The sequence below is a fragment of the Hevea brasiliensis genome, chromosome 11, assembly GCF_030052815.1.
Source record: "Hevea brasiliensis isolate MT/VB/25A 57/8 chromosome 11, ASM3005281v1, whole genome shotgun sequence".
NCBI classification, from domain to species: domain Eukaryota; kingdom Viridiplantae; phylum Streptophyta; class Magnoliopsida; order Malpighiales; family Euphorbiaceae; genus Hevea; species Hevea brasiliensis.
Genome location: NC_079503.1, coordinates 405,376 through 527,271, shown reverse-complemented (window position 1 = coordinate 527,271; position 121,896 = coordinate 405,376). Strand labels below are relative to the sequence as shown.

The 121,896-nt window shown below is 35.4% G+C and overlaps 8 protein-coding genes and 1 pseudogene across 24 annotated transcripts; 3 read left to right on the top strand and 6 right to left on the bottom strand.

Moving 5' to 3' along the window:
• Positions 1 to 776: 776 nt before the first annotated feature.
• LOC110658514 (COP9 signalosome complex subunit 5a) lies at positions 777 to 10,252 on the bottom strand. 3 transcript variants are annotated; one of them, XM_021816172.2, is made up of 6 exons: positions 9,713 to 10,248; positions 8,970 to 9,251; positions 8,752 to 8,899; positions 8,427 to 8,509; positions 1,251 to 1,328; positions 777 to 1,119 (listed from the first exon to the last, which is right to left on the bottom strand). In XM_021816172.2, the coding sequence occupies exons 1-6, from the start codon at positions 10,133 to 10,135 to the stop codon at positions 1,030 to 1,032; spliced, it is 1,104 nt and encodes a 367-aa protein (XP_021671864.2). In that variant the 5' UTR covers positions 10,136 to 10,248; the 3' UTR covers positions 777 to 1,029. The 3 variants fall into 3 exon arrangements, with proteins under 3 accessions (XP_021671864.2, XP_057985521.1, XP_057985520.1); XM_058129538.1 differs by lacking the exons at positions 777 to 1,119; positions 1,251 to 1,328 and adding an exon at positions 7,474 to 7,606 and having other exon boundaries at positions 9,713 to 10,252; XM_058129537.1 differs by lacking the exons at positions 777 to 1,119; positions 1,251 to 1,328 and adding an exon at positions 7,474 to 7,601 and having other exon boundaries at positions 9,713 to 10,251.
• A 12,354-nt stretch (positions 10,253 to 22,606) lies between these two features.
• On the bottom strand, positions 22,607 to 28,120 carry LOC110658523 (protein KAKU4). Of its 5 annotated transcripts, none has more exons than XM_021816183.2 (13): positions 27,711 to 28,120; positions 27,197 to 27,291; positions 26,526 to 26,638; positions 26,145 to 26,257; positions 25,935 to 26,071; positions 25,259 to 25,441; positions 24,488 to 24,668; positions 24,246 to 24,325; positions 23,959 to 23,995; positions 23,784 to 23,865; positions 23,592 to 23,674; positions 23,253 to 23,355; positions 22,607 to 23,159 (listed from the first exon to the last, which is right to left on the bottom strand). In XM_021816183.2, the coding sequence occupies exons 1-13, from the start codon at positions 27,982 to 27,984 to the stop codon at positions 22,862 to 22,864; spliced, it is 1,779 nt and encodes a 592-aa protein (XP_021671875.2). In that variant the 5' UTR covers positions 27,985 to 28,120; the 3' UTR covers positions 22,607 to 22,861. The 5 variants fall into 5 exon arrangements, with proteins under 5 accessions (XP_021671875.2, XP_021671879.2, XP_057985518.1 ...); XM_021816187.2 differs by having other exon boundaries at positions 23,592 to 23,671; XM_058129535.1 differs by having other exon boundaries at positions 26,526 to 26,632.
• Positions 28,121 to 28,693: 573 nt separating this feature from the next.
• LOC110658535 (cytoplasmic 60S subunit biogenesis factor REI1 homolog 1) lies at positions 28,694 to 31,375 on the top strand. The gene is made up of 5 exons (XM_021816193.2): positions 28,694 to 28,929; positions 29,629 to 30,189; positions 30,277 to 30,446; positions 30,681 to 30,899; positions 31,062 to 31,375. Exons 1-5 carry the CDS (start codon positions 28,825 to 28,827, stop codon positions 31,219 to 31,221), a joined length of 1,215 nt encoding a protein of 404 aa, XP_021671885.2. The 5' UTR covers positions 28,694 to 28,824; the 3' UTR covers positions 31,222 to 31,375.
• Positions 31,376 to 32,334: 959 nt separating this feature from the next.
• Positions 32,335 to 35,814, bottom strand: LOC110658540 (uncharacterized). 4 transcript variants are annotated; one of them, XM_021816207.2, is made up of 5 exons: positions 35,608 to 35,812; positions 35,176 to 35,245; positions 33,626 to 34,693; positions 32,736 to 32,772; positions 32,335 to 32,577 (listed from the first exon to the last, which is right to left on the bottom strand). In XM_021816207.2, the coding sequence occupies exons 3-4, from the start codon at positions 34,522 to 34,524 to the stop codon at positions 32,736 to 32,738; spliced, it is 936 nt and encodes a 311-aa protein (XP_021671899.2). In that variant the 5' UTR covers positions 34,525 to 34,693; positions 35,176 to 35,245; positions 35,608 to 35,812; the 3' UTR covers positions 32,335 to 32,577. The 4 variants fall into 4 exon arrangements, 3 of the variants coding, with proteins under 3 accessions (XP_021671899.2, XP_021671905.2, XP_021671892.2); XR_002495597.2 differs by lacking the exon at positions 35,176 to 35,245 and having other exon boundaries at positions 32,681 to 32,772; positions 35,608 to 35,813; XM_021816213.2 differs by lacking the exon at positions 35,176 to 35,245 and having other exon boundaries at positions 35,662 to 35,814.
• A 6,088-nt stretch (positions 35,815 to 41,902) lies between these two features.
• Positions 41,903 to 44,014, bottom strand: LOC131170608 (uncharacterized; annotated as a pseudogene).
• A 715-nt stretch (positions 44,015 to 44,729) lies between these two features.
• Positions 44,730 to 64,329, bottom strand: LOC110658564 (protein ACTIVITY OF BC1 COMPLEX KINASE 1, chloroplastic). 6 transcript variants are annotated; one of them, XR_009141220.1, is made up of 14 exons: positions 63,685 to 64,326; positions 63,331 to 63,537; positions 63,043 to 63,132; positions 62,781 to 62,927; positions 62,251 to 62,415; positions 61,848 to 61,988; positions 61,580 to 61,759; positions 61,124 to 61,319; positions 60,805 to 60,932; positions 60,497 to 60,568; positions 45,632 to 45,744; positions 45,396 to 45,543; positions 45,191 to 45,307; positions 44,730 to 44,993 (listed from the first exon to the last, which is right to left on the bottom strand). XR_009141220.1 is itself a non-coding variant. In XM_021816226.2 (14 exons), exons 1-14 carry the CDS (start codon positions 64,018 to 64,020, stop codon positions 44,929 to 44,931), a joined length of 2,058 nt encoding a protein of 685 aa, XP_021671918.1. In that variant the 5' UTR covers positions 64,021 to 64,321; the 3' UTR covers positions 44,730 to 44,928. The 6 variants fall into 6 exon arrangements, 5 of the variants coding, with proteins under 5 accessions (XP_021671918.1, XP_021671953.1, XP_057985514.1 ...); XM_021816226.2 differs by having other exon boundaries at positions 45,191 to 45,260; positions 63,685 to 64,321; XM_021816261.2 differs by having other exon boundaries at positions 45,191 to 45,260; positions 63,701 to 63,838.
• Positions 53,120 to 56,514, top strand: LOC110652544 (uncharacterized). 3 transcript variants are annotated; one of them, XR_009141221.1, is made up of 3 exons: positions 53,120 to 54,703; positions 54,813 to 55,621; positions 55,705 to 55,823. XR_009141221.1 is itself a non-coding variant. In XM_058129534.1 (3 exons), exons 1-3 carry the CDS (start codon positions 53,680 to 53,682, stop codon positions 56,058 to 56,060), a joined length of 1,293 nt encoding a protein of 430 aa, XP_057985517.1. In that variant the 5' UTR covers positions 53,124 to 53,679; the 3' UTR covers positions 56,061 to 56,514. The 3 variants fall into 3 exon arrangements, 2 of the variants coding, with proteins under 2 accessions (XP_057985516.1, XP_057985517.1); XM_058129534.1 differs by lacking the exon at positions 54,813 to 55,621 and adding an exon at positions 55,911 to 56,514 and having other exon boundaries at positions 53,124 to 54,703; XM_058129533.1 differs by lacking the exon at positions 55,705 to 55,823 and having other exon boundaries at positions 54,813 to 55,672.
• Positions 64,330 to 65,294: 965 nt separating the features above from the next.
• LOC110658602 (probable plastid-lipid-associated protein 8, chloroplastic) lies at positions 65,295 to 67,042 on the bottom strand. Its single transcript, XM_021816280.2, has 4 exons — positions 66,756 to 67,042; positions 66,532 to 66,655; positions 66,267 to 66,446; positions 65,295 to 65,658 (listed from the first exon to the last, which is right to left on the bottom strand). The coding sequence occupies exons 1-4, from the start codon at positions 66,990 to 66,992 to the stop codon at positions 65,468 to 65,470; spliced, it is 732 nt and encodes a 243-aa protein (XP_021671972.2). The 5' UTR covers positions 66,993 to 67,042; the 3' UTR covers positions 65,295 to 65,467.
• Positions 67,043 to 106,155: 39,113 nt separating this feature from the next.
• Positions 106,156 to 109,783, top strand: LOC110658610 (uncharacterized). The gene is made up of 4 exons (XM_021816292.2): positions 106,156 to 106,577; positions 107,973 to 108,069; positions 108,794 to 108,853; positions 109,412 to 109,783. The coding sequence occupies exons 1-4, from the start codon at positions 106,282 to 106,284 to the stop codon at positions 109,490 to 109,492; spliced, it is 534 nt and encodes a 177-aa protein (XP_021671984.1). The 5' UTR covers positions 106,156 to 106,281; the 3' UTR covers positions 109,493 to 109,783.
• Positions 109,784 to 121,896: the final 12,113 nt, after the last annotated feature.

Below are 121,896 nucleotides of genomic sequence, written 5' to 3'. Positions count from 1 at the left end.
ATATATTTTAAAATTTAAATAAAATTATATATATATATATATATATATATATATATATATATATATATATATATATATATATCTTTTAATTAAAAACTACATAATTAAAAATATTTTAGAAATAATATTCTATTAAAAATATATTTGTGATATTAATACTATTATTATTTTAATTTTAATATTTTTGTTTTTATTATTGTTTTATATGAAAATTTTAACATTGCATTTTATATTTTAAAATGAACACAAGAATACTGAAACTAGAATTGAAATTTTCTTTCAAATCTAACTCCTAAAAATTAAAAATCGAAGATTTAGTTTTGATTGTGATTCCTGGATTTAGTTTTGATTTTGATTCTTCACTAAAACTATATTGAAACCGAAACCGAAACTGAACATCTTCCCATGGTTCATATTAATCTAATAATAATAATATTCTGTTGTATTTCAATTTGTAGTCCGCTGTCTTCAAAAACTCGGATCATTTTCTTTAAAATTCGGTTTGTTTAACTGGCAACAAAAAATATTTACATCTGATCATAAATCATAAAAAAAAAATATTTTCTGTTAAATTAACCAATAGTAAGGATTTTTTTTTTTTTTGAGTTTTCTGTGATTTATTTAGTAAAATTCAATAGAAAATTGTATTATGCACCTTGGAAGTTTTTGACGTGATAAACTCGACCTACAACTACAATCACAAACAAAACTTTGAATTGCAAGGGAAAATTTTTCCTCAAGTAAACCAACCAGTATTCGAGCATATGAACTAAATGGGAAGTGAAAATAGTCTCTGTAATTAGGATAACTTGCTAAGCAGTAAACATGTATAAATTTCCAACTTAACAGGACGAAATACCCACCAAATCAGTGATGGATATGAAAAGGATTTACATCACCTGAAACATGACAATCTCTGCGGCTTGGGTTTCTTTTGTTTTTTCTTTTTATTCTCTTTCATAAGAACCTTAACCCTCTCTGCAGAAGAAGGGAACATCCATCCTCTGTTGCATCACCAGGAAGCCTTGATTAGCTTTCCACCATTGGCTCAGGTCCAGAACTCTCTGTGCACAACCTACTAGATCGACGTATGGAATTGAAAAGGATGTCCTTAATAACCTAAATCACAAATAGAAGACAACAAAATTAATGTTTAACACAAGCAGAAGATATTCTTTAAGAAAATTTTTCTTATCCCAGATAATTAATCGTTCAAAGTAGACACCTAGAAAACAACTTGACCAGTTTACCTGTGACATTAGACCATGGACCTGTTCCACAGTTATTTTAGCACTATCACGAGTAATTTTAGCTAGTTGAGATTCTTCCTGCAATTAATAGAAGTGGCAATCCATAATCAATTATTTCTGGGAAAACCACACAAACATCCATGGCCACTCAAAAAGCATGATGGTGAAATAACAGATATATATGATGGAAAGAGTAAAAGCATGAAAAGAATAATGCAAATATGAGGAAAAAAATGTTTAAATTACAATAGCACACAAATAGTTACCCCACACCTCCCTATTATCTCCCCCTCTATTTTTTTTCTCTACTTTTAGAAGTGGACTTCCCACACGTGTGACTTGTTCATCAGATAACATTAATCCTGCTTATCAATAACAATAATAATTTGAGAAAAACTAATGTCCTATATAAGAAAGAGAGAAGAGAGATGACCAATGTCTTTTACATTAGTGATTAAACATTTCCCATGGAGAAGAAGAGAACATTAATTTCCCATGCAGAGGATCAGCTTATCATGATAACTGGAAAACTGATGGTGAAAAAGATCACACGCTTAAACAAGCTTCTGGTTAAAGCAAACCCAAAATATTTAGACGTCATGGAGATGGGGCAACATAATTATGAGCAAAGTCATTAATGGTGTGCCTGAGTTGCATGGCATAAGAGGCACAGCTCTAGCACCCAAACCCCTAAAAGGTGAGCAACCTTTATGAGGCATGCAATTCTGCAATATTCAATTCCGAATGTATTTGTGTTTTTTCATTTTGAAATCTTAACTATTGATCTGACTTTGCAAGTAACCATATCATGAGATCATTCACACTGAATCAAATTAAAACAATAAAAAGAAAGAAAGAAGCATGTTGCTTCAGATTAGACATGACAACTGTTCTACACAAGGAGGTAGAAAAAAATTTTAAGGTTCTCTGCAGCACTAAATCAGGTTCATTCTGTCTAAAGCTGTTGGAGTTAAAGAGAATGTCTACAATATTAGAATAGTAAATGGTACATATGTCATATCTATATCCACTCCAAATGTGAGGCCAAAGGAAAAGGCAAAAGCATCATCCTCTAATCTAAGGGCCAACACTCCTCTAGTATCTAGAAACTAGGAAGAGGAACATATTGAATTTTGAAGAAGAGTTTAAAGAGGATATGGAGAAGAGAACATTGGAAGTCATTAATTTGAAGTTGATGATAATGTGATGGAGGAGACAATGCTGCACTAGATAGTGAGTAGTTGCCTTACAGCTATTTAGGGTTTATGGCCATCTAGTGGAATATAAAATTATGGTTCAAGACCTTTTAACATCTGTTGTTTTATTTTAAACTGGATTTCAAAAGAATTGGTGGAAAATTCTTTTATGTTATTAATATGAATGGTAGTTTAATTTTTTTGTGTGCTTTACCTCTTTTAGGTGTGTGCTTGTGCATTGCTCCTAAGCTCCAGGACTCCTTTTGCACCTTAATGCACCTTGTGTCTTTAATAATTGTACTTACTAGTTTGTCTTACACTTTGACAAAATTGTGTAGGATAACTAAGCCAAAAAGATTAATGCGAAATTGAAAGACAAATCTATCATAAAGCATTCGTGTATGCATATTTAAGGACATCCCCAGTATTTCACTCATATACATACCAATTATTGGCACCATGTACTATGCACTCTTGTACTTCTACATCTCAATAAATGGAGACTTTAAGAGCAAACAAGAAAGGTAAGCATAAATTTAAGATGCCATTAGAGTAGCCAAACACGCAAAAAGTGCTGATGTAGAAAGAGATGATTCTTATTTATTTCAATTAATCTGTACATGGGTATATATATACAATTGATTCCTATAATTGAGTTCTACTAATTAGGAAGAAATCCTAAATAAGAAATCTTAAATAGGAATACAGAATACAAAATATACAGAAAAATAATATAGTGATTGACTTTCCATATCATAGTGATTGACTTTCCATAACACTCCCCCTCAAGTTGGAGTATAGATGTTAATCATGCCCAACTTGTTACAAATGTAGTCAATCCTAGCTCCATTCAGAGCTTTTGTGAAAATATCTCCTAACTGCTCTCCAGTTTTGATGTGTCCTGTTGAGATGATCTGTTGTTGAATCTTTTCACGAATAAAGTGACAATCAATCTCAATATGTTTGGTTCGCTCATGAAACACCGGATTAGAAGCAATATGAAGAGCAGCTTGATTATCACACCACAATTTCACAGGCAGGGAGGTCTTAAAACCTGTCTCATCTAGTAATTGAAGTATCCACATTACCTCACATACTGATTGTGCCATTGTTTTGTATTCGGATTCAGCACTAGATCGAGAAACTACACTCTGCTTCTTGCTTCTCCAATACACCAAATTTCCTCCAATAAAAACGCAATATCCAGTAGTTGACCTCCTGTCAACCTTAGATCCAGCCCAGTCGGCATCTGAAAAACATTCAACATTCAAATGCCCATGATTACCATATAGCAAACCTCTTCCTGGAGCGCCCTTCAGATAACACAAGATTTGTTCCAAGGCTTCCCAATGAGCAACAGTTGAGGAAGACATAAACTGACTTACCACACTAACGGCATAAGCAATGTCAGGACGAGTGACTGTAAGGTAGTTCAATTTTCCTACCAATCTCCTATATCTCTCTGGATCTTCAAACAACTCACTATCCCCTGCTAACAGTTGTAAAGTTGGAGTCATTGGTGCGCTACAAGGCTTAGCACCTAATTTTCCTGTCTCTGTCAATAGATCGATGACATATTTTCTTTGAGACAAGAAAATACCCTTCTTACTTCTCATAACTTCGATACCCAAGAAATACTTTAACAATCCCAAATCTTTGGTCTGAAACTGAGTTTGAAGGAAGGTTTTAAGAGATGAAATACCTGCAGAGTCACTCCCAGTGATGACAATGTCATCCACATAGACTACCAAGAGAATTAGACCAGCCTTAGATTGCCTATAAAATACTGAGTGATCACACTTACTCTTTTGCATACCAAATTCTGTCTTGCTTCTTGAATCTCCCAAACCATGCCCTAGGACTTTGTTTCAAGCCATAAAGAGACTTTCGAAGCCTACAAACTTTACCCAACTCCCCCTGAGCAACAAACCCAGGTGGTTGCTCCATATACACCTCATCCTGAAGATCACCATGAAGTAAAGCATTCTTGATATCCAATTGATGCAGGGGCCAATCATATGTAGCTGCTAAAGAGATAAACAAGCGAATAGAAGTAAGTTTAGCTACAGGAGAAAAAGTATCAGAGTAATCAACCCCATATGTCTGAGCATATCTTTTTGCTACAAAGCGTGCTTTTAACCTAACCACAGAACCATCAGGATTTACCTTTACTGTATATACCCATTTACAACCAATAGCTTTCTTACCAGTGGGTAAAGGCAATAGTTCCCATGTACCATTAGCATCTAAAGCCTCCATTTCCTCTTTCATAGCATCACACGGCCCAGGATGAGACGGTGCCTCATTAATGATATTAGGGATAATGTGAGTCTAAAGAAGTAACAAAGCACCGAGAACAAGAAGACAATTGATTATAAGAAACAAAAGAAGAGATAGGGTAAGTACATGAACGTTTACCTTTACGAAGAGCAATGGGTAAGTCTAGATCAGAATCATGATCAGTATGAGGTACAGGATCTCCCAACGAAGTAGCTGGTGGAGGATCTCGGCAGGAATCTCAATCTCTGGAATAAACATGAACAACGGGAGGTCGAGTAGGTCTAGAGACGGAAGGAGCAGTGTGGGAGTACTAGACATTAGTTGGACAATATATATTAAGAGATCATCCTCCTCCCCCTGACTCTCATACACAGATGATGGAGGAAAAAATGGAGTGGACTCAAAAAATGTGACATCTGCAGAAACAAGATAACGATTAAGAGTAGGAGAGAAACAACGGTACCCTTTTTGGAGCCGGGACTACCCAAGGAAGACACATTTGAGAGATTTTGGATCCAATTTAGTAACCTGTGGACGAACATCACGCACAAAACAGGTACAACCAAAAATACGGGGTTCAATAGGGAACAAAGATTTTGTAGGAAACAAAGTAGTATAAGGAATATCCCCATTAAGGACAGAAGACGGCATACAATTGATCAAAAAACATGCCGTGAAAACTGCATCCGCCCAAAAGTGTTTAGGTACTTTCATCTGAAAAAGAAGAGCACGAGTTACCTCAAGAAGATGACGATTTTTTCTTTCGGCCACGCCATTTTGGGATGGGGTATCCACACAGGAAGACTGATGAAGAATGCCATTTTGTGTCATATAAGGTGAAATTGTCTTTGAAAAGTATTCTTTGGCATTGTCACTTCTTAATATGCGCACAGAAATATTAAATTGAGTTTTGATTTCATTACAAAAGGCACAAAAGATAGAAAACAACTCAGAATGATTTTTCATTAAATATAACCAGGTAACACGAGAGTAATCATCAACAAAAGTAACAAAATAACGAAATCCAGTTTTAGATGTAACAGAACAAGGACCCCAAACATCAGAATGAACTACCTCAAAAGGAGATGAAGCCCGTTTATTGACTCTAGACACAGAAGGCAAACGATGATGTCTTGCAAACTGACACGACTCACATTCTAGTACTGATAAAGACTGAAATTGAGGACACAGCTTCTTCATGGTAGACAAAGAAGGATGACCCAATCTACAATGAGCTTCAAGAGGTGTTAAGGTACTGGAGCAAACAAGTGACCGCGGTACATGATTTTCCAGAATGTAGAGACCACCTGACTCGCGTCCTCTACCAATAATCTGCTTCGTCGTAAGATCCTGAAACAAACACTGGTCAGGAAAAAAGGAAACAGAACAATTTTAGGTACGAGTAAGTTTACTAACAGAAAGTAGATTAAAAGAGAATTTTGGTAGAAACAAGACAGAAGACAAAGAAATTGACGAAGTCAGGTTGCGATTCAGCCTAACCCATGACACAAGAAGTAGAACCATCGGCTAAAGTAATAGAGGAAGTGAGATTAGACTAAAAGCGGATAGAAGACTAGAATTACTGTCATGTGATCCATCGCACTGAATCAATAACCCATTTGGATGAAGAAGACACAAGGCATGTAGTAGATTTACGACTCAATGATCGCAGCGATGTGAACTGGTAGGCTTTAGAGATGCCTGATACTGGGAAAATTGTGCAAAATCCTCTGCAGATACCAAAGTAGTTTTCTCAGAGGAAGATACTGCAGAATTCTCTGCTGCCATATTTGCCATCTGTGATCGCTGATTTTTTCTCTGAAGTTGCGGACAATTATATTTTGTATGGCCAGGCTCATGGCAATAATAACAAATGACTCCTCTTGAGTCCTGATTAGAACTAGCCTCTCCATTACGCTGATTACTTCTGTTGCCTGTAATTCCTCCTCTACTTCCTCTTCTATTACCCTGTTGTCCATTTGGATTACGGCTAATAAGAGCACTACTGACAGGTTGTGAAGATTGAGTACTCTCTGTACGAAGGACCCGTGTGAACGTTTCATGTTAGCAGTCTCATACTCTGAAGGAAGGCCTGCAAGAAAACTCATAACAGCCAGTTGCTCTCGTTGGGCCTGCTGAACTTTCACATCAGGACTAAAAGGCAACAATATATTAAGTTCCTTATATACCCGTTTAAAATCCATAAAATAAGCCGTGAGAGACTTATCCTCTTTCTCAGCATGGTAGAATGCCTTACAAACATCATAAATACGGGAGATATTCCCTTTACCAGAATACAGAAAATCTAAGTAATCCATCAATTCCTTAACAAATTCACAGTGATTAATTAAACTAATTACCTCACTATGAATCGAGTTCCGAAGCTGCAAAAACAATCGAGCATCCTCCCTTAGCCAAGTTTGTCGTGTATCATCAGTGGGTGGATCTTTAGTAAGGTGATCATCCTTATCAATGCTACGCAAATAGACCCTAACAGTCTTACTCCACTCCAGATAATTCGAACCATTAAGTTTGTGTTCCGTGATCTTAGTCATCACCGGAATCACATCAGAAATAATATTCTTATTGTCTGCCATTTGTTGAGACAAAGAAAACTAACCGAAACGCTAATCCAAAGTGCTTATAGCAGCAAAATAACCCAAATTCACAAATCAAGCAAATCCCGAATAGGATCCGAGAGCCAAACCTCGTAAGTCCTTTAATGGTTATCTTGGATCGCAACAAAGACACGGTGGTGGAATGAGGGGGTTGAGACGACGCCGGCAATGTTGATCGGGGTTGAAACGGCCGGTCGGCGACCAAGGTCTCTCCTGAGCTGGGTAGTGAGAACAAATAGTCACCCTAGATTGATGACCTGCTCTGATACCATGTAGAAAGAGATGATTCTTATTGATTTCAATTAATCTGTACATGGGTATATATATACAATTGATTCCTATAATTGTGTTCTACTAATTAGGAAGAAATCCTAAATAAGAAATCCTAAATAGGAATACAGAATACAAAATATACAGAAAAATAATATAGTGATTGACTTTCCATAACATAGTGATTGACTTTCCATAACAAAATACAACAGCAAATAGGAAAGCGCTTTTATATATACTAAGCAGAGCGCATTTATTGAAGCAAGGGCTTTTTATGCTTAAAGCGCAAAAAAAAAGTGTAAAGCGCACAGAGCCTCAATTTCAAGGCCAATATTGGAAGATGTTGAGACTGATTTAAATGAAAATTTTGACGGAAATGGATCTTATTTGGAGATAAGGATCAAAGTGTTAAGGACTTCGATAAAATATCTAGTAAAGATCTCTATGTTATAACTTTTCTATTTTATATAGAGGAATTTATTTTCTTTGCATATTATATTATTAGTCTTTTTTTTTTTTAATAATTTTGTGCTTCCTTTATTTGCACTTTGCACTTTAAGCGATAGTGTGATGCATCACTTTGAGTGCGCCTTACGCTTTTAACTACCTTGCATGCCATTCAGCAATCAAAATAATGTCAACAATAGTTACTGGATTTCTATATATGGTAAATATATATTGTCATGAAATGAGGCAGCAAGAAGTTGCATCTACAAAATGCTTCAAAGAATCGGAACCATTGCCAAACAAACTAAAATTTGTTTGAAACAAAATGATACATATTTGTTTGAAATAACAAAAACCACATTTACCTCTTTCTTTCTTTGAGGTGGTGCTATTAGCAGCCCAAAACGGGAGTGAGCCAATTGATTCTCAGCCTGCTCCAGCTTGTCAGCTGCATGATGCACAGACAATTATTTCATCTTGATTAAAAATAGGTGAAACTACTCTATTTACTGCAAAATCTGCTTTTAATGGTACAAAAATCTTAGCATTCACTCAATCCAAGTACCTTACTCTCTAACTATTTGCAGTTATACTTAATTTAATCACGACCACCAAAATAAAAAAAGGTGGCAGCCAAACTATCTGGTTAACAGGAGTAAACGAAATTATACCACATAACCAAGAAATTACCTAAATCTGAAATCTGTCCGGCAACATAGTCTCCATTACCCAGGAGAGGTGAAGAAGATAGAGTATTCACCCAATATTTGTTCCACAACAGGCCCAAGAGGTGACAATCAAGAGAGGACTTGAAATAAGTGATATCCAAAGCATAATACTGCAAAAGACAATAACATTAGCCAATAGCTTAAAAAAAAAAAAAGAACTGTAATGGCCAATATAACAACCTGCTTGCAATGTACACCAAAGTCTTCAATCTTATTAAGAGGAATGGTCTGATATTCAGAGACAGTTTCATCTGGAGGCTTATATCCTTCTGGGTATGTCCTGAATGCCCCAATCTCAACTTTACCAGCTGATACAGTCCTCGTTGGATCAATAACAACTGCCAAAAAAGGTTCTTGAAATTGCTGGTTGAGCATTTGAGTTGAAACATCAATACCCGAGAGCCAGCATCCATACCCAGGATGAGAATGATACCACCCAACAACATTCTCCAACCGACCCGCCTACACAAGAGCATTCATTTTTCACAAAGCTAACTCTATTTGATAGGGAGCCACAAACATGACTGAGCTAAGATAATGAACTAAAAAGAAAACATATTTGATATTACCAACATGCAAGAACTAATTAGTACCAAATGAGTCACACACACCCTTCGAAATATCTCTTTGAGCACATAAAAAAAGGCCCTCTAAGTTGGGTTTTCAGAGAATTCAATTTGGTAAGTCGAATATGGGATGGGACTTTGCACACTTCGAGCACATAAGATTCAGCAATGCAGCCGTTCTTCAGTAATTACCTCCACTATATCCATGGTTTATCTTCCCTAAAAAGTTATTATCAACAATCGTAAAAAGTCCTAAAAGCTATTCAGATAAAAGAAATCAGGAAAAAAAAAAAAGTCACACGAAGAAGCTAATTTTGAAAGAGTGTCTAAAAAAAGAAGTTAATTTTAAAAGCAGACCTGCTTGTTAGTCTGGGAGTAATCGACCATATACTCATAGGCATCTGCCTGGGCATTAACCCTAGTCTCGGTTCCTTCAACAGGCAAGGCAAATGCATCCATTACAATGATGGCGTCACCATCAGTCTTTCCTTGCATGAGTCCCATGACCTCAATGGTACCACCGGATCGCGCGTGCACCACCATCTTGAGAAGCGCGAGTGCAGAGATCTTGACACGCCTAAAGTAATGGGGATCGTTAACCCACGGCCTGTCCTGCTGGAACTTAGCTTGCGCCGTCTCATCGTAGTAGAAAATGGCGTCTGACGAGGCGTCCGCCGTCGAATTGGTGGAGGTTGGGGGCGTGTCCACGGTGATTACATTGTTCTCGAGTTCCCAGGTTTTCTGGGCTATTAGCGCTGAGGACGAAGGGTACGGATCCATCTCTCTGCTTCCTATTCACTGACGTCTCCAAACTATGGAGAGAGTACAGGATGGTTACATTGGGCGTTTTCAGTTCTATCGTGCATAATTATTAAACCCAGTGAAAATATTGAGTCGACAGGTGGCTTGTTCGATGATTGTCAACCTGAGTCATTAAAAAAATTAATTACACCTCTAATGCTAATTAAATATTACACTTATTAATATTAAATTTTTTTAAATGTACTTGTGATTATTTGTACTCATCACCCGTAATTAATTTCTTTTTTTTTTATTTACATAACATAATATTATTACAAAATATTTATTTTCGCTATACACATAATAAAATAATCATGATTATATTTTACTACTTAATTAAAACTAATTTGTATCTTTAAACATTTTATATATTTAATTTCTGTATTTTTTTAAATCATTCTATTTAAATCTACTATTTATATAGTTTAAAATTTTTAAATTAAATTTAATTATGTATTTTTAATTAATTTATAATAATTATATAATTAAATTTTTAAGTAGTCATTTTATTTTTTTTCTTTTTTTTTTTCTGTTCCATATCTTTTTTTCATTTTTATATGTTATTTTATTCATTATACATGCTCATAATTTAATTTTTTTATATATATAATGTTTGTTAATTTTTTATATATGATATAATATTATTATAGTATTATAAATATTATATGTAATTACTCAACTTAAAATTTTAATATTATTTTTGAAAATTAATAAAAACAAATATAAATAAATAGTAATTTTAAATTTTTAGTATCAAAGGTTTATGCAAATTTATTTTTTTTTACCGTCAATGTCACTTTATTTTTAAGATATTAAATGTGATATTTTTAATTTAATTATAATACTTGAAGATACTAATGATGAATGACAAAATTTTTCTTTGTGTTGAATTAGAAGGCAAGCAAATGGGATTACTCATTCTTTAGTCAGAGTGTCTCATTTATATGCTCGTTCTTCAACTTGAGAGACCCTCCTAAATAATTGTAATCTTCTCATTGCTGTTCAAGTTTGGAGCTAATAAAGTTTTTTTTTTTTTAATTCTAAAAAAATTAAGATTTATAGAAATTAAATTTAAATATTATAATTATAAACTAATATTAAGATAAACTCTTATAAGTAAATTAATAAGCCATTCCTTTAGTGAAGATATGTATTTACATATATTGGAATAAAATATTAGATTTTATTATTAACTAAATAGAAAGAGTTATATATATATATAATTACGTACATGATCTTCTCAATAGTTTTTTTTTTTTTTAAGAGTTCAGTAAAATTAGTATGGAAGCCTTTTCTTAGATGATTTTTTTTCTATTTAATAAATTGCATTTCTTAATTTTCACTCATTAATTTCTTATTTTAATTAATTATTTTAAATTATGAACTCTAAAATTAAGAATTTTAAATTTATACAAAAATTAAAATTAATTTAAAGAATAAAAATATAATTGTAATTAATTTGAAGAATGAAGGGTATTTTTGACAAAGCCAATATCCCCCTCCCACATTTATATATAGTATAGATAATTAAATAAATTTAATTAACTAAATTTTATTTTTAGAATTAATATTAGGTTATATATATATATTTTAAATTTTAAATAAAAATATTAAAATATTTAAATTTTAAATATTTTTATTCTCAAAATTTATAATTAATATATAAATTAAAAATATTTTTATAAATGAATAGTTAATATTTATGAAACATTAATTACATATTAAAAATTAAAAAATAAACATATTGTCACGACCCAACCTATGGGCCGGACCGGCACTAGGACCTGGGCCAGCTTAAAGCCCCCGAGGCCCGTAGTAAGCCTTAACTATTCATTTACCAAACTCTAAGGCCCATTTGGGCCCAATATCAAGAAAATAAACGGACAGAGTCCGGCCATAAAATGGACTTTCCAACGGGGAGTTTTCGACTCACCCGACCTGTAAACATAATAAATACTCAATTGGGGAGCTCAGCTCACCCTCCACATACTCATATCCTCATAAAATAAATGGGAGCTCAGCTCCCTCATCCAATCCATCAAACATGCATATCATTATACGTTTACAGGTCCAACATGATAATAATATTACAGACCATAATCAAATAAATACTTCTAACACATGCGGAAATTCTAGGAGTAAATAAAATTACACAAATATCGATAATCAACCTGCGAAGGAGAAAAGCAGGTTAACCAAAATAAAATCCTCCTGTAGCCTGAAAAAAATATTGAACAGGAGTGAGCGTTCGACTCAGAGAGTAAAATATCAATTTTAACCATAATCTCTATAACTATCTAAAACTAATGCACTCAGAGAGTGAAATGCAACATCAACAACATTTTCACATCATAACATCAAAAGGTAATTTGGAGCACTCACGCACCTGTAGCATCAATCATAACATATGGGAGCCGATCCCTATCTGACTCTCTTAAATCCAACACGGTGCTGCCAAGAACTCAAGCCGGACTTTCGCTTAATAAACCAAATCGAGGGTCCCAGCGAAGAACTCAAGCCGTGACTACCCCTCGAAGGATCGGGTCCCAGCGAAGAACTCAAGCCGTGACTACCCGTCCTATCCATAGTCCACACCACATCACACGCACGCCACGCCAACGCATGCACACTGCTCCAAATTACCACAACAACATCCATGGCACTTTAACAGTTATCAATGCAACATAAATCGTGCCTAGAGTTTAACTACATAAATATATGCATATAAGTGATGCATGGGCATGCTTGAACATATAATAATAGTGAAATTACAATTAAAATTAATATTTTACTCACAGACTTGACGATGGTCACTGAGGCGGCTGGGCGGAGGAAGAAGGCTGTCCCGGCTCACCTGACAATTATATTACAATTATTTAATACAAATGACCCAATACAGATCAAGAAAAGACCCAATACGTCCTAAGTCGTGCCGAAAATCCGGCAGAGTCTCCCCTATACCTAGGACCTACCCAACCTGCAAAAGAGCTCAAAACACACTTCTATATCTACAATCCATATATCCACAACTCAATCACATCACACAGCCCCTCCTGGGCCCATCAAATCAATCATTCATCACAATATGTAAAATTTCAATTTAGTCCTTATAATTGATCATTTTTGCAAAAACTGCTCAAATAAGCTCTAAAAATTATAAAACTCTGCCCCGCGGTCCTTAGAAATATTACTAAGCTATTGCAAAAAGAATCGTAATTTTCTAAGCTACCACGAATATTTTATGGATTTTTAATCCTATTTAAGCACTAGAAAATTACGAAAAAGCAAGGTTCGGGTTTACCTTTGCCTATTCCGAATTCGGGGAAGCGCTCGGGATGCCTGACAATGGTGGGGTAGCCAAAACCTCGATCCAATTCGGAGACTTTTCCGGTAGCTGGTCTGTCTGGCCAGAAATTCACAGATCCGGACAACTGTTGAATTTTCGCGAATTGAGGATACCTACACGAAGCCCAATAATAATATATAAAAAATCAGGGGTGTTACATTCTTCCCCCCTTACAGAAAATTCGTCCTCGAATTTTTCACAAGGCAGAATAAAGTACATGATTACACATTGAACAGATAAGGGTACTTGCTACGCATGTCCCGTTCTGACTCCCAGGTGCACTCTTCCACTGACTGGCTCCTCCACAAAACCTTAACTATAGGGATCTGTTTTGATCTTAACTGTCTCACTTGGTAGTCCACTATGGCTACAGGTTGCTCCTCAAATGTCAAGTTCTCCTTTAGTTCTATTACATCCGACTGTAGTACATGAGAAGGATCGAGAATGTATTTCCTGAGCATGGAGATGTGAAACACGGGATGAACGTGAGAAAGGTTGGGTGGTAGCTCCAACCGGTAGGCAACTGCTCCAACTCTATCAGTAACCTCAAAAGGTCCAATATACCGAGGTGCCAACTTGCCCTTCTTTCCAAATCTCATAACTCCCTTCATTGGAGAAACCTTCAGGAATACATAGTAGCCCACTGCAAACTCCACATCCCTCCGTCTGGGGTCTGCATAACTCTTCTGCCTACTGAAAGCTGTTTTCAGTCGTTCCCTGATTAAAGGAACTATCTCTGAAGTGTACTGCACTAGGTCTACATCATGCACCTTCGCTTCCCCCATTTTCATCCAACACAGAGGAGACCTACACTTTCTTCCATATAGTGCCTCATAGGGTGGCATCCTATCTTTGGAGTGATAATCGTTGTTGTAGGCAAACTCCACCAAAGCTAGCTCATCCCATTGACCTCCAAAATCCAAAACACTCATGCGAAGCATGTCTTCGATGTTTGGATTGTCCTTCTGACTGTCCATCCATGCGAGGGTGGAAAGCCGTACTGAAGTTCAACTGTGTGCCAAGTGCCTCCTGCAACTTTCTCCAAAACCGAGAAGTGAACTGGGGCCCTCTGTCAGATATTATGAAAGTCGGAACTCCATGCAATCTGACTATTTCTCGAATGTAGAGCCGGGCGTACTGTGCCACAGAATATGTAGTCTTCACAGGCAAGAAGTGAGCTGATTTGGTTAGGCGGTCTACAATTACCTATATCGAATCATATCCTCGCGTGGTACGAGGCAACCCAGTCACAAAATCTATAGAAATCATTTCCCACTTTCATTCTGGGATAGGGAGCTCTTGCAACTTCCCTGACGGACTCTGGTGTTCAAACTTTACCTTCTGACAAGTCAAGCACTTGGACACAAAGTCTGCTATGTCTCTCTTCATGCCATTCCACCAATAGCTATCTTTCACATCATGGTACATCTTGGTGGAACCTGGGTGGACACTGTACAGTGTGTAGTGTGCCTCTCGCATGATATCATTCCTGAGGTTGTCCACATCGGACACACATATCCTAGAACCTTGCACTAGGGCGCCATCATTGGCAAATCCGAACTCACCACCTTCACCTTGCTGTACTCTTTCTATAATCTTGATCAATTGTTGGTCTCTGTGCTGGGAAACTCTAACTCTGTCCCTCAAGTCTGGCCTCACTGAAAAGTGAGCCAATAATACCCCCTCATCTGAAAGATCTAGGATTAAACCTTGATCCATCAACTCATGTACCTCCTGAATCAACGATCTCTTCTCTGTGAAATGTGCGCAAACCGCGGAAGATTTTCTGCTTAAAGCATCTGCTACTACATTGGCCTTCCCAGGGTGGTACTGGATGGGGCAATCATAGTCTTCCAGAAGCTCCATCCATCTCCTCTGTCTCAAGTTTAAATCCCTCTGTTGGAAGATGTACTTCAAACTCTTATGGTCGGTGTATATCTCGCACACTTCACCATACAGGTAGTGTCTCCAGATTTTTAGTGCAAAGACTACAGCCGCCATTTCCAAATCATGGGTGGGATAGTTCTGCTCATGCCTCTTGGTGCCTTGAAGCATAAGCCACTACTTTTCCATTCCGCATCAAAACACACCTAGGCCAACTCTGGGCGTCCACAAGACACGGTGTATCCTTCACCGCTCATAGGTAGTGTTAACACAGGGGCAGTGGTTAGACACTCCTTATCCTCATCATTATAACTGACTCTATCGAGCTCTCTTCCTGTTCTTTGCATCTTATCCACTTCCCTTTTCCTATTTTTGGTATTGTTGGTATCATTTCAACCTGCTGTACTTATTCCTTAATTTTAGTCTTATCTCATCCTTACACCTTTTCCTTCAAAGATGTCTATCCCATCATCAACTTTAACTTTCTTTTTATTTCTTAGTCTTATCTTGAATACTAGTTTCATTACTTCAAGAATTCTAACCCTATGATTTACTCCTACCAGCACATTCTTCACCTTATGTAACACTTATAATTACTCATAGAAATTTTTTTTTTTTTTTTTTCTTGTATCCCCTTTTTTCCAACTTAACTATCAGAACATTATCATTCCCTATCAGCCTTAGTAGGAAATTGCTTATCCTGGATGAATATGAGCCCCATAAACTATAAGTTCCATTTGAACTAACACGGCTTTAGGAAATATGTGTCATGCCTTAATTCCAAACAAGATACTTCACGTGTTCATTCTCCTTAATATAATCATATATACTGCTCATAGCTTTCTAAACTTCAACCTCAAATTACCCATCAGCAACAATTTCATCTATTGAATCTCAACCATAAATAGTACTTCCTCCAGCTCATAGTTTAAAACAGTTGCAAGCCTTAGTAGCTAACTTAATTTAACTCCTGTCATTACTCTGTTCGTCCTTTCATACTTAATACTAGGTATGCACTTACTGTCATTCTCATATCAGGAAATTATGTATGAATTTGTGCCTACTAAACTCTCAATAACTAGGTCTCCTTGACTCGGTTCTGTTCCTTATATAACCTTCTAGAACCAAAAGCACAAGCTAAACTTGAAAAGAAAGAAAATATCCTCTTATATTCAACTACACCCGATTGTCATATTATAACGTTTCACCTAAGTTTCTTGGTCTTTCTCTCCAAATTTCATCATCTCCTAGCATAATTATGCTCTACCTATAAGGTATCATCTGCATGAACCCTTTACCGTACCATTTTCCTTCTTGACATAATATTTTATAATTTATTAACTTTACTTATACTCGACCTATGATTCATATCTATCATCGTTTTTATTGTGCCCTTAACTTTTGTTGATTCCTGAAAGATTTCTCTCACTAATAAATTCTTCCAACACTAATTCCACCCTTATCTAGGGTCATTAATTTGATCCTTGAACTTTCTAGTGATTTATAACCATCCAGACTTGTCACTTTTCGTTCTACCACTACTATTGTCCTGTCGTTATTGCTTCACTACAAAGTGATTCTGTTGATCACACTAAAAATGTTTGCCTGACATTCATAACGAACCTCTAACTACCTTCTCACTATCTCAAAAGTCTAACCTAAAACCTATGTGTCATTATCTATCATTCTTTTCCTCTCATCATACCTATTTGATCCCTTAGACTGACTTTTATTCAACTTACTGCTTACTAACTTCTCTTTCTCTACCTATTTAGGTAGTCCGCAATACCATCGCACACCTTCTAACATTTACTCATTATTATTGTATTCCATGCCTCCATCACTTTTCTCACTAATGTGGTCCCATTTTGGGTTTTCCATCCTTGTCATTCTCCTTGCCAAGAATAACACTTAGCCTATCCTATATCTTAACTTTGTTCCTTTTATTATGCGCTCTTTAGGTTGTCCTTTCATTTATTTCCTTTGTCTTACCCAAAATAGAACTTGACTATTCTATCCCTGGTTCCATTCTTCTTCCTAACATAATAGCTGTACTTGCTAACTATATCTTTCAGAATCTCTATCGCGTTATCATATATCTGTGCTACTCAGATTTGGTCCTTTGACCACTCTAGCTAGTACTTCCACTAGCATTTAGATTATATTGCATCTGCAATCAATTGCCCAAACTTTCATTCTACACTTTCTTTATCCATTGGCCTTCTGTGATTTATCTTCGCTAATTTATTACTCTTAACACTATTATAATTAGATTATACTATTGTTTTGAATAATTTGAAATTAGAAAGAAACTCAGCAAATTACAGTCATACTTTTATTGTATGATCTCTATTCTTATCCTTTAGCTTACATAATACCCTTACTACCTCGAGAACTGATTCTGCAATAATTTTGTTTATTATTATTATTATTATTATTATTATTTTCCATGTTTACTCAATTCCAAAACTTAAGATTTCGGGCACCCAAACCCGTCATCCAATTCAAAGGATTTACATCCATCGTGATCTGATTATATATGATTCCTATAATGGAACTTGTATCCTCTCCAGGATACCCGAGCCAACTACTCTCTACCACACTCTACAGTCCCATCTGGGACACTATTCCATAAGTCATCATTATCAGTAATAACCTTCGATCCATTCTGAAAAGATAGGACTATATCCTAACTTGCTGCAACAAAGGTACTACATCTACCACCTTGCCAGAACCATGTCAAGTTAATGACTCTTTTATCATATCATAGCTCTATAAATCATCAATTCATAGTTTCGACCTTCTCTAGGTAGTAGAGTTGTACTTTATTCCATACTGATACACACAAGGTCTACTATTCTCACTCTATAAGTGTCACCTTTACTTTGCAACTAGTCCGAAACCTCTGGTCTGATGGCAACTCTCGATGTAACTCTAGCTCATGTCAGTAATCGAGTCACCGACTCTAGTTATCACCCAACCGTGACCTTTCAATATTCTAACTCTAGACTCTTAGCCAGGAGTTCCCAACTCCTCTGCAAATATAGAACTCGTTCGGCATAAGCTACCAAAACAGAAGCTATCTCAAACACCCTCATTATGGAGCACCACGGGGATGCACGCAGCTCTACACAATAATCTCATGTCGGTACTGTAATCTGCAGCTTACAGAGCAGACATCGAGAATATTGTATAGTTACTACGATACGTCCTGACAGACTAGGTCTCCTAATTTCTTATCTCTCCTGAATCTTCTATTATCACAAACTTATTCTGACTGGGTCATCTACTGATGACTGCCAGTAGTGGTATCCTCATGATAGACCTCACATGTCTACTAACTCTATTTCACATTTCTGTGTACTCCACGAAAATCAAGACACTAACTGAGGTAATCTTATATTTCCCGAGGTATAACGTAGAATCTAGAAACAAAGAATTACAGGAAAAGACGAAACAGAATCCTATACTCCGCATGTGACTCCTAGTAGACTCTTCCCGATATTTTAGACAAACATTCCCTAAGAATCTGGAGCCTAAGCTCTGATACCACATTTGTCACGACCCAACCTATGGGCCGGACCGGCACTAGGACCTGGGCCAGCCTAAAGCCCCCGAGGCCCGTAGTAAGCCTTAACTATTCATTTACCCAACTCTAAGGCCCATTTGGGCCCAATATCAAGAAAATAAACGGACAGAGTCCGGCCATAAAATGGACTTTCCAACGGGGAGTTTTCGACTCACCCGACCTGTAAACATAATAAATACTCAATTGGGGAGCTCAGCTCACCCTCCACATACTCATATCCTCATAAAATAAATGGGAGCTCAGCTCCCTCATCCAATCCATCAAACATGCATATCATTATACGTTTACAGGTCCAACATGATAATAATATTACAGACCATAATCAAATAAATACTTCTAACACATGCGGAAATTCTAGGAGTAAATAAAATTACACAAATATCGATAATCAACCTGCGAAGGAGAAAAGCAGGTTAACCAAAATAAAATCCTCCTGTAGCCTGAAAAAATATTGAACAGGAGTGAGCGTTCGACTCAGAGAGTAAAATATCAATTTTAACCATATTCTCTTTAACTATCTAAAACTAATGCACCTGTAGAGTGAAATGCAACATCAACAACATTTTCACATCATAACATCAAAAGGTAATTTGGAGCACTCACGCACCTGTAGCATCAATCATAACATATGGGAGCCGATCCCTATCTGACTCTCTTAAATCCAACACGTGCGTGAAGAACTCAAGCGGACTTTCGCTTAATAAACCAAATCGAGGGTCCCGAAGAACTCAAGCCGTGACTACCCCTCGAAGGATCGGGTCCCGTGAAGAACTCAAGCGTGACTACCCGTCCTATCCATAGTCCACACCACATCACACGCACGCCAACGCACGCTGCGCTCCAAATTACCACAACAACATCCATGGCACTTTATGATTATCAATTCAACATAAATTGTGCCTAGAGTTTAACTACATAAATATATGCATATAAGTGATGCATGGGCATGCTTGAACATATAATAATAGTGAAATTACAATTAAAATTAATATTTTACTCACAGACTTGACGATGGTCACTGAGGCGGCTGGGCGGAGGAAGAAGGCTGTCCCGGCTCACCTGACAATTATATTACAATTATTTAATACAAATGACCCAATACAGATCAAGAAAAGACCCAATACGTCCTAAGTCGTGCCGAAAATCCGGCAGAGTCTCCCCTATACCTAGGACCTACCCAACCTGCAAAAGAGCTCAAAACACACTTCTATATCTACAATCCATATATCCACAACTCAATCACATCACACAGCCCCTCCTGGGCCCATCAAATCAATCATTCATCACAATATGTAAAATTTCAATTTAGTCCTTATAATTGATCATTTTTGCAAAAACTGCTCAAATAAGCTCTAAAAATTATAAAACTCTGCCCCGCGGTCCTTAGAAATATTACTAAGCTATTGCAAAAAGAATCGTAATTTTCTAAGCTACCACGAATATTTTATGGATTTTTAATCCTATTTAAGCACTAGAAAATTACGAAAAAGCAAGGTTCGGGTTTACCTTTGCCGATTCCGACTTCGAGAACGCGCTCGGGATGCCTGACAATGGTGGGGTAGCCAAAACCTCGATCCAATTCGGAGACTTTTCCGTAGTGATGTTCGGCGAGAAATTCACAGATCCGGACAACTGTTGAATTTTCGCGAATTGAGGATACCTACACGAAGCCCAATAATAATATATAAAAAATCAGGGGTGTTACACATATATTTTATAATTTTTTTTGTATTAGCATATAAATAAGAAAATAACAGTTAAATAACATCCTATTCATTGTTTAAATATAAATTTAAAATTTTAAATATTAAACTAAATATCATTGATATTTAAAACAAAAAATTTAGTTTAAAAAATTTAAATTTTCCTGATTAATAAGTTATTATATTACAGATCATCATTAGATTTTTTTTTTTTTATCAACTTTTCATATAGTATAAAGAGAGAATCAATCCGATTTTTATATTTAAGTCATTGATTAATCGGGTCAATTTGTGGATCAATCTGAACTTTACAATATTGTTATTGTGTTGAGGAATGCAAAGGTCTTTAAATGCGCATTTTTACTTATATTAAAATTTTTTTATGACAAAGTGGTTCCTTTTATATATATATATATATATATATATAAAAGAAGTGATACCTTTTATGCATGTTTAGTAAATGAAGTGATTTTGCACCATTAATATTTTATGACATGTAAATAAAAAGTATTTTAAATTATTATAATGTTGTTTTAAAATTTAAAAACCAAGAAACTAAAAAAAACAAAATATTGGTTTTGTCCTCTTCAATTCCTAAGAGGACTATTGCTAGGTATCCTTAAATGGATCAACCAGCCACACAAAATTTAGAAAATCAACAAAGATTGATGCAAAGATATGGAATTTCTTTAATTTCTGCCAAAACAAATTGTTTGGCGGCCTTGAGGGGTTTATCATGAGAAGGACGTGAAGGGAATATGAGAAGCGGTGGGATGACGAATGGAATGCAGCTAGGAGGCTGGTTGCTTACGCTAAGCCTTTTGCAGGGCACGCAGGATAAGCTATTGGCGTTGCTTCTGCAACTTCGACATTGATGAAGAAGAGTGGATGACGCATAAATGCATGGTCCACTTCTTCCAAGCAAGCCGACTACTTCCACTAAGAAACTTCTTTAGTACATGCTATTTTCTACCCTGTTTTTCTCATAAAAACAAAGTATTATTAACTTTATGATCTTTATATGGGTTTAAATATCATTCATGCATGATGTATGATAAGTTGGGTCTATTAACAAGAATGAACACCAACACTTGGGGGCTCACACATTGCTCCTTCCTCTAAGCTCACATTTTCTGGTAATTTAAAACATAAATCTGCGGAGTGCACCGCCTGTTAAATAAGAAAGAATGCATCTTCAATACTGGCTCTAATTGTCCAAGATATCTATTCACACTTCATCTATTCTTTAGTAAATGTTACCAACACCGTAGCCCAAAGTCCAAACAACAGATTCACTCTACCATAGACAAGCACAATGCAAACTAAAAAGACTCTATGTACAGTATTTTAGCATATGGGTTCTCAATACCTTGACGCCTAGGTCCTAAAAACTACAATTGCTGTCGCAAGCTCAGCTTCATGCAGTTGCTTTGCAGCCAAATCAATTTGTAGTTATGTACTTCGGGAGGTGCAAGAGCAGAGTTACAACAAAGTGAAGATTAGGATCCCCAGCAGCCTTGTGCCCCTAGTACAAGAAAGAATTGTCGAAATTGTAGTTGCTCTCGACAGATATTTCATAATTCTAGAGATTCTTCTTCGTGTGAAAGGTGAGAAAATTAAAGTAAGGAAACAATGAAGACAGGAGCACTTGAATTTCATGGTGTTCCAATATATATATATATGTAAATATTAAAAAAAAAGGTATTTACAAATGTTTTTCAATGTCACGTAGACAACTATAGGCAAAATAACATTGTTTATTAATAGTGTGTAAATTTACGATATCACTTTGCTACAAAATAAATTTCAAACTAAAATTGAATTAAATCACATGGTCGCTTTTTATAACTTCCCTTTTTATACATCAGTGGAAATTACAGCTGTAAATTGGCCTTTTCAGCGGGATTACCGGTCTAGACCGGCCCAAGTTGGTTTAACAATTCAAACTAATTATTGATTTACCCAATTTAAGGGTAAAACGCTTGCTTGGTCAAACGCTAAACTACTGGTACAGATTACAAATGAATCACCCAATTTAAGGGCGAAAATCCCTGCCTGGTTAAATACTAAACTAACAAGTATCCATCTCGCTACAGTTTACAAAATGCCTTTAGTGGTGCTATCTTTAATTCTAAACTAGTTTACAGTCAATTTACAGTAAATTACAAAGACAAGATTAAAAATTATTTAACCCGTCCCCTGCCCCTCCTTGCAAATTTTCGTTTCCCTCCTCGTTGCTTCCCAGAGACAGTAACATCATTGCTCTTGTCAGCCTTATTTTTCAAATTTGGCGAGGACAAATCCTGTGACAATTCTTCATGCTCATTCACAATAGGCACCTCCACGTAAGATTCACTTAATTGCTCACACGTCTCACCAACATGAGCACTTCTTGTTAAGTTGTCATGGGCAGAATCAACAGTATGGTGCTGCTCATCGGATGGCGTAGAATTATGTTCTCCTTGCAGACTTGCAGTCAAACTGAAAGAGTGGGAATCGGCCTTAGTATGATCTGGTATAAATAATATAGCATTAAAAAGAAAGAAAAAGAAAAGTCACAGCCTCTTTTTCCACCTAGATCCTGAAGGAGGGAAACCATTTGCAGCAACTGCAACTGCAACATTCCTTTCGGCAACTTCAGCCATGGTTGAACAATTTGTTTCATGTAACGTTGAATCTGGGATTGAATGTGGAGAAAAGATTAGTTTGACGATGGATAATACTTACAACACTCCACCCTGAAAGTTTCAGATCATAAGAAAGCTGAAATTTTCATCTAGCAATCTTGGATTCACATGGGCTGTTATTCAACTACTAATTCAAGGATTTACACTTAGTAATCAATGTAAGCATATCTCACATGATCAATGAAAAGGTTTGTCACAATTTGGCAATCAGATTTGGAACACTTACCTTTAGTATCTCCTCCCACAGTATAGTCTAAAGGTTTGCAAACCCCATCAACATCCTTGCAGTCATCAACATCATCATCACTGCTACAACATATAGAGAGAAAGTCATAAAAAAAGAAAATGACACTAGAACAAACCATGGACCACCAAAGGGCAAAAGAAAAATGAGCTAGGTCAAGAGGGAGAAACTTACCATGGTGGTGCAGTCCTCATTTCTTGTGAAGGTTGAAGTCTTTGTCCAGGGTTTAATCTCCCTTTTGTGCCATCACATAAGCCTAAATTAGACAGTTTTAGTTCACGAGAGAAATGATTTAGCCAAGGATAAAAAAAGAGGAAAAAAACCCTCTTATTAGAACTAGAAAAGGCACCTTCAGCTCCTTCAATGATCTGTATAGCTCCCGGACCCTTCATGAAAATATTAATAAGATCTTAAGATATCTGACTATTTGTTCTAACAATGAAAATATTGGTAGACTCAATATAAGGACAAAAACAGCAAGAATTTGATAGCTCAAATTTTTATGCTGCTTTGTCCTTGATAAAGTTAGAGATCTTTTTTTAACCACAGGTCAGCTCATTGCAATAAAATTAGAGAGATTAGAATAAAAGGAAATAGTGAACCTTTATGCCATTTCCAATCCCAAAACTCAAGTACCTGACTTTGTTCGGGAATTGAGGAAGCTATATCTGGTGGAGAAGATTCAGTCAGCAATCCATCTTGTGCCCTTTGTGAAACTGAAAAGGCAGAAAAGACTCTATAAGCAGAAACTGGAACTAACCAAAGGAGGTTGCTTCAAACAAGTAAAGCATATTTGTGAGCTGGTCATTCCACTGCCCTCAAAGGTGCATCTATTAATAGTGTAGAGTCAACGAAATTAAGCATTATATTTTTCATACCAGATTCTGCTTTATCAGATAGCAACGAATGAGGGCTCCTTTTGCTTTCTGAAGCTAATGTAGACCAATCAATTATTGACGATGGTCGAGTCCTTAACATCTCTTCAGTTGCCTTAGATCTCACTTTTCGTATTTCCTCCAGGATATTCCATGAACCAGTGGCAGAGGAATTCCTAATCAGCTGCATTCATGTATCAACATATAAAAAAACAATGAATTGAGTTAGAATCATAAAACAAACTATAAGTTAGCCTAGTAAAAAATGAACTACAATTATAAAAATCCACAAAATTTTCCTGGTTCTTTTTCTTTTGTCTTTGCTGCATCACAAATTAAATTCCAACCAAGCACCTTATCTCAACTTCACTGCTCAATCTCTTCCCAACAATTTCAGGAAACTGGCCAAGATGTTCATAAAGAAACTAGCATATTTTCAAGGTAGCATTCAGACCCTATTTCCAAAAGAACAAGTCAACTCCAAAAGGAGCTTTTATCTGTTTTGATCCTAATATAACTACTGGCAGAATTGTATTTTATCATACTGGAAGAGGGATCATCCAATAAAAGCTGGGCCAAATAATTATTGACCACAACTTATAATAACTTTATTCACCAAGATCAATATCCAAATAATAGTAGGAAAAAAAAAACCCTTCAAACAAGAACAGCCTTTGGCATCAAAATCCAAGTCCTTCACACCATAATAAAATAACCATGACTAGAAAGGAAAAGAGGGGTTGGGGGGGAGGGAGAAGGGCTTTCAAATGGAACCTTGGATGAAGGCGCAGAATTGCCACCAAACAAATTTGGTGTTTCTTCCTTAAAAAGCTGTATCCCCCTTGGTGATGGGGATTGTAACTGAATGTTGCTCAGTGATGGAGATGCCCACGGAGGGCGTGCTTGCATGTAAGATTTGGCCAAGTCTGCTGGTGAACCCACTTCATCTTCCATAACCTGTTGTGCAAAAATCAGTTGCAAGATGTAAGCAGTGTTCAATTCGCATAACCATTACCAATGGTCCATCCACACAAGGCAATGTCCACCAATTAGTTCATCGCAGTTATACAAACACTTGCATGTTTTTTGTTCATTGGTCTAGTAGAAACACACTCTACATAAATAAAATAAAATTACGTGTAGAAAATTGCCAATACATCTATTTCATCATATGGACACAAGTGACCCAGGATGCGACAAAATGTGGTTAAAGTTATATGGCAAAAAAGTTAATATCTATGCTAAATACTACAATAATGTACTCATATAAATGAAATTAAAAATGGGGAAAAGACAGCCATTACATATTGAAAATACACAGCATCAGGACCCACCAGAGAATCTAACCGGAAACAACACAAACCTATATAATCTAGAGGAAAAAGTAAATACTATAATAGTGATAAATTCTATGGTCCAAGGCTGAGACATCAGGGAAAGAACTACTAACCTGTGGCAACATCGCAGCGTTCAAAGTGCAGGTTCCATACACCAATTCTGATTTTGAATTTGACCCCAATTTCTTCTCCTCTAGCCATTTTTTAGCCTCTGTAATGGCTGTACTGCGGATATCAGGCATATCAACATCTGTAAAAACAATGATCAAACCACAAGCCAAAGATGGTATATGGCAGGTTGCAAAGTTTCTGGAGATTAATACCGCTGCAAACTGTCCTGCCAGGTATCTCATTTAGTCTCCCATCTAGGTCTCCAGTGATGGAAGAATCTACAACTCTTGATTTAATAATATGCGTTAATCTATCACATTCTTCCCTGGTCATAGGTGAACACTCATTCAGAATTTGATGTTAAATCATGGTTCAGAATAGAAATAAATGAAGAATAATATGTAGAAACCTTAGAAGTAGAAGAATAACATGATCACAAAAGTCTGAGAAAGTAGTAAATGGTGAAATACTAGTACGTGTTTCAGACTTGAATTTGAAGTGTAACAATTAGTTGATAAATTGAAAAACTTGCCAAAACAACCATGTCAGCCTCCATATAATATATGTTAAGAAACTACAGAATTCTCAATTACCTTGAGAATGTTTCCTGCATGAGAAGTTGTTCAATTGCACGCTTTGTTTCACTCTTCCAATCTATAGCTTGGGTATCTTTCCTCAAGGAATTTTTCTTTTCAAATGTCTGATTCTTCCAATTAAGCACAAAAATAAAATTTAGATATCAGATAAAACTTGAGCTAATTAGTATATTATAGGTTACATGACAATTAAGAACCACAAATTAGGTCGACTAAAGCACCACCACAATATGATGGTGCCCACAAACTACCAACAAGTAACAAAAATAGGTACTTTTGCAGTCACAATGATGGTTTTAAGTATTCCATGAATAACATAAACTAATATGACCATACAGAAAATAATACACATAAACACAGTTATTTGATACAATATTATGCAGAGAACTTTTCTTTATTGCATTCATCAGTAGTTTCCATTTCTTCAGGAATAAAGTAACAAATAAATTGGTAAGGCTAAAAAGAGAAGACAGCAAAAACAATTGAAGGAAAGTATTAGACATACAGCTTTCTATAGCAATTTTCCTCCCAATATCCTAACTCAATAAGTTGCAATGCAACTATTCTGAAAACTCATTGTCCATTTACGTCTTTTTAAATCATCCACGATTCAAAATAGGCAACCATGTCTAACAACAATGCAAATATATAAATGGTAGCAGAACTACCTTTTCCAATTTGGTAGCGTCCTGAGAAGTGATAACATTATCATCATTGGCATCATCTGCATCATCCTCTGCAAAAATTGAAACAAAGAAACCATCTAGTAAGACCACATACCGTAAGCCATATTTCATTCCAACTTTTCATAGCCGCACAACCACAGAAAAACGGAAAATATATAAAAAAAAAAAAATTAACTGCTTTACATACATCAACCCGTTGGCTCTCTAATAGTACTCCTAACTTACATCTTTAGTCTGACTAAAAAGAACAGAAAAGATAGATATCTAAGGCTATAAAGTAAAGAATTCTAGCAGTAAAAGATCAGAGTAGCCTCCGAGGGGAGGAAAATATCGATACTAAACGCAATACTAAACGTGCTAATGCGGTAATGCCATTGCCAACAACTAGCAAGGCTCCACTTCTACATTCAATAAAACGTTAACTTAATAGAAAATATCAAAACAATTTATATATTCATTGTCAAAATGCTAATTGAAAACATATATGTGACCATACCTGAAGTGAAATCGCCACCGGAAGACGAAGAGGAGGAAGAGGAGGAGACGGGGCCGAAGACAGAGGAAAGAACTTTGCCGGCACCGGTAGCAATCATACGAGTAGGAGATAAAATGAGACTGGAGAGCCAATTAGGGTTTTGGGAAGCCGAATTGGGAAGCAATCGAAGAGGACGCTCGTAGGGAGTCCTGGGAGCAGTGGTCCGCCTGGGTCGGACTAATTTGCCGCCGGATCCGAGTTGAGCGGCTCCGTGAGGCCTGGGAATGGAGGCCATATTGATATTGAAGAAACGAAAAGTAAGGAGTTTGTATTGGGTTAATTTTTGGAGGGTAAGAAACAGAAAGGGAACGAGGAATTATTGGATTGTTCCGTTTGAGGCTTGTAGCGGTTATATGGATTAGTGAAGAGGCAACACTCCCCTTTTAGAATGTCCACAAGCAGCCGTCCGACCGCACGCTCTTTTTTCTTTTCATTTTAAAATATCAACAATTATTATATAAAATATACTTTTTTTTTATTCATTAACAAATAAAAAAATAAAATATTAATAGTCAATGAAATTGTATTAAAGGTGAAATTTTAAATTTAAATTTTAACTAAAATTAAATAATAAATTAAAATATTAATAAAATATTTTAATTTAATTTTAAACTAATTTTTTATACTTTATAATTAAAATATTTAAACAAATATATTTATCAACAATACTCCCAACATTAATACCAAATGAGTTCGATATCTAATAAATTAAAAAAAAATGAGAATATGAAAAATAAAAATATGGCATTTTTGAATATAGTTAAAATGATGTTTTATTATTAGTCGTGTATGAAACCTATTAATTAGGTTATGATAATGGAATGTAAAAACATAGGCCCAATCCCGGCCCCAATTAGTGGGCCTGTGATCGTATTATAGTAAAGTGGGTCGGATACCAGAAGAAAAAACGAGTCGGGTAAAAATATCTATAAAATGTAGTGCTTCCGCGGCGGCTGGAGTGGAATATCATCGCCACCGTCTCGTCGACTAGAAGCCGTGGTATATTTTCCTTCCCTCAAAACATCTGCACTGCCTTCTTCAATTGGGATTCAATCTCAATCGAATCGAAGAAGAAATGCCCGGGTTAACATGCAACGCTTGTAATAAAGAATTTCACGACGACGCCGAACAAAAACTCCATTACAAGTCCGACTGGCATCGCTACAATCTCAAACGCAAGGTTCTCTTTCTTATCTCTCTCTATATATTTTTACACTTTTTCGTATATATTGCTGCTTTCAATTGAGTGAAGTATCAAATTCTTTCTGTGAGTTTTCATCAAAGCAATGAATTTGTATCCCGTCTTGCACAATCGATTTCTAGAAGTTATGAATTTTAATGTTGATTAGTTCATTTTGGTAATTAGAATTGAAGAGAGATTATGGTGAGCATAAAGGTGCTATTTGTCTGTTCATTCCTAAAATCCAATTCATTTTCTCTAGCTATGATTTTTAAACTCAATGGTTGTTCAGTGAATAATTTGACTGGTTGTATTTAGCTACACGATTACAAAAAGGATATTTCACTTGTTTTTAAGAATGGGATTATTGATGTAGCTTATCTTTTTGCTGGAGATTGTCTGGCTAATTTACGATATTGAATGATATGATATGGGCTGTGTAGAAAGCATGTTTTGCACGTAAATAACAGCTCATTCAAAAAAAAGTGCTGATGCATGAGTTCTTTTGAACGTGAAAATGTATGATTCCAGCTGCTCTGACAAAAGAGTATATCTTTGCTGGGCAGTCACTGATCATCCTAACAGATTTTTCAATGAGAATCATAACTACTAATTTTGTGGTATCACCTTTTTAAATTAGTTTGTATTCCTTTTGTTTTTTGGGACAAATTCTTATTTCTCCTGCAAAAAACATATCAGGTAGCTGGTGTTCCAGGAGTGACCGAAGCATTGTTTCTGGCGAGACAGTCTGCACTTGCTCAAGAGAAGGATAAATCAAGCGAGACCCCTCTACTCTATACATGTGTTCTCTGTGGTAAAGGATATCGAAGTTCCAAAGCTCATGCTCAGCATCTTAAATCACGGAGCCACATCATGCGTGCTTCTCAAGGAACAAACCAAGATGAGGATAAGGCAGTGATTAAACCACTTTCCCATCGTGTCATGAGTAAGCATCCCCTGAAAAAGGAAGTAGATGATGAAGTAAATGAAGATAGTGATGAGTGGGAAGAGGTTGATCCAGATGAAGAGTTGGTTGCTGAGGCCACAAAGTCATTGACTGTAAACGAGGCCTCTGATGAAGATATGGATGAGGGTGAAAATGATGATTTGTTGGATCCATCTTGTTGCTTTATGTGTGATCAAGAGCATGATAATTTAGAAAGCTGCATGGTTCACATGCACAAGCAGCATGGCTTTTTTATTCCTGATGTTGAGTATTTGAAGGATCCAAATGGCCTTCTTACTTATCTCGGTCTCAAGGTACCTATGTTCTTTTTTGCTGCAATTTATTTATTTATTATTTTACATTAAGTTGTTCGCTAATATTCTCTCTTCTGTGTTGTCCAGGTGAAGAGGGACTTCATGTGTTTGTACTGCAATGATAGATGCCATCCGTTTAACAGCTTAGAAGCTGTTAGGAAGCATATGGTTGCAAAAAGTCATTGTAAAGTACATTATGGTGATGGTGATGATGACGAAGAAGCGGAATTAGAAGAATTCTATGATTATAGCAGCAGGTTTATGTCTTTTCCATGGCCCCCTCATTTTGGAATAATAATTAAGATCCAGTAACTTATATACTACACATTTTCTTTTATCATTTTTATTAGCACTGATTATAATTAGGAGCTGAGTTTTTCTTGTCCTTTTGACTTGGCTGCTTGTCATTTATTTTAGAAGAACATCTTCAGTTTTATTGGCAGTCAAATATGTTTAATATGCCACATGATTATTTTGTTTTGTTGTTGCAGTTATGTGGATGAGGATGGGAAACGGCTGATTGCCTCCGGTGATATGACCAACACTGTAGAACTTGGAAGTGCTGGTTCAGAGCTTATCATAACCACAAGATCTGATAATAAAATATCATCCAAAACCTTGGGTTCCCGAGAATTTTTGCGCTATTATCGCCAGAAACCACGTCCCTCACCTGGCAATGATGGGGCCATTGCTGCTGCACTGGCCTCTAGGTTAGCCTCTAGTCGCCATTTTCAATTCTTTGTCCTAAATAACAAATAGTTTGAATTCAAACACGCATTCCCTTTTTGCCCCCTGTTTGAAAAGGAGTACAGAGAAAAGGTTAAATGAACGATAGCCACTGCATAGCTTCTAAACTGGTTTCTATTTTTCAGGTACAGAAGCATGGGATTGGCAACTGTGCAGTCAAAAGAGCAGATGGTGAGGATGAAAGTGATGAAGGAAATGAATCGCTCAGGTGTAGAGGCAACGCGTACCAAAATTGGCTTGAAGAATAATGTTATCAGGAACCTTCCCAAGAATGTGCCATATTAGTCTGGGAACTTATCTCTTCGTTGTTATAATATTGAAGACCACATTTTGCTAGAAGTTTGAGAGATGTTTGTGATTTTCTATGAAACATGTTGAATGGTTTTTTTTACGTTATCGTTTGCAATTTACTAAATTAACTACTAGTTTTGCCCGTGCATCATGTGAAGTTACAGTAGCTTTTTAAAATGTTTTGTTTTCTTTCTTTATCGAAATTTATTGTAAGACCGCCAGAAGAGGTATGCAAAAAAGTGATATGTGACAGAAAATCCTCTATAGCCTCACTGTAAGAGAGGGCCATTTTTAACAGAGAAGAAAAGGTTATTATATTTGAGGTTTTGTAAGAGGTAAGTGTCCGAAATCATATGATAGCGGAAGAGGAAAAAATCTTCACTTTCTACTTGCATGATCTCCTGTATCAAGAAGGCTGCCGTTATGTAGATTTTCTCATTAATATGCTGCTGGACTAATGCCCAATACCCAAAAGTCGAATGCCTACTTCCTAACGTCAGAAATCAGTGGTGTCCCAGAAATCATTTCTTTGGTAAGCTCGCTCGGACACTACCCATTATTCTTCTGGAGATCCTTTGGGAGTTGTTTTTCTTCATGCCTAGTCATTGTGGGTTTAATTTCCTATGTTTTTTTTTTTTTATTTTTTTTTATTTTCTCAACTGTTTAATTTCCTATGCTTTCTGGCTATGCGCAACTTTTTTTGAATGCTGAGAAAGGTACAAGCTTAGATTCAAAACCCACATTCATTTTCACCTAAAACTCTAGCTCCACTGTTTCTGATTCATTCACATCTCAAAACTTTTAAACAGATGCTAGGTTTTCTGTAAATGGAACTGCTGCTGATTGCATAGCTGAACTAGCAAGTGGTGACACTAGTTAACAGTTATCTATAAAAGGACCTCTACCTGCCCCCATATACACAACCAACCAAAACATTCACAAAGCAGTTACAAACATACATCTGAATCTCAATTGATAATGCAAAAAAGAAATTCTTCAAATGAATCGACATCATTATCACTTGCTATATCAATATATGGCACAAATTATAGCTGCATTGGACTGCAAAAGAAGCCAAAATTACTATCAAGATCACATCCTGTACAATTGAACAATTAAATCTTCTTTCACATTCCTAATATGCAAAATTAATAATCAATTTCAAATTCAACAGAATGAATAACAAATTCAGTCACCATGTAACCAGTCAAATACAAATTCAGGTGTAATCGGCAGATCTAATTACATATTTTACAAGATCTGATCCAGATGTAACTTTTTGTTTTAAGACTAACTAAATTTCCAGCATCTCTACCACTTTCAATCCTCCGTTCACTTTTCATCAATCAGCTGCCAATATGTCAAGTGCACTAATGAGGTATATCACAAATACTTAATAAATAAAAATACGTAGTAGAGATTCAAGAAATAAAGGATCTATATGGTCCATTACGCTGTAAAAGAGACCTCCTTAAAAGCCAAAGTGGAGGTATTCGTGCAGGGCATACCTAATTGTCATAAAAGCGGGAACGACGCCTTCGGGAACTGTGGAATACAGCAACAGTAGGCATAAATTATACGAAAGAAATATGATAAAACCAGCAATTGCAAAAGTATTGACTTGAAAATGTAAAATGGTAAATGTAATGTACCTAGCAATATAAATGGCAAAAAAGGAAAGTAACTAATCAAATAAGAAAAATCAAGTCAAATTTATCCAGTTAAATTCTATTGAACAGGTTTAAAGGGTGCCCATATTTTGGTTCTAATTATTCATTGCATCCAAAAACCATCAACTATATGAACAAGCAAATTGATATGCATGTTCCTTTTGGAAATGTCTTTCTTTCAACCTTAAGTTCAGAAAGAATCGCCGTCCATCCTCATAAGTAAAATGTCATGATAACTTCAACTTCCAAATAAATGAATGAGCAGATTTGCCAATTAATGACCAACATAGTTACAAAGAGAAAGAGAGAAAGGAAAATAAGAATACAGAAGGTTTGCAGGTTTTTTGAAAATGGTTTTTAACACTAGGCCAAAATTACATAAAAAGCACATTTAATCTGGTTTACTAACCACACATCATCCAGTGTAATAACTATAAATTTTGAGTCTTAAATGTTCTTCTCAAGCAATAACACCATGTGAACATAGGTAAAATGAAAGACATGGGGATAAAAGGCAGGGAAGGTGTTGTCAAATCAAGCAAACATTAGGCTTTTTTTTTTTTTTATTAAATCATCTTCCATCGAAAAGAAACTGATACACAAAATATATAAGCAACATGTAAAAGGAAAAAAGAAGGGGGGGAAAAAAAGCATAATTTGTTAGCATGAAATCAAGAGGAAAATCAGAGACAACAAAATATAGTAACTTAAAATAATGTCATATTGACCTGCGATGACCAGAGCTACCCCTGGAGGGGCCACGCGTACTTGGAAACTCATCATCAATCTCATCTAGTCTATACTCTGCAAATTCTACAGATGTGACAGAACCCTCATCAGAATTTGAATTATCATAACTCGAGCGGCGACTTCCCCTTCTTGTATCAGCTACTCTTGACCTTCTTCTATTTCTTGAACTTCTGAAGTTATCAAATACCTGGTACAAGATGCAAGAAGTCCACCAGTTGCCTTCATCCCCAGGAAAGTCCTCAAATTCATCTCCAGTCTCATCATCCCCATACTCAATTACATAGTCTCCCAAAACAACCCCACGTGGGACTTCTGAATGTATCATGCTCAAAACATCTATTATCTCAGAGGACTGCTGGAAATTCTCCCAATCAAGTTGTCTAGCAGGATCAATTTTTGAAGGACGAGCATGAGGGTGTTCTAGTTGAGCATGTTTGCATAGTTCTGAATAGGTCCCTGCGAAAGTACATTGTTCTTCCTCACAACAACGCTTTTTCTCGTCCAAATGTGCACGAGCTTTATCAACAACCACCCACCCAGTAACTTCACCTCTACACAGGGGACAAGCTAGTTTACAATTGCCCTCCACTATCATATGCTGTGTATTTGTTGTTAGAGATTCATCAGAAGTTGAAGGGGATGGCATACCACCAGCACTTTTGAAACGGTCCAAACAGTTTGAGTGCGAATGGTCTGTATCACAAACAAAAGGCCTGCAGCCTTTCTCATAAGATGTGCATTGAAGGAGTACACTGTTGTGAGGGAAATCCAAGCATATAGGACAAATCACATCTTCCCAATTAGTATTTAACTGAATATCTTCCATGTTGAAAACACCTACTTGGGGACCTCTTTGATAATGAGGTTCAAATGCCATGATCTAACCTTCAAATTAAAATCTAAAAGCACACAGCATCTGCCTTCTTTTTCTTGGCCCATAAAAAAGTAGATGCATCAAGAATGTACCAAGAATAAATTAACCACACTCCTATTTGAAAACCAGATGAAACAAGCCCTGAACTAGCATACCATACAAGTATTAATAGCTGCACGAAAAACAATAGTAGGTAAGCAGTGAGGAACATTGAAAAAACAGCCAGGAAGAATAAAAAATTGTTCATCGTGTTGATTAACATCCCACTCAATTCAGAAGACAAAGCTGAAGATCACTCAGACAACTTGCCATCTCTTGTCCGAACAAATCATGAAGTAGAATTCATTCGTATTTCATTACCATACTCAGTTCAATTCATTCTATAATTGAATTGTAATATCCGTAAAGAAATTACAGTTTTGTGTCAAACGCAAAGGTAAAGAGAATCTAGTCATATTATGTTCTAATTTTCGCTTCTCTTCAGAAGCCAAAAAAGAGATTATGCTCTACTGTTCGTACATTTTAGGATTACCATTTTAACATGCCTTTCCAACGATAGACACCCAAAACACAAGAGACAACACAGATGATTCTATGGTTATAACTCTAGAAAGTGATCTAAATCATGCACATAAAGCAGCATCAAAATTCGACCTCAAGAATGAATTGGATTAACAAGTCCAAAATGATGGCTGCTTCGATGATACCAAGTAATTCAAACAATCTACAGAAATTACAAGCAAAAAAGATTAATCCTCCATATTCACTGATAATCAAAGAACCAATAAACCAACCAGATTCAATAGTTATTGTGCTCAAGAAATGCATCAAAAAGAAAAAAAAAAATTGAACGAAAGAAAGTCGAGTGTCAACGGTAAAAAAGGAAGAAATGACCGATATTAGACAAATTTACATCGAAATTAGCAGTATTTGAAAAAGAAAAAAATCAGAATTAAGGGTTTGCAGAAAATAAAACAAGCAACTAAACCAGAACCCAGAAGGCCTTTATGCGCATAAAATTACATAACCCATGTTAAAGCCGTAGAAAAAGATCAACAAGAAAAGAAATAATTTAAACCATCTCACCCTGTACAAGGATAAAATTGGACTGAAAATGGAAAACCAAGAAAGGTATAAGACCTAAGAGATGTGAAAGGAGAAGAGAGAGCTTGTTGTCTGTGTGTGGAGTTCATATGCAACTGGGGGAGTCGGTTTCGAACGGGTATAGGGGTCCCTCTTGCCTTCGCGAATGTGAGTGTTTATCTCCCTGTTAACTTTCATTTTCAATTACAAGGATAATAAATAAATCTGAGAATTAATATGGCCTAATCTTTTTTTTTTAATATTAAATATTTATATCAAAATTTATATAAAATTAATTAATTAATATATATATAATTAAATTAATCTGCACATCTCAATCTGAATTTATTATTTAAAAATATTAAATTCATTATTATTTTTATATTTTTATAAAATTTAAATTAAAATAATCATAGTAATGAATCAATGAATTATTATTATTATTTTCTCCTCATAGCACAAGAACTATATTAGAATTATAATAATGATGTTATGGAAAGTCAATCACTATGTTATGGAAAGTCGATCATTATATTATTTCTCTTTATATTTTGTATTATGTATTTCTATTTAAGATTTCTTATTTAGGATTTCTTCCTAATTAGTAAAACACAATTATAGGAATCAATTGTATATATATACACCCATGTACAGGCTAATTGACATCAATGAGAATCATCTTTTTCTACATGGTATCAGAGCAGGTCATCAATCTAGGGTGACTATTTGTTCTCACTACCCAGCTCAGGAGAGACCTTAGCCGCCGACCGGCCATTTCAACCCCGATCAACATCGCCGGCGTCATCTCAACCCCCTCATTCCACCACTTTGTGCTGTTGCCTGATCCCGTATAACCATTAAAGGACTTTTGAGGTTTGGCTCTCAGATCCTATTTCAGTATTTGCTTGATTTGTGATTTTGGGTTATTTTGCTGTTATAAGCACTTTGGATTAGCGTTTCGGTTAGTTTTCTTTGTCTCAACAAATGGCAGACAATAAGAATGTTATTTCTGATGTGATTCCGGTGATGACTAAGATCACGGAACACAAACTTAATGGTTCGAATTACCTGGAGTAGAGTAAAACTGTTAGGGTCTATTTGCGTAGCATTGATAAGGATGATCACCTTACTAAAGATCCACCCACTGATGATACACGACAAACTTGGCTAAGGGAGGATGCTCGGTTGTTTTTACAGCTTCGGAACTCGATTCATAGTGAGGTAATTAGTTTAATTAATCACTGTGAATTTGTTAAGGAATTGATGGATTACTTAGATTTTCTGCATTCTGGTAAATGGAATATCTCCCGTATTTATGATGTTTGTAAGGCATTCTACCGTGCTGAGAAAGAGGATAAGTCTCTCACGGCTTATTTTATGGATTTTAAATGGGTATATGAGGAACTTAATGTATTGTTGCCTTTTAGTTCTGATGTGAAAGTTCAGTAGGCCCAACGGGAGCAACTGGCTATTATGAGTTTTCTTGCAGGTCTTCCTTCAGAGTATGAGACTGCTAAATCTCATATTCTCTCCAGTTCTGAGATTTCCTCTTTGCATGAAACGTTCACACGGGTCCTTCAGATGCAGAGTACTCAATCTTCACACCGCCAAGAGTGCTCTTATTAGTCGTAATCCAAATGGACAACAGGGTAATAGAAGAGGAAGTAGAGGAGGAATTACAGGCAACAGAAGTAATCAGCGTAATTGAGAGGCTAGTTCTAATCAGGACTCAAGAGGAGTCATTTGTTATTATTGCCATGAGCCTGGTCATACAAAATATAATTGTCCACAACTTCAGAGAAAAAATCAGCGATCACAGATGGCAAATATGGCAGCAGAGAATTCTACAGTATCTTCCTCTGAGAAAACTATTTTGGTATCTGCAGAGGATTTTGCACAATTTTTCCATGATCGTGCATCTCTAAAGCCTACCGTTCCCTCACATCGCGATCACGAGTCAGGTAAATCCACTACATGCCTTGTGTCTTCTTCATCCAAATGGGTTATTGATTCTGGTGCGACATATCACATGACAGGTAATTTTAGTCTTCTATCTGCTTTTCAGTCTAATCTCACTTCCTCTACTGTTACTTTAGCTGATGGTTCTACTTCTTGTGTCATGGGTTCTGGAACTGCGAACCCGACTTCGTCAATTTCTTTGTCTTCTGTTTTGTCTACCAAAATTCTCTTTTAATCTACTTTCTGTTAGTAAACTTACTCGTACCTTAAATTGTTATGTTTCTTTTTTTCCTGACCAGTGTTTGTTTCAGGATCTTACGACGAAGCAGATTATTGGTAGAGGACGCGAGTCAGGTGGTCTCTACATTCTGGAAAATCATGTACCGCGGTCGCTTGTTTGCTCCAGTACCTTAACACCTCTTGAAGCTCATTGTAGATTGGGTCATCCTTCTTTGTCTACCATGAAGAAGCTGTGTCCTCAATTTCAGTCTTTATCAGTACTAGAATGTGAGTCGTGTCAGTTTGCAAAACATCATCGTTTGCCTTCTGTGTTTAGAGTCAATAAACGGGCTTCATCTCCTTTTGAGTTAGTTCATTCTGATGTTTGGGGTCCTTGTTCTGTTACATCTAAAACTGGATTTCGTTATTTTGTTACTTTTGTCGATGATTACTCTCGTGTTACCTGGTTATATTTAATGAAGAATCGTTCTGAGTTGTTTTCTATATTTTGTGCCTTTTGTAATGAAATCAAAACTCAATTTAATATTTCTGTGCGCATATTAAGAAGTGACAATGCCAAAGAATACTTTTCAGCACAATTTCAGCCTTATATGACACAAAATGGCATTCTTCATCAGTCTTCCTGTGTGGATACCCCATCCCAAAATGGCGTGGCCGAAAGAAAAAATCGTCATCTTCTTGAGGTAACTCGTGCTCTTCTTTTTCAGATGAAAGTACCTAAACACTTTTGGGCGGATGCAGTTTCTACGGCATGTTTTTTGATCAATCGTATGCCGTCTTCTGTCCTTAATGGGGATATTCCTTATACTACTTTATTTCCTACAAAATCTTTGTTTCCTATTGAACCCCGTATTTTTTGTTGTACCTGTTTTGTGCGTGATGTTCGTCCACAGGTTACTAAATTGGATCCAAAATCTCTCAAATGTGTCTTCCTTGGGTACTCCCGGCTTTAAAAAGGGTACCGTTGTTTCTCTCCTACTCTTAATCGTTATCTTATTTCTGCAGATGTCACATTTTTTGAGTCCACTCTATTTTTTCCTCCATCATCTGTGTATGAGAATTAGGGAGAGGAGGATGATATCTTAATATATACTGTCCAACCAATGTCTAGTCATCTCCCACAGCCTGTTCCTCCTGTCTCTAGATCTACTCGACCTCCCGTTGTTCATGTTTATTCTAGGAGATTGGAGATTCCTGACTCAGATCCTATACCTCATACTAATCATGATTCTGATCTAGACTTACCCATTGCTCTTCGTAAAGGTAAACGGTCATGTACTTACCCTATCTCTTCTTTTGTTTCTTATAATCAATTGTCTTCTTGTTCTCGGTGTTTTGTTACTTCTTTAGACTCTGTTCCTATCCCTAATACTGTTGATGAGGCATTGTCTCATCCTGGCTGGTGTGATGCTATGAAAGAGGAAATGGAGGCTTTAGATGCTAATGGTACATGGGAACTATTGCCTTTGCCCACTGGTAAGAAAGCTATTGGTTGCAAATGGGTATATACAGTAAAGGTAAATCCTAATGGTTTTGTGGCTAGGTTAAAAGCACGCCTTGTAGCAAAAGGATATGCTCAGACATATGGGATTGATTACTCTGATACTTTTTCTCTTGTAGCTAAACTTACTTCTATTCGCTTGTTTATCTCTTTAGCAGCTACATATGATTGGCCCCTGTATCAATTGGATATCAAGAATGCTTTCCTTCATGGTGATCTTCAGGAGGAGGTGTATATAGAGCAACCACCTGGGTTTGTTGCTCAGGGGGAGTTGGGTAAAGTTTGTAGGCTTCGGAAGTCTCTTTATGGCTTGAAACAAAGTCCTAGGGCATGGTTTGGGAGATTCAGTGAAGCAGTACAGGAATTTGGTATGCAAAAGAGTAAGTGTGATCATTCAGTATTTTATAGGCAATCTGAGGCTGGTCTAATTCTCTTGGTAGTCTATGTGGATGACATTGTCATCACTGGGAGTGACTCTGCAGGTATTTCATCTCTTAAAACCTTCCTCCAAACTCGCCTGGACCAAAGACTTGGGATTGTTAAAGTATTTCTTGGGTATCGAAGTTATGAGAAGTAAGAAGGGTATTTTCTTGTCTCAAAGAAAATATGTCCTCGATCTATTGACAGAGACTGAAAAATTAGGTGCTAAGCCTTGTAGCGCATCAATGACTCCAACTTTACAATTGTTAGCAGGGGATAGTGAGTTGTTTGAAGATCCAGAGAGATACAGGAGATTGGTAGGAAAATTAAACTACCTTATAGTCACTCGTCTTGACATTGCTTATGCCGTTAGTGTGGTAAGTCAGTTTATGTCTTCCCCAACTGTTGCTCATTGGAAAGCTTTGGAACAAATCTTGTGTTATCTGAAGGGCGCTCCAGGAAGAGGTTTGCTATATGGTAATCATGGGCATTTGAATGTTGAATGTTTTTCAGATGCCGATTGGGCTGGATCTAAGGTTGACAGGAGGTCAACTACTGGATATTGCGTTTTTATTAGAGGAAATTTGGTGTCTTGGAGAAGCAAGAAGCAGAGTATAGTTTCTCGTTCTAGTCTTTGAATCCGAATCTGAGCCATGGCACAATCAGTATGTGAGGTAATGTGGATACTTCAATTACTAGATGAGACAGGTTTTAAGACCTCCCTGCCTGTGAAATTGTGGTGTGATAATCAAGCTGCTCTTCATATTGCTTCTAATCCGGTGTTTCATGAGCGGACCAAACATATTGAGATTGATTGTCACTTTATTCGTGAAAAGATTCAACAACAGATCATCTCAACAGGACACATCAAAACTGGAGAGCAGTTAGGAGATATTTTCACAAAAGTTCTGAATGGAGCTAGGATTGACTACATTTGTAACAAGTTGGGCATGATTAACATCTATGCTCCAACTTGAGGGGGAGTGTTATGGAAAGTCAATCACTATGTTATGGAAAGTCGATCACTATATTATTTCTCTGTATATTTTGTATTCTGTATTTCTATTTAAGATTTCTTATTTAGGATTTCTTCCTAATTAGTAGAACACAATTATAGGAATCAATTGTATATATATACACCCATGTACAGATTAATTGACATCAATGAGAATCATCTTTTTCTACAAATGACATTAAATAAATATTTTAATCATAATAATTATAGGTATTGTGTGTGAAAAAAATTGTGTAGTTAATTTTTATATCTATCTATATAGTTTTATATTATATATTATTATAGTTATTAAAATCATATAGGATTTAAATTAAATATATATATATATATATATATATATATATATATATATATATATATATATATATGCAAAATTTAAAATTATGCATAATATACATAACATGAATTTTTCGCTAGTTACTTATAAAATTAGGATTATGATTTTTTTAAAAGATTTTTTAGTATTGTAGTTATTTGTGTTTTTTTTTTTCAATTGACCTATTATTTGTTTTCTTCAATTTTATAAAATATTGTTTTATTAATATATTTTAAGAGTAAAAAAGACTATAGATTAAAATTTATTAAAAAACTACTTAAAGTGTTAGAATTATATTTTTTTAAAATTATTTTTTTTTTTTAAATTAAGGATATATAGTGGACTCCCATATAAGGGAGATACATGTATTTTTATTTAGAATCCATGATGAAGTCTTTCCCTGTACTCGTATATCAGCCACTCCTGATCCTCAATTATCCTGGTTACAACACATAAAGCAGTAGTTCTTCCTAATACTCTCAGAGACGCCCTTCCAAGAGTTTTGCAACTTGAGAACTCTTGCACTCAAACTGGCTCCTTTAAAACAACCTGAAATTACAACGGACAAAGAAGAGACAAACTTTGATGCTGTTACCGGGAAAATTTTTGATAGAAGCTATTATCTTGCATCTTTAATTCACCTCAATCACTGCTTGTTGCTTTGAAGAAAGCGAGGTGCCTTCTTTGTCACCTTGCCAGTCTTTGAATCAAGTAACGATACAATTCTTACAACTCTTGCAGCCTCTTTTGCTTGGTGTACATGAAATTCCAGCAGCACATTCCATTCAGAAGGTTAGATCAACAAGCATCTGCATTCCGGATATATAAATAAAACAAGCACTAGACCTACATAAACTCGTGATGGCATTTTCCCCAATGATGCAAACTCTACAACTAAAAGGAAAAAGGAAAAAAAAAAAAAGACTTAATTCTCTAAGCATGATAAGCATCTACTGGTCAATGGATTTTTGCAGGAGAACTTCCTCAAGGCAAGCAATGACCTCTTTTCAGAAGGCCTTTTCCAAATAAGACGCTATTAGAGTGATTACAAATAAGTATTAATAAATAAGACACTATTAGAGTGATTACAAATAAGTATTAATATTCGTACTTTTGTTCCAGTCCGAAGAGCTCCAGCCTCTTATTTACCACAGCTGACACCCGCTCCAATGAAGCTGATTTAATGACATCACATATGGGCATAAGCAGAGGTTTTGAGAAATCTCTTGTAGTAGGTTGAAAAGAATCAATTGCATCCAACAGATAAGGTCCCTTTCAATTACTGATATTACAACCCAAACATGGTACCTATGGGTGAGCATCCGAGTAATCGGCTAGTGCTATCATGACTAGGTAATCCAAATATGAGTCTGAGCTACCTATAACTCAACAGGCTACATCAAGTTAAAGTAATCCCGAGAACACTCCATAAGTACAGTCCTAGTGCCTATAGGACTGCAGTGTATCTCATCCTAACCCCAACTCAATAGGAGTCAAATCCAAAGCCTATATAAAGGGCTAACATGTATGCTTATCTCAACTGAACTTTATTCTTTCACTATCAGTTCCCAATACTAACTTTAAGTATTTGCGAATTTGCCAACCAACCCACTCAGTGTGCTTTGTAATGTATTGCAGATCTAAGACCCGCAGAGTTGAGAACAACATCAATTACTACGGTCAATTATCAATACTTCTGCAGTTTTTTTTATTTTTTTTAAAAAGAAATTGATATCTTTCAGAAATTTCCCAGCTTCACATCAGGGTAAGAAGTTTGGTAAATTAAAAAGGTGAAATTCCAACTTCTAAAAAAAGAGTAACAACCTGAACTGATCATAAACAAGTGAACTCACGAGGATGACAAACGGAAATCAGGACCTGACAGGAAATTTTGATTTTCCATGGCACTCACTGGAATCCATGACGCCAAGGAAACCTTAAACCCACAGGAACAGAGAAATGTTCTAAGTTGTGTTTAATCAAATTAAACCTATCCTCGGAATAGCCCACAGCATCCATTTTGTTAATTGCAACTATAATTTGATCGACAAAAAACTTCTAATAAGTTGGGCATACTTTCTTCTTTAGCCCTTCTTACTGTCCATGCCAGCTTCAAAAGCACCAGTAGAGGCTTCTGTAACAAGAATTGCAGCATGAGCTTGTGTTGCTCCAGATATCATATTTGGAACAAAATCTTTATGGCCTGGGAGATCAAGCACAACAACATGATAATTTTTTGAATCAAAATAAGCAACAGCCACTGTCATAGTTATTCCTCTTTCCCTTTCTTAAGGACTCTCATCCAATGTCCAAGCATACGAAAGACCCTTGCCCTGCTTGAATTAAAAATTATGTCAATCCAGACAAATCAAGTTTCTTTTAACAACACAAGAGTAAACGCACAACTCTTTGTGACATTACCTGTAACTTGGCTTCTTTTGCATATTTGTGCATTTCTTTTTGGGTTATTCGTCCTAAAAGATGCAGCAGTCTACCAGAAAGTGTTGATTTTCCAGAATCAACATGGCCAACCTGCAATGACATTTTAGGTTAGTTCAACAATTAGATATTTAAACTAAATATTCATATCAAGGGGTTAACTGCTCAATTCCGTGGATTATATGACTACAACAAAGGTCTGACTTACAATTACAAGATTCAGTTGAGTCAGTTTGTCCTCCTACCCAGAAGATGTTGCCAACAGAGAAGTAATAAGTTAACGACTCCACATGCCAACTGATCTTTACACAGGACTAAGATCAAGGACTCATCGATTCACTGAGACAGATTGTAGAATTTTAATCTATAAAATGCAGTAGCTTTGAATCACAGTGGAAGGTGTTATATTTCTCTATCCAAAGCAAGTTTTTTTTGGCTCCACTCTTCATGAATGAAACTGCACACAAACAGAAACAGAAATAAATTCCAGAACATTTCAATCTATTACCATATTTTGCATCAAATATTAAAATTGAGAAAAATAAATTGAAAAAATAAAGCTACTGTGGAAAATTCAAAACCATGGAAAAATCAATTCCCAGTTCTTTTGTTTCCCCCAATTTTCCTGTCAACCAAACAAATTTGAGTTCGAGACGACATAAGCAATTAATAAAATTCAATTTAATTCTCCAAATAAGGTGAAAAATTAAAAATTTGTCTCAATGTTTGATGTAGCTATACGTATTAATGAGATTAAGTGAAGGAGAAAATTAGGATTCACCTAGGGAAATTGCAGCGGCGACAGCCACCTGAAATGTGGGCAACGGCAATGGGCAACTTGAATTATTTAGCTTTTATAGTTTTTAAAAAAAGTTCAATTTTTTTTTTACTCGTTAGTCATTTTTAGCTTCTATAAGTTTGGCATGATTTAATTTTTTTTAAAAAGATACATTACAATATAACCCCCAAAGTCTTCGTCCTCTCTACTGTTACCCTCCGACCCTTCCCGTATCCTTTTTCTCCTTTCCACAGAGTTCCAGTTTACTCCATTGCTATTTCCATTTTTATTTTAAATTAAATGTGTTTTTTTTATTATTATTATTGTTATTTTTTAATATTAAAAATGAATTGCTACAATTTTACCTTTATTGCTGAGAATATTTAGCCAATTGTGCGCATATGATGAGAGGTCAGATGGAGAAGGTGGCTAGGAATAAGTGAAAAACGATTTGAGGTATTGTCTAAAGGAAACCACATTGCATGGAGATCTTCTTTCCTCTCGTAACAAATAATGTTTTTTCGCTTGGCATTTACAACTTGAAAAAAATTCCTCACCGCAAAAGAAGAAAGGTAGAACTTAGAAGCCTTTCGTTGGCCTGTATAGTTTAATTCAAACTTGCAAATTTTTATACATGCTGCCACACCAAGCATTAATCATCTGTCAGATAAGACCGAGTCACACCATGAAAGCATGAGATCCCGGATAACATTTGGAAAGTCTGCAATTCAAAAGCATACAATTTTTTAGTAGCAAGCATTGAATACCGATACGGACTTGGTATATAATAGAGTTGAATGGCAAAAAAGGATTCATATAGCTAACCCTAATTAATTTGGGAATAAGGCTTAGCTACTGTTATAAGAATTGAATATCAATTAAAAAAGAAATTTAATTGGCTAGATATGCGTTTTTTACCTCGTACAACTTCAACAGCTACTGAAGGTATATCTAATTCATCCTCAACCAGTCTATAAACATCTACAAGCTACAGAAGGCAAATGTCATTTCAGAATAAAGACTAACGAATCCCAACTGCATCAAAAGAATGGCATTTGTTGCTTTCCATAATAAGTTATTGTAAAAATAACATGAAAATAAGAATTACGCACTACAGACAGACCTCTTCAATGTGAAGCTTTGAATCTTCAGTCAGCGCCAAAAGCAGCTGTCTACGAATTCCTTCGTCAGTAAAGAAAAGGCGAGCTCCATCTTTTATAGTGTCTGTCAGATCTAGCTTCCTTTCCACATGCAAGTTTCTTGAATTTCGCCTGAGGGGCAAAAGTATATATATGTTAAAATAGCTTCTTAAAAAACTGAAGCAAAACTAGTTTTCTTGGGCCAAGAAACGATACAGACATATTCTTTACTTGCAATGCAGGGTTGCTGCTCATCCTAGCTACATTCTCCTTTGCAAGAACAATAAGGTTTTCAAGCCGTTTCCACTGGAAAACACCATCTTTAAACAAAACCTGCAACAGAAAAGAAGATCATCATTAAAGGCATTCAAACTTAACACATCACCCACTCTGAATTCTCGATTAGTCCAACTCAGCACTTAGGGTATGGCAGGAGTGTCCCTGTTTACCTGCCTTAGTCTCCAAGCACTATTGCTTGGATTATTAGAACTTAAATTTTAAGGATGCAGAGCTCAATATGCTCTCTAAATAGTGATGTCAAAAGCACTAGGCGCCCTTAAGGCGAAAATGTCCTCCATCGCCTGAAGCATTAGCGCTCGCCTGAGCGAAGTGTGGAGCTAATTCATTCTAAAATAATAAATAATTAAATATATAATGTAAAAGACTCTAATATAACATAAAATCAATAAATTGCTAAATTTCATATTCATATTTCATAATATATTATAGGTTTTAAGCTTTAAGATCAAAAGCATTCATGCATGTTTTCATGTTATATCCTTTTTATTGTTTGTGTGTGATGATGTTATAGATTTTTCAGCCATTTGTTTTGATCTTAACCAAATAAAAAAAAAAAAAATTCAACATGAGAATTAAAAACACTAGAATAGATTAGAACAGTAACTTGTAAATACTAAAATAGACTAGATTACTGTAATAGAGTTCTCAAATAGATTGTAGTGTGTAATGCAACTGAATTTTAGAAAAATAATATTCAATAGGAGTAAAAAAAATTTGGGATGGACAGTGTATTTGATAGAGTTAGGAATTTAAATCAGTGATCAATGAAGGAGGAGAATGAAAAGATTCTTTTGTTTACACTAAGAATAAGAACAATGAAATCCAAAGAATTCCATGACACGTCTAATAAAGAGTAATAAAAACAAGAAAATGAACAATAAACATACTCGGCTGGAATAACAAAAATGTGACAGAATTTTAGACAAAAAAAATATAAAATAAATGCAGAATTTCAAATAATATACTGGTTTAAGAAAAAAAAAAAGTGAACTAAAAAAAGAATTTCAAAATTTGAGGGATAGAAGAGAAGAACGAAGAAAAATAATGGAAACGTTTAATCTGTTGTGAAAATATTCTCATTTTTCTCAAAGGACTACAACATATTTATACAATTGTGATCCTAACTAAGAAGGAAAGTAATCCTATAATTAAGCAAATATAAATCTGAAGTAATCCTATAATTAAGCAAATACATATCTGCCATGCTATAAGTTAGGGATATAAATAAATATACAAAGTTGACATTCCATAACACTCTCCCTCAAGTTGGAGTATAGATGTTAATTATACCCAACTTACTACAAATGTAGTCAACTTGAGCTCCATTTAGAGCTTTTGTAAAAATACCTCTCAATTGCTCTCTTATTTTAACATGCTCTGTTAAGACAACCTTCTGTTGAATCTTCTCTCGAATAAAGTGACAGTCAATCTCGATGTGTTTAGTTCGTTCATGATACACAGGATTAGAAACAATATGGAGAGCTGCTTGATTATCACACCATAATTTTGCAGGTAATGGAACCTTAAGACCAACCTCATCCAGTAACTGAAGCACCCACATAACTTCACATACTGACTGTGTCATAGCCCAATATTCTGATTCAGCAGTTGAACGAGAAACCACACTCTGCTTCTTACTCCTCCACGACACCAAGTTTTCTCCAACAAAAACACAACACCCTGTTGTTGATCTCCTGTCAATCTTTGATCCTGCCTAATCTGCATCTAAAAAACACTCAATATTTAAATGCCCATTATTGCTATACAAAAGACCATGACCCAGAGTACCTTTCAAATAGCACAATATCTGTCCCAAAGCTTCCCAATGAGTAACAGTAGGGAAAGACATAAACTGACTCATAATACTAACATAGTAAGTAATATTTGAACAAGTCACTGTCAGATAATTCGGCTTTCCAACCAATCTCCTATACCTTTTAGGATCATCAAATAGCTCACTATCTCCTGTTGTAAGCTGAACGTTAGGATTCATTGGTGCGCTATATGGTTTAGCGCCTAATTTTCCAGTCTCTGCCAATAAATCAAGAACATACTTCCTTTGAGACAAGAAGATGCCTTTCTTACATCTTGAAACTTCAATGCCCAAAAAATATTTCAACAAAACCAAATCTTTTATTCGAAATTGAGTTTGAAGAAATGACTTAAGTGATGAAATGCCAACAAATTCACTTCCACTAATGACAATGTCATTAACATATACTATAAGCAAGATTAGACCACTTCCAAAATGCCTAAAAAATACAGAATGATCAAAATTGCTCTTTTGCATACCAAGCTGCTGTACCACCTCACTAAATCTTCCAAACCAAGCTCAGGGACTTTGTTTCAAACCATAAAGAGATTTGCAAAGCTTGCAAACTTTGCTCGACTCCCCCTGAGCAACAAACCCAAGTGGTTGCTCCATATACACCTCTTCTTGAAGATTACCATGAAGAAAAAGCATTCTTGATATCCAACTGGTGCAAAGGCCAATTATATATAGCTATTAAAGAAATGAACAAGCAAACAAAAGCAAGTTTAGCTACAGGTGAAAAAGTATCAGAGTAATCAACTCCATATGTCTGAGCATATCTTTTTGCCACAAGACGAGCTTTTAACCAAGTCACAGATCCATCAGGATTCACTTTCACTATGAACACCCATTTATAACCTACAGCCTTCTTACCAGTGGGCAGAGATACCAAGTCTCATGTACCATTAGCTTCTAGAGCCTCCATCTCCTCTCTCATAGCATCACACCAGCCGGAATGGGATAATGCCTCACTAACAGTTTTGGGAATATAGATAGAGTCTAAAGAAGTAACAAAACACCGAAAACAAAAAGACAACTGATTATAAGAAACAAAAGATGAAATAGGATAAGTATATGTGCATTTACCTTTACGAAGAGTAATTGGTAAATTAAGGTCGAAATAAGGACCAGAAGCAGGAACTAGATCTCCCAACGAAGAAGGCAATACAGAGTTTGAGTCTGAGTCTTGGATCTCTTCCATCCTCCTAGGAAAGGTCCTAGAATAAACATGATGAACTGGTGGTTTAGGCCGAACTTGTAAAGACGACTGAAGGATTATATGATAAGAGAGGACTAGACGTAGTATATATTAAGAGATCATCCTCCTCCCCCTGACTATCATACACAGATGATTGAGGAAAAAATGCGGTAAACTCAAAAAATGTAACATCAACAGACACAAGATATTTATTGAGGGTAGAAGAAAAACACCGACACCCCTTCTGAAGATGAGAGTACCTAAGAAAGACATACTTGAGAGACTTGGGATCCAATTTGGCAACCAGCGGACGAAAATCATGAACAAAACAAGTGCACACAAAAATACGAGGTTCAATGGGAAACAAAGATTTAGAGGGAAACAACACATTATAAGGAATGTCATCGTACAGGACAGATGATGGCATACGGTTAATTATAAAACAAGCCGTGGAGACTGCATCAGCCAAAAAATGTTTAGGTACCTTCATTTGGAACAAAAGTACTCTAGCTACCTCTAGAAAGTGACGATTCTTTCTTCCGACAACTCTATTTTGAGGAGTATAAACACAAGAGGTTTGATGGAAAATACCATTCTATGACATATAATTCTAAACACTGCTGAAAAGGCATTCTTTTGCATTATCACTTCTCAAGGTATGAACAAATGCATTAAAATGCGTTTTGATTTCGTCACAGAAGGCACAAAAGATAGAAAATAACTCTGAACGAATTTTTATTAAAAATAACCAAATAACACGAGAGTAGTCATCAACAAAGGTAATAAAATACTTGAACCCAGTTTTAAAAATGACAGAACATGGACCCCATATATCAGAATGAACTGACTCAAAAGGAAACGAAGCCCGTTTATTAACTCGAGACACTGTAGGTAAACGATGGTGTTTGGCAAACTAACATGACTCACAATTTAAAACTGACAAAGACTAAAACTGTGGATATAGGTTCTTCATGACAGATAGGGAAGGATGACCTAACCGACAATGAACTTCGAGAGGACTTAAGGCACTGGAGCACACAAAAGATCCCAGCACCTGCTTGTCAATGATGTACAAGCCCCCAGACTCATACCCTTTACCAATAATCTACTTCGTCGTGAGATCCCAAAAGAGACAATGATCGGGAAAAAATGAGATACAACAATTGAGGGTATGAGTAAATTAACTAACAGAGAGTGAATTAAAAGCAAATTTAGGTAAGCATAAAACTGAAAACACAGAGATTGAGGGTGATATATTAGCTATACTAAAACTCGTGACACAAGATTTAGACCCATCAGCTAAAGTGACAGAAGAAGACGAGTAATAAGGTTGAAATTGAGACAAAAGACTAGAGTTATTTTATGTGGTCTATAGCCCCATAATCAATGACCCACTTTGAAGAAGATGACACAAGACATGTAGTGGAATTATCTGACCTAGCAATAGCAGCGGCTGGTCAATTAGCGAATTTTAATGATACCTGATACTGAGAGAATTGTGAATATTCTTCAGCTGAAACGAAACTAAACTAAACTCAACTCAACTAAGCCTTTATCCCAAAAATTTGGGGTCGGCTATATGGATTCGCTTTCTCCACTCTAAACGATTTTGGGTTAAATCCTCAGAAATGTGTAATGCTTCTAGGTCATGTTGTACTACTCTCCTCCAAGTCAATTTAGGTCTACCACTTTTTTCTTTCTATCCTCTAACCTAATGTGCTCTACTTGTCTAACTGGAGCCTCCGTATGTCTACGCTTCACATGACCAAAACACCTCAATCTCCCTTCTCTCAACTTATCTTCAATTGGCACCACTCCTACCTTTTCTCTAATACTCTCATTACGGACTTTATCTAGTCTAGTATGGCCACTCATCCACCTTAACATTCTCATCTCTGCAACTCTTATCTTAGACACATACGACTCTCAGTGCCCAACACTCACTACCATATAACATAGCCAGTCGTATGGCTGTACGGTAAAATTTTCCTTTCAACTTATTGGGAATCTTACGATCACATAAAACTCCCGTGGCACGTCTCCACTTCAACCATCCGGTTTTAATCCTATGACTAACATCCTCCTCACATCCCCCATCTACTTGAAGGACTGAGCCTAGATATTTAAAGTGATTACTTTGGGACAGTACCACTCCATTCAAACTAACTCCTTCCCTATCACCAGTTTGGCCTTCACTGAACTTGCAATGCATGTATTCTGTCTTCGTTCTACTTAACTTAAAACCCTTTGACTCTAGAGCACTTCTCCAAAGCTCTAACTTTCTATTGACTCCTCGTGTCTCATCTATCAGAAAAATATCATCCGCAAACATCATGCACCAAGGAATACTCTCTTGTATATGTTTCGTCAATTCATCTAAAACTAATGTAAAAAGGTAAGGGCTTATGGCTGATCTTTGGTGTAATCCAATTGAGATCGGAAAATCTCTTGTATCCCCTCCCACCGTGCGCACAATAGTAGTTGCTCCTTCATACATATCTTTCAACACTTGTATGTACCTAATAGATACCCTCTTTTGTTCTAACACATTCCATAAGACATCTCTTAGAACACTGTCATAAGCCTTCTCCAAATCAATAAAAACCATGTGTAGATCATTCTTCATATCTCTATATTTCTCCATCAAGCTTCTAATGAGAAAAATCGCTTCCATAGTTGAACGACCGGGCATGAAACCAAATTGATTGAGAAAGATAGGAGTATCATGACGTAGTCGATGCTCCACAACTCTCTCCCACAACTTCGTAATATGGCTCATGAGTTTAATTCCCCTATAGTTTGAGCAACTCTGTATGTCTCCTTTATTTTTAAAAATAGATACTAAGTTACTCCTCCTCCATTCATCAGGCATTTTCTTTGAGTTTAGAATCTTATTAAATAATTTAGTTAACCATGCCACTCCCATATCTCCCAAACACTTCCACACTTCAATTGGTATTTCATCTGGTCCACAGGCTTTACCCACTTTCATTCTCTTAAGTGCTTCATTTACTTCTAAAGATCTAATCCTTCTAATATAATTCACATTCTTTTCTATTATTCTATAATCTATATTCACGCTATTACCATTTTGACTATTATTAAAGAGATCATTAAAATAATTTCTCCATCTTTCTTTAATGTCCTCATTTTTCACCAACACTTTTCCTTCTTTATCCTTAATGCACCTAACTTGATTGAGATCTTGACATTTCCTTTCTCTCCTCCTTGCTAATCTATAAATATCTTTCTCCCCTTCTTTAGTTCCAAGTTTCTCATATAACTTTTCAAAGACTTGTGCTCTTGCTTGACTAACTGCCTTTTTTGCCTCTTTCTTTGCTATCTTGTACTGTTCATATGCCTCATTATTATGACATTTAGGTAATTTCTTATACCATTCCCTTTTTCTCTTCATTGCCTTTTGTACTTCCTGATTCCACCACCATCTCTCTTTTGAAGGTGGTCCATGTCCTTTAGACTCTCCAAGTACTTTTCTAGCTACTTCTCTAATCTTTGATGCCATCTGTATCCACATATCATTGGCCTCCATATCCAGCTTCCATACTTCGGACTCGAGAAGCTCATTTTTGAACTTCACTTGCTTTACTCCTTTGAACTCTCACCACTTTGCTCGAGCTACACTATTTCTTCTGACCTTACTTGAATTATTCTTAAACTTGACATCCAAGACCACCAACCGATGTTGACTTGTTAAAGCCTCTCCTGGAATGACCTTGCAATCCTTGCATAGAGCTCTATTTGTCTTCCTGGTTAAGAGGAAATCGATTTGGCTTCTATGTTGCCCACTTTAGAAAGTCACTAAATGTGACTCTCTTTTTATAAAGTAGGTATTTGCTAGCACTGTTATCAAAGGCGCGCCTCAGGCGCAAGGCGCACCGGGGGCAGCCCCAGGGGCCTCGGGGCAGCTGAGGCGCACCCCAATGAGGCAAGGCGCATTATAAAAGGGTGGGCTGCTAGGGTTTTTTTTTTTTTAAACTTGTCCAGCAGCCAGCAGCCAGCAAAAAGAAGAAGAAGAGGAAGAAGAAGAAGAGGAGGAGTGAAGGGAGAGATCAAACAAACCTGGTATGTATTTTTTCTTATTCTTTTCTTATTCTTCTTCTTCTTCTTCTTCTTCTTCTTCTTCTTTCTCTCTCTCTCTCTCTCTCTCTCTCTCTCTCCCTTTCCTGTGCTGGGTATTCTTTTTCTGCTTCTCTTTTTTTTTTTTTGACTGCCATGCTCTCTCTCTCTCTCTCTCCCTGTAGTGTTTCTGCACTGCACTTTCTGTTTCTGCTTCCTTTTTTTTTTTTTTTGGATTGCCATGCTCTCTCTTCTGCACTACACTCTCTGTTTCTGCTTCCTTTTTTTTTTTTTTTTTTGGACTGTCAGGCTCTCTCTCTCTCTCTCTCCCTCCTGTAGTGTTTCTGCACTGCATTTTCTGTTTCTGCTTCTCTTTTTTTTTTTTTGGACTGCCATGCTCTCTCTCTCTCTCCTGCAGTGTTTCTGCACTGCACTTTGTTTTCTGCATCTTTTTTTTTGGCTGCCATGCTCTCTCTCTCTCTTTCCTGCACTGATTCTGCACTACATTCTTCTTCTGCATCTTTTTTTTTTTGGCTGCCAATGCCATGCTCTCTCCTTAGTCCTTACCCTGCAATATTTTTCTTTTCCTTTTCTTTTTAGTATAAATTTGTGATTTTGACATATTATTTATTGTGAATATGTGAAAATATGTTGAGAGTTGAGACTTGACAACTTGAGATGCTAATAATATGCTAATTCAATTACTCTTATTAGCTTTTAGTTTTATTATTGGATTAAAAATGTTTTATGACTTTATTTTCTTATTGCTAATTGTTATTAGGTCTTCTTAGAAATTATTAGAAATATTGTAATTGAGTTTGTGTTATCATAAATTGTTAATTTCTATTATTATAATTGGATTATGGTACTATAAATTGGTATGCATATTATTGTTGGCTTGTTGTTACTTGTTAAATTATTAATTTTCTTATCTTTTTATTTTATTTTTGCAAAGATGGAATCGGAAGCATCTACCGCTGCTAAAACTGACAATAGCAACAAAGATCCCGCATGGAAATATGTCCACTTGGTGAATCCAAACAATAGAAATGATGTTGCTTGTAACTTTTGTAGCAAAGTTACAAAAGGAGGGATATTTCGAGCTAAACAGCATTTAGTTGGAGGATTTCGAAATGCTACAATGTGTAAGAAGTGTCCAACACATGTGCGTGAAGAGCTACAAGAGTATATGCAGCAAAAGGCTTCAGCAAAGACCTTAGATAAATTGCCTGATTATGAGGATGTTGAAATTCTTGGAGATGACGAAGATGAAGATGATGTTGGGACAATTCTTAGAGGCTCAAAAGGAAATAGTAAGGTTCAAAAGAAGGCAAGGACAAAGGGTCCAATAGATTTATATTTTGCCAAAAGTGCTGCAAAGGCGGTACAGGATAGAAAAAATTCAAAGCTGAAGCAAACCACTATTAATGAGGCATGTAAAAAGGAATTGAGAAAAAAAGCATGTAAGGATATAGCTCGATGGATGTATGATGCGGCAATTCCTTTTAATGCTGTCAATTATCCAAGTTTTCAAGTTATGGTGGAGTCTATTGGACAATTTGGGATTGGTATGAAAGCACCTAGTTTTCATGAGGTGCGGGTTCCCTTATTGAATGAAGAAGTTGCTGAGGTGAAGAATTCATTAAAGTCCTATGAAGAAGAATGGGCAAAGTATGGTTGTTCTATAATGGCAGATGGTTGGACTGATAAGAAACAAAGGACTTTGATTAATTTCTTGGTGAATTCTCCAAAGGGAACTGTTTTCATGGAATCTGTTGATGCTTCAGAGTACTCAAAAACTGGTGATAAGATGTATGACCTGCTTAATAGATTTGTAGAGCGTGTTGGAGAGGCTAATGTGGTTCAAGTTGTGACAGATAATGCTAGCAATTGTGTGCTTGCAGGTAATTAAGAGTTTTTATTCTTACTATTATTAGATAGTTTAATTTAATTGTAAGTAAATAATGTATTTAATATTTATGCTACTTGCTACCATATTTGTTTTGTTTTTAGGGAAGTTGTTAGAAACAAAGTGCCCTCATTTGTATTGGACTCCTTGTGCTGCTCATTGCCTAGATTTGATGCTAGAAGATATTGGAAAAATTCCCAAAATTCATAACACAATTAAAAGGGCAGTGACATTGAATGGATATATTTACATTCGTCCGGGTGTTGTGAACATGTTGCGGCACTTTACTGGTGAAAGAGAGCTAATTAGGCTAGTTGTCACAAGATTTGCAACTGCTTTTCTCACCCTTCAACGTATACGTAAGCACAAGGCGAATTTGAGAAAGATGTTTACCTCAGAGGAATGGACCAAAAGTAAGTGGGCAAAAGAACTGTCTGGTAAAAAAGTATACAGTATTGTCATGATGCCTACTTTTTGGACTAATATTGTTTATATCTTAAAGATATTTGGTCCATTAGTTCGTGTGCTTACATTAGTTGATGGTGAGAAAATGCCTGCAATGGGATATATTTATGAGGCGATGGATAGGGCTAAAGAAGCAATTGCAAAGTCATTTGATGAAAATGAAGAAAAATACAGGACAATTTTTGAGATTATTGATAAACGATGGGAAGCCAACTCCATCGACCTTTGCACGCAGCTGGATATTATTTGAATCCTGAATTTTTTTATTCAAATGAGAAAATTAATGAAGATGTTAAGGTTGTTACCGGTTTATTCCAAGTTGTAGCAAGGTTGATTCCAAGCAAAGAAGAGCAAGACAAAATAATGGCACAATTGCCTTTTTATCAAAATGCTGAAGGTATCTTTGGGATGGATATGGCAATTAGGAATCGAAAGAAAGTATCTCCAGGTAATATAATTTTATCCATAAGCATGTAATCTCATATTGCAATATTTTTGAATAATAATTAATATGCATTATTTTTTCATTAGCTACATGGTGGCAAACTTATGGAGCAACAACTCCAAATTTGAGAAATTTTGCTGTTAAAGTGCTTAGCCTCACTTGTAGTGCATCTGGTTGTGAGCGTAATTGGAGCATCTTTGAGCATGTAAGTGACAAAATATCTCCCTTTAGAATTATACCTTTCATTTGTTCTTTCAAAAATTATAATTATTAAAATTGTTATATTTTGCAGATTCACAGTAAAAAAAGAAATATACTAGCTCAAAATCGCTTGAATGATTTGGTGTTTGTCAAGTACAATCGGTCATTAAAGCGTAGATATGATGCACGTGACCGCATTGACCCCATCTCATTGAAAGACATTGATGATAGTAATGAATGATTGATGGGTCAAATGGAGGAAGAGATTGATAGAGATGAACTTGTTTTTGAAGATGATGATTTGACATGGAATGTGGTTGCTGCAGCTACTGGAGCTAAAGAGAATGCCTACAACACTAGATTAAGCAAAGGGAAAAATGTTGCATCTACATCACAGCAAAAAAGAAAAGTATCATCCACTCGTACTTCTTCACTTCTTGAAGACAAGGAAGAAAATGATGATGAAGAAGATGTTAATTTGGAAGATGAGTATGAGGAGGATAATGAAGATGATGAAGAAGATGAAGAAGATGAAGAGGATTTTGATATTTCTATTGATGGGGATTGAACATTTAGTAGTTTACTAGTTTATTAAACTTTAATTTTTAGTAGTTTATTTTTATCTCTTTTGGATTATAAACTAATTATTACTTGCATATTTGTTAGTTATTATTATATAGTTTTATGTTACTTGAGGTGTAATAGCATAATTATAATTTTTTTTATTTTTAATATATATTTTTTATTTTTGCACCTCGGCTCTCTCGGGCACGCGCCTGCGCCTTGCGCCTAGGTGCGCCTTGCGCCTTTGATAACTATGTTTACTAGTATTAGGTCGTATGCCATAGCAAAATCCAGGATGCTTTTTCCCTCCTCATTTCGACTTCTAAAACCAAAACCTCCATGAACATTCTCATAACCTTGTCTATCACTTCCTACATGTCCATTCAAATCTCCACCAATGAAAACATTATCTTCATTCGGTATGCTTTGCATTAAATCATCCATATCTTCCCAAAACATTTATTTACTCTTACTGTCTAGTCCTATTTGTGGGGCATAAGCACTAACTATATTTATTGTTTCTCCTTCTGGCACTAGTTTTAATAGTATAATTCTATCTCCTACTCTTTTCACAGCTATTACTGCGTCTTTCAATGTCTGGTCTATGATTATGCCCACTCCGTTCTTATTTCTCTCATTTCCGGTAAACCACAATTTGTACCCTGAATTACCCACTTCCTTACTTTTCTCTCCTACCCATTTAGTCTCCTGAATGCAAGCAATATTCACCATTCTCCTTTCCAAGGTATCCACAAGCTCCATTAATTTTCCTGTAAGTGATCCAATATTCCAAGTATCAACCCTGATCCTCCTCCTAACCTGCTCCTTCCTAATTGGTCTCTTTCTATGATATCTTCTATTGTTTTCTATGTCTCTCTTGTCCTATGGACTAACTTATTTACCCACACCCGTCCATGATGTGGGAACCCTTGCTCACTTAACACCACACCCGGGCGCCGGCATGGCATGGCATGGCATGGCGCGTCGCTTTCGGTGAACGCCCTACACCCTTGCATATTTCTCACTACACCCGGGCTCCGATGTAGCGCGTCGTTAGTAGAGGACGCCCCAACGTTTATATCATTGAATCCATATCATAAGGTGTGACGAAATTTTTACGCTGGTTGTCACCTACCGCAACCCTCCTCCTTCATCCGGGCTTGGGACCGGCTAAGCGCAAACTACTTAGGCGGAGTTATTCTTCAGCTGAAACTAAAATAGTTTTTTTCAGAAAGAGGAGTTATAAGGGAATTAAACTCAAGAGCCATACTATGAAGTTGTGAGAAAAAGTTGTGGAACATCGACCACGTCATGATACTTCTATCTTTCCTAATCAATTTGGCTTCATGCCCGATCGTTCAACTATGAAAACGATCTTTCTCATTAGAAGCTTGATGGAGAAATATAGAGATGTGAAGAAAGATTTACACATGATTTTTATTAATTTGGAGAAAGCTTGTAATAGTGTTTCAAGAGATGTCTTATGGAGAGTGTTAGAACAAAAGAGGGTACCTATTAGGTACATACAAGTGTTGAAAGATATGTATGAAGGAGCAACTACTATTGTGCGCACAGTGGGAGGGAACACAAGAGAATTTCCCAACTCAGTTGGATTACACCAAGGTTCAGCTGTAAGCCCTTACCTTTTTACATTAGTTTTAGATGAATTGACAAAACATATACAAGAGAGTATCCCTTGGTGTATGATGTTTGTGAATGATATAATTCTGATAGATGAGACGCGAGAATGAGTCAATAGAAAGCTAAAGTTTTGAAGAAATACTCTAGAGTCAAATGGTTTTAAATTAAGTAGAACGAAGATAGAATACATGCATTACAAGTTTAGTGAAGAGCAAACTGGTAATAGGGAAGGAATTAATTTGGATGGAGTGGTACTGATCCAAAGTAATTACTTTAAATATCTCGGCTCAGTCCTTCAAGTAGATGGGGGATGTAAGGAGGATGTTAGTTATAGGATTAAAGCTGGATGGTTGAAGTGGAAACATGCCACGAGGGTTTTATGTGATCGCAAGATTCCCACTTCGTTGATTACCTCTATTGCCATTGAACCCTCCTCTGTTTCCTCCTCTGTTGCCCTGCCTCCCACTATCATTGCGACTAACCAAAGCAATGTTTATAGATTGGGGAGATTGGGAAGATTCTGTACGAAGTACTCTAGTGAAAGTGTCATGCAGAAAAGAAATTTTAGAACCAGAAAAAATTTGAGATTTGGCAGTCTCAAACTCTAGAGGAAGATCTGCAAGAAAAACTCATTATAGCCATTTGCTCCCTTTGAGCCTCCTGGGCTTTCACATCAGGATTAAATGGCATCAATATATTGAGTTTCTCATAAACTCGCTTTAAATTCATAAAATAAGCTGTAAGAGACCTATCTTACTTTTCTACTCTATAGAATGCCTTGCATACTTCATAAGTATGAGAAACATTTCCTTTGTCCAAGTACAAATATTCTAAATAATCCATCATGTCTTTAACAAACTCATAGTGATTAATTAAACTAATTACCTCACTGCTAATGGAATTTCGAAACTGTAGGAACAACCGAGCATCTTCCCTCATCCAAGTCTGCTTTGTATCATCATTAGGAGGATCTTTGGTAAGGTGATTATCCTTATCAATACTTCACAAATAAATACGAACGGTCTTGCTTCACTCTAAATAATTGGAACCACTAGGTTTATACTCCGTGATTTTAGTCATCACAGGAATCACATCAGCAACTACATTCTTAATATTTGTCATTCTAAGAAACTTAACACAACCAATTTATCAAGGAGCAAATAACCCAAAATTTCTTTAAAACTACCAAGATACACATCAAATCATAGAAAGCAATAACAAAACAAATACGAGATGACTCAGAAACAATACAACACGCTGGAGTTGTCAAAAAATAGTAGAAACAGTACCGTTTTAAACATTCAAACCACAAAAGGCACAAGAATCAAGGAGCTACACACCGGATAACTTATCCCTATCCAAGAAGAGGCCGTTGGAAGTGCTCGGAAAAGAAACAAACGGCGATCGAACGGCGCACGCGCTCTGACACGCCAACGCATGAAACTGCGTTAATCCTTCTGTCGGCGCTTGCCACTCATGCACGGCTCCACTAGTGACCGGACCTCCTGGAAGCTGATTGCTGGCGACCTACCTGACGTTTGGGATGGGAGGTGAAACAAGATGGTCACCCTTTGCGGTGGCCCAATTCTTCCAATAGCCAAAAACATAGAGAAAAATAGAAAAGAGAAAAAAAAAAAAAAAAAAAATCCTTTCACAATGGCTTTGATACCATACTGTGAAAATATTTTCTCATTTTTCTCAAAGAAGGATTGCAACATATTTATACAATTGTGATCCTAATTAAGAAGGAAAGTAATCCTATAATTAAGCTAATACATATATGCTATGCTATAAGTTAGAGATACAAATAAATATACAAAGTTAACATTCCATAACATAACCCAAAAAAAATAAAGAAAGAAAGAGAAGAAGGTAGTCATGTTCTCTCTCAACTTTTTTTTTTTTTTAAATTCTTGCATTTTCACGCCTTTCCTCGCCTCGCCTAGGCCTCACCTGGTTGAAGTCGCCTCGCCTGGAGGCTTCCCAGGCGAGGTGCTTGGATTTCGCCTTGCCCAGGCGCCTAGGCGAGAGCCTGAGCGACCAAGCGCCTGGTGACAACACTGTCTCTAAAAATATATTGTTGTAATGACTGATAAAAAGTCTGGCCACGAAATACACAAATTATTATGTGCCTAAACTTAGCCTTAAAAAGATCATACGAAAACAGTGTACTAGCATGTGAAGCCAATGTGGTCAACTTAGCCTTAAAAAGATCATATGAAAGCAGTGTATTAGCATGTCAAGCCAATGTGGTCCCAGGTGGCAACTAAGAACCATAGTAATAAGTATACGGAGAGCAGAAGAATAAAGTAATGATAGTTTCTGAAAGAGAACAATAATACTTTTAGAGGCAATAGGCCTATGATGATCCTAGAAGGCAACAACTAAAAATAAGTTTTGAAACATAAAATATGCAGTTGATGCACAACCCTAAACCTTATATGCAGGAGATAACTAGTAGCTAAGACTTACCTGTATTAGGCGTTCACGAAGAGCTGGATTTGGGTCTGTTAGTAGGCGCTTTGCCACATATGGGTAGGCAACCTAATCAAATGTTCAATGACACTCTTGATTAGACAAAGTCTAGCACAACCAATCAAGCTTTTTAAGAGCCACAAACCCTATCCTGATCACAGTGGATCAAGCTATGAAAAGATTACAGGCCATATATACTGTTGGAACACAAATAACAACAAAAATGCCCATAAGTTGCAACAAAGGAAACCTTAAACAATTATGAAAGAAAAGGCAAAAATAAGAGAAGAAAGATAGGTCGTCACCTCAAGAAATTTAAAATCTGGCTTCAGGGTGAAACAGATGCCCTCTTGAGTCAATAAAGAACGGATAACAAGGGAAAATCGCTCTGGTATACGGATGGGATAATTGTAAACCAACTGGTTAAATTTCCCTGCAGTTTGTATACAGGATATAACTCATGATTATTGTAATTAAAAGTCTCTTTATGACAAGGGTTGGATTACTAGAACTACATATTGACTCTGTTAAAGGGCAGTATAATTCTGTGACCATATGGGAACTTTCAGAGATATGATGCATTGTGTCGGCAAACAAACCAAGGATTACAGGCCGAAAAACTACCTGTAACAATTCTGAAATTAAAATCAGAAAGTCCTTTCCCAACTGAATTCTGCCAAATTGCTTCCAAAGCTGGAATGATGGGAGAGACATCAGTTCCACTGGCCAAGAAGCCAAGCCTAGTGAAATCATTTGCCATCTCAACATAGTCCTCATTTACAGCATGCACAACAGCATCAATCAGTATTTGCTTATTTTGCTGAAATATAGAAATCGTGTCAGAATGCAAGATGGTAAAATGCATGCTCCAATGTAAGTAAAATTAACTAGTAGTTACAGTTTCCCACTTGATGTACTGAACTAATTTCCTGCTATAACCCTACCGACAAATCTATACATCTTATCACCTTCAGAAAATGATAATGAGTTTTCTTGTATGGTAAATCTAAGAAGAAATGAGGCCTCATTTTTACATGGACGTTGTCTTTTTCCTGCATGTCTTGGAAACAAACACCCTACCTGACTAAGAACTGCAACATTCCCAAAGTCCACATATGCAATACGTCCATCTCGCATAGCAAAAATATTCCCAGGATGTGGGTCTCCATGAAATAACCCAAACTCTAGCAATTGCCGCAAAGCAGCACTCACCCCAACTGTTAAAAATCCATTTACGTCAATGCCAGCTTCCTTGATAGCCTGAGTTAAAGTAAGCAATATGTCAACTCTTGCATTTAGAAAAAGAAAGAAAGAAACTGAAAGTGCACCATGATTTTGATATCGAAACCTGTGGGTTTGTGCACCGAATACCATCTATCCACTCCATTACTAAAACACGGGAACCAGAAAGATTTCTGTAAACCAGAGGAATTTTAACGGTAGGATCATCTTTGAAGTTTTCCAGAAAATCTTCAATATTCCGAGCTTCCTGAGCAAGGAAACAGAACTATCAGTAAAACATAAACAAAATATCCTGAGTAAGGAAATAGAACTATCAGTAAAACATAAACAAAATAAAGTATAAAAAAATATCATTGCTAAAGGTGAGAAGGGAACAAATCATATTAGTTTGGCTGCCATGGAAATAGATATCAAGTACATAATGCTCGGACAAGTTTTAGCTCATGATTACTCTTTATCTAGGTTTAACAGTGCACAAGAAGATTATTAAGGACAGTTTTGAAAAATACCAAGGTGTAATCAAGCTCCTCCAAAAGTTTCTCACCAAATTCATCAACTATCAGCTCAGCATTGCATCCCAGTTTCTGTAAGCTGATACCATTTAGGAATGAAGCAAGAGTTCTGAAAAGAAAAAGGTCCCGGTAGATTATAGGTTCTATCTCAGGCCTTTGCACCTGCAAATAAAATGACTTGATATTATTGATACAGAAAAATTTGCAGTATCTTAATATATCTTGCAGGAGCAATTAACACCTAGATGTTTGTCAACTAATTTAGTGCCCACTGTGTGCAGCATCCTTTTATAATTTTTACTCCCCCACCTCATGCCACACCTTACATTTATAAAGAGTAAGGCAGTCATAATACTAGCACTTACAGACATTGAAGCAAGGTATTATCATCCACAATACAAATGTTGTTAGTGTCTGTTTTACTCATCATCTAATGTACATCAGAAGAACACATGGAAAAGAAACCATTAAAAAAAATTTTAAAGAACCTTCACAGGATAGCTTGCCTACTACTAATATCACACAACCTTAATTGCAACATCCTCGCCTGTATCTCGTAAGGTAGCTCGGTAAACTTGACCCAAGCTTGCAGCTGCTATTGTTTGTGATGAAATTTTGGTGAATACAGCTTCCAGAGGTTGGCCCAATTCCTCTTCTATAATTTTGAAAGCAACCTATCAAAATTTTCAAACTAGTTATGCAAAAAAATGCAATCCCAATAATGATACAAGGAAATAGCCTCATTGAATGCGTGTACAAACTAATTGCCAGTAAAGCATATGCTTTTACCTGATTGGGGAAAGGAGGAACATCATCTTGAAGAATGCAGAGCTCATTCATGTAATCTTCTCTAATGATATCAGGTCTGTTGGCGAGAACCTGAAAAGGCACAAAGAATATCAAGTCAATACTGATGCCCAAAACCACTACAGGTAAATTCAGAAAGCCAGCGTGAAATTCTCTTGCTGAAACTCAGGAAATATAACAATCAGCAAAAGTAGTTGCAATATAAAATTATAAAATGGAAGAGAATAATTCAATGAAACAGAAGTTCAAAAAGATTAAAAAGTAATAAACCTGCCCAGCTTTGATAAAAGAAGGTCCTAAATCGCACAAGAGGTTTCTCAGCTGACGAGCACGATATGGAACAACCTCTTTATCCCTTCCTACCAAGCAATCATACATCAAGGCAGACCAGTACAATCCCAAATTCCACACTATTTCCACTCCACGTAACATTAGAGACACTATAGATGCTCTGGATTCCAATACCTTATTCCTCACCTATTATACAACAATAAGAAAATCATTGTCATATCAACCGCAAGGAACATGAAATTATTTAAATTTAGAACAAGTGAATATGAAATTTATGTCATTTATTCATGGCAAACAAACCGTTAATCTCAAAACAAATGAGAATAATCATACTGTCTCGGGAGAGTACTTTCGAAACGGCACGCAGACTCCGCGCTCGATGTCGAGTTGTTCCAGGGCGGCGCTAGACTTGCCTAGTAACCGTAAAGAAGCTTTGTTGTCATTCTCAGTGGTAGACGCTATGCTCCTATTGGTCCTAGTTGCTGTGGCGGTTCCATTTCTGGAATTTTCAGCTGTGGACGCCGCTGCGAGACTCGAAACTCGAATCGGCGACCATCTGTTCCTTCTTTGAGACGTTGAGTGTGAAATCTTGGAACGTGGGTGTACATTTCTGTGATTCTCAGAGGAGAAAGATGATGCGTTTATGCAATTTCGGAAAACCAGATCCATAGCGAAAAGCTCAGAGACACAGAGGTGAATTTGGCGTGGAAGGAAAATCGCTGACTGTTGAAAAGTCGGTTAAAACGACGATAGAAAGGAATCAAATGATAACCACAAAAAAAATTAGAAGTGGATAAATAATAATAAATCTTCATAAGAAAACGAAAAGAATTAAAATTCTAAATTTCAATATTAATATTTGTTTACTCCTCCAATTAAAATCCTAAATTTATTGACTTTTTTTTTTAAATCACAAATATACACAAAGAGAAAAAGATCAAGGAGTATGTCTTTCCTCCTCTTCGTCTGGTTAATGTCAAAACTAGAATTGAATCGGTGATTGTAGATTGGAATTGAAATTAATTTGGTTTCATTTTTATTCAATTTGATTCATTAAATTTTACAGTTAATTTAAAAAAAGGTAAAAAATTCAGTTTTTATCCGGATCCAAACTTAAGGAGTTAAAAATTAATTTGGTTTTGGTCAACTCCGAGTTTGACCCGTCCTGGACCAAACCCAGGCCAGACTGGCACTGGCGTATGAGGAGGAAGAAACTACGCTTTAAGCTCTTCTGAATGCAACTTTGTGAAAATCATTTGGCATCGATTGGTTAAGAAGAAATATTTTCTTAAGGGCATTTCTTTAATCCCATAGCGTCTGGATACTGTATTTCCCAATTTCTGCCCTTTGATTTTTGTATTTTTGAGCCTTTGATATAACCTTTTCATGGAATTTCAAAGTTTGACTCTGATACTTATTTAATGGGACTGAACATGATGTTAGGGATGTCTGCAGTTCTGTATTGTGAATAATATATTTGTATCTTATCTTTAAATGCTTTCTGTCACTGCTGATGATGATGCTGCTATGTTTCACTGCCATGCAAAAACACGCTCACAGTTGCATTCTTAGGCCAATAGCTCACTTTCATATGCAGACGAGTGAGGCCCATAATAAATTTGTATGCTTGCGTATGTATATAGTCTAATATGTTTGTCGCCCAACCATAATGTGTTCAAATTGTTCAGGTACACCACCATCTTTCTGGGGAGCTCAATCTGTCCCTGAAGAGCTAGCTACAAATGCTTTTGTTGAAGGATGAAAATACCACATAATATTCCATTTTAATATCAACATGCATTAGCTGATATAATGACCTCTTTTATCCTAGCTAGCAAATGAATATGCGTTAACATTACTCATTTTATCGGGTGAACACAAGTATTCCAGTTTCAGGAAAAAAAAATTACTTGAAGAACAAGTAGAAGAAGAAGATGAAGACAGGAAAAAGAAATCACTGTAGTGTTATTTAATTCATCACATCAAGACGTTAAAATAAGTTTTCCATAGTGACCATGAAGTAAGCTCATCACTATAGAAAGATGCTCAATATTTCTCCCACAACAGGAATAGCTTACAAAGAAGGAATGTTCATACATGAACACTTCACAGAGTCTTATCTACGTCTTTGAAAAACAAATAAAGAACCTCTAGAGCCTTTTCCTAACCTAATCTTCTCGTCGATGTATGTTATCTGCAGCTTAACCTCACTTTGACCGCCATACTGAAACTCTAGTGCTCCAACCTTCAGTTGAGGTGCCTCAAATATAACTTGGATCCAACTCTCATCCAAAACCTTCAACTTACCTAGATATTGAGAAAGTAAGGGTAATTCAACATCCAATGCATTTAAGAAAGGAAGCTAAAGTTGGGCTACATGTCAATGCCAAAATTGAAGGATTAACTCAAATTGTAACCTAGGAGCGGTAGTGGATCCAGAAATTCTTTTCAGTTAAGTCAATTTGAGTCTGGTGAAACAGGGATATGAATCAAAAGCAACAAAGCATAATGGGTAGCATTTGTGAACAACACATTTTTCTCCCCATATTAGCTAATGGAGGGAACTCATGAGGATCCACTGAATGGATCATTTCTATTTGCTAACCGCACACACTACAGTGGAACTTCTGTGCTGAAAAATCCCAACTCAAATTTATATCGTTGCAAGAACAGAAAACCGCATCCTATGACTTAAGAATGTAGGAGGCACATGCACAAAGAATGGGGGCAATAGGGGCAGGGGAGTTCGAAAGCTGGGTTACTGGAACCACAGCCTAGGAGGCATAAAAATTGATGGAAATGGATGTTCTAGAATCTTAACTATCAATTCACAACAACAAGAATCATGTATTAGGAACTTTGCTGTTCCATTTATTCCTAGAATAATAATAAAAAAAAAATGCAGATTGGCCTACCTTTGAGAGAGACCTCTCCATCAAGGAAACCCAAAAGAGAAAAGGACACCTTATTCCTTATAGTGTCAGGAGCTTCAACCGCCTGAATCATTTCCTTGGTTCTAAATACAAGACGGCCCAATGCACTCCTATACCCACCCCAAGGTGAAGTTGGTCTCGAACAGTACACCACATCCCACTCTGCTAATAACTCCATTGATCAAACTCGTAACGTAATTAACGATTACGATAATTACAATTACCAATAACATTATTTGGAATTTACCTCCAAAGATAAGAGGACATCTCACCGGTTCAGCCACACAATAATTCTGCAATTGCTGAGCAACTGCAGATACCTCTTCGTGCTCTTCTTTAGTCAGCGAAACTCCTCCATCTGTTTGCGTTACCTGATTAATTCTTCCCCCCCACCAAAAAAAAAAATATTAATGAACCAGGTTTCGCCAGAGAATGAATTCCCAAATCAAATGCATTGGAATTGGATCATACCTTGGACAGAATAGAATCAACAAGATCATCGGGTCGCCCGGTTTGAACTTCCGGACTAGAGATCGAAACCGAACACACGATTCGCGGAGTTCTGTTCTGTCTATATTGAGATGGCGATGAAAAGGCAATTGGAAAGTTTAGGGGTTTCGATAGAGAGATTAGGGGTCTGGGATTGCATAATTCGGGGCCTCTGAATGCAGGTAACAGAGCAAAGGAAGAAGAAGCAGCAGCAGCCATTGGAGCTGCAGAAGAAGGTGCTGGAGATATTATTGGAGTTGATGGAATGGTGACAGCTATTGTTGATTTATTTCTCTTGACAAGTTGCAATGGAAATCGTAGTATGGCCCACGTGATTTTTCCTATTGGTGTAGGCACCGCCACGTAGGCGGATTTCCTTCACTTGCATTATCCAAAAAACAAAAAAACCATCGCATCAAATAGACTTTTGTTAAAAAAATTTGAAATATTATTTTTTTAATTTTTTAATAATAAAATATTAAAAATAATAATTTAATATTAAATTATTTTTAATTTATTTTTTAATTTTATTTTAATTCAAAATAACAAAAAAAAATTATTAGAAAATTAAAAATACATAAATATATTTAATTTAAAATTAATTTTAAATTTATTTATTCCCCGTCATGTGTATGTCAAAACACATTTAAAATATTTTCTTTATATATATATATATATATATATATATATGTGTACGCGTGTTTTTTTCTCTTATATATTACCATCATTATATAATGTAAATCATTAAAGATTAACACCAGGTTTGGCATCAATTGCACGTGATTAAAAGGTAAGATATTATTTTAAAATTTTTAAATAATTTTTTATGTATTAAAAGATTAAAACTTATTTAAAAATTTTTATAATTAAAAGATATTAAATTTAACATAAAATAAAAATTTAAAAATTTTAATTATAAATATTTTTAAATAATAAATTTCTTAATAACGACTCAAATAATTATATCAAATGAATAATAAAAAAATATAATATGTATAATAAAATTAAGATTGATAACTAGTTATAGTCTCGAGTTAAATTTGGATATTTATATTCTCATTGAAAATTATATATATATATATATATATATTTAAAAATATATTTCATATGAGGCTGAATAATTTTATTAAAAAAATTCAATCATTATATCTTTATTCATTAATTTTATAGAATTCTTTAAACTATAATCATAAAATATTAGTGTGACGTCCCTTACTCGTTTACAGTGTAGCTGGGCGAGTCATGTCACACTCAGTGCCGGAGCATCTTAACTTATCTTATAACATTTCCTAATAATCATTTTTTATTTTTTTTTAAATTATATCTGAATAATTTATTGGAGAAACCAGAGTTTCTTCTAATTTATTAATAATTTTGACGAATTTCACATGTTTAAAATCTCAATAATATAAATTCTTTCTCATATTCTATTCCAATACTTCATCTCAATATTGCCATTCATAATTTCAAACATTCTATACATAAATAAATTTATCATCACATTCATAAAAGAAATACTCAATCTTCATTAATTTGCATAATTTACAATAATTACACAGGTTCATAATTTACAATACAAAATGAATATATAGCTACAAAATACAAAAGCTACTAACAAGCCTAATGGGTCATACTCAAAATGAACTATAGTGAAGATGACACCGGACTCAATACAGATCTAGACTCTCACCCAGTATGAGGTCTGTTGGGCTCTTTATCTATGTCTCCACTACCTACGTGTGGCAAAAAGCGACGTGCTAAGTAATACAGCTTAGTGGTGCCAATATAAAATAAAAAAATAAACTAAAATAATTAAATATATAAAAATTATGATATTATTTTATGCAAACTAAATTTTTTTGTAATTATTCGTAATATTATCCATTTCGTACTTTTTATGTTCATTATTTGGTTATAAATTATTAAGATTTATTTTGGTTATCCAAGTAACATATACCAGTTGACTGGACTGGATAAACGGGTAAACTGGTACTGGGTACCAAGTACTTTGGGTCGTCACACCATCGGTCACATAGTGTCTATCAGGTGTGCAATAGAATGGCTAACTAGTCATAATAAACATCAGGCATAAAGCTGAGTGTGTCAAGTATAACAAAATGGCCAAAAGCCATAATATCACGAAATGATACTATATGTCATAAATCACGAAATGGCATGAAGCCATATGCAGTATTGTTATCGGAACCCTATTGGCATGCCAAACTATCCAAACCAATAATACTTGGCATACTAATGCATGTTAACAAAGTTAATTGTTTAGTTCTTTGCATTTGATGTTTGGTGGTTACTATTAACCTTACTATTTATGCAAAAGTATTGACTTTTTTTCATAATAAATAGATATGTAAGTCCTAATTACACTATAATACCACATTTTGAATTTTACATTTGTTAGCATTGGTTGCCAAACTCAATTCAAGGCTCATTAGAAGTTATTTCAAATTTTCAGATTTCATTGCCTATGTTTACTGTTTCATTGAACTAATCTACAATAGGAATTTAGCAAAAGTTTCTTCATAAAAGTTGTTGCTTAATGTGTCTTCTTTAATTTTCTTTTTGAATCACTTCATTTGGAGTTTTGTAGCTCAAGTTATGGTATTTTTACTATAACTGGCCGGATTGGTCCATTCCCAGATTTTCTGGGCAGATTTTGGTTTTGGCAGTTTTGGTGTCCTGAATTTGGCTAGCAATTTGAATTGGTTATGGTCAGAATTTGGATTTTTATTCTTCATAAAAGTTGTTTTACATTGTCTAAGCTTTTCATGGGTTCAAGAATCAGGTCATTTGGATCTCTCTACACAAAGTTAAGGCTAAATAAGCAAACATTGTTTATTTGGTCATTTTCCAGGTCCAGAATTTCAGTTACCCAAATTTAGGCAAATTTTAGGTAATTCTAAGTTAGTTTTCTGGACAGGGTCTCCTCATCAAAATTATGGCATTATGTCCCTAGTTTCACCTTTAATTGACCTTACACTACTTGGAGGTATACAAATTAATTTATGGCTGCCCAAACCCACTGGACTCAAGGTCCAAAACTTCCAGCAAATGGGCAGCCTATACAATTCACCATTCCATTCAACAATTCACTTCAAATCATAACCAATTCTCATCAATTAGCCCATAATTAACTTCACAACATCAATTTCATACTATAGCACCAAATTCTCAATTTCCTCAAAACCCTAATTCCACTTCTTCACAAATTCATGAAATCATATGTGACTTCAATAAAAATTTATGTAGACACATCAATTAACATTGATATACAAGTTTAATTTCTTTAAAACCCTCAAAGAATCTAACCCTCTCAAGTGGACCGAAATTCTTCTTTCCATTATTTGCATGATTTCTTTTATTTCAAATGAAATTTCAACTCAAATCAACTTAATTATAACAATTAAACAACTAACATAAGGGTTAATTGCACTTACCTCAATTGATGGGTTTTTAAGTTCCCCAACTCTTTAATTTTTCTACTTCTATTTGCTTTCAATCTCTTCTTCAAGGTCTATTAACAAGTTTTTGTGTTTGGGGTGTAAGAAAATATGGTATGAATTGATGGGAATTTAAGCTTGAAAATTCAAAAATGATGGAAGCTTTTGGGAGAGAAGGTTCGGCTAGCTGAAGAAGGGAGGAAGAAGAGCTAATTTTTATTTGTTTTTATCCCCTTTTATCCTTTTTATGAGTGCTTGTTGAATGGTGATTGGCTAACAAATTTTTATTGCATCATGCATGTAACACCCCGTTTATATAGCCTGGTATGTTTCACTGTTCCAGTGATCGGTGTCGGTCTGGACAATTAAAGGGATTAGAACCACATCTAAGACAACTAGAGAAGCCATAAACACAAATAATTAGTAATGTTCAATCAGTTAAGTATAAATAAGAAAAACAAAACATAAGAAGTTAAACGAGCCGAGAGTCACAGCGATGGGTGACCTTCTCGGGAACGATTGCGAAGTCATTTTAAACTCAAATTTCGAACCGTAAAATGTAACGCCGCGGTCCTTAGGACCATTATAAACATAGTGGAAAAAAGAAAATCACGAAAAAGAACTGTTAAGCCAGTCAGATAATTAGGTCAGGGAGTCGAAAGAAATATTGAATTAATTACAAACCGGGATGAACTGGCGAGGGGCAATTTGGTCAATTGACCCCGAAAGCTGACTCCTGACCTAACTGTCAAATAAAATCGGAGAAAAGAAAATTTTGAAATCAAGAATTAAATAAAAGAACTAATAAAAAAATAACAAAAAAAAGAAAGAAAATGAAAAAGGTGTAGGAAGATGACATCATGCATGACATCATACATGATGCCATAAATCCTATAATTAATAAATTAAATTAAATGGATTTTTGGGGTCTTCCATAAGACAAAATAAATAAAAGAAAGGAAAAGAAAAAAAAAATTCATTGTCTTCTTCTTCCCTTCCAAGACGTTTTCTCTCTCCCTTAGCTCTCTCTCTCAAACTCCATTAGAGCTCTTAAGTCAAGCTTCATAAACCTTCAATTCCATCATAAAAACCTTACTCTCCAACATTAAATCTTGTAGTTAGACCTAGATAAGGACCTTGGCAACAAAAAGAAAGGAAGAAGTTTTGAAGAAAAAGAAATTCTACATAAAAGGTTAGTAATCAAATTTGATGGTTTGAGTTTGATTCTTACATTTCTAACTTATTGAGCTTGTAAATAAACTTAAAATGGAAAAAAAATTTGTTGAGGGATTATATAGAATTTTGGACAGCTGGGGTTTGGTTGGACAAAGTATAAATTTTTTTGAGCTAAACATGTTAGGAAGCTTAATTGAGTTAAGGGAGCTTGTTTATAAGTGTTTAATTAGCTAAATGCAACAAATGACATGAATTAGGGTTTTGAACATTAGGGTTTAGAGACAAAAAATGTGAAGAAGTGCTAAATGATGTCTTTGACATAGTTTAAGGAAAGAAATTGTCAATTGTGACCTAAAGAGGTGTGTTAGGAGTGTTAAATTAAAAGCCAAATTCGGATTGGGTATGCACCATGACCAAAAGTCAACTTTGAGGGACCAAAAATGGAATTTTACAACTCCAATTGGTATGGGACCAATTGGGAATGAAAATAGGCACTAAATGACATAATTTTCATTTAGGAAGCATGCCCAAAAAGTGACTAAAACCTAGTGAACAAATTGATCAAAGTTGAAAAATTGCAGGCTGCCCCTGCACAAACTAACCAAATGAACAGTGTTTATTCATTTGGTCATAACTCGAGCTAGACAGGTCAAAATGACCTGAAATTTTACCAGTAGTTAGATGATATATAGACCTAAAACTTTTATGAAGAACACAAGCCCAAATTATGCCATTAACCCAATCAAATTACTGAGCAAAGTTGGATCACTGAATCTGTAGACTGCAGATTTACCATATGAACAGTAAAGTTTCAATTGCTATAACTCTCTCTAGAAAACTCTGATTTAGGTGATTCTTGAGCCGATGGAAACCTAAGACATAGTAGAACATTTCATATGAAGAAAATTAGACCAAATTATGGACTTAACTTGATCAAATAGCTGAACGAAGTTGGATCAATAAATCTATAGAACCAAATTCTGCAGCATGAACAGTAACCGTAATTTGAGTATAACTTGAGCTACAAAACTCCAATTGGAGTGATTCAAAAAGGAGAATAAACTTAAGACAATAGGGAACATTTTCTATGAAGAATGTTTTGCCAAATTCTAACAGTAAAAAGACCAATGAAACAGTGCAATTCAGGACTCCAAAACTGAAAATTTGGCAATTTTGTCTAAAAGACCTAATTTTTGAGAAAATGACTAAAACCAACAAGTTTAGTGACCAAAATGTGGTATGTGGGTGAAGTTGGAATTCCCATACCTATTAAGCCTTAGAAAGTCAACAATTTGACTTGAATAGTATAGTGAATAGTAACCCGAAACACAAAATTTCAAGAACGTCGAGTTTAACACGTTAGAGTTAGGTAAAAGTGAAGTTAAATTTATTTTTAGATTTATGCTAAGTTATGGTACTGAAACACTGTAAAATTGTGTGTTTCAGTTGAAAAGAATACCGGGAAAGAACCCGAAGAACCGAGTCAAGGCCAAGAGGCGACTCGCTTGAGATTTGTGCATAACATCACTATGCTTTAAAAATTCATTGATAAAGTGAATGAAATATGCATTTTACTTTTGCTTTGAATTGTTGAAAGTTTATTGTGACCTTATTTATGATGTTTTAATTTAAATTGTTGAAAGTTATTGTGTATATTTGAAATGACAATGTTTAGCAAATTGTTAAGATAAGTTTTGAAACCACAATGTCATGACCATATATTTGAACACCTCACTAGCACGACTAGTGGCGGTAATTAGTTTCGAATTTTGATTCCTTCTCTGGAGAAGTGTTGAGGTGTGCCAGTAGAAGAGGATGTGAATTGATATCCATATATTTGAGCTAGCTAGCCTTGTGATGTGATTTCTTTTTAGCCTCTGGCTATTGAGATTCTATTTGTTTCGAATGGCATAATCTAACTGTGGGTTTTATGAAATGTGTTTTGATAATTTGAAATAAACTTGGTTTGCATTAAAATCTTATAATTCATGTTTTGTGTTTAGTGCTCATGTTTAGTCAAATTTTTGAATAAATGTGATTTATATTTTGCATAAAGATTATTTTAGTATGTTGTGCACCACTGAATCCTAGTACTCAGCGATAGCTTCTATTGTTGTCGCAGATACAGAGACTAGAGGAGTAGCAGACTGAGCTGCTAAGGATTAAAGATCATTCAGTTTGAAGTTATCGGGTATAATTTATACCCTAATTGTAAATATTTTTTTTGATGTATGTATTGCATATAAATGTATGGACATGTAAATGGGTCTTGAGCAGCTTGTACAAAATTTGTATGAAGTTTGTAATAAAAATTTAGTGTGAATTTCCTTTGATGTAAATTTTGTAGTGATGTATATATAAATTATTTTGTCTCTAATGAAAAATGAGTATAACTATTTTATTTAATTTGAATGAGATGAATTGCTAGTATTTTGAGGATTATTGAATTTTGAACTTGAGAAATTGATTGAAATGATTGTGGAGTTGTTGAAATGGATTGAGTTTGATTGTGAAATTTAAGTAGTTGTTGAGAAAACATTTTTAGAAGTGCTTTTTATAGGTATTTGAAGAACTGGTTTCCCAAAATACAGATAGAAATCTGTCAAAATTTTTATAAAATTTGCGGAAAAATAAAATGGGCCAAAAGCTTTAACTAGTTTCTAATTTCGATTAAATGTTTTAAATACCTATTAGGAAATGCTCACCACTTACCAAAAATAAGAAAATTGTTTTAAAATCCCTTGTAAGGTACTTAATGAGTTATCGGTAGGTGAAGTTCGATAGTTCGTTAGGTATTCTACGGGATCATGTTACGCCTTACAGAGGGGTAAGGTGTGACAATGCTTACATATGACTTATGTCATAATTAGGATTTAATTTCATTTTCTTTTTCTCTCTTCTCTACTTATTTTTAATTAAATTTTCATCAACATTTATTCACATTTTATGACATAAACCTCACTTACTCAATTGGACAAATTGGTCAAAAATCATCTCTGAAGGTGAAAATGACCGAAATTCCCTTCGTTTTGCTTAATGAGCTAAAATTGTCTATACCAATTTAGAAATTTTTTTAGCATTTTCTTAGCATTTAATTGTCATCTAAGCCTCAATAATCTTTCACTGGAGTCCCAAAAATTATTTCACAGGGTTTCTCTTCTGGTTTACAATCGGCAACTGTCTTCACAGCCGCTTCCCGTTAGGGTTACCCATCGCCGGAGCTACAGCTCATTTAACCTTAATGCATTTCATAGCTTAAATCTTTCCTTAATTTTTCTTACCATTATTTGGTTTATTCATGACTCCTCACTCTAGTTCAAATATAGTTCCAGACATTCTGACTGTCCGAACAGATATTAGTCACCGGAACAGTAGAATATATGGACTATCTAAAGTGAGGGTGTTACAGTTCTTCCCCTCTAACTAAAATTTCATCTTCGAAATTTACCTGATGCAAACAGTTGAGGAAACTATTGCCTCATCGTCTCTTCTCTTTCCTAGGTTGCCTCTTCGGTGTTGTGGTACCTCCAAAGCACTTTCACCAGTAGAATCTGCTTATTCCTCAATTCCTTCACTTCTTGAGCCATAATCCGTATTGGTTCCTCTTCATATGTCAAGTTCGGTTGGATTTCAATTTCTTCCATGGAGATGACATGTGAAGGGTTTGATTTATACCTTCTCAGCATAGACATATAAAACACATTGTGGATCTTATCCAACTCTGACGGTAAAGCTAACCTGTAGGCCACTGGACCTACACGTTCAATGACTTCATATGGGCCAATGAACCTAGGGCTTAATTTACCCTTTCTTCCAAATCTCAATACCTTCTTCCATGGCGACACCTTCAGATATGATGGAAAGTGGGACTCCATACAGTCTAACTATCTCGCTGATATACAACTCTGCTAGTTCCTCCAGTGGATAGTAAGTTCTAACTGGCAGAAAATGGGTTGACTTGGTTAATCTATCTACTATCACCCATACTACATAATATTTCTTCTGGGTGAGTGGTAGACCACTAACGAAATCCATGGTGACCCTGTCCTCTCTTCTACTGTCTATCCCTTTTGCTCTGCTTATTAATTCGAACCCTTTCCATTTTCAGTGCAGCTTTAACCAATTTTGTGAAGTCTGTAATCCCCATAGCTGTTATCATGAGCTTGATATTATCGTTTATCCCCTCTTCAAACCTCCTACATCGGTCTGCTTCAGTAGGGACTATTTCTCTCCCATATCTGCTTAGTTTGACAAACTCTCTCTCATATTCTGCCACTAACAGCTGTCTCTGCCTCAGACTGATGAATTCTCTTCTCCTCTCCTCCAGGTACACATTACTAACACACTTCTTTTTAAACTCTGTGAGGAAGAATTTCCATGTGATCTGATCTGGCTGCACCTCCTTGGACACTCTGTCCCACCACTGATAAGCATCATCCTGAAGTAGGGACATAACACCCTCTAGGTTTTACTTTGGGGTGTAGTGAAGTTGTCTCAGTACCCGTTTTGTTCTGTCTAGCCAATTTTTAGCTGTTTGAGGATCATCTTCCTTCTTTTCCAGAAAGTCCATAGCCCCATATTTCCTTAACTTCTCTAGATGGGACTTCTGTGGTGGTGGTGGAGGTTGTGGCTGTGGTTGTGGCATAGCCCGGCATAGCCCCAATCATCTACCTAAAGAATTCGGTCATTTGCTAAAACAAGGCCTACTAAGGCTGAACAGGTACCTCTTGTTACACCTTACCCCTTTGTAAGACATAACATGATCCCGTAGTATACTTAATGAATTACCGAACTTTACCTACCGATAACCCATTAAATACACTACAAGGGATTTTAAAATAATTTTCTTACTTTTTGAAGGTGGTGAGTATTTTTTATAGGAAATAAAAACTTTTATTTGAAGTTAAACCACATATCAAATTTCAATCAATTTAAAGTTTCCATAAATTTTATAAAAATTTCGGCAAAATGCCATCTATAATTGGAAAAAACCAGTTATTCAAAACTTGTGAAAACACTTCCAAATAGTACACTTCATCAAATCTCAACCACTAATAACTCAATTCAACACAAATCAACCCAATCTCCACAATAAAAAACAAAATTGTCATCTTAAATATTTCAAATTAGTTTATACACATTGCATTCAAAATAAATAATTTGCAATCATAATTTAATTTACAGGCATAAAAATTCAAAAGGTAATATTATTATAATTTACTGTACAACTGCTCAATTTTACATACATACATATGACAATACCATATTTACATCAACCAAATCACAATGAATATAAATAATATACCCGTACAAAAATCTTCAAGTTGTGCTCCCCTATTACTATAGCAGCTCACTCTGCTGCTATGTCCTTTTCCCTATCTGCGACAACAAAAGAAGCTATCGCTAAGAATATTTTACTCAGTTATGCACAATAAAATTTAAAAAGCTGAACATAAACCATTCATTGCCAAATCATAATTTAAACATTACACAACCACATTTCACAGTTTTCAAATCAAATTTATAACAATCACAATTTTCAAAGCTTAATATAACACAAATTTAGTCAAACAATTTAATAAACACAGTGTTGCCAATCAATAACACAACTTAGGCCATGACACAAAACATGTCGTGTTGTACACCACGATAAGGCAAACTTACTCCACTAATCAAAATCAATGAGGGAGGTGGCTAGCTAGCTAATGAGTATTCATCCAAACTCACCTCAGACTAGCAAGCCAGAGAAGGAGGAATATAATCAAATATCAAACTCAACCCTACAAGTGGAGGAGGAATATAATAAGGGACTGCCATGCCAAGTGTGAATCAAAAATAATTTCAAAATCATATTATTCAACATTTCATGTAAAACATTAATAAATTTTCATTTCAAATTTCCATTTACAAAGTAGGCAACACAACATTTCTCAAAGTATTGTTTAGCATAAATTGCTACAAAATATATTCAAATAAATTTTCTAATAGCAAATTGAAAGTGAAAAGTTATTGTGCACAAACTTGATGTAAGTTGCCTCTAGACCTTGAATTAGTTTGCCCTATCATTTTCCAGGTCTTTTTCAGCTGAAACACGCAATTTAAAGTGTTTCAGTATCTTATCTCATAACAAATCTAATAATTTATTTATATATACTCAATTCTAGCCCCAATATGCTTAAACTAACGTTCTTGGAAATTTTCATTTTGGGGTTACTATTCATGTCAATATGTTGACTTTCTTATGCTTAATAGGTATGAGAAACCCAATTATACCCACATACCACATTTTGGGTGCCTAATTTGTTGGTTTTGATTGTTTCTTCAAATTTTAGGTCTCTTAGGTACAATTTCAAAAATTCCAGATTTAATATCCTGTATTATACTGTTCCATTGGTCATGTTGCTATGAGAATTTGGCAAAGTGTTCTTCATAAAACTTGTTCCTTATTGTCTTAACTTTAATTCCGTTTTTGAATCACTCCATTTGGAGTTTTGTAGCCCAAGTTATGGCTATTTGAACAGGGCTGGCCAGATTGGTTTAACCCAGATTTTTGGGCACCTAATTCGGTTCTGGCAGTTTTAGACCACTAACTTTGGGTGATAAATGACTAGGTTATGGACAGAATTTGGATTGGTGTTCTTCATGAAAGTTGTAGTGCTATGTCATACCATTCCAATGCCACAAAAATCAGGTCATTTGGACCTGTATGGCCCAAGTTATGGCCAAATGAACAAAGGTCATTTTGGTACAGTGGCAGTGCACTAAACCATGGTTTAACCTAATTGTTCACTATGTTATGGTCATTTTCTGGACATGATTCCTCAATGAAAAATGGTCCATTATGTATCTAGTTTCATTTTCAATTAGCCTCATACCAATTGGGTTGGTAAATTTTCAGTTTTGGTCCATGAAAGGGACCTAGGTCAAGCTGCCAGAATATGAATCCTAACTAATCCGAATTGCACTTTGGTTCTATCAATTCAAACACACCACAAATGACTCCAAATGACCATTTCAAACTTCAATTAGGTTCCACTATATCAATTACAAATTTTCTCTAAATTTTTCCCCAAACCCTAAGTGCCAAAAACCCTAATTTACACAATTTCTTTAACTAATGCAATTAAAGTTCACAATCAACCTTTATAGACCTAATTTAACTTAACTACCACGTCAATTCCATCAAATTCATGAAATATCAATACCCCTTGATGCTGGTCAAATTTCCCTTTAGTCCTACATAATAGTTTTCTTTTGATTTTTAAGTTGATTTCTAGTTTAATTGAGCTAAACACACAAATAATAAACTAAAATTTTCAACTTAAATTACTAACTTCAACTTGGATGTCCAATTCTTCAATTCTCTTCTTTTTTCCTTTTCTTTGTTTCTTCAATCTTCTTTTCTAATTGAGATAGCAAGCTTTTATGGAAAATTTTGGGGGAATTTAAGGTTATGTGTATGGAAAATCAAGCTTTAATCAAGCTTTAATGGTGATCTTTTATGGAGGTTTGAGAGAGAATTAGAGAGAGAGGGGACGGCACAACTAAAGGAAAATGAAGCAAATTTTATTTCTTTTGTTTTTATGTAATTATTTGGCTATTTGACTTGGTAAAAAAGGTTGGGAAATTAAAATTAATTTTGACATCATATATGATGTCATCATCATGATGTAATAAGTCCCATTTTTATTCTTTTTCTTTTTCTTTAATTTTTCAATAGTTCTTTAATTTAATTTTCGATTCTGAAATTTTTGTTTCTTCGATTTTATTGGACAGTTAGGTCAGGAGTCACCTCTAGGGGTGAATTGACCAAATTGCCCATCGCTGATTCAATCCGGTTAGCAAGTTATTCAATATTTCTTCTGGATCCCTGATCTAATTATTTGACCTGCTTAAAATTTATTCTCTATGATTTTCTCTTTTCCACTGTGTTTGCAATAGTCCTAAGGACCATGGCGTCACATTTTTCGTTTCAAAATTCGGGTTAAGACTGACCTCTCAGTCACTTCCCGGGAAGGTCACCCATCGCTGTGACTCCCGGCTCATTTAACATTTTATGTTCTGTTTTTCTTATTTATACTTACCTATCGGGTAGTCACTATTTATTTGCATTTAGGGCTTATCTAGGTGTCTCAAATGTGGTTTTAATCCCCTTAATTGTCCGGTCCGATACCGGTCACCGGAACAATAAAATGTACCTGGCTATGCAAATAAGGATGTTACAATTCTCCTTCCCTTAAAATAAATTTTGTCCTCGAAATTATGCCCACTATCTGTCCTCAAATAGTTATACGTGCAATTTTTCATGTTTTTATCACATTTCTACATAGCTTCATAGTCTAAATAATAGTCCATAACACTTTAACCAATACTATTTACTTAATCATTGGTCTTCTGACCATTCTAGTCAATAATCTTGCTAATATTTGTAACATTTCTTTATTACATCTGAATTAACTAATCAACTTTTTAGTTTCATAACTCTTTATCTATCAATATTTAATAATTTATCGTATTCTAAGTAATGTCTTTCTCTAACAAACTCTTCCAAAACCGATTCTAAAAAGACTAGTCACTAACATATCAAAATTAATTTTTATACATATATATATATCTTAGTTAAGAATTGAGAAAATACCAGCAATAATGTCAGAAGTCTCATCCTCGTCCCTCTGCCGCATAGTGTATACTCTAGCTGGAACATCACCTTGTTCTGGCTGATTCACAGTACTCCGACTTTCAGGCGTACTACCCCTACCTCTGCCTCTACCTCTACTAACTACTGGTGAACTCTTTGGGGTAGAGACTTAGGCTGATCCTTCTGACGTGCTAAATGATCCACAACGGCGTGGACTTACGCAATCCTTAGCAAAATAACCAGTCCCTCCATAATTAAAACATGCTCCTATGGCTCTATAACATACTCCACTATGTGGTTTACTACAAGTCTCACAAAGTCGATCCGACATCATATTTCTGTGTGTCTGCTGAGTTTGCTGATTGGATTGGGGTCATTTTTGTCCAGAAGATCTACCTCTACTCGATTCGCGTGAGCTAGATCCTCCAAAATGTTTTCTCTTCCCTGAACTACTTTTTGTAGTTTGACCAGTAGCTTTTTTGGTTTTCTCTTTCTCTTCTGTACTCTTTTTCACTACCCCTTCTCATTCTATCCTTTCCAGTTCCAGGGCCTGTAAAATTAGCTATGAGAAGTTCTGATGTTTGAACCCCACAACTTGCATTCTCAAGTTAAGTCTTAACCCAGCCTCAAACCTCTTGCACCGGTTTCTAGGGGTGGTGACCAAGCTATCCAGCATAGTGACTCAATCGAGAGAAGTCTCTTTCATACTCTGCTATGGTCATGTCCCCTTGCTTCAGACTTAAAAACTCTTGCAGCTTCATATCTACATAAGTGTCGAGGACCCATTTCTGCTTGAACTCTCTCAGGAAGTCTGCCCGAGTGAGAACAAGGGGCTCAACCAAGCTATGAGGGATGGTCTTCCACCATTCATACGCATCCTCTTGGAAAAGAGATACTGAATATTTAAATTTTAATTCCTTGGCACATTGCAGCTTTCTGAATATCCTTTACATCCGTTATAACCACTGTTCTGCCTCCAGTGGATCCACAGTGCCCTTAAACTCGGTAGCCCCAAATTTCATTAATTTTTCATATTGCCAAGCCGGGGGCTGTGGCTGTGTTGCAGGTGTTTGCATTTGAGCTTGTGGTAGCACATTTCCTGCCATTTGTTGAAAGAACGCAGCCATCTGCTGTGCAAACTGAGTAGAAAACTGTGGTGCTTGAGGAGGAGCTGGAGTGGCTGACCCACTCACGTTCTGGAGTGCTGGGGGTTTCTCCTTGGGCCTCAGCCTCGACATATTGCTCTACGGAATGATCTCCCTTTTTCATTTCGTTTTCCAAAATTTCTACTTCCTAAGATCAAACACGAGGAGGTTGACCTCCATTAGTGCATATTCATGATGTAAATATGTTATATGTATCAATTTAGGACACTTGAGCAGTTGTACTTATCAAAGGAAATATGCACATGCACAATCAAAATTCATTTCAAAACCATGCTCTGATACCACTAAAATGTCACACCTTACCCCTCTGTAAGGCATAACATGATCTCATATTATACTTAATGAATTACAGAACTTCACCTACTGATAACCCATTAAATACACTACAAGGGATTTTAAAATAATTTTCTTACTTTTTGAAGGTGGTGAGCATTTTTTTATAGGAAATAAAAACTTTTATTTGAAGTTAAACCACATATCAAATTTTCAATCAATTTAAAGTTTTCGCAAATTTTATAAAAATTTCGACAGAGTGCCGTCTATAATTAGAAAAAATCAGTTCTTCAAAACCCGTGAAAACACTTCCAAATAGTGCACTTCATCAAATCTTAACCACCAATAACTCAATTCAACACAAATCAACCCAATCTCCACAATTCAAAACAAAATTGTCATCTCAAATATTTTAAATTAATTTATACACATTGCATTCAAAATAAATAATTTGCAATCACAATTTAATTTACAGGCATAAAAATCCAAAAGGTAATATTATTATAATTTACTGTACAACTGCTCAATTTTATATACATACATACGACAATACCATATTTATATCAACCAAATCACAATGGGTATAAATAATATGCCCGTACAAAAATCTTCAAGTTATGCTCCCCTATTACTGTAGCAGCTCACTCTGCTGCTATGTCCTTTTTCCCTATCTGTGACAATAAAAGAAGCTATTGCTGAGTATATTTTACTCAGTGGTGCACAATAAAATTTAAAAAGCTAAACATAAACCATTCATTGCCAAATCATAATTTAAACATTACACAATCATATTTCATAATTTTCAAATCACATTTATAACAAATCACAATTTTCAAAGCTTAATATAACACAAATTTAGTCAAACAATTTAATAAACATAGTGTTGTCAATCAATAACACAACTTAGGCCATGATACAAAATTTCTAAATATGCCGTGTTGTACACCACTGTAACACCCTCCCTGTAGCAACTCCGTACATTCTACTGTTCCGGTGACCAGTGTTGGTCCAGACAGCTAGAACGTCCAGAAAAATATTTAAACTAAAGTGAGGAACCATAATTAACTCAAAATATTAATAAGAAAAATTTAGGAAAAATTTTAGAAATAAAATACAACCAAGTTAAATGAACCGGTGCCCTAGCAATGGATAAACCAGTGGGAAGTTGCGGTTCTCGCAACTAGGAGCCCTAGACCTAGGGAAAAATTTATAAAATAATTTTTGAGACTCCAGAGAAGGGTCATTGAGGTTTCTATGGCATTAGAATGCTAAGAAAAGGTTTAGAAAAATTTTTAAATCGGTAAAGACAATTTTAGTCTGTTAAGTCAAACGGAGGGCATTTTGGTCATTTCGCCTTCAGAGATGATTTTTTGGCCGACTTGTCCAGTTAAGTAAATAATTATTATGACATAAAATTTGAATAAATATTGCTAAAAAATAAATTGAAATTTAGTAGACTAGAAAAAGAAAGAAAATTAAAGAATTGGAATTATGACATCATTATGATGTCATTAAAAATCCTCCCACCCAAACAAACTTTGACACATGGCATTAACTTATTTAAAATGACTTAATGGGCAGAAAAAAAAATGTAACACCCCGAAAATTTTAAATTTATGAGCATTTTTGGTATTTTAATTTTATTTAAATTTTAGGAATTTTTTTGAGATTTTTCGAATTTTAAAAATCGGGTTCGATTTTCCGAAAATATAAACTTTGATGATTTTTAAAAATTAATTTAAAGATCACGTGTCAAAACTAAAAATATATTTGGAGTCTACGTATTTTTCTGAGTTTTCTGGAATTTTTTCGAAATTTTTGGACCTCGTTTTCGGTCCCGAGGCAGAGTAAAAAATTCAAAATTTTGTATCTTGAATCGGACTGGCCGAATCGAACCGGACCGGTCGAATCGGACTGGCCTTTTCCTTCTTCTTCTTTCCTTCCCCACGCGCGTCGACCTCCTCCCCTTCTCTCTCTCTTTTCTCTCTTCTCCTGCCTCGCCGCCACCACCTCCTCGCCACTCCCACCGATCGGGCGCGCCACCCACCTCTCCCGGCCACGCCCCAAACGGCCGGAAACCTCACGCGAATTTCCTCCCTCGCGTGCGCGGCGTTTCGGTTTCCCCGGCCAAAATCCGGCCGATCCGGCCACCAATTGGATCGGGTCTTGTGTCTAAAATCATCTACTCGGCGAGAGCTTTCCATAGACACCAAGAACGCCGAAATCCATCGAGCGGTTTGTCCAATTTTTGCTCGGGAAGTTTTTAGCCCATTTCGATTTTTGGGCTAGATTTCTCGAAAACCGTGAATCCCACGAGAAAACCGAGGGTACCAGCACGCTCCACTTGTCGAGAGCTTCGCGGCGACATAAATTTCAAATTTTTCAGACACCGTTTTTCGGTGGTTCCCACGGAACTTCGCGGTGTTTTTCCGAGCATTTAATGAGCTTAGAAAATTCTGAAAAATTTATGTACTAACCCCCGTGTAATGGGCTTCGTGTAGGTATCCTCGATTAGCGAAAATTCGACAGTTGACCGGGTCTGCGAAATTCCGGCCAGACAGACCCGTTACCGGAAAAGTCTCCGAATTGCACCGAGGTTTTGGCTACCCCCCCATTGTCAGACGACCCGAGCGCGTCCCCGAAGTCGGAATCGGCAAAGGTAAACCCGAACCTTGTTTTTACGTAATTTTCTAGTGCTTAAATAGGATTAAAAATCCATAAAATATTTGTGGTAGCTTAGAAAATTATGATTCTTTTTGCAATCGCTTAGTAATATTGCTAAGGACCGCGGGGCAAAGTTTTAGAATTTTTAGAGCTGATTTGGGCAGTTTTTACAAAAATGGTCAATTATAAGGACTAAATTGAAATTTTACATATTGTGATGGATGATTGATTTGATGGGCCCAGGAGGGGCTGTGTGATGGGATTGAGTTGTGGACATATGGATTGTGAATATAGAAGTGTGTTTTGAGCCCTTTTGCAGGTTGGGTAGGTCCTAGGTATAGGGGAGACTCTGCCGGATTTTCGACACGACTTAGGACGTATTGGTCTTTTTCTTTGTTTGTATTGAGTCAAATTTATTAAATGATTGTAATAAAATTGTCAGGTGAGCCGGGACAGCCTTCTTCCTCCGCCCAGCCGCCTCAGTGACCATCGTCAAGTCTGTGAGTAAAATATTAATTTTAATTGTAATTTCGATATTATTATATGTTCAAGCATGCCCATGCATCACATATATATATATATTTATGTAGTTAAACTCTAGGCACGATTTATGTTGCATTCATAACTGTTAGCGTGCCATGGATGTTGTTGTGGTAATTTGGAGCAGTGTGCGTGCGTTGGCGTGCGTGTGATGTGGTGTGGACTATGGATAGAACGGGTAGACACGACTTGAGATCTTCGCTGGGACCCGGTCCTTCGGGGTAGACACGGCTTGAGTTCTTCGCTGGGACCCCGATTTGGTTATTAAGTGGAAGTCCGAGCTGAGTTCTTCGCTGGCACCAGGTTGGATTTAAGAGAGCTGTATAGGGGATCAGCTCCCATATATTATGATTGATGTTACAGGGTGCGTGAGTGCTCCAAATTTACCTTTTTGATATTATGATGTGAAAATATTGTTGATGTTGCATTTCACTCTACAGGGTGCATTAGTTTTAGATAGTTATAGAGATTATGGTTAAAATTGATATTTTACTCTCTGAGTCGAACGCTCACTCCTGTTCAATATTTTTCCATGCCACAGGAAGATATTTTTGAGGTTAACCTGCTTCCTTTCCTCGCAGGTTGTTTATCAATATTTGTGTAATTTTATTTACTCCTAGAATTTCTGCATGTGTTATAAATGTTTATTTGATTTGGGTCTGTAAACTAAATTATTATTGTGGACCTCTAAAATTATTATATGCATGTTTGATGGACTGGATGAGGGAGCTGAGCTCCTATTTATCATTATGATGATATGAGTATGTGGAGGGTGAGCTGAGCTCCCTAATGGATTGTTTATTGTGTTTACAGGTCGGGTGAGTCAAAAAAACTCCCCGTTGGTAAGTCCATTTTATGGCCGGACTCTGTCCGGTTGGTTTCTTGAAATTGGGCCCAAATGGGCCTTAGAGTTGGGTAAATGAATAGTTAAGGCTTACTACGGGCCTCGGGGGCTTTAGGCTGGCCCAGGTCCTAGTGCCGGTCCGGCCCATAGGTTGGGTCGTGACAAAAAGAAAGAAAAATCAGTTGCTTCTTCAACCTTTGGGGCAGCCAAAAACGTGGAGAGAGAGAGAGAGAGAGAAAGGAAAACTCCATTAAAGCTCACCCAAGCTTCCAACCTCACCAAATCTCACTCAAAACCCTAGCCTTCTTCACAAAAAATTAACCTAGCACCTTGAGGAAGCTTTGGGCAGCAAAAAGAAAGAAAAATCAAGAAGTTTTCTAAGCTAGGGAAACTCTTCAACAAAGGTTAGTGTCAATTAATTCTTTAAACTTGTATATGCATCATTAGGAGTATGAATTGATCCATTGATTGTATGTGTTTGAAAAATTGAAATGGTAGAGCTAGGGTTTGGACCCAAAATTGAGATGTTGATCATGTAATGGTGAAAGTAAGTTTTAATGGTCAATTAGTGACCATTTGGTTATGTGTGAATGAGAAATGAAGTGGTTTATGTAGTGGGAAATGAAGTTGGTGTGGCTGCCCTTGGTGACCTGCAGGGCTGGGCATGAGTCTAGCAGGTTTGGGTAGTAATAACTTGAATTGTAGAGGTTCAATTGGTGCAAGGCCAATTGGACATGAAACTAGACACATAATGGCACAACTTTGGTGAAGAAACCATGTCTAGAAAACCAAACCAAGTTGACCAAATGCTTGCCCTAATCCCGGTGACCTGCATTCTGCCTGGGCAAAATGACCAAATGAACAGTGTTTGGTCATTTAGCCATAACTCAGTGTAGAAAGGTCCAGTTGACCTGAAATTTTGCCAGCAACAAGCTGAGATATAGATCTACAACTTTCATGAAGAAATCTAACCCAAATTATGACCAGAACATATTCAAAAAGTGAGTTGCAGTCACTGTTCTAAGTACTGTAGATTTGGTCAGTCCAAAAATTCTGGAAAAATTACAATCCGGCCAGTTGTGGTTTTTGGGCTATAACTTGAGCTACAAAACTCCAAATGGAATGATTCAAAAATGAAATATAACTACACAAAATAAGGAACAACTTTCATGTTAATCATTTTACCAAATTCCCATTGCAAAAATGACTAATGGAACAGTAAACACAGAGCTTGAAATCTGAAATTTTGAACAATTAACATTAAGCTTAAAAATGGTATTGACAACCAATACCAATAATTTTAGAATGCAAAATGTGGTATGTTGAGAGTATTAGAATTGATGTACCTATTGTCTATGCAAAAATCAATATTTTAGTTGACTAATGAAATGAATAGTAACACCTAAACTTAAATTTCAAGAATTGTAAAGTTTAAAAGTGTAACATGCCCTAGTACACCTAGCAAGATTGGTTTGGATATGTTGGCATGCCAATAGGGTTCAGTTAGCAGTACTGCACATGGCATTTTGCCATTCTATGATTTTATGGCTTTTAGCCATTCTGACATTGTGTTGATACTTGTCCTTGTGCCTAATATTTATTACAACTCATTAGTTGTTCTGTTGCACACCGGGAGATACATATGTAACCGACGGTGTGACTGCCCGAGGTACTTGATACCCAGTGCCAGTTTACCCTTTTATCCAGTCCGGTCATCCAGTGTAGGTTACTTGGGCAATTAAAAATGGAAGTGGATAAATTTAATGAAATTATGAATATAACAAATACAAAATAAATAAGATTACCAATAATGATCAAAATTGTTTGCATAAGACATTAGAACATGCACTGCATATTTATTTTCTATTATTTCTTTTTATTTTATTATTGGCACCACTAAGCATTATTGCTTAGCGCATTACTTTTTGCCACGCGTAGATTCTGGAGAGACCGACCGAGAGCTTAGTAGACCATAGATTGGGTGAGACCATCTGCAGCTCTGTATAGTGTCCGTGTCACCTCACCATCTTCAGTGCATTGGTAGGACACTAGGTTTCATTCTGGTATTATGTAATCAAACTTTTATTTTCTCATGTATAATAAGACTTATGTAATGTATTTTGATATTAATGTAAATAGTGAAAATTGTGTTTATGAATGGAACATTGAGTATTTATTTATGACTTGTATATAAATATTATGTGAAATGAATGAATGAGAAATGGAAATATTGTTGAAAAATATTGAGACCATGTTGATGGTTATTGGAGTTTGTGAATGATTGGAAATGATTATTGGAAGTGTTTTTCACAGGTTCCGGATAACTATTTTCTCCATTTTTAGCCTGCACTCTGCCGAATTTTTTATAAAATTTGCGAAACCTCAAATAAATTATAATTTCAATAAATGAGTTAAATGAAATATATTGTACTTCATAACTATGATAAAAATAAATTAAGGAAGAATGAAAAAATGGTTGAGATAAAATAGAGTGTTCCGGTACACTGTGTGATATATCTTACTCGGCTATACTGTAGACGGGTAAGGGATGTTACAACCACGACAAGGCAAACTCACCCCACTTATTAAAATCAATGAGGGAGGTGGCTAGCTAGTTAATGAGTACTCATCCAAACTCATCTCAGACTAGCAAGCCAGCGATGGAGGAATATAATCAAATATCAAACTCAACCCCACAAGTGGAAGAGGAACATAGTAAGGGACTGTCATGCCAAGTGTGAATCAAAAACAATTTCAAAATCATATTGTTCAACATTTCATGCAAAACATTAATAAATTTTCATTTCAAATTTCCATTTACAAAGTAGGCAACACAATATTTCTCAAAGCATTGTTTAGCATAAATTGCTTCAAAATGTATTCAAATAAAATTTCTAATGGCAAATTGAAAGTGAAAAGTTATTGTGCACAAACCTGATGTGAGTTGCCTTTAGGCCTTGACTCAATTTGCCCTATCCTTTTCCAGGTCTTTTTCAGCTGAAACACGTAATTTAAAGTGTTTCAGTATCTTATCTCATAACAAATCCAATAATTTATTTATATATACTCAATTCTAGCCCCAATATGCTTAAACTAACTTTCTTGGAAATTTTCATTTCGGGGTTACTATTCATGTCAATATGTTGACTTTCTTATACTTGATAGGTATGGGAAATCCAATTATACCCACATACCACATTTTGGGTGCCTAATTTGTTGGTTTTGATTGTTTCTTCAAATTTTAGGTCTCTTAGGTACAATTTCAAAATTTTCAAATTTGATATCCTGTTTTGTACTGTTCTATTAGTCATATTGCTGTGAGAATTTCGCAAAGTATTCTTCATAAAACATGTTCCTTATTGTATTAACTTTAATTCTTTTTTTTTAATCACTCTATTTGGAGTTTTGTAGCCTAAGTTATAGTCATTTGAATAGGGCTGGCCAGATTGGTTTAACCCAGATTTATGGGCACCTAATCGGTTCTAGCAGTTTCAGACCACTAACTTTGGGTGGCAAAATGACTAGGTTATGGATAGAATTTGGGTTAGTGTTCTTCATAAAAGTTGTAGTGCTATGTCATGCCTTTCCAATGCCACAAAAATTAGGTCATTTGGACCTGTTTAGCCCAAGTTATGGCCAAATGAACAAAGGTCATTTTGGTACAATGGCAGTGCACTACACCCGGGTTTGACATAATTGTTCACTATGTTATGGTCATTTTCTGAGCATGATTCCTAAATAAAAAATGGTCCATTATGTGTCTAATTTCATTCTCAATTGGTCTCACACTAATTGAGTTGGTAAATTTTCAGTTTTGGTTCCTAAAAGGGACCTAGGTCAAGCTGCTAGAATATGAATCCTAACTAATCCGAATTGCACTTTGGTTCTATCAATTCAAACACACCACAAATGACTCCAAATCACCATTTCAAACCTCAATTAGGTTCCAATACATCAATTACAAATTTTCTCTAAATTTTTCCCTAAACCCTAAGTGCCAAAAACCCTAATTTACACAATTTCTTTAACTAATGCAATTAAAGTTCACAATCAATCTTTATACACCTAATTTAACTTAACTACCACTTCAATTCCATCAAATTCATGAAATATCAATACCCCTTAATACTGGCCGAATTTCCCTTTAGTCCCCCATAATAGTTTTCTTTTGATTTTTAAGTTGATTTCTAGTTTAATTGAGCTAAACACACAAATAATAAACTAAAATTTTCAACTTAAATTACTAACCTCAACTTGGATGTCCAATTCTTTAATTCTCTTCTTTTTTTTTCGTCTTTATTTCTTCAATCTTCTTTTCTAATTGAGATAGCAAGCTTTTATGGAAAAATTTGGAGGAATTTAGGGTTATGTGTATGGAAAATCAAGCTTGAATTAAGCTTTAATGGTGATCTTTCATGGAGGTTTGAGAGAGAATTGGAGAGAGAGGGGACGGCACAACTAAAGGAAAATGAAGCAAATTTTATTTGTTTTGTTTTTATATAATTATTTGGCTATTTGACTTGGTAAAAATGGTTGGAAAATTAAAATTAATTTTGACATCATATATGATGTCATCATCATGATGTAATAAGTCCCATTTTTATTCTTTTTCTTTTTCTTTAATTTTTCAATAGTTCTTTAATTTAATTTTCGATTCTGAAATTTTAGTTTCTTTGATTTTATTGGACAGTTAGGTCAGGAGTCACCTCTAGTGTCTCACCCTACTCTCCTGTAAGATGTAACATGATTCTGTAGTACACCTAATGAATTACCGTACTTCGCCTACTGATAATCCATTAGATATACTACAAGAGATTTTAAAATAATTTTCGTGAAATTTAAATCATCGATTAAAATCTGGTGTTATAAAATTTTTTCAAAATTTCGGCAAAGTGTCGGCTATATTTTGAGAAAACAGTTCTTCGAACCTGCAAAAGAAAATACTCCCAATATGTTTTCTCAAATATAACTCCAACAACTTCATTTCAACTCACAATTCAAATCTCAATAAGCCTTAATAATTAATTTATTGAATTCTATTATTTTCCTTAGTCAACCTAAAATGTTGACCCTCAATGCATTCTAGGTGAATTAGGTTTAATGTTACCAATATGTCACATTTTATAGCCTTTTAGCGTTGGTACATGTTACCAAATTCACTTTCAAGTATTTTGCATTTTATTACAATTTGCTGGATTTCGGTATACTAATTTGACCTAGCCGGATGACCTAGTTTCCTTGGTTTTCGCGTTTCGGTCCAAACTACAAACTTGTAGGTATATATCTTATTGCACGCCGGGCAAAGTTTCAGGTCATTCTGAGTTGTGTAAACCAAGTTATGGTCAATTTACCAATGCTGAACAGAATGTACCAAAATGGTAACTTTAGGTCATTTTTAGGTCACTTTTGGTTCGGCCAGTTTTTGGACCTAAACTTGTGCAAGCTATTTGGCTTGGTTCTGGCCATTTCTGAGCTTTGGTGTCTTCATAAGAATTGTAGATATATGTCTCAACTATTCATGGTAAAAATTTTAGGTCAATTGGACCTATTTTGAGTAAGTTATGGTCAAAACACTAACTACTGCCCAAATGGTCAATTTTCAGGCTTTCAATTCACTAATATGGATTTGGTCATTTTTCAAGTCACCTTCTAGGCAGAATTTAGGCAAGCTTCCTTCATGAAAGTTGGCACATTTTGTGCCTAGTTTCACCTCCAATTGGTCTCATACTAATTGGAGCCACACACTTAAGGTTCTAAGCCAAAACATACACTGCCCTACTACACATTGTTCATCCTTTACCAATTACACATTCAACACTTACCAAGTTAACTCTCCCATGCCAATTATGGTTGTACCATACCATTAACACATTTTACTTCACATTTTTGGTCATTTTGGCAGCTTGTAATGACTCTCAACATATACACTATAATACAGAATTTTCTAAAGTCCCATTTACAATAATTAAAGTCCTATTTACAACAATTCAACTACATGAACATACCTCATTTCCATGTCCAAATTCAAAAAATTATTTATATACACATGCTGCCATCAATGACAACATAATTAAACAATAATTTCATGAACTCAAACACTTCAATCTTCTTCATGAGGCTGCCACAAGTTTACACATACCCATCAACCTCCATTTGCAATTTTCAAGCTTACAAATCAAACCTTACTCATGGAATTCAATTACAATACAATCAAACATTTAAATTATCATTCAAACCACTATTTACATGCAAGAACAAACTGTTCATAGTGAAGTTCCATGGCTGCCAAAATGTACATTTCCACTAATTCATCAAACTTCAAAAAATCTTCCATAAATCAATTACCCACAACCTTGGTTACACTTTTAATGAAACAAGAATTGAAAACACTCACTTACCACTTTTGAAGTTCTTCAAAACTCCACCAAAACTTTCCTTTCTTGCTCCCGAAATGTTGCCCAAGCTGTATAGAACAACTTTAGTGAAGGAACTTTAACAAATGGAAGCTTGGATCATGGTGAGAGAGAGCATGTTTGTGAGGCGGCCATGGGAGGGTTTCTTCCAAGCTTTGGTTTGGCCAAGGCAAACTTTAAGGAAGAAGAAGGTGGCAGAAGATAATGGAAGGGAATTCTATTTTTTTTTTTAAGCTTTTCTATGACACATACTCCTCCAATAACTCAAATTAAAATTAGTTTAATCTAAAGTTTTCATAATTGCATTTAATCCTCCACATTTCCCTAAATTTCATTACATGTATAATTGCAATTTTTTCATAGGTTTCCAAAATTTAATACTACTTATTTTTAATGGACATTTAGGCCAAAAGACAATTCGGGGTGTCAAATGACCACAATGCCCCTATTCGGGTTGCATTCCCGATTTTTTTTCGGTAACACTGAGTTTTGTCATTTTCTCGATTTCTCGTTTTTTTCTTTGTACTAATTAATTAATTTTTCTTTGATATTTCTAATGATATTTATACTTTAATAAGTTTTTAATTATGTCTTAAAAATATTTTTCAGGGTTCCCCATGGTCCATGGCTAGTCAACGGTCCACGTCGCAACTTCCCATTGCGGTCATCCATCGCTATGGTTCTCGGCTCGTTTAACTTGGTTACATTTCATTGCTATTATTTTTTCTTTACTTTTCTTGTATTTTCTTTTCTTATATTTCATTATTTTATGTCTCCTCACTAACATTTAAATGTAATTCTAGGCATCCTAGCTGTCCGGACAATACTAGTTACCGAAACAGTAGAACGCACTACCGAATATAGGGGTGTTACAATTCTCCCCCCCTTAAAATAAATTTCGTCTCGAAATTTTACCTGGCATCAGTTTCTGAACAGCTGTGGGTGCTGTCTCCTCATATCCTCTTCACGTTCCCAAATAGCATTCCTGGCCTGAATGATGGTTCCACAGCACTTTAACCAGGTGTATCTGTTTATTCCTCAGCTGCTTCACCTCATATGCCAGAATTTCTATGGGTTATTCCTCATATGAGAGGTCTGGATTTACCTCAATCTCTTCAACTGATAGAACATGAGATGGGTCAGATCTGTACCTCCTTGACATGGGCACATGGAAGACACTGTGTATCTTTTCTAGCTCTGGAGGTAATGCTAACCGATATGCCAAAGGACCCACTCTCTCCAGAACCTCATATGGTCCGATGAAACGAGGACTCAGTTTCTCCTTTCTGCCAAATCTCATAATTCTCTTCCAAGGAGAAACTTTGAGGAATACCTTATCACCCACTGCATATTCAATATCTCTTCTCTTCAGATCAACATAGGACTTCTGATGGTCTGATGCAGCCTTGAGTCGATCTCTGATCAATCTGATCTTTTCCTCTGTTTGCTGAACAATTTTTGGCCCAATCATCTTCCTTTCACCTACTTCATCCCAACATAGGGGAGTTTTGCACTTCCTGCCATACAAAGCTTCATATGGAGGCATCCCAATGCTTGATTGGTAGCTGTTGTTATAAGCAAACTTAATCAAAGGCAAGTGTATATCCCAATTACCTTCAAACTCAATCACACAAGCCCGTAGCATATCCTCCAATATTTGAATTACCCTTTCAGACTGGCCATCTGTCTGTGGGTGGAATGCCATGCTAAAGTTCAATTTAGTTCCTAAGGCTCTCTGAAGACTACCCTAGAATCTAGAAGTGAACCTAGGATCTCTGTCTAATACAATCGATACTGGCACTCCATGCAGTTTTACAATCTCATTTATGTACAATCTGGCCAATCTCTCCAACTATAGTCCATCAGGACTGGCAAAAAGTGAGCAGACTTGGTTAGTCTATCAACTATGACCCATACTGCATCATGACTATTCTGTGTCCTCGGAAGTCTCATAACAAAATCCATAGTTATCCGTTCCCTTACAATGTTTCATAGGGTGCCATTTGTATGCTAGCTTGACACTTATTATTGTATACAAATTCTGTTAGTGGGAGGTATCTGTTCCATCTCCCCTCGGATTCAAGTTCTCAGTATATTATTGAGGGCTTATTACATTTTACAGGTTATTATTATCATTTCATTTCATTATTTACAGAAACTCAATAAGTTTCAGAATTTACCTGAATTACTTGTTTCGACTGTCCATCCATCTAAGGATGATAAGTCGTACTGATATCTCTAAACTTATAGCAATTACTGTGGTACAGGTAGTTCACAAACTGACTCCAGCTACCTTACAAGTGTAGTCTTTCGATAGGCTAGTTCTGAAGTTTTAAATTTTTGACTAAAATTTTTGCATTTATTTCTTATAATAGTACTCTATTCGGGCGTAACTGTATCAATTTATAGATTACTTACAAATATTCTTATTTTATTGTACCACGAGGAAGCACGTAGCTCTACACAATAATCCCGTGTCGGTACTGTAATCTGCAGCTTACAATACAAACATCGAGAACATTGCATAGTCACTACGTTATAACCTCATGGACTAGGTTTTCTAACATCTTATCTATACACTTATTTCCTTCTCTGTCTTTAAAGTCATATCATTGGTCTCTTCATGTAATTATTTAAATTTAAAACTCATTACTTATATTTATGCTCAAGTAACCTATCAAAGCACTTGCAGGCGTTACGTATCGCTGTCCCCACAAGCCTCTTCTCTATCTTTGGTGGCAATTAAGGGTACCTATCAAAGCACCTACAGGCGTTACGTATCGCCATCCCTGCAAGCCCTTGGGTGGTACCTATCAGAACACTTTGCAGGCGTTACGTATCGCCATCCCTACAAGCCCCCTGATACTGATATACATTGTCTTTTAAAATCATATCAACCATATATTGTCAATCCATGAATTTCCATGTAGGCAGTACTGCTATCTGAAATTCCTAATTGGTATACCAATCGATCCATACAATACACATAAGCCTAGGTTTACTTTGAGCAGTTAAGCATTATCAATTGTCTAATAAAATCTTCATGTCCATGTATTGTGGAAAAGGTGGGTCTCACATCACTATTTCATGTGATTTAGCATGTAGTGATAACGAAATTTCCATGTCAATGTACAGTGGGAAAATGGGTCCCACATACATGTTTCAAGTAATTTAGTATATAGTGACTTAGTAGGGATAAGCCAATAATGTTTTTCAAGAATCTTTCTTTAGGTTCAATTTCGAGATTTTAACTTTGCATATCACTTTGGATAGTTTGTGGCTACTGTTTGGCCCCATTTCCTAAAAGGAAATTATTCTTTTATGTCTTGCTTTTATTTTTCAGATGACTATTCGAGCTCTGACTCATAGGTTTTTCCCTCTTCTCTATTTCACGTTTCCCTTGTGGGGTTGGGTTTGTACTTGGGCTTTGGCTGACAGATTATCAATCATTTGTTGAAAGAAAGTGGCCATTTGTGTACTAATTTGTACAGGTGGGGTTGATAAAGTCAAGGCTGGGGCCTCACCTTGTACTTCTGCCATCACAGACTGTTTTATTGTCTCATTCTTCTCTTCCATATCTTTTCACATGATTTTCTATTCCTGTACAATCAACACAAGGAGATTCCTCTCCATTAGTTCATATTTATGATGAAAATGTACTATATATATCAAACATTTGAGCAGTTGTAGTTACTGACAAAAAGATTTCAAATTCACAGTTCAAAATTTACTTTAAAACCATTGCTCTGATACCAATAAAACATGTCACACCCTACTCCCTCGTAAGATGTAATATGATCCCGTAGTACACCTAATGAATTATCGTACTTTACCTATCGATAACCCATTAGATATACTACAAGGGATTTTAAAATAATTTTCGTGAAATTTAAATCATCGATTAAAATCTGGTGTTATAAATTTTTTTCAAAATTTCGGCAAAGTGCCGGCTGTATTTTGAGAAAACAGTTCTTCAATCCTGTAAAAGAAAATACTCCCAATATGTTTTCTCAAATACAACTCCAATAACTTCATTTCAACTCACAATTCAAATCTCAATAAACAATCAATTCATTTTCAAACCAATCTCATCATAAAGAAACATTTCATTGATTACAAGACTCAAAATTTATATTACAAAACTATTCAAGTAAATGAAATCTCAAAGTTACATTTACAATAATTTACATTTAATTACATACCAAAATATTTTACAAGAGTTTTTATACAATTACTCAAATAATTTACATACATATTATTACATGCATACATCAAAACCTATGTACATGGGTATACCTATGATATACCTGGAGCTGATCTGAATGTGTTTTCAAAGAAACTTACTCAATTGCTCTATGCTCTTTTCACCTGCGACAGCATACAAAGCTATCGCTGAGTGGTGAACTCAGTGGTGCACAACTATAATTTAAAATATAGTACAATATACCTTAACAAAAATTACAGCAAATAATTTGGAAATCTGGATACGCATCAAATTCCAAAACTCAAAATATTCATTACCAATAATATAAATCATTTGTATAAAATGACTTTGATCACAAAATTCAATTTATCAAATCATAACTAACCATTTAAGGTAATTCCAACAAAATTAATTATACATAAATCATAATTGAAATCACAATTCTTTATCTCAAAAATCATTCTTGATCTCAAAAGCCATTCTTTATCTCAAAAACCATTCTTTATCTCACTAACTATGCACGACTAATCCGCAAGGGCCATCTTCGGGGTGATTCTAACTCCCTATGGTCGGGGAGGTCGAATCATCGTGCATAGTACACATCACAATAATGAATCTTTTGAAAGGCCCATAACATAAAAAAACTTAGATCTAACCTCTAATAAGAGGAGAATCTAAGCCTGTACACGTACCATGGTAATCAAAACACAACTAACTCCATTGTCTTCTCAACAAATGAGAGAGACGAGTAATAACCTAGTCAAGTATCTATAGTGAGATATAAAATAATATCACAATCCTTTTAGTGAGCATAAATCACAATACAATTCGATTCAAAGTCAATTCTAATATCCAATAATTTTTATGCTCATCACAATTCAAATCATAAATTTGCATTTTTCCATGCAAATTGCCCATCACAATTCAAAATATGTTCTATCACAATTTTCCAAAACATAATTTATTCAATTCACAACAATGCTTAATACTTGTGGAAATACCATTTCACAAAGCTAAATTCATACATACTATAACAATTTCAATAATCATTGAATTAAATCCAATACTTATTAAACATAATACATAAGAAAAATATGTCATTTAATCATATGAAATATTTAGAACAAAATCATTTAAAAACTAGTTGTGCACAAACCTCTAATAAATGTCTCTTAGCCCTGACTCAGTGTTTCTTTCCCTTCCTTGAGTCTTTGCTAACTGAAACACACAATTTGAAGTGTTTTAGTACTCATTTAAACTGTCTATAAGAATAAGGCTTAATAATTAATTTATTGAACTCTATTATTTTCCTTAGTCAACCTAAGATGTTGACCCTCGATGCATTCTAGGTGAATTAGGTTTAATGTTACCAATATGTCACATTTTATAGCCTTTTAGTGTTAGTACATGTTACCAAATTCACTTTCAAGTATTTTGCATTTTATTACAATTTGCTAGATTTCGGTATACTAATTTGACCTAGCCGGATGACCTAGTTTCCTTAGTTTTTGGGTTTCGGTCCAAACTACAAACTTGTAGGTCTATGTCTTATTGCATGCGGGCAAAATTTTAGGTCATTCTGAGTTGTGTAAACCAAGTTATGGTCAATTTACCAATGCTGGACAGAATGTACCAAAATGGTAACTTTAGGTCATTTTTAGGTCACTTTTGGTTCGGCCAGTTTTTAGACCTGAACTTGTGCAAGCTATTTGGCTTGGTTTTGGCCATTTCTAAGCTTTGATGTCTTCATAAGAATTGTAGATATATGTCTCAACTATTCATGGTAAAAATTTCAGGTCAATTGGACCTGTTTTGAGTAAGTTATGGTCAAAACACTAACTACTACCCAAATGGTCAATTTTCAGGCTTTCAATTCACTAATCCAAATTTGGTCATTTTTCAAGTCACTTTCTAGGCAGAATTTAGGTAAGCTTCCTTCATGAAAGTTGACACATTTTGTGCCTAGTTTTACCTCCAATTGGTCTTATACTAATTGGAGCCACACACTTATGGTTCTAAGCTAAAATATACACTGTCCTACTACACATTGTTCATCCTTTACCAATTACACATTCAACACTTACCAAGTTAACTCTCCCATGCCAATTATGGTTGTACCATACCATTAACACATTTTACTTCACATTTTTTGTCATTTTGGCAGCTTGTAACCACTCTCAACATACACACTATAATACAGAATTTTCCAAAATCCCATTTACAACAATTCAACCACATGAACGTACCTCATTTCCATGTCTAAATTCAAAAAATTTTTTATATACACATGCTACCATCAATGACAACATATTTCAACAATAATTTCATGAACTCAAACACTTCAATCTTCTTCATGAGGCTGTCACAAGTTTACACATACCCATCAACCTACATTTGCAATTTTCAAGCTTACAAATCAAACCTTACTCATGGAATTCAACTATAATACAATCAGACATTTAAATCATCATTCAAACCACTATTTACATGCAAGAACAAACTGTTCATAGTGAAGTTCCATGGCTACCAAAATGTACATTTCCACTAATTCATCAAACTTCAAAAATTCTTCCATAAATCAATTACCCACAACCTTGGTTACACTTTTAATGAAATAAGAATTGAAAACACTCACTTACCACTTTTGAAGTTCTTAAAAAATCCACCAAAACTTTCCTTTCTTGCTCCCGAAATGTTGCCCAAGCTGTATAGAACAACTTTAGTGAAGGAACTTTAACAAATGGAAGCTTGGATCATGGTGAGAGAGAGCTTGTTTGTGAGGGGCCATGGGAGGGTTTCTTCCAAGCTTTGGTTCGACCAAGGCAAACTTTAAGGAAGAAGAAGGTGGCAGAAGATAATGGAAGGGAATTCTATTTTTTTTAAGCTTTTATATGACACATACTCCTCCACTAACTCAAATTAAAATTAGTTTAATCTAAAGTTTTCATAATTGCATTTAATCCTCCACATTTCCCTAAATTTCATTACATGTATAATTGCAATTTTTTCATAGGTTTCCAAAATTTAATACTACTTATTTTTAATGGACATTTAGGTCAAAAGATTTCGGGGTGTCAAATAACCATAATGCCCCTATTCAAGTTGCATTCTCGATTTTTTTTTTGTAACACCGAATTTTGTCGTTTTCTCGATTTCTCATTTTTTCTTTGTACTAATTAATTAATTTTTCTTTGATATTTCTAATGATATTTATACTTCAATAAGTTTTTAATTATGTCTTAAAAATATTTTCCAGGGTTCCCCGCGGTCCAGGGCTAGTTAACGGTCCACGCTGCAACTTTCTAGTGCGGTCATCCATCGCCATGATTCTCGGCTCGTTTAACTTGGTTACATTTCATTGCTATTATTTTTCCTTTGCTTTTCTTGTATTTTCTTTTCTTGTATTTTATTATTTTATGTCTCCTCACTAACATTTAAATGTAGTTTTAGGCATCCTAGCTGTCCGGACAACACTAGTCACCGGAATAGTAGAACGCACTACCGAACATAGGGGTGTTACATCTAGGAGTGAATTGACCAAATTGCCCCTCGCTGATTCAATCCAGTTAGCAAGTTATTCGATATTTCTTCCGGATCCCTGACCTAATTATTTGACTTGCTTAAAAATTCTTATCTGTGATTTTCTCTTTTTCACTGTGTTCGCAATAGTGCTAAGGACTGCGGTGTCACATTTTCTGGTTCAAAATTCAGGTTAAGACTGACCTCGCAATCACTTCCCGGGAAGGTCACCCATCGCTGTGATTTCCGACTCATTTAACCTTTTATGTTCTGTTTTTCTTATTTATACTTTCCTATCAGGTAGTCACTATTTATTTGCATTCAGGGCTTACCTAGGTGTCTCAAATGTGGTTCTAATCCTCTTAATTGTCCAGACCGACACCGATCACTGGAACAGTAAAATGTACTAGGCTATGCAAATAGGGGTGTTACACCTCTTGCACTGGTGGAGCAGGTTCTCCCCTGCCTCCAGCTTCAGCCATGGGTAGAGCATGACTCTCCACCTCTTCCTCAATGGCTCTTTGCAATGTTGGGTCCATATCCTAATCAAAATAACAAAAAACAAATAGATCTGCATTAGTGTCACCTCAACTCTTACAAATGCAATGCATGGTATAGACTCTATCTAAACCCATAAATGCCTAACTAGTGTTCTGATACCACTAAATGTGATACCCTTTACTCGTCTACAGTGTAGCCGGGCAAGGCATGTCACACTCGGTTCTGGACCATTTTAACTTATCTTATAACATTTCCTAATAGTCATTTTAATTTTTTTTTAAATTAGGTCTGAATAATTTATCGGAGAAACCGACGGAGTTTTCCCTAATTTATTAATAATTTTGATGAATTCCACCTGTTTAGAATCTCAATAATGTAAATTCTTTCTCATATTCTATTCCAATACTTCTTCTCAACATTGCCATTCATAATTTCAAACATTCCATACATAAATAAATTTATCATCACATTCATAAAAGAAATACTCGATCTTCATTAATTTGCATAATTTACAATAATTATAGAGGTTCATAATTTATAATACAAAATGAATACATAACTACAAAATACAAAAACTACTCACAAACCTAATGGGTCCTACCCAAAATGCATTGTAGTAGAAGTGACATCGGACTCAATGCAGATCTGGACTCTCACCCAGTATGAGGTCTGCTGGGCTCTCTATTTATATTTTCAGTACCTATGCGTGGCAAAAAAGCGATGCGCTAAGCAATACAGCTTAGTGGTGCCAATATAAAGTAAAAAAATAAACTAAAATAATTAAATATGCAGAAATTATGATATTATTTTATGCAGATTAAATTTTTTTGTAATTATTCATGATATTATCCAATTTGTACTTTTTTTGTTTATTATTTGGTTATAAATTATTAAGACTTATTTTGGTTGCCCAAGTAACCTATACCAATTGACTGGACTGAATAAACGGGTAAACTGGTATTGGGTACCAAGTACCTCGGGCCATCACACCATCGGTTACATAGTGTCTGCCATGTGTGCAACATAATGGCTAACTAGCCATAATAAACATCGGGCATAAAGTTGAGTGTGTCAAGTATAACAGAATGGTCAAAAGCCATGATATCACAAAATGGCACTATATGCCATAAATCACGAAAAGGCACGAAACCATATGCAGTACTGCTATCGGAACCCTATTGACATGCCAAACTATCCAAACTAATCATACTAGGCATATTATGGCATATTAACAAAGTTAATTGTTTAGTTCTTTGCATTTGATATTTGGTAGTTACTATTAACCTTACTATTTATGCAAAAATATTGATTTTTTTCATAATTAATAGATGTAAGTCCTAATTACACTATAATACCACATTTTGGATTATACATTTGTTGGCATTGGTTGTCAAACTCAATTCAAGGCTCATTAGAAATTATTTCAAATTTTCAGATTTCATTGCCTATGTTTACTATTCCATTGGATCAATCTACAGTGGGAATTTTGCAAAATTTTAGTTACCCAAATTTAGGCAAATTTTAGGTCATTCTAAGTTGGTTTTTCTGGACAGGGTCTCTTCATAAAAAATATGGTATTATGTCCCTAGTTTCACCTCCACTTGGCCTTACACCAATTGGAGCTACACAAATTAATTTATAGCTGCCCAAAGCCACTGGACTCAAGGTCTAGAACTTCCAGCAAATGGGCAGCCTATCCAATTCACCATTCCATTCAACAATTCACTTCAAATCATAATCAATTCTCATCAATTAGTCCATAATTAACTTCAACAACATCAATTTCACACTATAGCACCAAATTCCCAATTTCCTCAAAACCCTAATTCTACTTCTTCACAAATTCATGAAATCATATGTGACTTCAATAAAAATTCATGTAGGCACATCAATTAACATTGATATACAAGTTTAATTTCTTTAAAATCCTCAAAGAATCTAACCCTCTCAAGTGGACTGAAATTCTTCTTCCCACTATTTGCATGGTTTCTTTTATTTCAAATGAAATTTCAACTCAAATCAACTTAATTATAACAATTAAACAACTAATATAAGGGTTAATTGCACTTACCTCAATTTATGGTTTTTTAAGTTCCCCAACTCTTCAATTTTTCTACTTTTTTTGCTTTCAATCTCTTCTTCAAGGTCTGTTGACAAGTTTTTGTGTTTGGGGTGTAAGAAAATATTGTATGAATTGATGGGAATTTAAGCTTGAAAATTAAAAAATGGTGGAAGCTTTTGGGTGAGAAGGTTTGGCCAGTTGAAGAAGGGAGGAAGAAGAGCTAATTTTTATTTGTTTTTATCCCCTTTTATCCTTTTTATGAGTGTTTGTTGAATGGTGATTGACTAACAAATTTTTATTGTATCATGCTTACATATGGCTTATCTCATAATTAGGATTTAATTTCATTTTCTTTTTCTCTCTTCTCTACTTACTTTTAATTAAATTTTCATCAATATTTATTTACATTTTATGACATAAACCTCACTTACTTAATTGGACAAGTTGGTCAAAAATCATCTCTGAAAGTGAAATGACCAAAATGACCTTCATTTTACTTAACGAGCTAAAATTATCTGTACCGATTCAGAAAATTTTCTTAGTATTTTCTTGGCATTCAATTGTCATCTAAGCCTCAATAATCCTTTATTGGAGTCCCAAAAATTATTTCACAGGGTTTCCCTTCGAGTTTAGGGTCGGCAATTGTCTTCATAGCCACTTCCTTTTAGGGTTACCCATTGCTAGAGCTACGGCTCATTTAACCTTAGTGCATTTCATAGCTTAAATTTTTTCTTAATTTTTCTTACCATTATTTGGTTTATTTATAACTCCTCACTCTAGTTCAAATATAGTTTCAGACATTCTGACTGTCCGGACAGACGTTGATCACCGAAATAGTAGAATATACGGACTGTCTAAAGTGAGGGTGTTACAATTGGACTATCCACCATGTTATTATTATTTTATTTAAAAGGTAAAATTTTATTAAGAGCTGGTCTATCATGAATTTAAGAAATAACTATGTAGGTTTAATCTATTTTAAATGTGAATCTCATAATATATATTGTGTCTAAGTCACTCATTAATCCCTTATATTTAAAGAATGAGGTGTACCAAATTCAAATGGAGGAAGGTACTAAAGTAAAATATCACTTCAACATATTTAATAAATTAATTACTCAATTAACTAACATTGGTCTAAAGATTAATGATAAAGACAAATCTCTCTTGCTTTTGACCTCTTTCCCATTATCTTATAAAAGCTTGACGATGACTCTAACAATAGGGAATGAAACACTAAATGTGAATGATGTTACTGCAATAATTTTGAATAGTTATAAACTCAAGGTGTCTTGTGGTAGCAATGAAGGTAGATATTTTGTTGCTAGTTCTAATCGTAGTAGAAGTAATATACATTAAAGGGATTCAAGAAGCAAGAATAAATTGGACTTAAGATCACAAGTAGACTACGCAGATAATAACTGCTAGGGTCACATTCAATACACTTGTAAGAAGATGAATGATGACTTTAAAAAATTCAAGAAGAGTCATGAAAATGAAAAAGAAAGGACTGTTATAAATACAACTGATGAATATATTAAATGTGATGTTTTAATTGTGAATGATGATAAAAAAAAAAAAAAAGACAAAGACAACATGATTGGTTAATGGATACAATTTGCCCTTTCCATATTTGTTCGAAAAATGAATGGTTTGATATGATTAAAGAGAAGAAAGAAGACCGAATAAAGCTGACCAATAGAGAAAAGATAGAAGTTGAAAGTATTGGTAAAGTAAAAATGAAGTTACAAGGTAATCATATTAAAATATTCGATGAAATGAGATATGTTATTAAGTGTAAAAGGAAATTGATTTCTTTAAAAAAATTTGATTCGTTGGGTTATAATTGTTCTATTCAAGGTAGAATTATGAGAGTTAAATAACATGTTCTTGTGATTATAAAGGATGAAAAGCTTGTTGTGAGTGATCTCTATAAAATTGGAAGCTAATACACTGATTAGAAGTATGAATGTCGAAGGGGCAATATCGACAACCAAGAGTTTAAAAAATTACCCAATTAAAACTAATTTTTGTATAAATTATAAAGATTAATTCTATTTTATTTGAAGATATACGATTGAAAAAATTATTTAATTAGCACTATAGAATTCAAGTCAAAGTGAAAATTTATTGAAATTAGTTTTTTGAATTTATGAAGCAATGAAGAATTTGTTGGAAATAGTGGCACTTGACTAAGCTCTTTGATATTGATAAAACCTGTTTGGAAGATAAACCATCTTTATAAGCATTTATTGCTAGTGAGTTATTTAATGTTTTTATTCTCTTGTAAGTTGTCTTTAAGAGTGCTATAAGATGAAGATAACCCATATAGAGAGATTGTAAAGTGCGGGAGACATTTTTTGGGTGTATTTAGATAAGGGTAGTGAGTGCCATAATTTATAAAATTTGAATAGTATATGAATAAAAAAAATATTTAGTATTTGTAATTATTTTATTTATAAAAAAATTTATATTGAATATTTTAAATTATGTTATTTTATTTGTGAGTTATTTTGTTAACAGAATTTCAATAAAAATTTCTTTGTTTTAAAAAGTTATATATTCATGTAATTTAAAATTTATGAAAATTACATTAGTTAGATGTGATTGGGATAAGGCGCTCTCCCCATCATCATTAATTAAATACCAAAGAGCGTGTTTTCTCTTCTATCCTTATTATTATTATTATTATTATTATTATTATTATTATTTTTTAAGTTTCCAACCACTCTCTCAATCCAAATTAAAAAAAAAACATTAAATTGTTTTTTTTTAAATATAATTCTTTCAAAAAATTAAACATTAAATATTGCAATTCTAACTAGATTTGGCCAAGTTTGGAATTGAAACTTTCAAAATTAGTATTAAAAAAAATTAAATCAATATTGTTTAATTCGATCTTAGCCAATTTTTTTTATATAATTTAAAAAATTTAAGTCATTCAATTTAAATAAAATTAAATTGAAATAAAAATAAAATAAAATAAAATAAAATAAAATAAATTTATAAAGACCATTTTAATCACCTTAATCCTTAAATAATAACTACCTATTTAATGAGAGATTATTGTGTGTACTCGTGAAGAATATAATTTCAATTTAATATAAATATTATTAATTAAAAATAAGTATCATATTTTTCAAATCATAAAAGTATAAATTCTATTTCAATACTATATCTTACTTTAAATAAAAATTTCCTGCTTTATATAAAGAGATTAAATCTCCATAATCATATATATTATCAATTATTATTCTACTTAACATTCATATTGACTTATAGCCTGTTTGATATTACCGTTAAAATTGTTGTTGAAAAAATTACTTTTTTAAATATATTAGTTAAAAAATATTAAAAAATAATTAAAAATTAAATTTAATTAATTTTAATTATAAAAATATTAAAATTATTTTTTTTAAAATTATTTTTCTTAAAAATATTTAAAATAATATTTTTATTAAAAAAAATAATTTCAAACTCTGAGCTTTAAACACCTCTCGTTTGCAGGTCCAAGCCACTTGAAAAATTCACGAATGAATCGTTTTGTAACCCACCCTAATTTTACCAATAATACATACAATAAACATGTTATGCGATATCTACAGTGACATAAAATCGTAATCAACCAATTAATTTATATATAAAAATAGTGATACTATAAATTTATTATAATATATAAATTAATATTCAATTAATTATTATATTAATATATAAATTTTATATCAAATATTTAATTTAAAGACTAAATTCCTATATAAAATGTCTCCACGGCCACGGGTACACAATATACTACTTCTTTGAAAAGAAAAAAAGCACGTGGCAGCATCCCAGCCTCTCAATCTTCCGTCCACATCCCTTCAACACGGTAGAGTCACATCCCATCAATTATTGAGCAACGCCCATTAATCCAGTCCGTCCATTAGAAATCCGCTAAATAAAAAGCGCGGGAAAACGAATAGGATTCTCGTCTTAGCGGTCACGCACGAGAGACAGATAGAGAGCAGAACAGAGAAAAGCTAATCTGTACGAACATTTCCCGCCCCTCCCCCTTCTATGGCGCCTAGGAAGCGAAAGGCTGAGGGACAAGATGAGGGAGTCAAGCCTATTACAGCCACGTCCACGAGGGTCACTCGGAGCTCCACTCGCCTTGCCAACTCCAACTCCTACGCGCCGCCGGTTGATTTACCCACTAAGAAAAAGGGGAAAACAGTGGGAAAGAAGAAGGTGAAGACTGAAGACGAAAAGGAGACTGAGACAAACAACGTGGAAGAGAAAGAGAGTGAGAAAGTAGAGGCTAAGGAGGAGACTACTGACGATAGGACTAAGAAGACCATTGTGATTGAGCACTGGTGAGTTTTCTTTTTCTTTTTAATTTTGGTCTGTTTGATGTGAAAGCTGAAGAAAAGAAGAGAAAGTGAATATTTGAGTGTTTGCTCTGCTATTTTGATTTCGAGTACAAAATGATTGAAACTACGTTTCGGTAATAATAATGGAATTAGGGTTAGACTAATTACTTGTGCTCGTTACATTTCTATGTTTGATAAAAACGGAAGATAGGAGAGAAAAGATGAAATTTTAGTCCCTAGGTGTAATTGTACTGGACAATTTGGCTTTGTCACGCCTAGCAGATTCGGAATTTCTGTTTCCTGGGGATGAGAGTTTGTTATTTGAGTACTCAGCTTTTCTATCTTAAGAAACCCTCTGTATATATGCGGATTTGAGGAAATAAGAGGACATGTTGATGAGGTTTGGAGCATGTTGATGAGGTTTGGAGGTTTATTTTAACAAGGAAATTTTTGTTTGAAGCCTTTAGCAATGCATGCATTTGATTTTGTTCTTTGACAAGAAATTGGAACTTTTGTTGTTGAACTCTCTGGTACTTTGTGTTGATTAAATCCTGCTGACTTGTGAGAACGGTTAAAAGAAACGGTTAAAAGAAAAAGAGAAAAGGATAGTGTTGTTGGGGATTTTACATTCCTTGTTAGATGAAATTATTGTCCTCATTTGTTCCTTGGTTTATTTGTAGGAAAAGTCAACTATACAGCAGTTTTTTTTCAGTTTGTTGTGCATTGCAAAATCTGAGAAAATCAACTACCGATATGGTTTGAGTTTGGGAGGTCAAAAGGACACTTTTTAGAAAACCAACTCTTTAGATACCATTGAAAAAAGTTGTTTAGTTGGTTTGGAACTCTTGTGATCAAAATATGTTAAATTTAACTTTAAATTAATTTTTAATACCTTCTAACATATTTAAGGAGCTCTTTTTTTTCTTTTCTTTTTTTTTTCTTTTTTCTCTTCCCTCAATAACAATTCTAACAATAATGCCAAACAAAACTGCTTCTGTTAAATTCTGAAGAAAGAAATTAATAAAGGAATTTTAGGCAAGGCTTTTCCAGTAAACTATCTTTAATATAATAATTTCCCCTTTGGTGCAAAAGGTTGAACAAAAATTCCATCTCAGTATACAATATCTAATAAGAAATCAAATTTGCACTGTTTGATTTCTTCTACCAAAAGAACTCAATCCAAAAGAATTATGAAAGAGTATTATTTTGAGCCTTACAAGTTTTGGTTTGGGATGCTATATTGTGTACCATATCTCTTAACTGTTGTGATGATTAGGGGTATCTATTGCGCAAACTATGTTTCTGGTTTCTGCTACATGGGCCTGCCTAATGCTATTTTGGCTAAGACAATAACATATTCCATCAATATGTTAGTTCTAATTAATTTGATTCTTGTAGCAAACAATGCAATTCATTTATGAAAAGGGCTACACTGGTGAAAAATGGTCTGGAGAATTCTGTTCCCAGTATCAGAGTGGTACTTAATCCCGATAAGGTATTGTTTGCTAATTTTATTATCTTTACTTTCAGCATCACTAATAATTGGGTTTGTTATTTAGCTTTTGTTTTTATCTGGTAAAGCCATGTATACCATGAACTTTTCAATAATATACTGCTTTTATGCATATGTGAGTTCCTTAGAAGTGCTGTCCTCATTCTTAATAGATTCATTTTTAATTTTAGAAAATATTCAGTTCAAGGACTTTAATGATCATCTGATTTTCATGTCCTTTGGATTGGTTGCAAGCAAAGTCAATGATTTACATTGGTACTACCATGTTGTAGTTAAATTCTCTGTTATTGGCCTCATTTTGAATTTATTTTGTGTGTATGTCATCAAATTCAAGGATCTGTATCCCTTGAGTCTACAGTCATGTCTTCCATAACGGTTTTTTGAAGTGTTTCATCATTGAAGGCTTGTTATGGAAGTGTATCTTTGCCAAACTCTCTCAAATGCATATACCTTCTGGAGTTGGCCACAGATGTTTTTTCGAAATCAATACCTGAAAAGTTGACATCCATAATTTATCGTTTTCTGTTGACATAGCCAGATTTTTGTGCCTTCCCTGAGTTGTATGAAGTGTTTTGTATTGGCGTTGGTTCATAAATTCGTTGGTAATATATGGAAAAACTGGTGCAGCAAGCCTGTTTATATAAAGAACCATTATAAATATATGCATATTATGTGAATATTACTTTTGAGTTTTATCTATTTACAGCCTAGAAGGGGTTGCTTTGAAATACGGGAGGAAGGTGGAGAGAAGTTCATCAGTCTTCTGGTAAAACTTTCAATTGCGGCATCTATAAGAGGCCTATTTATTTTATTTTATTTTATTCTGTTCTTTTGCATGGTTTTCTTGTCTTAAAATTATTCTAGTTATGTGCTGTCAATGAAATTAGACTGCAATTCCATTCTTGTGCAATCAAGGTCTGGAACTTTACACTTGCTGTTACAATGACTGGTGAAATTGACTGTTTCAGGATGCATACAAAACTTAACATTTTGTTGGAGTTTCAACTGTGAAATGTTTGCCCTTTGGCCTTAGTTAAGTGACTTGTGTTGAAGTTGTAGATACTAGAGCTGCATCTAACTTGTCACGTAATATCACTGATATGTTAAAATTGCATAGGATTTAAAAAACTGACGCCAAGGTCAAAATATTCTCACTGATCATAATGTTGAAAGTAGCGTTGTTTCTCCTTTTGATTGGGTCTTCGCATTATTGTAAGGCTGAGAGATATGTTGTAGCATCTGATACATTTTCTTCCCATGTATTGCCAGTCTTTATGTTCCTGTTGCGTAGTCTCAGTTTTGCCTGTATCTTTATCTTGTGCAGGACATGAAACGGCCATTTAAACCAATGAAGGATCTTGACATGGACAAAGTCATCGCAGATATAATTGACAAGATCAAATGATGAGCCATTGGAGTGCAGGAGTATTTTGACTGCAGAGGCAGTTTTTTGTGGAGTTGGAAGTCAACCAAGCTAACATGACTCTAAAATGGAAACCTTCGGATTCTGTTCTGTTGATTTTCCATGCATGCATCTGTTTGTAGTTTTGTTGTTGTTATACTGTCAAGGTCATTATCCTTATGAACAAATTATTTTGGATATATTCTTGGCAAGCACTATGATGAACCAATGCGTACAAGTGCATTTTTAATGTTGTTTCTGAGAGCTAAGGAAGTGATATTGACGCGTTATTTACTTGATTGTCTTGATATGTAAGTGGTTATCTGACTGCAAAAGCTCAGGCCTGTTTAGTTGTCACTGAAATAGAAAATCCACGTCATTCGCCTCCCTTGCACGAGGTTATCTACAGCGTTAACCCTTAATTCCTCTAGCCTCTTGTCGCATTTCTCGTTGCTTTTGGTCCAGAATCTAGCTTGGGCTGCTGAGTTGAACTTTCTAATGTGATATTTGTATTCCCCTCTCCCCTCCCATGAAAATTGTCTACATGAAAATTTTGGTTATCTACATGAAAATTGTCACTCCTGAGTCCTGGCAAATTTTAGCCCTCTATGGCAAAGTTCAAATCAGAGGCAAGGTACGCCCGAAAAGGCTCTTTGCTTCAATTCAAATCAAAACAATTAAACTATCAGAGGGTCGTACATGATATTGAAATAGAGGGAGGGGGGGTGGGTTTGCATTGCAAAGATGTAGATTGCATCAGTAATCACACATTTGTTTAAATTTTTTTCCCCTTTTTTAAAAGAATTTTCTTATCAATATCTTAGAAACCCATCCTGCAGGCCACCAACCCCACAACGGCTACAATGCCACCCACACGCATACGTGAAGAAGCCGACTCTTGAGCGGGTGCGGTTACTGGTGTGTCATTTCCCACTGTTTAGTTTGGCTCTGGACAATATTATCAAGCGAAAGGCGATGGCTTTAGCGAGAGGCGAGACTTTTTCGAAAAAAGGCATTATAGTCTAAATTATCTAAATTATAATATAAATGTATACTTGTAATATACAAATTCATATTTTTAACTAGTTTGATATGTAAAAAATATGCATATTGAAAAGAAAATAAAAACATATTATTTACATTATGTCTATATGTAAGATGGGAGAAATTGAAAATTGTGCGTACTTGTATTTTCAACTTAAGTAAAGATAAAAGTGAGGCTGTAAAATTAAAACTCATAGCATAAATAATAATACAAAAAATAATAAAAGATGTTAATATAAAAGAAAAAGAAATTATGCATACCTACATTTTCAACTTAAGTACAAGATAAAAGTTGAGATTATAAAATTGAAATTCATAGCATAAGTAACAATACTAATAATAATAATAAAAGTTGTTAAATCATTAAATAGAACATGCAAATTCTAGAAGTTCAAACTTTAATAAATAGAAATAAGTCATAAATCATAACAATCCAAATGCAACAAGTACATAAAAAAAAAAAACTTGTAACTAAAACTACTTATCATTAAGATTTCCAAAATCATCTTCATTTTCAATAGCCTCCATCACATATTCTTCCTCCTCTTCATCATCATCAACTTGCGAAGAGGATGCACCTCTTATTGAATGAGACCCTCGAAATGATGGAGTTTCAAATGGTATTGATCTTGCAATCGATCTTGATTCATAACGACATTCAGAAACTCCAACCGCCCTACCAACATCACCCCAAGTCAACACATCATCCATGAAAACAAGAGTATCATCATCATCCCCATCTCCCTGTTCTAATTCACCAAGCAACTACTCATTACTTTCATCAATATTTGCCAAATCAATTAGCGTGGTGATATCCCCAAAGGTGTATCGGGGTAGCAACGCTCTATTGTACTTCACATAAACCAATTTGTCCAAGCGTTCTTGAAATAGCCGATTTCTTTTCTTACTATGAAGCTGCCATTAATTTTATAGTAATAAATAAGTTAAACTTCAAATTTAAAAGATTCAAAATAAAATAACAAAGAATATTGTATTTAATAATTTTTTTTTACTTGCATGCTCAAATATACTCCAATTTTTCTCACAGCCACTTGCATTACATGTGAGACTCAAAACCTTTATAGCAAAGTTTTTTAGGTTTGGAGTTAAAGAACCATATGTTTTCCACTAAGTAGCTATTAAAATATAAAATCAATGATTGTCAAACTCAAATTCATAATATAATTTAATAAATAAGTAAGATGAAAAATTAAAAAGAATATAAATTAATAACCTAGAGATTTGGTTGTTCTTCCTCTAATAGCGAAAGGATAACTAAAGGTCCCTGTAGCTATCTTGTACTTCTCAATTTCATCAATAATCATATTAACTTTTGCTGAATCTTATTCCATTTTATGAATGCATGAAAGCAAGCCTGAATTCACTTCTTCATCACGCTCAATTCTCATCTTGTTTGGATTAAAAAAATTCAAGATTCAATAAGTATCCGATAGCATGCAAAGGACGATGCAATTCAACTGACCATCTTGCATCAATAATCAAAAAAATATTCTTGCATTTCTCTTCATTGCCATTGAGTGAGTTGGCAATGGTTTTTTTAGCCCTATAACTTCATAAATATATCCCATGGTTGGTTTTTTTTTTTCATTATTAACTAGTCGAAGCACAAGAACAAGAGGACCAGAAACTTTAAGAGCATATACAACATGATTCCAGAAGACAGGACTCAAAACTGTTTTTTCACACTTTTTGCCTTTCACCTCTTTAGCCCATTTACTAGTTGACTAGTTCTCTGAAGTAAACATTTTTCTAATGTTGGCCTTTTACAGATGAATCCTTCCCAACGTAATGAAAGCAGTAGCAAATTTAGTTTGCCCTGGCCTTAGAAATTCTACTCCTTTAGTAAAATTCTGCAATATATTTAGAACTCCTGAAGAGCCATATATGAAACCAGTAAACTCAACAGTTTTACTGAATGTTTCTTTGAAAACCCTTATCTTAAAAAAAATCTTCTAACATCAAATCTATACAATGGGCTACACATGGAGTCTAGTATAGATGGAGAAAATTTGCTTCCAATATTCTCCCTGTCATAAACAAATAGATAATTCAATTCATTAATAATAAAATAAATAAACAAATAGATTTTTCTTTTAATAGATAATATTAAATAAAAACTTTACCTGCTGTAATATTAATTGATGCATTATCTGTAACAACTTGAACCACTTTTTCAGGACTAATTTCCATCAATTCTTTCTTAATCAAACTAGCCAACAACGCTGCTATCTTTGATTCATCACTAGTATCAATTGATTTAATAAACACGCTTCCTTTTGAGCTATTAACTAAGAAATTAATCAAGGTTCTCTCTTTTTTATCCATCTATCCATCACATAATAATGAACATCCATAATTTGTCCATTCTTCTTTATGAGACTGAAGAAGTTTATTTGTGGTCTGCACTTCCTTGTTGAGTAACCTAACTCTAATCTCATGATAACTTGGAGGTTTTATTTCCCTTCCATAATTTCCGATAGCTTGAATCATTTCCCCAAAACTATCATAATTTACAGCATTAAAAGCTATTCCTATATCATACATCCATCGTGCTATGGCAATACAAGGACGCCCTCCTAACTCCTTCTTAATTGGACTATTTTCATCAATAGTAATTTGCCTCACATTTTTTCCCATAATAGTCGATTTGGGGAAAAAATAAGCATCAATAGGCCCTCTATTGCTTTGTGGTTATACAGCTTTTGCTCTTTTTGAAGCACTAGTACCACTACCATGAATTGTTTCTCTTTGTTTTCCACTATCAATTTATTGCACATCATCCTCTTCCTCATTTTTATCAATTCCTAGTGTTTCAATATCCTCAAACTCAAGCGGTCTTTTCATATTCATGACTGATTTTTGCTCTCTTTTTTTACTAATAAAGTCCTGCATTTGACTCCTCACATCTTCTAGACATTTTGGACACTAAACCACATTTTTATAACCTCCAGCAAGGTGTTGCTTGATTCTATTAACTCCCCCTTTATAAACTCTTATACAGTAAATTCATTGAAGATCATTCTTATTATTTTCATTAACTTGAATCACATGTACCCATCCTAGGTCCGTTCTTTTACTGCTGTAGACATCATATTTTGGTCGACCCTCAAATGCAAGGTTCTTTTAAAATTGAAACTTCATTATGTTATCCATTCTCGATCGATGACCCGATCACAGGTAGCCTTTTCAAACTCACCAATGGTTTGTCTTCGAAATAAATAGATCTCACATTCAAGTTAGATTGCTTTTCTTTCTCTTAGCCTTTATCCGATGTGTCCGAATCTATATTGGACCTCTGGACCATTCAATCTTGCATGCTATTGTTTTCCAATCCCTCTATGTTTAAATACCTCAAAATTCCAAATCTACACATGATATTGTGATAAGGTATCTCGCTCGAATTGTCCAAACATTCCTCAAGTAGAGCTAAGGTTTTATTCGATCCCTAAATAATGATTCTGACCTTAATAAGCTAAAGTCATTTTCAAATCTTTACAATTTTATCAAATCACTCTTCAAATGTTTTAAAGTTTCATTCGATATTTGGTCACGGCTCCGTCCGATCTCACGTTCACATGTAATGTTTTTCCGATCTCTTGGAGTGGCTTGATGTTTTATGATTAATAACCAATCTCCGGTTTAATGTTCAATTACATTCAATTGATTAAGTACTTAGGCAAATTGGTTTAGATATTTTCCGATCTCATCAAGAAATTGAACATGAAAAAGACTTAGATTCATTTCAAAATAAAAATATACAAGTCATTCGGCAGGAAGGTCTCCCCTAACCTGCTCTCCAAGTACATTATCAGTTTTATCATTCTCTCTCTCCCTCTAAGGCTCCTCCTTGCTATCCTCTTCAGTTTTGGGGATGAGATCCACCATCCAGGATAAGTCTTCCTCAGGATAGTGCCTCACAAGCTCAGCTAGAAGATTGCCATGAGCATTCACATAAGCACCAGCTTCTCTCGCCATGGCCTCTTCTTCTTTCACTTTGATTTCTTCGGTAAGGCGAGTGACATCGGCAGATTGGCAGGCCTGAGCATCTTCAAGTTCCCACTCCAGTTCAGTTATCCTATCCTCATAAGACTTCGTCCGATCTTCAATTTGAGCGATATGGTCCTGAGTAGACGAAAGTTGGGCTCTGGCAGAAGCTGCGTCCTGGATCGCTTTCAAAATTTCCTATCTCAAGAGATGGGCCTTTTCTCTGATTATATATTGGTTCACAATGCTCTCTACACCCAAGCTCATCGTCTGAGCCAGGAGATTGTCAATGCTATTCGAAACGAGTCTGTTCTAATCTTTCTAAAAATAGATGGTCGCACCCAGGACCTTGGCCAAGTCAGGATTCCCCCAAAGTGAGTGATTCTTTTCCAGAGAGTGGATAAGGGCCTGAGCACCACGAGAGAGGGTCCTTACGGCTGGTCGGGAAGACCCTCCTTCTACACTCGAAGAAATCAGCAGAAGCGGTGGTTCAGCTTGTTAAGGAGGGGAAGGAGCGATCTCTACCTCTGGGGTTGGCTGTTCTAGAGGTTGGAATGAAGAGCCCGGCACTTCTACCAAGTCCTGCTTCAGCGTCTGGGAGGCAGCAGCAACTTTCATTTCTCGCACTTTCTGGGCAACCTCCCTTTTTCGCTTATGGCTCTCCTTCGCGCTCTCTCCTCCCGCCATACCTGCACAGAGAACAAGTTAGTGAGATCACCAAAGTTAGGAGATTGAAGATTTAGGTTATACCGATCGCAAGTCCTAGGTCAGAGAGCTACGACTCATAATCCTCATGGGCGACCATTTGCATTAGCCACCACTTTAGTTCGGCCATAACTGCATCCAAACATGAATACTTGTGAGTGGCCACTTGATCCTTCAATTCCTTTATTATGGTGTCCTCGTATGTATTTAGGGTGATCTTCTTTGGAACTGGAGGAATTAGATACTGCCAATTGTGCGGGATACCCTCAAAGCCATTCGGGTCCTTACTCCTCAATATGAAGAATCGATTTTTCTAATTCTTCAACGAAGAGGGGAGATCGGTGAAAAGTTCGCAGTTCGGCTTGGCTTGGAAAAACCAATATTCATCGTCCTTCCGCTAAGCGAGCCTATGCAACTCAACAAAAACCTTTGCTGTAGGCTCGAGCTTTTTGGCCCGGCATAAACCTCTTAAAGCCACTAGAGTCCGCCAGGAGTTCGGATGCACTTGGGCTACGCAAACCTGATGGAACTTCAGGACTGCTCGGTAGAATCTGTTTAGGGAAAACCGAAGCCTAACTTTCAATTATTCCTCGTAAACTATGATCAGGTCAGTTTCTTTAAAGAAATGATCGGCTCAGAGATCGCCATGAGATCTGATAAGCTCGAAGGAGTCAGTTCGAAGGTTGTACTCTTGGCTAATGGACTGAAGATCGGTCTCCTTAAGAACCGATGGTAACTCATGCACATGTAAGTTCTCTTTCCCTGAAGAAGATGCTTGTTTTAATTTAGTTGCCTAGCCATGGGTTGGGATAGAGGTTGTAGAAGGTTCGGATCGCTTGCTTGGTCTGGCCACCTCACCTTCGTCCGATGTCCATGAGATATGTATGGAAGGAGGACTAGCAGCTCTCTGGCCATCAGTACCACTCATTTTCAGAGAACAAAAGTGAAACTAATCAGGAAAAGATCAAACTCTTACCGGAGTATAAATCAGCATCAAAAAACTCTAGAAAACAAGAGAGAGTGTCGAAGTCGCTAGAGAAAGGTCTGAAAATAACATAAGGGAATAAATGGCTAACCTTCTCCCTATTTATACTTGCCCGAACATTAAATGCTCATGAAGCCCTAAGTGATGCATCGGTTAGCGGAACCGGGCCATTTCAATGACACGTCGAAAGAAGATTCCAAAAATATAGCAAAAGGTAGGACAAATGAGATCGGTTAACGAAGGTCATCAGATCGAATAAGGTTCTGAACCAATAGATAGACAAGATGGTGATTCGTCTAGGGATCAGATCGGGAAATTTATCAGAGATTGGAACAATAACCAATACGATAATAAAAACAGAACATGCAGATCCAAATTTTAATAATAGATTTCATTTCATTTCCAAAAGGTCAGATTACATCATTTGGGCGATCTCTCAAGATCAGATTACATCATTTGGGTGATCTCTCAAGGATCAGATTATATCATTTGGGCGATCTCTCAAAATTAGCACTACATCCTGCCTAACTTAGACTACTCCTGAGCCTAGAATGCTGGCCTATGTCAAAGCCTAGTCTTGTGGCTGAGTCAAAAGATGTGTTTGATCGGAAAGCTAACAATAAGTACTAGATAGATGTACAGCTCAGATAGGGTGACTATGACTCTCATAATATTGAGCGGCATCATTGTCGATGTCATCGACCAGAACTGAGCTGGTGAGGAGCCAAATGAACTTCAAGAGGCAGTCATTGATATTAAGATCAAAATTAGCGGTTCTCTTGTCAGAGGTCGGTCTGCAAGCCATACTGATGGGCCAATTCATGATCGGCGTGGTAGTCAGTTTCGACATTAATCGGTCAATTAGTCCAGTTCCCTCACCATCATCAGACAATGCCCTCATTTTCAGACAGTTCCCTCACCTCTAATCACCGGACTTGCTCATTTTCAGGAGATGAATAAAGAAAACATCCAGAAGAAGATTAAAGTCGTTGTTGTGAGAAGAATTCTTGCTAGAAAAGCCAAAAACGGAGAAATAAAACATTGAAGATTCACCGAAAAAAGAAAGTTGTGAGTAAGCGAAGAAGAATTCGTCAGCATATATATAGGGCCTTGGCATTTATTGTATGCTGAACTTGAAGCGAACTCATCGATAACTGAAGAATTTATTGCTTTGATCGATACAGGTCAGATTGAAGAGAGAGACTAGAAAATAAGAGAGATCGAAAAGTAAGAAGGGATCCGATGCAAAAGATAAAGATCGGAATAATAACCCTAAAATTGGTCAGTCACAATGGGAAGATTGGAAAAGTGAGGGACGACCTATAGAGATCAGAGAACTCAGGGAGTTGAATAACCTCTAATCATGACATTTAATTAGCTCCCTTCACCATCAGATCTGAGTTAGTTAAAGCATTGCAGGCATGATCTAATCCTCACCACACATCTCGTTTGTAAGGACGCACTACTAGCTACCAGATTCTAAACTGTTAAAGCAGCCCAGTACATCTCAATCTACACCGTTGATTATAATTGTAAGGATGGATTTGGAGCCTTCGGATCAAAATCAGATAACAGATTCGGCACTTTTAGTTCCCAGCCTTTGGATCCATTTTGTAAGGCAAGACCTTGACCGTTGGATTAAGGGATGAAAGGATAGAAATTCTGAACGGAATCCCAACCCTCAATTTTGATTCTCTTTAATTCTCAGACATCAGATTATGTCCTTTTGAATCTAGGCCTTCCATCTCCTCTTGATGAGATCCTGACCCTCCATTTTGAGCACCCATTCCCTATAAATACCTGCATGCAATACTGTAGAAGGAGAGGAGGTGGTGATTATTGTGAAAAGACTCTGAACTTTGATATAGTCTTATTGCCTGTCATTCGAAGCTCTCAAAGCTTTGAGAAACTTTAGAAACCAGTTTTCTAAAGTATCTCATTTAAAAGAGCTTTAAATCCTGTGAGTCTCATTTTCAATATCTGTGCATTACCCCGCGAGCTTAACTTCACTCCACTTCGTCCCCATCACCTTGGGTCAGCTCAAGTTTTTCGGCCGTCTCAGTCTTCAGCTCCCTAAGATTCACTGGTACCGGTGTTGGCCCACCCATCATCCCAACTTTCCACAGGTAAGTGTCTAACCTGTCATTTGTTGAATACCCTAGATTCATTTTAATAAAATATATTAAGAGATCGGGAGAGAGTTCTTACCCGAGTTCTCAGCTTAAATTTTTAATGAAATATATTAAGAGATCGGGAGAGAGTTCTTACCCAAGTTTTCAACTCAAATTTTTAACAAAATATATTAAGAGTTCATGAGAGAGTTTTTACCCGAATTCTCAGTCTAAATTTTAATAAAATATATTAAGAGATCGGGAGAGAGTTCTTACCCGAGTTCTTAGCTTAAATTTTTAATGAAATATATTAAGAGATCGGCAGAGAGTCCTTTCCTGAATTCTCTAAATAAAATTCTAATAAAATGTCTCAGACGAAGAGAGAGTCCTTTCCCCTTCTAATCCTAATACTTTTATTACAAAACCCTCTATATGTTCTAAACAATGGGTCTGCGGGAGAGTTCTCCCAAAGTATCCTGAATATTATGTTGAGGTCCGATGGAGAATCCACCTCAAGGCACTCATATTTATGAGGCAAAATTCCCCCTGAAAATATCACAACTTCAATATTCATATTAATCCTCAAAATACTTATTATACAACACCCATTCACTGAAGGGTCATCTCATGTACTCGTGTTCTTGGGCAACCGAAAATAGTAAAATATTAAACATTCCTTTTTTCCATACAAAGGGTTAACATCAACATTCTAACCCCCAAATTATCAATTTCAATTTATAAAGAGTACAATGTTAAATTTGCTTACCCTCGTTGAGGGATGAGGTGGGGTGCCTAACACCTTCCTCACCCGTATATGGACCCCGAACCTAGAATCTCTATTTTTGAAGTGGTCTTTAATTTGTTCTTACAAGTGGTTTTCTTTAATTTCTCTTAAAATTAAAGTGGCGACTCCTGACTTTTTTCGCTTCGGTGAGAATTGTCCGATGACCACAAAGTCCTTGCGATAGTTTGGCGACTCCACTGGGGACTGAACACCAAAATAACCCTGGTTTAGAAGTCCAAAGAGCAAATTTAATTCTGTCTTCTTATGAGTCAGTAATTATGGGAGTTAACTTATAGAATCAGAGATTTTAATATTTTGATTATTATTCTCTCTAACCGTTTTGTTTGTTTTGATTATTTCATTTATTACAGTAATATTTGCCTAAATTTTCTTGAATAAGGAAGAGGTAAATATGTGTCTTCACACACTGATCACCTACACGACGTCCTCACACACTTAAGCCCTATACCCGGGCTCTCTTACTCTGTAGGAAGTAGGAGAGGGTCATCTAGTCGTACCCATGGGTTTTTACCCCATTAGTATCTGTGAAGACTTCTGCTCAGATTGGAACTTATTTCACCTATTGTGATAACCATGGATTTTTCCCGTCATTATCATAATGGTGAAATGGGGCTCTACTGTTTACAATAGGGACAATTTGAGTACCTATGGCTTTAGAAAATTAGACCTTGAGCTAAACTGTCACATTAGTCAGAGCCTATGATAAGCCAACCTTTGAGGGAGGACCATCCAATTAGATAGTACCTACCTGGTGTCACGATTATCCCATTTTAGGACAAAAGTGACGTACTTGCTCTCACCCTACTCTGATTATATTTTTCTTAAATAACATGAGGGTGATTTTGAATCATACTGCAAGGATGATCTAAACACCTTCCTATTTTGATAGGTGTATAGATATGGCCACGCAAGTAGTATAATTCAAAATTACCTGAATTTATTCTGCTAACTTATTTCCTTTATAGGTATTAAAAATTGGTGTTTGCCAAGGGTAGGGAAAACTTTAAAATGGTATCTTCGAGTCAGTTAGCAGAAAAGATTTCAAAATAGAAACGAGATGCTCCACAAAGATTCAAATTAGTCCGTGACTCGAAATCCTTACAGACTGGTGAGATAGAAGCAGAAGCCCATCCGTTGCCTCCATTAGATGCTAGTAAAATCGAGATCAGAACAGCCGGTTTCGATGACTTATTAAATAGTTGAAAATCACTGCCCAATCATGCCCAAACACAGTTCGAGGGAAAATACAGGAAGATTGCCTCCTTGATAAGGGTCAAAGCACAGGCTTCAGCACTAAAGGCCATGTTATCTACTTGGAATCCCAATTATAGGTTATTTTCTTTCAATGATATCGACACAACACCTACAGTAGAAGAAAATCAGACGCTGCTGGAAATCATTTTTGTAGCCCAGAATCGTATTTATCTTCACCTTGATCACAGACAAACATGGAAACGGTTCGTGCACATAATAGGAGTCCCAGCAGAGGAAGCTAGAGTAAAAGAAACCGTTAAGGGAAACTCACATGGGTGGCCTTGGATCTATATTAAGAAGCAATTAGACCAGCACATTCAGAGTGAGAAATGGGATAAGGCTTTATCAGTTTTAGCTCTGGAGATTTATAGACTGGTTTTATTCCCTGGACCTCTGGGAATTGTTACCCATAATGTCACGAAATTATTTTGGGCGGCGGAGAAATAGAATGTCAATCCAATACCTGCTATTCTTACCGAGACCTTCTTGACCTTGACATATTGCCGTCATCAGGGTAAGGGAATCATTAAGTGTTACATCCCGCTGCTGTATCTTTAGATCCTCCTTCACATTTGTCCACTAGAAACTAAGGGTCTAACTTGGTACTCTGACCAACCCATTATTGAAAAGATGGTGAAGTTAGTAATTAGTCGAAGGGATGAACGACAATGGCAAGAGAAAATTCTGAATTTTAGTAGTCATAATTACTGTTGGAGGAAGTTGTGGACTACGGGCCAACCCATCTTGATTAGCACAGGAAGTCATCATTTTGTACCGTTGATAGGACTAACTAGATGCACAAGCTACATCCCAGCTATGATAATGAGGCAATTTGACTCGACTCAATTTATTCCTAATATTGAAGGATTCCGTCAAACTCATTTCTATCATGAACCATGTAGAAATGACGAATTGAAGGTTTTGCGCAAATCATGGGAAGAGGTGATCTTGATGGAATGGTCACCTAAAGGGCCAAGTACAACTAAGGAATATTCCTTATGGAGAAACGGGAGAGACAAGGAATATCGAATCTCCAAACTAGCAAGGTTCGGAGAAAGTATATCTCGCCAAGAAGTCTGTTTGGAAAGAGGTAATACTGGATCAAGTAGCCCTCTTCGAAATTTGATTACTGAGAACCAGCAATTGAAAGAGCGCATAAAAAAATTAGAAAGTTAAGAGCAAGCATTGGAAAGGGAAGCAAGGAAACTTAGAGAGGAGATGACTACTGCAGAAATGGAATATGAGAGGCGGAAGACGCAGTGGGGGAAAGAGAAGGCTTCGCTCCAAAGCACAGTAAAGGAGAAGGAGATACAAAATGACAAATTACGAGAAAAACTGAAATATCATGAGATATTGGTGGAAGAGTATAAGCAAGAAAACAAAAGGAGTAGGCATGAACTTAAAGATCAGACACAATTAATCAATGATATCTCAAAGGAGTGTGCCAAGGAAAGAAAGGAAAAGGACAGATAAGCCACCCCTTACCAGGAATTGCGAG

Bases quoted from the DNA above. Each gene is read 5' to 3' on its own strand.
- LOC110658514 (XM_021816172.2), bottom strand. From the start codon at position 10,135: ATGGATCCGTACCCTTCGTCCTCAGCGCTAATAGCCCAGAAAACCTGG. The intron at 8,900-8,969 runs GTTGTTATATTG...TGTCTTTTGCAG, and splicing joins TTGGTGTACATTGCAAGCAG to TATTATGCTTTGGATATCAC. The intron at 1,329-8,426 runs GTAAATGTGGTT...TATTAATTGCAG, and splicing joins CACCTCAAAGAAAGAAAGAG to GAAGAATCTCAACTAGCTAA.
- LOC110658523 (XM_021816183.2), bottom strand. From the start codon at position 27,984: ATGGCCTCCATTCCCAGGCCTCACGGAGCCGCTCAACTCGGATCCGGC. The intron at 25,442-25,934 runs GTTAGTAGTTCT...TTTGCACAACAG, and splicing joins ACGCTGCGATGTTGCCACAG to GTTATGGAAGATGAAGTGGG. The intron at 23,866-23,958 runs GTGCCTTTTCTA...TGTCTAATTTAG, and splicing joins GATCATTGAAGGAGCTGAAG to GCTTATGTGATGGCACAAAA.
- LOC110658535 (XM_021816193.2), top strand. From the start codon at position 28,825: ATGCCCGGGTTAACATGCAACGCTTGTAATAAAGAATTTCACGACGAC. The intron at 30,190-30,276 runs GTACCTATGTTC...TGTGTTGTCCAG, and splicing joins TTACTTATCTCGGTCTCAAG to GTGAAGAGGGACTTCATGTG. The intron at 30,900-31,061 runs GTTAGCCTCTAG...TCTATTTTTCAG, and splicing joins GCTGCTGCACTGGCCTCTAG to GTACAGAAGCATGGGATTGG.
- LOC110658540 (XM_021816213.2), bottom strand. From the start codon at position 34,524: ATGGCATTTGAACCTCATTATCAAAGAGGTCCCCAAGTAGGTGTTTTC. The intron at 32,773-33,625 runs GTCAATATGACA...TGTATTCCACAG, and splicing joins GGTAGCTCTGGTCATCGCAG to TTCCCGAAGGCGTCGTTCCC.
- LOC110652544 (XM_058129533.1), top strand. From the start codon at position 53,680: ATGCATATTATTGTTGGCTTGTTGTTACTTGTTAAATTATTAATTTTC. The intron at 54,704-54,812 runs GTAATTAAGAGT...TTTTGTTTTTAG, and splicing joins TAGCAATTGTGTGCTTGCAG to GGAAGTTGTTAGAAACAAAG.
- LOC110658564 (XM_021816226.2), bottom strand. From the start codon at position 64,020: ATGGATCTGGTTTTCCGAAATTGCATAAACGCATCATCTTTCTCCTCT. The intron at 60,569-60,804 runs GTGACGACCTAT...ACATTTGATTAG, and splicing joins CAGATTTTAAATTTCTTGAG to GTTGCCTACCCATATGTGGC. The intron at 45,745-60,496 runs GTAAGTCTTAGC...TTTCTGTTGCAG, and splicing joins TTCGTGAACGCCTAATACAG to GTTTTGTTTAAAGATGGTGT.
- LOC110658602 (XM_021816280.2), bottom strand. From the start codon at position 66,992: ATGGCTGCTGCTGCTTCTTCTTCCTTTGCTCTGTTACCTGCATTCAGA. The intron at 66,447-66,531 runs GTAAATTCCAAA...AGTTATTAGCAG, and splicing joins ATGTCCTCTTATCTTTGGAG to AGTGGGATGTGGTGTACTGT. The intron at 65,659-66,266 runs GTAGGCCAATCT...CTCAATATCTAG, and splicing joins TGGAGAGGTCTCTCTCAAAG to GTAAGTTGAAGGTTTTGGAT.
- LOC110658610 (XM_021816292.2), top strand. From the start codon at position 106,282: ATGGCGCCTAGGAAGCGAAAGGCTGAGGGACAAGATGAGGGAGTCAAG. The intron at 108,070-108,793 runs GTATTGTTTGCT...ATCTATTTACAG, and splicing joins TGGTACTTAATCCCGATAAG to CCTAGAAGGGGTTGCTTTGA. The intron at 108,854-109,411 runs GTAAAACTTTCA...TATCTTGTGCAG, and splicing joins AGAAGTTCATCAGTCTTCTG to GACATGAAACGGCCATTTAA.